Genomic DNA, 144,179 nt, shown 5'->3' on the forward strand with positions numbered 1-144,179 from the left:
CAGCTGGAGACACCTAAAATCCCTGTTCCTGTAATACTGCCATTTGCATCTGGCTTCCCGTACTGTTCCAGGGGTTAAAGTGAGAGGCAAAGTTCACTGCCGGGGCTACAGGAGGAGCTGAAGCCTCACAGGTACGCCTGCACCCCTTGGTTTATAAACTCTCTTTACAGTTACCGAAACAGAAGAGTGACTGATGCAAATCATGAAAGGATCAGAGTACGTTATCTGTCAACAGAAAGACCATTAGATATTTAGAATGTTATTTTGCAAATGGGGGCAGTATAGCCTGTGTCATGACTGTAAAAAGAAAAATAAATCATGTTTCTAGCAATGCAGGCCAAATTAATACCTGGTATAACTCCTACAACCAAAATATCTCCTTATGTAATTCATTTTATTGTTAGCAGGAATCAGACGTAACATTTAAAACAATGAATGTATATGTGAACATGACTTCAGTGCTTTAATATAAAAAACCAAAGCTGCTACACATTAAAAAATGGGAACTCAATCCTCAGTAACATTAAATATTCAGTAATGCTAATACAGCAATACCTTTCTATGAATCTAATATCACCATGGTTCCATGAAGTCTTTAGTGTATTACTTGTTCGGCCTTGTTATGTTCAATATTGTTTGTGTTGTGGAGAGGTGGCAGTGTGGGAAGGTCCAGTTGCTACATTACACAAATGGGATCTTAAATCAAAATGCACAACAGGGTATTTTTATAGGATTATTCAGGCTGCCCATTTTCTTTTGAGAGCTGCGGTCCTTAACCACTTCTGAGGGTAAGTCCATTCTGGATATTTTATCTGGGGTTTAAATGTCCTTTGCATTCTTCTGCCCAGGACTAACAACTGATCTCATGACCTAGATGTTAAATTGAAGCTAACTATCCCCTTCCTGCAAGGACCTCCAGCAATAAACAAGAAAAATCACTTACGAATTCAAAACTTGTGTAGTCAGAATTACTGAAACATATTGGGAAGCCACACGATGTTAAAATCACTGGTTAGGAATGACCCATAAAGGGGTCAGAGGGAGTGGTGTGCTTTCAAAAATGGCATCAGCTGCTCCTGAGTCACTGACCATTCAAAAACAAATTACTGAGAGCTTAGGCACCAGTTAGTGCTCTGGAAAAGAAGCAAGAGATGAGATAGTACTCGGTGTTTGCTATGGACTGCCAGGATAATCGAAGTTCTGGAAGTCTCTCTCCCTAACATGCCGGAGAAATTGTGTTGTTGGAGACCGGTGTTTATTTTGTATATTCCATTTCAGAACAGTAATATATACTCCGTGGTTTTTTTTAAGTGATTATATTGTTTAGTTGTAGGAAAACTTAAATTGAAAATGAATATTTGTTCCAGATCACTTTACAAGATGCGACAAAGTCTCAACAAAGAAGGAAGGAACTTGAGTTTAAATCATCAGCCTGGGTTAGCACAGAAGTGAATGCAGTTGTTTCCAATACTAAAAAAAATAAAAAAATAAGACAAAAATGAAGTTGATGAAGATAGCATCTGTAAGGGAAGCAGAAGTACACAGGGAGAATTTATGGTGAGCAGAGCTAAAGAAAATAGGAAGATGTGGTTTTTCAAGTACATTTGGAACTAAATAAATACTGACAGTATTGGTCCATCACTGGTGTGGCAGATTACAATTGTACAGAATGATATTTTACTTCTCTGTTTGATACTGAAATAATTTTTCTGACCTGGTGTTATCAGTTTAAGAGAGGTGCTTGACGTATTAGATTATTACAGAAGAACTATGGGAATAAACTCTTAAGAACTGAACTCAAGAGGCTTAGTTTATTTGGTGCCATGGAGAAAACTATGAGGTGTTAAGGAACCACATGCGAACAGACATGTCCAGAGACAAACGCATAACTAATTAAATGGCTGACACTGAAACTGCCTAGTTGAGGTAATGGTATGATGCTAATTAGCCACTGTAATCCTTGAAAGTTTAGATTCACACTTATTGTTTTTCCTAAAACACACTGTAAATCAAACAGGAGTTTTCACAGTCTTGTCCCATTTGTGTTCAGAAGAAAGCAGAGTGCTCAGACTAACTCCTGTCTCCTAATTTTCTTTTGGAATGGAATGAACTCAATAATTGTCGTCTTGGTTTTTTCCTGTCTAAATCATTGTCTCTCAAAAAGCATTTTTGACTTTAGGAAATACACTACCCCCATAGTTTGTAGTAGCTAATCAAACATGCTTCCAATTTTTTTGTAATTTTGTTTTAAAATACATTTACAGTATCCAGTTTAATATACAAAATCTACAGAGAAGCGTATACTTAGAAGCAGAGCCACTGCATAAGCTAAATGAATGCAACTGCTACGGCAGAATGGACTACCATATTCAGGCATTAGGTTGGATATAATTTGACAATAATTTGTGGAACAAATACTCATAATAGTTAAATCAGTTTTGACTTTGACTAGAAGAAGATGGTAAACTGTAACAGAAAAAGGATTACCTATTTATTTCTTATTGGGTTCTGTATCACTGTGTTTTAACTTCACATATAAAACTACTTCCAGTCATGGCAGCTGTCACAGCCCTGGAAGCACTAACAGGCTGTGCGACCCCTTCTGCCCCTCTGAGGGCCCTGGCTGCCTCTGCTCAAGGCCAGCTCCAACACGACATGACTGTGGGATCTGACCAGGCTGCTGTCAGAGCGCTGCACGGGGGCTGCTTCCCCTTTGCTCAGGAGCTGCACTCAAGCTTCAGCCCTTGGCCTTGGCCCTTTCTTGAGCTAGGTTGCAGCTGTGACCACCCCGATCCTGCGGCACTGTGCTGGCTCTACCCTAGACCTGCCTTCTCACCATGGGCTTGTCCACCAGTCACTGAACTGGTGGCTGAACCAGGTTTTTGTCACCAGACCTGACTCTGGTACTGTGGGATCATGCCCCTTGTCCATGACAGTGCCCCTGCCTGCCTTGCTGCTGGCCTTGGCTCCCAGCTTGCCTTCCCTTGCAGAGCAGCCTGTACTTTTTGCTCCCTGACTGCAGCTGCATAAACACGTAGTTTAAGAGACGCATTCTTTGGTACATCAAATGTAGCACCAAAAATTAAAAGCACACAGTGAAACACTCCTTCAGTCTTCTTGCCAACTTTACAGAATGTGAAAAAACGTAAGGAGGTGAATCCTAAACAGTATGTTGAAAGAATAATAACCTACATTTGGTACTGCATTGTGAAAATGTGAAGAAACATCAGCAATCCTGATTTAATGGTTTCTTTTCATATACCCTGAAGCAAAATAACCTTCATAAAATACTGCTTTTTTCAAGACAGAAGTGCTAGACATAATGTTAAACTTTTGTTTTTGTTCAGGCAGACTCATGAAAAAACCCTGTAATTAGTTGCTTGGCATGAAGTGGCTCTAGATCACTTTGAGAGGAAGCAACATAATGAAACGTTACAAGAACAAGCCAGACCAACCTGCTCTGCCAGCAGCGCTTTGCCTACTCCCCAGTCCTTGCTTCAGTCCTGCCTGAGATGCCTCTCAAATCAACAACTGTCCCACACATGCTGTAAAAAACTGAACAGTGCTTAAGCGCCTGGAGCCTCATTTTATGCAATTGTTGAGAGCTTGAGTGGCAGAGGTGCTTTGCCAGGAAACTACAAACCCTGTCGGCACTGCAGCTTCAGTGTTTGAATAGTTGTTGCTGCTCTCTCAGCTCCTCAGACTGCAAGGGGTCACTCTCAGTAGCACCTCCTCAAGACAAGTTTAGCTCACTGGTGTTTCAGGCTTACTAAACCTCAAAGGGTTTTTTTTTAGCTCTGGCTTACCTCCCTGTTTATAGCAGGTATGGCACTTGTTTTGTGAAGTTCTAGCTGGATGTCATTCCCTTCACACTAAAGATTAGCCCTTCATCACAAAGAACTTATGAAGAAGAACATTTTAGGAGATGCAAAAATGCAGTAGTTGACATCTGTAGAACTAAACACTTAACTTTGACATAATAGTGTTATATTACACAAAGCCGCCTTGAATTGTTTTGTTAGAAACTTGTATTATATTTGTCATTATGTCTGTACATTGGAGTACTGATGCCTTCTCAGCTGCATTCGCTGTTGTAGTCTAAAGCGCCAAAGACGTCTTTCAAACTGTAGGTAATTAGGATGTGTGTCCCAACAAGCTGCAAAATTGGAGAGCAATTGTTTAGCAGGTGCCACAAGGTGGCAACTGGGGGTAGTAAAGCCCTGTTTACTTTCAGAAGACCACGGCAGTGGCGTTTTCCAAGACCAAAATACCTGTCTGTACAGGCTGTGGCCGTTCAACATTGTCTTTAGCATGACAGGCAGGCAAGAAGCTCTTCAACCTGGCAGAACTAGCAACTAAGAGTTTACTGCGAAAACCATAAGGCTGGTCCAGCTTGTGAGAAGCAGTAGATTTCTAAGCAGATGAACTAGAAGTAAAAAATTAGGTGAAGGGCTGGGTATATGAGGTTTAAACAGGCCTAAAAGGAAACTTCAGGTAAGAAAATGCTTTATATAATGAACCTAGCTCTCTGACTAAATGCATCTGTCCAGCAGGCTGAAAATGCGATGCTTGCACTCTCTTTTGCATTCCTTTTCCAATGTGCTTGATTCATATTCTGGCCGGAACACTGCGCTTTGAATTTCTTATATTCCATGACCTGCCACCTATGGTGTATGTTACAGGAGAAGGAGAGGTCACGGTGAGGCAGCAGAGAAGGTATTACCCAGCCATATGCTGTGCTCAACGGATCTCTGCTGGAGGACGGCTGTAATGCCAGCATCGTGGCTCTAACGCCAGCACTGTGACCCCCACCTGCAGTTCTGAATGTAATGAGCTGCTTCCTCGTGCCCCTCTCCAACCTGCTCTTCTCTAAGTGGTTATGTCCTCGTCTCAAAGAACAGTTCAGTGGGCTACATCTCTGAAGAAACAAAATAAAAAAGAAACCCGTAAGACACATGTGCAAGGCTCACTTTCGTTTTCTCGGGACAGGAACAACAAGCCGGCCCCTAGCCCACAGCTTACGGTCTGCCTGGTTTCAAAGGCTCCGTGAGCCCCCCCAAACCCCCCAGGGGCCCCGGTCCTTCCCCGTAGCCCTTGCAGGGAGGCAGTGAGAGGAGCCCACGGCCTGGCCGGTGAGTGTCCCCGGAGCCTCTCCCTCCCCCCGGGGGAGGGGCGCAATTAACGGTTGTTAACCGCGGAGGCGGCCCACTGCCCGCCTCACTACCCGTGGCGTGGTCGGGCCCTCCCCGGTTTGGGGCCCGCAGCCCGGGGAGGCCTGAACTCGCCATCCCCGCGAGCCGGGCCCAAAAACGGCCGCCGGTAACGGCTACCCGGTCCTTTAACGGCCCTTGGGGGTCTCCCAGGGTGAGTGCGAGGGCGCAACTTCCGCCCGCCCCGGGCCCGCGCGCGCCGCCGCCGCTTCCGCCGCGCGATTCCTCCTCCGGGCCGCCCTCTCCCGGCATGCCCGCGCGCCGGAAGCGGCTGACGACAATAACAAACATCGGCGGCGGCGGCGGCGGCTGCGCCAGGGCTCCCCGTCCCCGCGCTCCCCAGCCCGCCCCGCCGGACCCGCGACACCCTCCCCGCCCGCTCGCCAGACCGCTGCCCGCCGCCTCTCCCCGCCCGGGCGCGGTGATCGCTGAGGCGGTGCGTGTCTCCGCCAAGCCACCGGGGCCCGGCCGCGCGGGGCGGGGGGCGCCGGCCGCCGGCGCTGTCGCCGCCGCAGGATGCGCGGTGCTGTCGCGGGACCCACGGGTGAGTGGCGCCGCGTGAGGTGTGGGCTCCCCGCCGCCGCCCCGCTCCTCGCCTCGCCCCCTCCCCGGCGGGGGGGAGGGCGGGGGCCCCGTTAGCGGGAGGGCGGCCTCGGCGAGGGGCGGCGGTCCTGGCGAGGGGCACGGGGCTGTACTCGTGGGGCGGGCGACAAAGAGCTGGGAGGCGGGGGGGGTGGGGTGGGGGACACCGGGATCCCGCTGCTGGCTCCGGTCCCGGGGTGGCGGGGTCACCCCCGCCCAGCCGGGAGGGGACGGACGGGGGTGGGACGCGGGGGCGGCGGGGCAGCGCCAGGCGGGTCGGGACGCTCCTTCCCTCCCCGCCGCCCTGCCCGGGGCTCCGCTGCCCTGGCGAGGGATTCGCCGTGAAGTTACTCCAAGGAATGACTCAGCCTGGCCGCGCCTCCGTGCCGGCCGTCGGCGGCGGCCGGGCGAGCGCCGTGCCGGAGCGTTGTGTTCACAAACACAACGCGTTCTGCCTTTGCCGCGGTTGTTTACCCGTTTCTGCTCCCGGGGGAGTGTGCGTCGTGTGCTGGGTTTTCCCGTCGCTTTCTTGTTATTGCTTTCGTGCGCGCTTCCAGGCTGTACTGGTGGTTCCTTCCCAGTGCCCCCCAAAGTTCTGGCTGACAGTGATCCGGAGGTAGATACGCTCACGTGGATGCAGGGGAAATTAAATGAACTGATCTTTGTAGCGCTCGCGTCTCTTACTTAACTTCGTCTAGGGATGGAAGGGGGGGAAAAAATCACGTCTGAACCCAAGATACTAAGAACCGATCCAGAAATGTTAGTTTAGTCCTCTTATAGCCATAGCTCTTTTTTTTTTATTGCATCATTTATCTTTTTTGTCTGAAGTAATTAAGCGGTACGCTCTGCCCATGAGCTATTCCCCGTGGCTTGTGTTTAGAGCTTTCACCTTCATTTCTTCATGGTGGAGAACGAGGAGGTTGAGTATTATTTTTTCTGCCACTTGCATAAATGTGCATTAGAAGTAGCTTGGGCCATTGGCTTTATGGAAGAACTTAAACTTCTGAAGTTGTTCGGTGATACCTCAGTGGTGCTGGAGAAATAATGAGGATGGTAGAATGTGCTTCTTACAGTTGAGGTTCATACAGCTGGGAAATACTGTGGGGAATGCTAGATGCTGTAAATACTTCATAACAATAAAGAAAACTTGTGTGCTATTATGGTATGTTTAAGTTGTGAACTTTAAGAATGTGTAATATCTAGTACCTTGGGTAGTTTTTAGAAGATGAAGTACGTGAAGAAAGGACTTTACTGTTATCTAGTGTTTTAATGTAAACCTTAGTGCCAAGAAGCAAATCTTAACAAGAAGGAAATTAGATGTTTAAACATCATTAAGTTTAGTTTAAATGAAAGTGTGCAGAGGATATATTTGTACTTATTCTAACTACTGTCTGGAACTGACAATGGTTTTATTTTATTATTTTGGGAATAGTAAAAACATCTTACTGAAGAACATGAGGTAAGGGACTTCAGCTGTGCCAGTTGTAGAGCTGGAAATACCAACAGGATCTTATGGGATAATGGATTAGTGTAGGGCACACCTAACTGCATTTTGGAAGTATATTATTTTGTAAGCTTTGTACAAGTATCTGTATGTTTTCTAGATTAAAAAAAGGGCAAACCTATCTTATCCTGTGTTGTGTTGATCTAGCCTTGTCCTCAGCACAGATTTGGGTTAGTAGTCTCTGAGATCATATTCAAGGGGCTGGCGCGCTCTCCCCATGTCATGTTACTGTATTTATAATTAGAAGTGCATGCAGCAGACCTGCACTCTGACTGGAGAAGAGGGCAAGGGTTATTTTAGGTCTTTTGTGGTGTCTGTTTGAAACATTGTTTATCCTTGCATGTTGTCTGAACACAGCTAAGGTTACATAGTCTTGCAAAAATTAAGGTGATAAATACAATTTCTAAACTATTAGTATGTTTCTTAGAATTTCAGTTATTCTGGTTATGTAGGGGGTGAGTGTATGTGGAGGGGAGGGGGTAAGAGTAGCACGTGTGGATTTGTTCCTTTTGATAAGAGTGGCAGTTACAGTAGGATCAGTTGAAAGAATTTTTCTTTCAATGTTATCCTGTAGGGTAGGTTGTTATCAGTGTGTTCTTAAGTCTTTATTTGGTTTTAAACTAGCAGTTAGTTTCTGTGGAAGACTGGCTTAAAGTGGTTCAAGGGTCTTGAGACCTTTATTGCACAGGTTGGGTTCACTCGCATATTGTGGTAAATTGAAGTAAGTCAAAATGAAAAACTATAGCGTGCATACCCAGCCGTCACACGAGCTACTTCAGAGTCATTTGGACAGTATCCAAGCAGTCATGCGTCTCCTTCTGCATATGCATATTGCTCAAGAAAGTTGTGCTCCTGATTTTGGTCCACAGCTCAATGACATTATATGAAGAGTTTCTCAAAAGGGGGGGAAAAAATACTGTACTACTTTCAAGGACCCTACTGATAGATAGCATTCTGAGGCAGAGTCGATAATCGGTATTGTCGAGTAGCAAACACTTGATTACAAGATGCCAACTTAAATAATAATATTGTATTGTACTGCAGGACCTGATTGAATGCACTGATACCAAGCAGGCAAAAAAAGTATCACTGATATGTAAATTACTAATCTAATTGCTAGAATTACAAAGTGTTTGTTTTGTAGCTGATCTGTCAGAGTAATGTTTTCAGTGCTTCAGTGCAGGAGCTGAAAGACCCTTACACACAGTCTTTGTTGTAAAAGCCTACAACATGATTAATGGTGATAGTGAAATTGCTAACGATTATTTTTGTGAGCTAATTAGGATTCTGTGGTTACTGTGAAAGTCACTTGTCTATGAGTTAATTCATATAGCACATTCACTTTTAATTTAGACTACAGTTGAAAGAGAAGTTGGAAGACATCATAACCGTGTGTCAGCTGTTTCTGTCCCCATTTGTAAGCAGGGTTGGAAGTGGATATACTTTGATGTGTTTTCTAATGGGATGTCAGCGTAACTAAATTTTCAGTAATACATAAATAATAACTAAATGTAAATTGTTGGCAGTTGTTGATAGAAGTATCAAAACAAATTTATTGATACAAAATTTTCATTCAGAGGTTCAGATGGGGCTGGCTACTGTTGGCTGGTCAGGACAACCACCTGGGATGTCAGGGAAATTATGCTTGTCTTCTGTCTGTCTCCAGGTGTGTATTTTCCTTTTGTTCTTTGGGTTTGCAGTCCGTGGTTCCAGTAGGGTTCTCAGCTCAAACTACCAGCTCAGGCAACAGCTAGCATAACTTTTTACATGCATCCAAGATGTTGACAGTTTCTTTTGGGAACAAATTTTGCAGCTGGGCCTGCTGTTTTTATCACATCAAGGTGAAATGATTACAGTGTGCAATATATAAATGTCCAGTAGCTTGTGCATCTAGAAGATTAGCTCTTGTAGAACGTGGTATCGTGCTCTCTTTGTGAAATGACTTGTTTAAGTGTTATATCAATTTGTCTGACCTGTATTGATTACCTGTTCATTGAATGTAAAATGTAGACCTGCTTTGTTGACTAGTTGGATTCCAAATGTCCTGTATCTCTCTTGCTGTGTAATGCTATGGGTCCAATAAGCAGACTGATGTGAAAATATGAGAGCAGCTCTGCTTAAGGAATGTTCTAATGGGTCTCTGACTTCAGAACATGCATTTGTTTTCTTGCTATATTTTTATTTTATATTATATATTAAATAAAACATAGCGTATATTTTCTTACCTCCTGAGACTTATTTTTGAAACAGTATTTTTGCTTTATCAAAGGAGTAGGAAAGTTTTGGTGGTTGGGAAATAGTGTGTTCAGTATTTCAGTTACCTCTTTATTTAGAGGAATTTTGGTGAAACTAGTGTCTGCACGATAGAAACACAATACATCAATCTTCATTATTATTCTTGAAGATGTGTTTGAAAGGCCACTGTATGTTGTTTTCAGTTTGAACAGATTGAAAGCAATGTGTAGAGGTAGAAAGAAGCATTGAAGAGCAATTAAAGGGAAAGTTTTACTTCTGTCATGGATTCAAAAAAACAGCAAAGCTAAAATATGAATTCTGTTAAGAATGGCACTTGCTGAGGTGTGATTTCTGTGAACATTTGAGGTAGCTGCTCCTAAATTTCCAAATTTTGTTTTGATTTAGTATTCAGGTTCTCTTCTGTAACTGACTTATCTGCCACTTTTTTTTTGCGTGTGATTGAATACGTTTATGCTACGTTCTGTAAAATACGCTCTTTTGTCTATTATGTATATAGTAGATATGGCTGCAGCAGTTTTTGCTCTTTATCATTTAAATGATGGTGTTTTCCTGACATTGCAGAGACTCTAAATGTCAGTGGTTTGTCTCAAATTTTATTTTGGGTTTGTTGGTGCCAAGTAGCTGTGCTGGTATGTCAAGAGTATGGATATTTGTCTCTCATGAGACCCCACCTGGAGTGCCGCATCCAGCTCTGGAGCCCTCAGCACATGAGATATGGACCTGTTGGAGTGGGTCCAGAGGAGGGCCACAAAAATGATCCAAGGGCTGGAGCACCTCTCCTGTGAGGACAGACTGAGAGAGTTGGGGTTGTTCAGCCTGGAGAAGAGAAGGCTGCGGGGAGACCTCGTTGTGGCCTTCCAGTACTTAAAGGGGGGGCTATAGGAAGGATGGGGGCAACCTTTTTAGCAAGGAGTATTGTGACAGGACAGGGGGTAATGGTTTTAAACTAAAGGAGGGTAGATTTATACTGGATATAAGGAAAAAAAATTGTAACTGTGAGGGTGGTGAAACACTGGAACAGGTTGGCCAGGGAGACAGTAGATGCCCCACCCCTAGAAACATTCAAGGTCAGGTTGGACGGGGCTCTGAGCAACCTGATCTAGTTGAAGGTGTCCCTGCTCACTGCAGCGGGGTTGGACTAGATGACCTTTAAAGGTTCCTTCCAACCCAAACCATTCTAGGATTCTATATTTGACCCTTCTTTAGCATGGTTGAGCCTAGGGTAGACAGTTCATACTGACAAAATGATGCTTTGATTTACACAGTTTTCCTTCCATCCTCCAGAGTGTGTATTTTTATTAAATTCAGATGAAGTGGAGATTCTTATGTAAGAATATATTGTGTAACTGTACTAGCAGCTCTCTTCTAATATATTACGCTTATGCTGTATTGCAAGTATTCTGCTAATAAACTCAAGATGACTAATTTGTCTATTGTAATTAAAATTATTTTTTACAAATACTTGCATTGTCTATTGATTGAAAGAGACTTGATTCAAACCTGCTGAACGCTTCTTTAAATTAAAAATGAAAATGTGACTCAAAATTCTCAATACTGTCTGAACAAAAAGAGGGGGTGTAATGTGTAAACTTTCCTTTACTTATGTTATGTGAGCGACTCAGAGATAAAACAACGATAAATTTCAAAAAGCAGATGTAATGTAACAACAATTTCACATGCATGTTGTGGCTGCAAACAGCACAACCAGCATTCAATAATGTAGGAGTACAGTTGTAGTATCTCAACAGTTGTGGGTTGTAGTTTGGTCTTTTTTTTTGAGAGGTTGTATAGTTCTTAAGCTGATAATATTCCATTAAGAGATTTATTAGTGCACTTTGTTAGCTGTTTTAAACTACTAAAGATTTAGCTGTTTTAAACTACTAAAGATTTATCCCAGAAAGCGAAAGAAGGCCGGTTGAAAATTGCTAGACACCTTCTTGAGATAAGATAAAATGTAATATGCTTCAAGCCGATCCTGCAGCTTTTCTCATTTCTCAGTACATTGCTGTTATCTTCTCTCAGGTTGATGCCAATAGAGATCTGAAGGTGATTTGTAACTGTAGCGTGCAAATAGCATAGTACGCTGATTTGCCAAAAATCTGGACATGATTTTTGAATATATATTCATAGGGAGGGTGGGGGTTACGTTGACTCTGCGTGTCATCAATGGTCCTTTACTTGTCTGATTTGGATACCACTGAGAAGAAGAATGTTGATAAAAGGAAGAGGTTCCTAGGTGATGTGAATTATAGGGAACCTCAAAATGAGAAATTAGAGAAATTCCATCTTCAGATCATGAAGGTTCAAATGCTAAATTTATACATATCCATATGAATAAGGAAAATTAGAAACAAGTTCAGAAGTTGCTAGTCATTTGAACAATTTACTAAAACGGTGGTGAATTTCCTTATTACTGGAAAACTTTAATGTTATTCTGAAATATGATTGCTTATGAATATAAATTAAGGGAGAACCTGTGACTTCTATGTAGGCAATCAGATTAAATCATAAGGGTCTTTACTTGTCTTATATTTCATTATTGTCAATCTTTTACTTTTCTATCTGTAGTGTTTTCATTCCTGTGAAATAAATGCCATTTAAGCAGTCTTACTTTCTGTGCTTTCATCCTTTAAGTAGGTATGGCTGAGTTACCTTGTACTGTGTGCGCAAAAGAGAATAAAACTCTGTAGCATCACGATGGTGTATCTGGAGAGGGGAAGGCAGGAGAACTGGCCTCACAGTGTGTATTTTGAGCAACTCTGTCCTCAGTTGCACCTCTAGTAATTGCCCATTTTTGAGTTATCTTAACCTGCTCTTTAAGAGGATACTGGCTTTTTTTTATATATTTATGCTAATAACTGATTATGTCATAGGCAGTTAGGAATGTGAATGATGCCTTTTGGGAATTCTCACTTGTGTTCTTGGATGACGGTGCTGACATTCGGTGCCCCCTGTATTCATCAGCCTCTTTTCAGCCTTAGTTGTAGTGTAACGGTGTATGGGGCTGCCTGGTGAGCTCGATGACGGAAGTAATTCAAGCTAGCAGTAACCTGTTTCTAACTTGTTACAGCAAAGTCATACGGTTTACTCCACAGGAGCATGAAAAGTAGCACAACTGGAAGTTGGTGCAGAGAGAGGAGCAGAAGAAGAACTGGCTGAGGAAAATGATTCTTAAGTCTGGTGCTCTTACTGTAACCAGTGTTTATGTGGTTGTGGTCTTGGTTAACCAGAGAGAGTGTGTTAGAAGCATTGGTGCCGACTTGTCTGAGTTTGATGTAAGAAACAAAGGAATTTTTGTTGGCTGTTTCTTGCAGAATTCTTTGCAAACACTGTAAGATTTTACATGCTAATTATTTTTAAAGAGTTTGTGTCTACAGGGATAATCTTCCCATCAGTAAGTACAGTCAGTCAGTAACTTGAATAAAACCACCTGAAGCTCCATGTACCCAAGAGCACCATTCTTTGCAAAGTGAATATGTTAGTCTCTGTAATTGGAGGGAGACTTGTAGTCTAGAAATGGGTTTGAAATGACAAAATTATACATTAAAAAAGAGCTGACAGTACCTTCAGTTTTCAGTTCAGTTAAATTTGTCAAAGACTGAGTTTCAGACAGCTGTGGAAAGACTGTTTCCATCAATTAAAAAGAAAAAAGAAAAAAGAAAAAGGGTACTTCTACAAGCTGTGGGCTGTTTCCTAGCAACAATAAGGTCAGAAACCCTGCCTTTGTTTTCTGACTTGTACCTGTTAACTGAGGCACAGGAATTTCACCTTCTGTCAGGTAAGAGATGTGGGGGTTTTGAAAATGTGGTAAAGTGTATGTGTGGGTTGTTTGGCTGGTTTTTGGTTTTGGGGTTGTTTTTTTATTTTGTTTGCTTGCTTTTTTACTGTTAGAGGAGAAAAACATTTGTCTGATCCATTATATGGGTTGTGTTTTGGCATCCTCAAATCAGTGAAAGAGCAGTGTAAATAGATGCTAACGCCCAGATCTGAAATAAAGGTATGGAATCATGACATAATGCCTAATAATGTGCTTGTTGGCTCATAGACATGTTTGAAACTATTGCTCTTGTAGAATTCATGATATAAGTTGTGTCTGATCTTGTAAGAAGTTGCATTGTTTTGGGCCACACCAATTCCAAAGCTGTTCTTCAATGCCTAATCCTTTCTTACCGGCCCAGATGCAACTGCTTTTGATCTCCTGCAGTTCCACCATTGATGGTGTTGAGGGTCTGTGGAGGTATTGCTGCACCTACTTTGCTGAATGTGGAGTTTCCATGGTGGTCATATGTAATTCTTAAGTTGGTGCTGTGTAAAATGATTCATCTTAAAGACCTGGGAAGGCGGGGGGAAGTCTCTTATAGTATGAATTACTGCGTTTTGAAATTCCTCTTTAGTAAATTGGGCAGTAGGGGCTTAGGCATGTTTCCTGGTTGCTCTGTAGAATTGCAGCTTCATTCCTGTGTTGAGTGGAAAAGACTTGCTTTACTGACCAGCAGCTGAGTTTGAGAGCCGCTAACAACATGGTGACTATTGGAGATGCTGTAATTAAGTAACCACCTCTGTGCCTGATGCACATCTCAACACAGTATAAGTAGAGCTCCAGATGGCACCTTACAGATGTCAGGGATTGACAGCCTTTCTTTAAGACTACAGTGTGGCTTGAACATGAGGTTTATAGGCTTTGATATAAGGTGGTAATGGGAGATAGGATCTCTACTTGTAGTAACATGTATCTCAGTGATTAGATGTGGTCTTCTGCTTAAATTTATTTTGGAGGAGCGGGGGATGAAATTATTCTCTGTAACTAGGTCAGGAGGAGCCCTACTATTTATTCAACATGTAGATTAGTATTTTTTTTTTTAAGTTCTGTTACAAGTTTTTTAAAGTGCCTTTAAAGCATGTTTTCTTTCAACCCCTGGCTGTCCAGATAAAGGTATACATTTGCATTGTGTTTTAGAAACTAAGGCATTTCTCTTGCGAAAAGCATTAGTAAAGAATGTGTGCCCTCATTATGAGGTCATTCTGTCTGTTCTTCTGGTAGTAGTAGTAGTCTTCTGCAAACTTAAATTGTTTCTGGTTAGATGCATTTTTGCAGTACTGAGAAAGCTCCTGGAAGTCTGCTTTTAGAGATGATGGTCTTACAACTAACCTGAAGAAAGGTGTTCCTTAAATTCAGCTTCAGTCTCTATGATCGTTTTCCTTTGATAGTAGGATTTACGTGCTATAAAATCCTTTGCTTATGAGGTGAGGTGTGCAAGCTGGAGCAAGAGAGCATTTTTTGAGAAGGACACCTGGAAAAACAAAGGAAATAGAAGAAAAAATGAATTAGACAAAACATTCTGCACTAGTCATGTACCCTTTGTCTATTATAGAATTGCCTAAGTTGATGTGAGACAGGAAATCCTGCTCTAGAGGGAGAGGAGGGAAAGGTGAGATCACAGGAACTGCAGCATCTCAAAGGCAAACCTTAAGATTTGCTGCATAGAAATGAAGCACAGCTTAATAAGATGTTAATGCGCCTCAAAGTTAGTTCTCCATCGCCAGAGGTAACAAAGGTATATTCTCCTTGAGGGGAGATGTTCTCCAGATAAGGTATTCAGTGAATGAGGAATTGCACTTGAGTCTTTTAAGCATGTGATGGACTTGTCAGCCTTTGCCTCGGATGAACTGACCTTTCGACAAGCAGGAATTCTGCAGTAATCTCTTGTGAGCCGCCTGACCCTTGTAATGAGGGGTAACATTTATGACTCGTATTGGAGGCACTATCGGTTACCTGCAGTATAGCCTCAGCTGGTCTGCAGTAAGAGAAGAGAAACTTCCTTTATTAGCAGCATAAGGATGATGTTCATACAGAGCTATGTGAATGTCTAAGAATTGGCAACGTGGAATTGCAAGCTCCTGAGTGAACAGCAAGATTCTTGCCTTGCTTAGGTAGTTAAGCTAGTTCTGTCTGTCTGCTTTCAGAGTTGAGCCCCTTCCAGCCTGGAGTTATGCACAGGAGAGAGAGTCTGGGCCTCTCGGTCCTCTGACCTAGGAGATGAAGCATTGATAAGTATGGCACTTACTGTACAGATGTGAAGCAGTACTTCCACAGGCACAAAAAGCAAGGTACCTTATACTGCTGGTGCATTGCTGTTGTAAAAGATGAAATTTTAAACCACTGGGTTTAAAGGAAAACTATGACTTGGGCATAGTTCAGTTTAAATTCCAGGTAGTTAAAAATATATTAATAACTGCTTAAGTTTAGTTTGTAATCCAGTTCATAAAGGAGGCATGCGAAATAAGATGTCAAAAACATGTGCATGAACTTAAATGTTGGGACATCATAGAGGAAACTTAGTGACTTTAAAGTGAATTTGATGATGCTGTTTTAAACCCAAACACCATAAATGTTGATTTCTGTCTTCGTCCTGCCCTGTATGCCATATTTCAGTGTTTCAGTTTGTGAAGTTGGAAAGTTTTCTACCATGAAACAGTAGAACAGTCAGAATTGAGTAATGGAGCAGGGATTCTGCACTTAATGGCAGAAATAGATGGTTAACATAGCCACAGGATTATTTGTGGAGTGCTGTGAAACTCGTGATAGCTGTACTGTAATTATGAAAAGGAAAGGTCTGTAAACAGACATTCATTTCCTTTTACAGATGTAGCAATGATCATGTTCTGAACTAAGTAAGACAATTGCAAAATTTCTAAACAACATGCATTGAAAGTATCAATAAACACTGACTTCAAAAATATTCAGTTGTTAAAGAACTTATGTTGGATAGGAAAAGCTTGCAACACTTCCATGAAGTGAAGCAGATGTAGTAATTGTATTGCAGTGTAAATGCAACGCAGAGCGGTGAAATAAATGTTATAAACAGCATGATGTATTCATGGGTGGTTTTGGTGTTTTGTTAGCTAATGTAGAAGAATAAACATCTTCTGAATTAATTCTGGAAGCTTTTTCTACTTTGTGCTATTATTACTTTCATTTTTGTCATCTCATTCTTTTTCTTATGTTCATGTCTAACATCTTCTGTCTACTCTGGCAGCTTCTACAGAAATTGCCTTTTTCAAATTTTTAGCTATTTTAAAAATGGTGTTACTCGTAATTCATAGCTGCTGATCATACAAGCTTCCATCCCATAATTTGAAGGATCTATTTTGTATGAGGGCATGGAGCTGCAGGTCACACAGTTCAGCCGAATAACCTGTGTGCATTAGTCACTTTGTTACAGTTTGTCTGGTTACATAGTTAGCAGCTCTGTCTTCAGTAGTTGTCAAATTTTGTAATTGTTCAACCTCTATTAAAGTGAATTAGAATAATTTCAGCAATTTAACACTAAAAAGAAAAAAACTTTTAACACTATGAAACAGTTTAATACTAAAAAAGCCTGACAATCTCTTCTTAATGGACTGTTGAGGTAACACAAACAGAAGAATAAAATGTATGTGTTTATGGATATACTCTGTTGAAGCTTGATGGTGCCTGACTTTCACATCAAGCTTACTTAAAAACTTGTGTTACTGATGAATTATAATATTCTTGAATATTGGGAACAAACTTAAAGGCTAATTTGTGATACGTAGCTGGCCTTGCTTGTAACAGTCTGCTGTAACCTGACCTTTGAAGGAGAAGAGACGTAGGCAACTGTGACCAGTTTTCATGCATCTCCCCTTTCAAGTAATCTTGGACTTTTTTGGCCAGACTCAGCCAGATGTTGTCCGGAGATGCAAGACTAAGGAGAGCTCTCAAAATTCAGTTTCTTCCAGTGTTGTGAAAACAGGCAGCTGGAGAGAGGCACTTGACGTGGTTCCTGCTGAGGGGAGAGCAGCAGCCTGCCTTTATTGGGCAGCAGCGAGTCTGCAGGAGAGCTTGGTGTTAAAGGCACGTATTTTCTGAAACCTTGCTTTACACAATTCCTCTGTTCCTGGAAGTACTCACTGAAGTTTGTGGCAACCTTGGGAGTGGGTGAATTCTAGTTTTTTTTCTTTTCTTCTTCCTTAAAGAGTAACCTAACACAAATTTGTTCTGCCTGTGTGAGTGTAGTTCTGTTCCCCCAGGATTATTTATTTGAAATGTTGGGTGGAAGAAACAACGCTTGTTTTTTGACTTAATGGTTGCAAAGGAATTAGAAGAGTAGAGATTATAGTGTTGTGATCCTACTTTGTGGCAGAAATGTTTCAGTAGTTTCTTGTTATTCATGTTAATGTGCATTACTTTGATCTAAAGCAAGCGTTCATAAATTTATTTTGCTCAAATACAACTACTGACTGCTGATAGCTAAACTGGAAGAGGATGCTTCAGTTACTTATTTTCCAATGGTGGTACTTAAACACATTGCTTTTTTTCCCTTTTATTGTGTGTTTGCTGCTGACAAGGTGATGTGTGTGTATTTTGCATAGGAAGAAAGACTGAGTGGACAGGAGTGAAGAAGATAATAGCTCAAATAACAGGCTAACGAAGTGCTATATGTTCCATGCATGTAAAATATATGTAATAGTTGTGTAAGCTTTTCCTTTATCATAAGGTTTTCAAATTTGGGATGAAGTGTTTTTGATTTACCATTAGTAGCATGAGTTGTATAAAATGATTTACACTTTCTCATGGTTTTCATGCTTCAGCAAACCTATTTTTAGTAATGGATTACCGCCCTTTATAGTGCCCGATCATCTTCTCAGAAAGCTTGCTAGGGCATTAACATCATAGAAATAATGTTGGTCTGTGGTTCGGAGTTTGATTGTGCACTTGCCTGACTGCCCTGAGCCCAGCTGCTCATTGCTACCTCCTTTGCCACGGGCTCCTTTCCTTTGGCACCGCTACTTAACTGACAACAGGTTAAAATGAACTAGGGTAGCCTAAAAAGACCACCTCTGTTGATCCGGCTCATTTTGATTGTTGAAGTTTCAATTGTAGTTTAAACAGCAATTCTGGGTGAAGGAGCCCCTGGCAAGGATGCCAATGACAACCAGTGGGGAACGGTAATGTCTGCAGTTCATTAAAAAAAAACTTCCAAAAACTCCCCAAAACCAAACCTCTAAAGTGGGTGAATGGTTTAACAAACACTGTTACCTTGGTTCAGGTAAGGAAGGTGGTGCTGATTCCTGAAGGAATCTGTTCAATACAGCTGCAGGATAAGGGCATTCATTCAACAGCAGTAGCTTGTTTGCCTTTTTACACTGATTTTTCTTAGATAAACTGCATTTTGTTATAACGTTCTGTATTGCTCTTAGCATCATCAAATCAGCATTCTTTACCAGTTCTGAAAAATACGTTCCATTAATGGAGATACAAGCAGTTCTTTTTAGTGAACTAACTTTGCCTTCTTGTAAATACTGAAGAATGTCACTAATCGTTATTTTAAACTGAACTTATGGGGAAAAATATTCAGGTATGTAGTAGTTTTGAGCAGACTTGTAACTGGATAGCATTTTAATTAATGTAAGATTAAAAAAATACTGCCACATAATTATTCTTTCTAGCATGACATACGCTGATTTCTGGGTTAGATGCAATGATGACTGTAAAATCTTGACATTTTAATAATACCTGTAATTGCATTCTGTATCTTTTCTTTGCAGATCTTCTCTGGCTTTGAACAGCCATGCTACTCTGTTGCCAAAAAACAAGTAAAGCGAATGCTCGCATTTATTCTTTTGAATTTGAAGAAGGTGGTAGCTTCGTATAGTGCCTGGAGGTAATTCTTTCTTATTTGAAGTTAAAAATGTTTGAGACTGCTGATGCATGTGTGGCTGATGCCATCATAAATATTTTTGATCTTGATAATGTTTTTTCTTTCTATGTTTTAAATAGTTAGCTTTAGTGTTAAGGTATGGAGGGGGAAATATTTGATTAAAATTTCACTTTATGTACATGAGGTTTCAGGACAGATTTTTTCTAAAGAATCACTTGAGCATAGGAAGTAATGTTTAGATGAGAACTAGGTCCTATAGAAGCCTTTTACTCTGCTTAGGTGGAAGAGAGCTTTTTTTGGTGGATGCTCCATGGTACTTGAAGTATTGTATTATTTAACGCATTTGTTTCCTGATTCTACTTGGGACACAGTCACAAATACACCCTTTGTGGAAAGAAGTCTCTTTACACATGAGACTGATTAATTCTGAAACCTAGACTAAAGAGTTTAATAATAAATTATTGCTACAGCAATTTTTGTTCAGCAGTTTTTGTCTAATACCAGTTTACAGAGTATATTCTTTTTCCAATATAAATTGGAATTGGTGCCACTGAGTACAATCAAGTTCAACTATAAGGACGACAAAACTCAATTCAGATCAAATTATTTAACTGGGGCTGTTATTTGATGTGGTTCTGTTTCTGAAGGCTTGTTGTGAAAATGCATGTTTTGACTCGCTTATGTACTATAATGAATACTTAGTGTGTGGAAAGCCACTCTGTTGAAAGCAAGCTCTTTTGACTTTCTGGACTTATTATTCTGGTAAAACCTTTCTCCCTTCCACATTTTAATGGTGGTTTTGTTATTTTTCTCTATGGTTTGTCTTTTTTTTTTCCTCTGTACAGGCAAAGAGATAAATGCAAATTCAGACTCATTTTAGAATAACACAGCTGCGTAGACCTTGCGTGTGTGTCCTGCTCCCATTTCAGGGAAAGAGGGACGACTTACACTTCATGTGAAGTAATTTTTGTGATGAAGTAAGAGTATTGCTGAGAGGTTAAAACTTTTACAGCTTAAGTTTTCGGAACTCCTTCCATATAAAAGAAATTTCAGGTCATTAGTGACTGCAGTGCTAGTTGTATTTCTGCAGCAGCTTTGTTATTGTGGAGGGAATTGTTCATAAACTTCCGAGCTCCTGTGGAGAAGAGAAGTCTCAGAAGTACGAAGATTTTAGTAATGAAAATCTCAAATAAAATCTCAGAGTTTTTATTCTGTTATGTACACTGGAAAAACATGTGATTATAGTCACTCATCCAGATGCTTGTAGGGCACAAGACTGAAAATGTGTCCGATGTGTTGGACTGCACTGTCTGTCTTGATCACTTCTTATTCACTATTAGTGATGAAGGTAGCTACAGATTTAGCTAGTGCTGAGAACAGGAAAATATCTTTCAAAACTATTACTTAATTATGGAGAGATACAAAAAGAAAATCTGCATAATCTTAGCTTTTTTTATTTTTTTTTGCTAATGCTCCCATATGTCCGAGTGAAAAAAACTATGGGTAGGCATAGTATTGAGCAGATAGAGTTTGTGGCTGTTTGTAAAATCTAGAAAAGATGTTTGGAAATAACTGTATCTGGGGCTTTAAAAATGCATTTCGTAATTGGCAAAAGCCTGGTAGTGATCTGAGATGGTGGTCTCTGCAACTGGAAGTTGTCTTTTTTTTTTTTAATCTCCTCTGTATATTTTCATGTTGTCCTAACTATCTGCGTATGTGGAGGCTTACCTCTGCAGAGATTAGAGGAGCATCTGTATGTTTAGTAATGGACAGAGGACTGTGGAATATTAGAGCTGATGTATTCACTCACTATATATCTAAAAGTATTTTTTCAAAAGTATGTACATGCCTCTTTCATAACTGGTATGTGAAACTAACACTTGAATTTTGTTTTCAGTTTCTAAATGATTTTAGCAGTGGAAGTTAAAAACTTCAGAGACCTAAAAAAATCATCATGAAGCTATATGTATTTCTGGTCAACACTGGAACTACCCTTACCTTTGATACGGAACTTGCTGTACAAAAGTAAGAAAGTAAATTAGTTGTGTATTGTTTATTTTTAATTAAAAAAAATATACACACTTTTTGTATACTGAATTTTGGAGAGATGATACTCAGTTGTTTATTAATATGTCCATGTAGTTATCTTCTAGGTTTTCACGTATTTGAGTAAATTTTGGGACGTTGTTTGGATTAGTGTTTTCAATGCCTTGCAGGTGATTTTGTGTGTTTGAGGTCCCATGAAAGAATGGAGAGGTTATTTACTTTCTGGGGCAGTGACAAAGGATGACCTGCTCTTATCTGAGCCTGGTGTTATGTTTGGTGCTTTTTGGAAGAACTGTCAGAATGACTTCTTATCTTCTGTGACCTTTTATTGGATGGTGCTTTTATTCAGGATTCTTCTGTAAAGGGTTTATTTTTTTAACTGACTGGCATCACAGAAGAAAATCTGCAGTTTGCTCTTTCTCCTGTCAGTATATACTCATCCCGAAGAAAATGTGTGCTCTGTAATATTTTTAGATTGGGTGCTAAAGAACTGGCATACAGGCATTTGTCTCTGTCCAGGACGGGTAAAAGTTAGTTCTGTCCTATGCGGTAAGGCTCCAAAATGTTTTACAGCATTTTATATGTAAAACAGGAATTTCTGAATGCCTGACTGCCTGGAACATGCATGAGCAGTGTTACAGAATCACAGTTAAGTCCCAACAACTTTGCTATTTGTCATTTGTCACTGCACATTAAAAGCATCTTGCAAATGTAAAGATGCTTTTAGAGAGGTCTAGACATACTGTATCATAGACATATACTGTATCATTTTTCCTTGTTCTCATGTGGGACTCTGATATAGTAAGTAAATTGTGTATAATGATAGCCCATACACCCTGGACTTAGAAGACAGCAGTTAAGCTTGGCTTTTGCTGTCGGTGATGAATGAGTTGCAAGTCATTGTGCTTGAAAGAATTCTGCCATGGATTTTGTGCTCAGGTACATTGTTTCATTTCTCCTGAATTCCTGTTTGTAATTTTCATGACTCAACAAGTGAATTAGGATTTTGACCCTCGTTTGGGGTGGAAGGGCCCTAATATTGTCTACACTGATTGTTTTTTCATATGTTCTTCTGCAAATCCCACTGAGACTCAGGTTGTTATTGAGCATGAAATAGAGTTTCATCTCAGCCATTCTAGATCTACTGGGTCATTTGCAGATGTGTCAGCACCCCCATGTATGCTGTCCGGTACATTGAGGCATTCTGTTCCTAAATCACAGTGAGTGAGGTACAGCATCTGAACTGCCAGGCCAGGCACCGAAGAGTCTGGCATAGGCTGACTTTTTGCACAGTTGGATAGTTCTTTGAGAAGGAAGCTTTCCAATAGCTGAACCACATAAAATCCAAGACTCTTCAATTGAACAGTTTAACTTGTTATTCTGTATATCTGTACGAACAGACTTGCTTTTCCTAGCAAGACTTTCTTGGGTTCTTTGCCTATCTTCTTGTACACAGACAGGCCAAGCTATCTTCCCAAAGACCATGGACATGGTAGGTGAATGCTTACTATAGCACAGCTATCAAGTACAAGCTTGTGCTCATGAGAAGTTTGTAGTGAATTCATGGTGCCATATTGAATGATGGTTATTTTAGATGACTGATCTTTATTTCTCAAGTACCATATAACGGTAACATTGTTATGCTTCCTGCCAGTTATATCAAAACCGTTGATGCTTGTATTGATTATTCACTTGATAATCTGAAGCTTTTGATACCTTTGCATAATTACTACTGCACGGTTTTATAGTTTGGGTCAGTTACTGTATCATATTAGTAAGTTCTTGTTTAGTTTGCTGTTTGCCTGTGTCTTCAAGAGAAAGTCTAGAACTGTCTCAAATAGGCAGTAATGTGAAGATGTCATCACCCAGAATTAAAGGTACTGGGATGGTGAACAAAACCAGGGATGGTTTATTGATCTACTTTTTCTGCATTAAAAGTGCCTATAATGTTTATATCAAGTTGTTGCATATATTTGGATTAATTCCCTGTTATTATTGTTATATTGCACTTCATGTACAGTACATCAGTTAGAGTTGACAAGGTGAGATTGTGCTTATGTTATGCATAATAAAGTGTTAATACTCTTGTTATCATCTAGGGTTTCAGTAAGTCAGCTGTTTGTTCATAAAGTATATATTCAAAGAACATAATATGGCTTTTACAGTTATTATCTGAAATGCTTGATGTGACTTAATCCAGAACTTCAGCATGCTATAAGATGTTCTTGGAAAAAGGTTGCTGATGACTTACCAGTAATGCAGAGGCTGTCGTCTTTTAGCTGATAGCTTATTAGCTGGATATCCAGAATGCAACACATTACAGCACTTAGAAAACTTAGAAATATATGTCATTGTGCAGAATAAAAGGTAATAGTTCTTTTAAAGAAGTTCTGCTTTGACACAGACAAATCACCTGTCTCTATTACAGGAGTACATAAAATTAGAGACACAAACATGCTGTCTTCTCTTCCCACTTTTTTACAGTGTGGCTGATCTGAAACATGCAATTCAAACAAAGTACAAGATTGCCATTCAGCACCAAGTACTGGTAGTCAATGGAGGAGAGTGTATGGCACCAGACAGAAGAGTGTGTAGTTACAGTGCTGGAACAGTAAGTGCATACTGCATTCTTTATCTAAACTGTCATTTATAGGAGAAGAAAAAGATGTTTTACGAAGGGATTTTTAAGTCTCTTTCTGTAGTGTACTGTTTGCTGGATTTCTTTGCTTTAAGAAACAGATGTTTACGTATTCAGCTTACACGTGTAGATTTTAAAGTGTTCTTAAGACAAGGTACCCACATAATGAAATAATTGGTGATTGAACAGTCTGTTGCCTTTACTCAGTGTTTGGTTTCATTTTCTTTTTGAGTGTAGGATACCAACCCAATTTTTTTATTCAACAAAGAAATGATCTTGTGTGAACGTCCACCAGCTATCCCCAAAACCACGTTTTCAGCAGAGAATGAGATGGAATTGAAAGTAGAAGAATCTCTCATGATGCCTGCCGTGTTTCATACAGTAGCATCACGGACACAACTTGCTGTGGTAAGTAAATTCTTACTGTACTTGCACACCAAAGGAAAATAACCTCCTTGTATGTCAGAGGGGAAGCTTGATATAAATTATAAAATAGTTTGTTGAAAAGGCAGTAAGAATGACCTGTTAGTGATGATGTAGTCTTCAGAGCCTTTGTCTCAAAATTTCAAGGTAGGTATTGAAATGTGCTTGCTTCTTCAGTATGTTCAAAGCTTCTTTCAAAGACATTGTAATACAGCTTTATCGATGTGTATGTTTACAGCACTTGCAAAATAAAAGCAATCTGGTTGCTTTGGGCCTACACCTTTTATGCTCTGCCTTATCTTCAGTGTCTTCAGTCTGCCTCAACCTGCAAACAGAGAAGTTTGTTACTTTGGAAACATTGTTAACCCAAGTAGAAAATTAGCGGTGTAATTTTTAAAAGCACATTGCCAAGCTTCTGTTACATCTTATCTGTCTAAATAACTGGCGAGATATTAATAAAACTAAGCTTCCTTTTCCTAAATTTCAGGTCTTTTATTATTGAGTTCTGGCTTTTACTTGCATAGAAAGAAAACTTGTCAGAATTCCAATTTCATTACTTCTGTATTATTTTGATAAGGGGAACTAGTTCCTGCAACATGCTCAAGAAGATATCAGGTGTGTGTGCAGTAGGAACGCTGTGTGTTCAGGTGACATGATGCCTTCAGTAGCTGGACTGATTGCTTTTCTTCGTGTTAGGAAATACTCATTTTCCCTTCCAAATTTTACATTTAAAGGCATTAAATATTTTTTATGTCTCTAAAGGTTATTTAAACTTCCAGCAGCTGAGAGTGGTGGAATGTGTACCATTAGCACAAAATGAATAGTGACATAGGTTTTTAGCATGTTGTCTTGGTCATGAAGTTTCTGTGTTTCAGTGATGACTTTAATGCAGTCCAAAAGAATATTTAGCCCTTGAAGTGTCTGGTTTTTAATACTGTACAGCTGAATTCAGAGAAAAGTGCTAAATCTTGCATACAGTACAGGATTTTTTGGTTTTCCCCTTTGGCCTCCTGATGTGTCATGGTTGTATTATTCAGGGTGTCTGATTTAAGATGAGGATTGAGCCCAGTAGACTCTCTTCCTTTCTCTACCACCTGTTTACAGTTACTGCTGACTTAGTAGATATTACTTTGAGTTATTAGGGATCTGTGAATCATATGACTGTCATACGGAAAACAGTGGATTTCAATGTGAATTCAGCTGAGGAGTGCGAGGTTTTCATTTGTGCTCCTTGAAGAGTGTGAGAATACTGGTGTTAGCAGCTGAAACTGAAAGTGCTTTAAAACCATTGTTTGTGAGGTGTTAAGAGGATCTTGTAAAAGTCGGCAGAGCTGATATCTGTTAAATACCTAACTTTGATTTGATATGAAAGGGGGGTTGTAGTAATTACTACAGTGTTCGTGTTTGTGCTTTACTTAGAGTAATGGAAGTAGAAGGTGATGGTACCCAGTCTCACATCTCTCATTTTTGATATTTATCTTCCTTCTTCATCCCATCCCTGATTTCGTGGTCTCGAAGATTCTTAATTCTGGTTTTGGTCTGGTGAAGTTAATACACACTGAACAGATTTAATTCCTCTGGACTAAGCTTTTTATATTCCAGTTTTATAAAAAATACTCCTACTAAGAATTGAAAAGAACTCTTAGTGCTACCTTCTCTTCGCCCTTGATTCTGAAGGATGTATTGATATGCAGAGCAAGCAGTTTATTGCAGTGTTTCTGCTTTTAAATTAATTATTTAGATCTTTACTGGCTCGTTTGAGTGGCAAGCCTTCTGTAAGGGAAGCCCATATTTCAGAAATACACTGAAGTCTCTGTGTGGGCTACAACTTTTATTGGCCAACTGGAGCTATAATATTTAGCTAGAGACTGAAATGTTTGTCTAGAGTGAGTGATCCCGAGCTGATTTGCAAGAAGAAAATTAATCTTTCCATACTTAATGGCATCTATTAATATTATTATGGGACGGGGGGGTGGAATTTAGTATTTAAAGGTCTTTAAACATGGATCTAAGTAGAATGGAGGTTTTATTTTCAGTCTGCAGATTTATCTTGGAAAAGATTATTCTCTGTTCCCTACTTCCAGTTCTTCCCTGCTTGTAAAAGGGCTACAAAGATAGTAGAATCCTTTTTTGAAAAACTTAGACATTTATTTAAAAAATAAATAGGTAGTAGTATTGTTAAATCTGATACACTTCTATACCCATGGTTAATTTTATCCAAGATTTTAAATCTTTCAAAACCATGGGCTCTGTGTTAAGTTGTCAAAATGCATTGGGTACTTCTTTGGGAGGTCAGGGGAATGACAAAACCATCATGAATGATGGAAGGTTACTGAAAAGGCTGTCATGACTTCAGATGTACCAAGGTGGGAAAACTGTATAAAGGAGTATTGCAGTATTGAACTAAAGCAGTTTTTCACAATGCCTGCTTGAAACATATTGAACAGTAATTTAGAATAAACTAAGGGAGGACTGGGAATGTGGTTAGAACATTAATCTTCTTCAAGGTTTGCCATAAGCCTCCTGGCTGGGAGGAAGAGGGAACCATGGGATATTAATCCTTCTCAAAATTGATTAAGATCTGGAAAGAGCTAGAAAGGCTCTGAACCTCTGTAGTTGTGAGACTCATGCACCCAGAGCCACACTGAGAATACTGTATGGGAGACTTCCTGCAAAATGGGCACGAAAAATCTGCTTTAAAATAATCCAAGCTTTGTCTTTTTATTAATTTTAGAGAGAGAGTAACCTGCTTTACTACAAAAGCAGCATGCCAGTACTCTGATGGAGAGTTTTTGTGTCTTATAATTATTTAGGGTAATTTAATTAATGGTTACCACTAATACATGATAAAAATGTTTTGTATTAGGAAAACAAAAGTTGTAATCTAAATCATTGCTCATGATAGAAAGCCTTACCTATTCTTGTCAACAATAAGAAACAGGGATATATAACTATGTAAAAGCAGGGGAGAATATTAGATAGCTATCAGCTTCTGTTTAATTTTATGTCTATTCTGCCCAGAGCATATACAGTGTAATTTTAAAATCAGACTTGATATGAAATTGTAAAAGGCATATGAAATAGTAAAAGTTGCTTAGAAGATGGCTGCTAACTTACTGAGCAGTTGTTCTTGGTTATCTCTTGTACCTCATGCCCTACTTCTACTTTAGTAATCGGCAAACTCCATTGCCTGGAAGATTATGAGTATTTCAGGGTGTGAATACTTTTATTTTTATCTTGTGTCTCCCTCCTTTTAAGCCTGCCTGAAAACTGTTGAATTTCATCATGCTTTTTGACATCTGTGACTTGAACTGTATACTGCTCGGCAACTACCCTCTAGAACTGTATGAAAGGTGGTTTTGTTTTTACCTTGCCTTCAACCTTATCTGTCCACCTTTCTGCAAAGGTGGACAGATATTTCTGATTCACTTTTTCGGATCCATACTTTGTATACACTGGCCTATGTCCTTTAACCTTTTCTTTTGATTTTCTTCCACAATAACAAGTAGTTCTAGATTCTCCTTTAACAAGTGTTTTTATTAATCCATGCCTTTATTTCCTCTCATTGTTTTTTACCTAAAACTGACCATTATTGATTTAAATTATGCTTTGCTTTGTCAATTTCTTTTTTGCCATAATTTTCAGATAGCCTTAGTTACTATTCAGGTATAAACAAAGGTCATCTTTTACTTCACATTGGAGACCCTGGCATTCTTATAGCCTTTTGTACATATTTGTATAGGGTACAGGTATATGTAAAGGCAGCCTTTTTTTTTCCCAATTGAAACTAATTTCATTAACTTGTATGTAGCCTTTTTAGATTTTAATGCCTCCTAACCAAAAGTCATTCCTGTGAGAAACTTACTATCTCCTGTTTGGTTTTCCACTGTACTGTGATTATCATATCAAGATACCTCAATTTTTTCTTTCTTTTTGCTTTCAGATTTTAACATCTGTACAGATTTTCTTAAGTTCCCATTGATTAGGCAAGATCCCATTATGTAGAATTCACAGTATAAAGATTTGGTAACTTGAAAGAAGCTATGCCTGTTACCTAACTAGTTTTTTTTACCAATTAAACTGAAATTCTTGCCATGGGTTCCGTCACATGTGGCACAATGTCTCTGTCTTACAAACTTTTTTTTTAATCAGGTCCTTTTTGGTCAGTGTTTGTTGCATCGACTGTTTGGCTTTTAAATCTCAGTTAAAGCAACTATCTAAGCCTATCTTCATTTTATGTCTCAGTGTCCTGGTTTCCTTTTGACTAAAAACTTAGCTTTGAGATGTCTGTGCCTAAAGAGTTACAGCTGGCCTTTTTATAACTAGCTTAGTTTCCCACCTCTCTTCCTGTTCAGCAGTTTTGGCCGTGAGCTGCAGTAGGTGGACAATTAGGTGCACAGAGCACTTGCAAGAAGTTATGTACACAGCAGCTTAGGAGAAGACAAGCTGTTCTCTACGCAGTGCACTGTGCAATGAACTGTCATGTAAATCTTATCTACTCTTTTGGTCCTTTAAACACTACTGCTTAAAGTAATTTCTTGTAGCTTAGCCTTTAGAAAAGGATTACTTTTTTTTCCCCCCAGTGATCTAACTGAAATTCTCATGTTCTTTTTCCCAGAAGGGTGGTATTGGAAACGGACTTTTTGTTAGTGGGTATGTTTCATGTGATACTGTTGCTGTGGTCATCAAACTGTCAATTCCTGTTAGTTTTCCTTCGAGAAATGGGAGTGAGGGTGAGAAACTGGTCATTTCATTTGGTTGCCTAAAACTGTGGCTGTAGTCATAGTATAGTACCTAGATCATTCTTGGTTTAGTTCCAAACACTTCATAACACTTAAGCTAAGAAGTGTAGTCATGCTTCCTGAAAGCTGCATATCTACTATTGAGAGAAATGCTTTTTCATTTCTACTAGAAAGCTGTTTTGACACCCTCTGGAAAAGAGATACTTTAAAATTTTAACGTTCTTTAAGGCGTTGTAATGTTTGTAACAATTGTGTAGCTAAATCGTTGCTATTCATTCTTTTTGGCTAAATTATTAGTCTAATAGCCACACACACTTCTAGCTCCTCCACAGAAGTCCAGACTTCTTTGTAACTTGGATTAGTGATCAACCTCAGTCTTTTAAAGTAACAGAGCTGGGTGGGGTTAAAATGGAATAGGTTTTAGTTTACCCTAAGGTGTACTAAAAGATACAGCTTTTGTTTTGGTTGGCCTTTGATCTAATAGTTGTGGTTACAAGCTTTTAGAAAATGCATCAGGAGAAAAAGGCTTGGGTGGCTTGGCAGCAAGCTAGTAGATGTTATCACTTATCTTGTACTATGGTTTGATTCCCTGGCTGTGGTTGTTTATGTCAGCTTCTCAATATTTTTTCGGTGGTAAATTCTGTCACTTCACTTCTAGTCTGCTTTTAATGTCAGAGCCAAGAGCTCGTGAAAACAGTACTGAAGAAAAAGTCATTAAGCTATAAGTTACAGAATAACTTGTTCTGTATTATGCTGATGAAGTAAATACTTTCTGAGTATGTAATAAGTTGTAACTGTGTGGACAAATGTCCAAAGGACACAGTCACCAAAAATGACCAATATTAAAGGAGAATGGAATAATCAGCTGTCTGATAAAAAGAGAGAAATTGCCATGAAATATCAGTCTCACTCACGGTGAAGTTAACTGTTCCAATTACAGGTTTTGGAAGCTGAAATCTTGAAGTGGTTCATCTAGTAGCTTTACTGATGATATAGTCGGAGGTGCATGAATTAGAGATAATGGTCTTGGTTACTAATTTTGGTAAGCAAGATAATGGTTACCTGTTGTGGAAGTGTTTATCTACTGTTACAGTGTACAGGTGTGTCTAATACCACTTTCAAGAATCTTTTTTGTTGGCCTGAGGTTGATTTTTAGGGTGACTGAAACCTATAAGGAGTCCTTTTTACAGGATTTCAGACACATGGCAATAGAGGACTTTGATGACTTGTTTCCTTTTACCACAGGGTTGTAGAGAATGGAAAGAACCCTGCATTTCCTGAGAACTTTTGTTCTTTAGAGGTAAGTCCAAAGACCACTTAAGACAAACAGACCTTCCCTGGATTTTTTTTTCATTCAGATGAGCAGAATTACAACAGTAGGATGCAAAGATGAAGTCTTGAAATGGATGGAAAACACTTTGCCAATTAATTTCTATTTTAGATAAAACATACTTTGCTGCTGCTTCTGATTTTGGTTGGAACATACTAAACAGAAGTAATCAGAAGAATCACCTAAATTTAAGTTACAGTGAATGAAGGAAATAATTCAAGTAAACATCCTGTTAAAGCACCCAGCCAAAGATAAAAATCTTCCTGCTGGGCCTGTGAATTTCTTGACAAATTAGGAGGATAAGATGCCTTTATTTACTCCTCAGTATGTTGAGATTACCCTGGGTTTGTCTAGTCTTTTACTGGTAGTGGTGCTTCTTGAAGCCCACATTCCGTATGGTGAAGCTGTCAGTGCTCTGGTATAGTCGAGTGAGATGGACATCGCTCTACAAGGCAACTAAAGTTAATTTTTACGCTCTGTGAACCATTGGGTGCATGCCAATTACCCTTTAGTGAATATGTGAAAAAACAGTGACAAAAGCAAGCCTGTTGCTAGGCGGGCTTCATTTTCTGTGCTGGAGCTGGCAACTTTATTGGGAAGTGTTAAAACATATGTTGGATTGCAGGCCTTTATTTATATGTCTGACATAATTCAGTTTTTAGACTTTATTAATTTAGCAGAGAGCTGCTTGATTCTTTTCTGCATACAGACATACCGGTTATATGAAATAAATGGGTCTTGATCCTTCTAAAATAGCCTGAGGAGATCTGCTCAGAAATGTTGTCTATGGGCATGGTAGGAAAACCAAGCCAAATCCCTTGAAGATGTATTTCACTAATAATGGAATGATATGAAAGGATATCAGTGTAGTTTTTAATTTCTTAACTACTTTTAAGCTACATAGATACTCCAAAGGAAGAAAAAAGCTTCACCGCTCAATTTTCTTGTGGCACACCCTCACATTTTGAAAGCAGGGCTATAGGATTTACTGACACAGTGTTTTCTTATTGACCCTTCCATGCAGTATTCAAAAATAAATTTATGGTTTAAGATAATGTTCTTGTTCCATGCACTGGTATCTGCTTAGTATAGTCTAAGACTGAAACAGTTCTGATAGGCGGAAAATAGTTACTGCATGTGGTTTGAACTTTATTAGAACAATCTACTTGGATCCTGTGAATACAGAGTAATGCTCTTTACCATTTGAACGTAATATTGCCTAAGGAACCAGCATCAAAAGCAGCACCGGGTTCCTGCAGGCTCTAATTGCGTTCGGGTTCATCCATGCAGACAGAATTCTACTGCTTGCCCCCTGCCACCCAGAGAGAATTACTCTGCACCTGGGATACACGTGTAGAAATAACTTTGGGAGGATGATAATATGGAATGCTGTTGTAACATCCTGCATATGAAACAGTCATGTCTCTTTAGTTGTTCAGTTCGGCTGGTTGTCTGTTAGCTCACAGGTAATTTTGAAAACATGTTATTTGAAAGAAACTTAGCTATGAATTTTGAGCTCAAAGTTAGTTCAGAAAAAAATCTTTTCTCTCAGTTTCGTATTTATGATTGCTTTCATAATGGGAGTTCTTGTTTTAATGTCCACATCTCCTGGGTATACAACAAGGAGCTGCAGTTCATCTGACAATGAATACCTGGTTGAATACTTAGATGGCACTGGGGTATTGGGCAAGTCTCTGTTATATGACAGATCCTAACACTTCTTAGAATGCAGTTCTGTTACATGGTTTCTAAAAAATAAATATTAATTTGCCACTCTGGAAATGCTGTTTATTCTCACTCTTCTAGGAGTCAGGCTGCTGGGATACAACTTCTGGTTGGGTTAGATTTGGGTAAATTGCCACAGGTTAGACTTCTAGATACAGAGTCTCAGCGCTGGTTGTCAGTAGCTCTCTCAATTTAACAATTTCTTTTTTTTCCTACTAACATTTAGTAACTTTTGACTTCTATTTTGTGTTTGCAAGTGTTTTGCTGAGGAAACAACCTTGCCAAAATTAAAATCTGAAATTGACAACACTCAGGTTCTCAGGGGAGCATCAAGAATGACATATAATAAAGCTTCATAGGGCAATGCTAACTTATGACTTTTGACTTCCGTTGTGAACACAACAAATCTAGGTAAAAAAGCAAACACTGGCCACTATTTAGGAGTATGTCTCAGGGCAGAAAGTCTGGCCTTATCAAGCCTAGTGTACACATTTCCTTATTACACAGTTGAGTTGTGTCATGCTAAATGAGTTTGGCCAAAGGGAAATAGAACTAACAAAAGCCTCTACCCAGGGCTTTTAAAGAAACATCTAAGTTTGAAAGTGGGAGAAGTCCGGTCTCTACTTTCTCCAGTAAACTGTGATAGTCACTTGAAGGAACTGCATAAAAAGACTTTGTGATCAGTTTTGATTTTGTAGATGCTTATATTGTTTTAGTCTTCAGACTGATGTGTGGTTCTGCATATGCTCTGGAATTATTGCGAGTAGTTTGGAGGAAGGTTGACTTTGGGAAGAGAATAGAGTTTGTGAGTTGACAGTAAAATCCTGGTGTACATTCCCAGGACACATAGTAGAACACAGTGGGGACAACCAGTTACCTTTTCAGCTTCATATTTTTGGTGTATTTTTTAGTATACCTTAGGGTAAAACAGGCTGTTCTTTCGGTTCTTAATATGATAAATGAGTAAGCAGTAATTCTGCTTTTTTTTAAATGCTGTGGAGTTTGCCTTTAAGTAACTTGAACAGTTTATTATTTTCTTAAATTCACTTTGTATACAAGTTGTCAGTATTGCATTAGTCAGCTTATGTGAATTTAAATTGTATAGACAAGCTGGAGATAGTCTGAAGAAAATGACTTGCAGATTTCGTCACTATCTGGATGCCATCCCAGTTGCGTTATCAGTTGATTTTGACTTAGCAAGTGAGAGCTCATGCAGCAAATAACTGTTTTTTTTTCAAACCAGAAAGTCTTATTCTCATGTGCACAGAAAGTGACCAAAGTTTGAAAAACAAGAAGACAAATAGCATCTTTACTACAAAGTGATAGAAGTTTGAAATAGATTTTGATTTGCTTAAAGTTGCATGGATAAATCATGGATAAACATTGTTCATGTACTCACAGCGTAGATACCAGCAATTTGAAGGACAGTGGAATTTTCTTATGCTGCTTGAGACAAGGCTTGGACTTCTTTAAAAAAAGGGAGGGTATTAATAACTTTCAGGTTTTGTCAATATTAATTCTGAAATGTTTGTATAAAATGCTCTGCAGTTCTGTGATTTATTTCAGGAAGATAAGTGTTGTTGGGCTCTGAATTTTTTTCTGTATGCATATGTTCTGCTAACCATGTGTTCAGCAGCAAATGCATTCTGAAATACACCGATGTGTTGGGTTTTTAACACTTTTCTCACTGTATTTGTATAACTTGTTTCTCCATGTATGGTTTTCTCACATGTACTATAGCTGAGGGAAGTTGTGTTAAGTCCTAGTTGAACAGTACGCTCAACCTGCAAACAGTCATAAGGCTTTCTTTCTTGGAGGGTAGGTAGAAGTTAAAACCCAACATACAAGTATGCTCAGGAGATTATTTTCCATGTAGTATGTTATCAATAAAGTATTGAGCTGAGGAATTTATTCATGACTCTTGTTTTACTTTCTTATTTTAGTGTTTGAGTAGTAGGCACTTTGAAAGGGACAGACTTTTAAGTTGGTGAACTTTAAAATAGTTACTCTTCTACTAGTAGTTAAAATTTTGGAATTTAATATAATAGGCATTGCTTTTAGTGCACTTTTAGTAAGATATGGTACTTGCCATATGTAGGTGTCTGTTTTAACTCAGCCAAGTTGGGTGGTAGTTAAATTCTCACCTTCTTATGGCAGTAAAATGCCTCTGTGTCATCCAGTTCTTTTAACAGAAAACCTTCCACATCGGTTTGCATATACCAAGTTTTGGGGTGTGTTTTAGAGTTTTGTGGACGCTCTGCACTGCTTCTCATCATGTTGCATCTGGTTTATTAATCAATGGAAGACTTCAATTAATTATCTGCCCTGCTGATTTCCTCATGCATCTCCTCTTGCATCTGATGCACCTGCGCTTCTGCTGACTGATCCTGCAATTCATTGTCTTGTTCTGAAGCTTCTGCTTGGCTCATCAGTAGTTTTCTCCTTAATGGACCTTGTTTGCCAGCTCCTTCTATCAGATTAGTACGAGCATTATTATTTATGTGTGTGCACTGAATACTTTATATTAGCAGTATTTAATTTTATAAGGTTTCTTTTGAACTGCAACTTTCACCTGCCTGTCTTGAAGGTATTTCTCAGTAAATCATCTATACAATTTTATCTAATTAATTTTCTTTTAATTTAACAATAAAGGAAATTTTGTTATAATTGATGAAGTTTTAAGATGTACAACTTTTTAGCTATCTAAATTTAACACTTTTTATGTTACGTCTCACTTTAATGTTTTATATAGTTACCACAGTAATAACCTGAAGTGATTTGCATTTTGTTGGATTTTTTCCCCCCCCCTCAGGAAATGTATGAGGTTGCCAAGAAGCTTTGCTCCTTTTGTGAAGGCCTTGTACATGATGAACATCTTCAGCATCAAGGCTGGGCTGCCATAATGGCCAACTTGGAAGATTGTACATATTCTTACCAAAAGCTACTTTTCAAGTTTGAAAATGTATATTCAAGCTATTTGCAGTCCATAGATGATATCAAGTTGAAACTTACACAGTAGGTTTGCTGTTAAAATTCAGCCTCAATCTCCAATGTTACTATATGTTAAACTTTTTTTTTTTAATCTTGTATGTCTGGTGCTAGTTCTTATTAATCCAGCATGTATTTGTTTGTGTCAAGGAGAACATTCTTTCTGTTCTAAGCTAGTAACTTTTTAACTGTCTTTTTTTTTTTCTTGTATTCATCAGCACACAAAAACGTGTATTGAATTATGTGGAAGATATGCTTGTTAATGAACAGCTGTTTAAGTGCTGGAGTCCTTCCAAATTTGTACTAGGAATAGCCAGATAATAAATCTAGACATTAATCAATGTTTTTAAATACATATTTTCACTCTTGAATTGTTTTTTAATACACTTGAGTAGACATTAAGAATGGTGATCTATGTTGAAAGTAGTAAGTCATGACACAAGCACCTTTGCGGGGGGTGTGTGCGCATGTGTGTGTGTATATATATATACACACATATATGTGTGTGTGTATAATTGTAATCTGTAAACTCTCGATGTTACTTCAAGGAAAATCTTTTATATCTTTCTGGACATTATGGTATTTCTGAGTGCTTTGCCTGATAGAATGTAAGTGGATGTTGGATACTTAAATAAGGCATAAATATGTTTTATTTTAAAACAAAACAACTACTTCAGCAGTCTTTTCATGACGTTGATACTGAACACAGTATTTTGAAAGGGTTATTACCAAATTCGTTTTGAAATCTACTTCAATTCTAAAATTAGTACTTTATGGGTGGTTTGTATCTAAGTTTTTATGTCACGTTGGCTTCTAGATACTGATGGTTTTTTTTCTTTTCACCCTTTTTAAAAAGCTTGGGTTCTGCTGTTTCTATCATGGCCAAGATACCACTGCTGGAGTGCCTAACGAGACATAGTTACAGAGAGTGTTTAGGAAGACTGGATTCTTCAGCTGAGCATGGAGGGGCAGAAAGTGAAGAAACTGAGGATGGGAAATCTGCTGAATTGGTGCTTTATTCTGATGTATCTAAAGCGAACAATAAATCAATGTTAGCCTCATTTTGCAAGTCAGTTGAACATTCAGCTTTGGAAAGTGCAGATCCTGAAAACGTAAAAGATAAGGAATCTGGTCAAAACACTACTGTCCAGGACAGTGAGACATCAGTAGAATTGAAAGATGATGATCAGCCTTCCTTCAATGTGTCTTTGTTAGACTGGATAAATGTTCAAGATAGACCTAATGATGTTGAATCGCTGGTCAGAAAATGTTTTGATTCTATGAGCAGGGTAAGTTAACAATTTTTTTTAAAAGTCAAATCATATCGCATTGAATGTTGCTGTTTATTTTCCAGATGCCGATGCTCTTGCAGTGACTCACCTTTTTGTAAATTGTTTCTCAGATAACTTTCTGAATGAATACCAAAGCAGAGACTGGGGTGGGGGTTGAGAAGTATTTTAAGGGTTCTGAAGTGTTAAGAATTAGACCTTTAGGAAGATGTATAATTTAAAAGTGAATGCTTGTTATCTTGCTTGTTCCTTAAATAGCTATTCCTGTTGGGAAGCCAATAGCTTCTTGTAGCATATAAGCAAAGTGACTTCTATTCTTTCTTTGCCTTTTTCATAGAAATTATGTTTACAGTGAAAGTAAAGATTTTCCTGGACCAGGGTTGATATTCTTTGTGTTAAAAATACCAAAGCCTTTATTAAAATATAGGACAAATTAATGTGGTTAATAGTGATAAATTTACACACTGTATATATGCATCCTTTATTAGCGGATACAGATGTGCTCAGAAGAACCCAGCATGTCAGTTTGTATTTCTGCTGAATAAAACATTGCTCACTTTCTTTACTTTTCAATGATTATTTTAACCAGCGAGGATTATAACCTTCTAAAGCCCTTTTGCCTAGAGAATTCCTTCTTTCTTTGCTTTCACTGTATCTTATATTTCTTACATTGCCTAGCCTTGTTTGCATATGTATAATTTTATACCATTGCAGCTCAATATGCCTTGAACAAATAACAATTTCAATTGTCTTTGACACTGTATTTCGTAAGGTAGGACTGGAAGACTGTCTCAGTCTGAACCCCATCTGTTGTAGGGAACATGATGTGGTCAGTTCTGTACGTTGATTTTTCAATTCTGTCTTAAAAGTAGTTGGAGTAGTTGGCTTAATATTAAGGTATGCTTGAGATTTAGACAGCTCAAAATTTTACTAGTACAGAAAAGACTAAAGAGAAAGATTGGACTTTACAAGTTTTTTTCTTTAGCAATATTCAATTTTGTGCGTAAAATACTTCCTAATTGCTGAAGTCTGAGACAATCCTGTGTCCTGTTTGTCCAGTAACACAAGATGCTTCCTACTTCTTCAAAAGAAGAGTAACAAAACCCAGTAATTAGGTTGGGAGAGAATAAACTCACTTTGTACATAATAGGGCACAAATATAATGTCTCTTAAAAATCAACAGTTTGAGACAGATGTTAAAGAGTTGCTTCCAAATAAATTAGTGATACTAAAGATCCAAAAATAACTGCTTCAGTTAAATACTTATTGCACCTTTTCTGATCAGCTTCTAGTCTTATCTTACATACATAATATGTTCTAGAGAGCTGCCTTATAACTGTGCTTTTCTGTCCTTGCCTTACCTAAGAATAGACAGAACTCCTTTGTTTCAGCTGTTGTAATGATTTTGTAACTTAAGCTGATTTTTGTAGGGGAAAAATGTGATTGCTTCTGCAAAACTGAAGACATAAGCAGAATTGGCAGGTAGGGAAAACACTTTAGTCAGACTATCCTGGCCACCACCAGAACAACTGTGATTGATCAATCTTGATCTATTCTGGTTCCCAAAAAACCCAAAGCTTTGAAGTAATGTGATAGTTCCTAGTTTTCCGTAGGAAAGCATTAATTTACTCTTATTTTGATAGCAGCACAGACAAAAGATGGAATCTCTGCCTACCATTGATTTAGAATTAGCTTGAAAGTAGAATTGGCCTGTAGCTGAAAAGGAAAAAAAAAAACTAAATAAATATCTTGCAACACAATTGTTCTTTTAATATTTCCTTGAGATGACACTTTAACATAGCAGGCTAGAATAAAATGGCATTAATTTTTTTTCCCCTGCATTCTCCCCATGCCCTTTCCTTCTTGGAAATATGAACCATACAGATGGTTTGTGATTGCAATTCTTATTTGAAACTCTGAATTCAGAGTGTAAAGCATCAGACTATGAGCTTTATACCTTTGATATTGGCAGAACTTGTGAGTTGCACAGTGTGCTGCTAGATATCTGGTTCTTCTAGCCTCTAGGTGTTTCTACAAAATGACACTTCCAATTGCAGAAACCTAGGCTGCAGTAAAAGCAGTGGGTAAGTAGGGGCTAACCAGATGTTTCTGTTAAGTGCTGTCATAGCCGCTTAACTAAAAGGCTGGAAGAGGCAGAGACTTGTAAAGATGAGGAGAGCAATATTATCTATCAGTGAGCAGTATGCAATTAGGTCAAAGATGGGTTTAAAAAAAAAAGTATGGAGGAAATAAATTACAGGGTGGAGTGAGAGGAATAGGCTTCCTTTATAAAAAGAGATAAAACACAATTAGTTTATGAAGGTAAAAAGAAAACGCACCATATTGTTGTTTAGTATTTTGTCTGTTAAGAAAATGTTCTGGATGCTGCAGTAGAGTTGTTCAGGATGCCCCAGGGGAGTCATCCTGAACAGGATGGCAATGAAGATGCTATGAAAACAGTCTGGTTTAATCTCAGAGACTATTTTGATTACTGGTTTCTGAAGATGGACAACTCACTTGAGAAGGACCAAGATTCATAAGACCATTCATAACATACTAAAAATTAGTCATTGCTGTTTTCAAAGAACTTAAATGTGTGTTGTCACATTAAAAATAGCATTAATTATTTATTCTGAAAAGTTCTGGGCTAATTACCAGGTTTTAGTACTTCCCCTTGTGGGGATTTTTGTTTGTTTGAAGAGAATGAAGGACCTGTTCTTTATAGTTGCTCCTTAATTTGTAATGCTTTTCCTCTTCAGATTGCTGTGTCTATACCCCAGAGGGGTGTTTCCAGAATGAAAAAGTGCTGTGTGTGAAAGCTTTTATACAGTGAAATTATAGACTATGGGGAAAGTAGTATTTTTATTTATGTTAATATTGAGTCATAAGTGGCTGCTTTTTTGAGGGTTAATTTGTGTGCTCTGTAAGTGGCATAAACCCTGCATGTTGACGAAAGAAGCCAGTGCTTGTGACAGCTAATATACCTCACAGGATAGTGTCCTTTTCACTAGATTCTCATATAATAGATGGCATACCATAACCACTTTGGATAAATTTGGGAAAATTTGTTCATGTTCTGCTAACACCTAATGACTCTTACTATGTTCCTAACTAATATATTTCAGGTTTAGACTAAACTCTGTCCGACATAAGCTGTTGATTTTAAATCTAAGGAAATACTGTAATTTATTTCACTACTCCTGTAGTGAAACTTGAAGAGCCACCCATAATATCTGTGGACATTGGTAGCCTCTAGATGTTTCAAACACTTTTTTCTGGATAACGGCCTGTGAAGGAGTATGGTGGTTTTATTAGGAAAAACATGAGCAAAGAGTATTACAGATGTATTATTTCTCCATAGCTTGTTTTCCATTTACTTAGAACTGATCTGCATGTCTAAGGAATCAATGAAAACATTCATTTAGTGGGAAAAGGCTAATGGGCGTTGCAGATTTTTCCCATCACCCTTCCTACTGCATGTTCCACTAAATCACATTCATCACTTGTTTTGATTGTAGCTGTATGGATTCTTTTCCAGGGTAGTCTGTGTCCACAAGCTTTAAACTGCCTCTTCCCTTCACACCCTGCATTGTCCTCTCAACTAATGCCCCTTCTCCTTGTAAGGATCCTGATTTCTGTGATGGTCTGGTTCGAATACTTGATAGAAATTCATGCTGTGCTACAAAATCCGCATATTCATTAACTCAGAATTCTGAAACAGATGACAGATGTAGGCATGTATTAGGTTAAAAAATCAAACAAAAAACCAAAATAAAAAGTTATAAAAACTCACGTAGCTAGTTCACGTCACCTTTCAATATGTCAACTGCCAACAAACATTTTTTTAATTTATTTTTCCCCTTCTCTCCAGCTTGATCCAAGGATCATCCAGCCCTTTCTGGCAGAATGTCGACAAACTATCGCCAAACTAGATAATCAGAACATGAAGGCTATCAAAGGCCTTGAGGATAGGCTCTATGCATTGGACCAGATGATAGCAAGCTGCAGCAGACTGGTGAATGAACAAAAAGAACTTGCTCAGGTAATAGACATTTGTGTTGTGTAATGTTGGAAGATGGTAGTTTTTTGATATGTGTATGCTGTTAAAGATTACAATGAAACAATTGCATACCTTAGTGCAGCAGAGTTTTCAACTTATCACACTGGAGAGGCTCAAAAAGGTGCTATATTCATAATAATTTGACACTTAAACATTGGTAGCTTTTACATCTTGTGGCCATGTTTTCAACTCATAACTCCAACTACCACATTAATTTAAATACATTTTTAAAACATCAAACTAGTTGAAAATGCAGCAGTGGGTGGTGGACAGCCCAAGAACTTAAATGTAGGGCTTATATTTATGTTGTTTCATCTATATTGGAGAAAAAGTTACTCTATAAAATAAAAATGTCTTACTTAGGATATCCTAGACTTAATGCACTAGGAACATGCATAGCTGTAGTTCATTGCAACTTGGTCAACTCTGTATCAAGCTGCTTATTTTTGTAGCTAAAGTACTCGGTCAACATTCACTTGGCTATAATTTGGAAAAACATATTTAATTCCAATTCAGCTAATTGGCATTCTCATAAAAGCACCAGTGTAAACTTGCTGGCTTCTGAGATACATCAGTATGCGGTATTGTTTTTGGAATAGACTACATCTAGTTTATTTTTATTTTAGAAATTAAGTTTCTTCTGGATGAGTAAGAATCACTTAGAAAATGATAACATTTTAAAAAGTTAAACTACCTTTTAAGGTGTATCTCATTAAACCTAGTGAATTGTTTACGGACAGGTTGTGCTGTGTTTAGTGTAAGACTTTGCACAATAGTAGAAACCTGCTAATAAAAATAGAGTCTGATGAGGTTGTCTAACAGTTATAAACGCTGTAGATATTTATTTTAAAGCTTATTTGAAAATGGATGTTTTTAATGAGTACTCTGAGCTTAAGGAAAATATCTGACTTAAATATTATCTTAGTGTCTGCCTGTACATCTTTGTCAACTCTGTCTAAATTCCACCTGGTTTACAGCTGTGTTTAAGAGCAGACAACTTTTTGCCAATGGTAGACTGTTAAAGACAGTGTGTAGTTTGCAGTTGCTCATATGTTAGAGACCAGGATGCTGTGAATTGATCTTTGCTAGTTCCAGTCTCTCATTAAATGGAAGACAGAAATGGAAAAAACCTCAATAATGGAAAGGGAAAATGAGGCATGAAGTTGGCATCATGCCCAGGTGGCATGTCCTGAACACTTCCTGTCACACCAACTAATTCATTGGTTTGTTCTTAATATGTTGTTGCCTTCTAACCTTAGGCTGGTTCCGGTGTCAAACAAATACAGCCAGATGGTTGGTGAGCTGCACCACTGTCCTTTTATCCTCTCCCTTGGTAATGTTATTTAGCTCACATACCACTCCATGCAGTTAGCTTTTCTTGAGGGGGCATGTTTTATTTTTATGAGCTGAAAAGGGGAGTTATGACCCTGCTGCAGTGTATACTTCAGGAGTTAGAAGTTGGGGACCTTCAGGTTTGAGTTGTGGAGGGTTTTTCTGTTATCCTAGTGATCTAGAATTGAAAAATAGCTAGAAAATCAGGACTTTCAGCTGGAGATCTGGAATAAGAGATAAGTAGGTTAAATTTAATTTTGAAGGGAAATACTGAGTCCTTGGTAACTTGTCACTCAACAATACAGGACCAGGACGGAGGTAATGTGGATAATGGTTGATCACCAAGCTTGTAGTGAAGAGATGGAGTAGTGTGCCTGCACACTTTGCACATTTGAAGTGATAAGAAATTTGATTAAAGAATATTTTAAATGTAAGATATATAGCTTATTTTTTTCTTAAAACATTACAGTACCATATCAAGGCTTTTTTATTAAATACAGTTGCTGTGAAGAGCTTCAGTTAACTTTATCCCTAAGATTGTCCTTTAAGGCCTTCTTTGCAACTGAAAGTATATTAAAAACTGTATGTGGTCATTATCTGATGTGAAGAGAGGCATGAGTTTCTCATTTCTGCTTGGGCATTGGTATAGCATTAGTAGGAGTAAGTGAACAATGTTGCCTCCCTATCTTGGGGTGGTTAGAGCACCCTTTTGAGGAAAGCTGGGTTGACAGTTGCATAGGACCTAGGCTTCCTGCTCCATCCTGTGGCTGGTACATGAAGGTGGGTGCTATGAGTACTTCTGGCAGCACTGTTTAAAAGTGGAACCCGTCTTCAGATAATTTCAGTAAGTGTAGAAGAAAGTTTGTGCTAAATCTCAGTCGCACAGTGTTTATATCACAGGCCAGTGCTAAATCCAAAGGAATTTAGCATGATGGAAAAGCTACTCTTCTACCCCTGTACTTGGTCACCCAGTGCTGTGAGTGGTAGTTTTAGCTATGTTTTCCCTCTTTACTTGAATGAAGAGCCTACCTCAAGTTTACCAGTCCCACTTTTGAGTGATATGCCTAAAAGTCAGTTGGAAACTTTGCCACTTTATTTAAATGTCACTGTAAGTTTTGAATCTGTACCTTTTGAATCTGTACCTGAAGACTTGTCAGAGATTTGAACTTTCAGATCTTTATCTTTGCCTTTTCTTTTTATCTATTGACTATCCTTTACTTATGATATAGGAGATTTTAAGAACAGTCAGATAGAAAGTGATGGTGTCTTTGGGTTTTTTTAGTTGTTTTTTTGAAGCTTCAATTAATTGAATATTTGTGGTTAAACAAGTGATTAAGTGTATTACCAGATGTTTTTATTCCTTGAGCCGTAGGAATTATTTTCATAACAGTTCTAGCAGTTGTTTGGATACTGTTTGGAAAAAATTCAAATGATAGTCTGCATAAAAATCTAAGAGGAAAATTGCAAGGCTTTAGTTATATTGAAAAATATAGATGAGGGCTTGTGTATTTTTAAAGGTGGCGTTCACAATTTATGTAATAACTATTAATATTTGGTGTTATCTGAAAAAAAAACCTCATACTATTTTCCTTTACATCAAACTTCCAGCAGTGAACTGTTTCTCTTCATAACAAAATTAAGTGGAGGTACTTTATAGAACAAGGATGAGGAACGTCTCAATGGTAATCCCATCGGCAGTATTTGTATTGGAAGATGGAGGCTTAGTTTCCCCAGGCTGGAAAAAGCTGATGATGTATCCAGAATTTGAGTTGACTTTCTACTCCAACCTTAGTTTCATTATTAAAATTAAAACCAACCTTATACCATGGAACAGAGTCATCTGCTTTTAGAAGGACTCATTTCTTAGTTAATATGCTTGTTCCTGGACCTGCCTTAAGAGTTATTTTGCTTCCAGTCAGCCTTTTCAATTAACTATTAAGCAGCCTTTTATAAACAAAAATTACATCCTGAATTGTGTAGCTGAGTAGTTGATCTCTAGCCCCTAACATCTAATATGGAAAGCTGTTTTGTTACATTGAAAAACTATTTTTCTCTGTGGAAGCTGGGATTTATAACATAAGCATACAGAATTGTGGTCAATAGGTGGCATTATGTAATAAGAGTATGCCTCTAGAAAATTTGAGCAGTGTGATTCTGCCCAATAGCTTATCCTTTTCAACATTTTCTTGTGTGTTTTTTTTTAATTTCCCTATTAGTGTAGCTTTTCAAAACATTTTGTTGCATCCAAATGCTCTTCCATCAATTAGGTTCATAGAAGTGTTACTGTTAGCTCTGTTAAATAGTCAAAAAATCTAGTTGGCAGATTGCCTTCCTGATTTTAAGCTTGTTGTCTTTAACTTAAAGGTGTTGGGAAAAAGATTTTGTCACTACCATATTCTGTTTTTTTTTTTTTATTTTCCTCCTGCTTCTTGTTACATCAAAGAAAACCTTAGGTTTATAGTGATTCAGGGTCTTCTCAGCTGCTTATTACATCACTGACTGCCTTCCCTGTTGTTTGAACTTCAGTCTAAAATGTTTTAAAATATTTTTTATTGTTCTTTTATTTGGAAATAGTCATTGGGAAAAATCCATAAAGGTGTCATACCTGTTTTTTCAGGGCCCATCTTAGTTTGACTATGATGCTCACATCATGAATCCTGTCATCTGATCAGGGCTAGAAACGCAAGGACTTGTAAGAAAAATTGATTATTTAGATCTTGGGTTTCTCCACAATTTATTGAGGTTCTCCCCCTGCCCTTTTTTCTCAGTTTACTGCAGTTCTTAACTGGCCTTTTTCTAGTATGCTGAGATTTTTCTGTCTGCTTTGTATACTAGGGTAATTTTAGTTTAAATTTTATTTTAAAGATGGGTCCACAGATACAGAAATGACAAAAGATACTAAAATTTATAAATAGCCTTTTGGAACTGAGAGTAAAGCTGGAAGGTATTTTCTAGCTTACTGCATCCAGTTTTGTGTAACTTCAGGCTACGTGCCATGTGATTCATTTGAAAATCTTACTGAGCTGCTATTTAAAAGCAATTATTTTCTTGAATTCTCTATTCCATTCCAAAGTTGTATAGAATCTGATTGTCCTAATGTTTATAAACATCTGTTAATCTTGGATCTGAAAGTATTCTTGGCTAGTTCAAATCTATGTGCTCTCATGCCTATACTGCCGTTTGTTTTTGTGCTTGGCGATTCCCTAAGCATGTTTCCTCAGTGTCTTTTTATCTTCCTTGACTAAACAAGCCCAGTTCCTTTGATGGGGCTGTCCTCTTCATCTCAGTAAGTTCTTCCCACCTTTTTTGGTTTCCATTCACTTGGCTTGGATAATACATACAGTTTAAATGTTTGCAACCTGCTTTTGTTACCCAGAGGGTCCTCACTCATTCAGTACAGAAGTTGCTGAGAATTCAGTAAACAGATGACTCTTCAGTATTCTCTTCCATCTTCAGTATACATCTTCCTTTTCATTACTCTTAATATACTTGTTTGATACTTACTTTGATTTCTGTATTGTTCTCACTAGGATATAAATACTTATTGCAGGCTTTGCAAATGTCTTTTATAGCATCTTATAACAAGATTGCTTTACATTCAATATCAAATCAGTAAATGTCATTTTCAGAAAACTGTCATTTTCAGGTTTTGTATGACTCTATGGTTTACTCTTCTCATCAACGTCAGCCACGGAAAGAAATACTTAAAGCTATTGTCTGGTTTTGAATTCTTTATTAAGAAAACAAAGGCTTAATAAACAAGTCTGTAGAACTACAAACTCAGTGACTGCTGTGGTGTTCAAGTGGCATGTCTGAGACATGATATGAATGTGGACAATATCAAAACTAAAATTGGTGGCGTTGGTGTTTTCTTGCCTAAAGAACCACGCTGTTTCCAGAAGTGTTTCCTTTCACCTGTTGAATATGATGAAGACAACAATGGCCTGGTACAGTAGTTGTTATGCCAGCAGTGCCCTGTCTTCCCTGTCTTTTCTGTGTATGTGTACATATGTTACCTCCTGTAATCAGCTAAGGCAGTCCATCTTCCTTGTTTTGCCCCCCACCCTTTGAACAGATAATACTTTGCCGTGCCCAACTACTTTGTATATGATGTCCAGCTGCAATCTTGGCTCTCAAGAAGAATTAGTTCCGTGTATTAATTTCTTTACACAAAAAATATATTTTTAGCCCACAGTAATACTAAATATTCTCTAAATTGACGATAAGTCTTGCATATGCCAGAAGTTAACAAACTGGTTGTTTGAAGAAATTAGAATGGTGATTTGATCCCCTCCATCCTAACAGCTACTTTACTGCTGCATTAACTTCTGTGATTTTTCACTGGTGTTGGTTAGTTGCGTAAAGTTCTTATGGGGTTGTGATGGTAACTGTTTGGGAGGGGAATATCAGATAAGATTTATTTGGACTGTATTATACAATTAAAAGAAAGCAACTTTGACACTTGAGTTCTCTCTGTAGCATTCTGTTATACTCCTCAATGGTACAGTAAATACATTAAAATGCTTGCATTCTTACAGAGAAGATGGATCACTTCTGCGCTTTTTGATTGTCACAAAGATTGTGTTACAAACATGTGTCTCTTCCTCTAGGGATTTTTGGCTAATCAGAAGAGAGCTGAGAACTTGAAAGATCCTTCTGTGCTGCCTGATCTGTGTTTGAGTCATGCAAATCAGCTGATGATTATGTTAACTAATCACAGAAAACTGTTAGATATCAAACAGAAATGTACAACTGCCAAACAGGAGCTTGCAAATAATCTGCAAGTCAGACTGAAGTAAGTTACCACTTTTCAACTTTGTTTCTTCCACTTGCATCGAGACTGTTAAAAGCACGTGTGTCTAATGAAAATCTTTGGTTATGTGTAGAGTTTTTCTTAATGGGAGAGAAAATAAAAGCTGGATCACTTCAGTTTGTATATGAAGTTATTTATAAATGTGAAAGAAAATATTATTTTAAGATAAACTCCTTAAAGTTTAAATGATCTTCATACCAATAAACCAATATCCAAGAACCTACAATCCCCTCTCCTCTCTTCAACGTCCGAAGCTGTCAGTATCTTATGTAAAATTTTACTGGCAATTATGCTGATGTCTTCAAAGGATCATAATAAGCGAAACTCTCTTCAGTAGCTTGTGATCACATCAAAGAAGAAAAACATGACAGTATTTTGATGTACTTACACTTCATGAAAAATAATTATATCTAGTCACAGCCAGTAAAAATGGTAATTTTTCATGTAAGTATCAATACTGTATAACATGGGATGCAGCAGGTAGTCTATATTGCTCAATGGGAAAACAGTTTTTCACACTACTACACTTCCATAATTAAGCTTTAGATAATTTGCCATGTCAGATATGTTGGAAGAGTATACAGAATATAGTTTTTGGAAGAAAAAACTTTGTTTATGCTAGCAGCATATGTTGTGTGGAAAATGTACTTCTCATTGTGTTTTGAACTGGCCACTTGTTGGCTTCATATAATGCTCTCTTTTTATTTCCTACTACTCATTACTATGAGAAAGTCAACAGTGAATGTCTTGTAGTTTCTCTGTTAGTATATATTCCTAGTTGCTTAATGTTGACTTGTTTGTATTTGTTGTTTCACTTCTACTTCACTTCTGTCAAGAAAAACAATTTTTATGTTTTTGTTCCTTGTGGGGTATACCTCCACCTTATGCCTCCTTTCATGCCAAAGTTGCTGTAATGTTTCCCCTCAAACACACCAGTTGATCACCTTTCCAGCGTCCTGGAAGGATCCTGAAAAAGTCCTATTTAACAGTTATCCTGTGATTTAGTTACATTGGTGGCTATGCTTGAAAGTAATGTATTGATTGTATCAATAAGAGAACTGAAGGTGTGGTTACAAGGTGAGGGAATTTGGGGATGTAATTTGTAGTGCGTGAATAGATGGTGTGAACTTCCTAAACAGTGTCCTTATCTTTAATATTTCTTGCTACTGCTTTTCAATAAGTATTTTTAAGATTTATAAACAAAAAGTAGTCTCTTGCTCTGAATGTTAAATTATTCTGGAGGAAGTTACATTATCATTCCTCCTAAGGTTATGTATGGTAAGAGTATTGCTGTCAAAAACAATACCTTAACTCCGGTGGTGGTAAGTGTTCATTTTGTGAGCACTGGTATGGATATCTTACTGTGAGAAATTAACAGGCAACTGCAAGGCAACTCCTGAATTCTGAATTGCTTGGTACTTCCAGATAGCCTGTTGTTGTCCCGTGTAAAATGATGTCATTGTTGAGTTCATCCAGACATGTTGCTAATCTTAGTGAAATTTAAATGCAGAAAAGATGACTAAGTTATTACCTTCTAAAGTGTAACCTACTTTTGTAGGTGGTGTTGTTTTGTAATGCTTCATGCTGACCAAGATGGAGAGAAGCTACAAGCATTGCTTCGTCTTGTAACAGAGCTCCTAGAAAGGGTCAAGGTTGTCGAGGCTCTCAGTACTGTTCCTCAGATGTACTGCCTAGCTGTTGTTGAGGTTGTGAGGAGAAAAATGTTCATAAAACACTACAGGGAGGTAAGTAAAACTTTGAGACCAAACCTTTGTGTCACTGTATACATTAATAACTAACCACATGTTTTCCCTTCCGCAGTGGGCAGGTGCTTTAATAAAAGATGGGAAACACCTGTATGAAGCTGAAAAGGCAAAAAGGGAATCTTTCGGTAAACTGTTCAGTAAGTACTTTCTCTTCCTTAAAATCAGAACTGTGGTTAAGTGTGACTTTTGTCTTTATAGTTAAAATATTTCAATTTTGTTGTAGTTTAAGTTCCTGTTTTGTTTTGTTTTTTTTTTTTTAACTTAAATCAGAAATGCGTGCAGTGTGCCAGATGGTCCTATTATGAATAAAATATTTTTTTAGTAATTTTTCTATTAATCAAATTAATGACCTGTTTCATATAGATTACCCAGAATACTGTGAAAGTTCTAATTAGTTTAATCCTTGTAAAAGATAAGATTTCTAGTTATTACATTTGAATGCAGTTTGTTTGAACATGGTCTGTGAGCTTTACTGTTCTTTTACATAACACACTTGAAACCATTATGAACGTTTGCGAATAGTTACTTCTTGTGTACTGCTTCAGAAAAATCAAGATTGGAGGTCCACATCTAAAAAGCTTAAAAGGTTAAAAAAAGAAATTAAAAATTAAGTTGCTGATAAAAGAAATCTGATTATTTTTTCTTTTTCCTGCAAAGTGTGCAACTTATGCTCTGAGTCAACTACTAAAATAAGAAAATTGAACAAAAAATGTGAAAAAATATTTGAAAGGAGATTAGCAAGATTACAACAAAAAATTGAAAAAGGAGTTGAGGCTTCTGTAGGGGTGAGCATTAAGCAAAAAGGCTGCAATGACGTGAAAAGTTGTACCTTCATGGTGGGTTTTGCATCAAATTCTGCGGTCACTTAATTTTTGTGTTGTCAAGAAATGTCGTAGTTAGTAATGCTTTCGAATTTAGTTCAGCTGTTAAACTGCAGTAGCTTAGTTGTTTTCTTTTGAGGCATTGTTTGTAGGTTGCATTTCTTTCTTTTAAATAACCATTTTTTCTTTGCCCAGGGAAGTCTTTTCTAAGAAATCGTTTGTTTAGAGGACTTGAATCCTGGCCTCCATCCTTTTGTGTATGTACTCAATATCTTCTTGGGTTTTATTTCATTTTCATAAATAGTACTTCCATAAATTAAAAACTGACGTTTAATTCATTTAAGCTATATGGCTGTCACATTACTCTGTCAGGGAAGAAAGCTACGAGCGAGTGTTCTTTGCTTTTTCAAGTGACCTATATTAACATTGGTTCATAAATTGCAGTGTAGTGGGAGAGGAAATGTCAACTCCATACTCTGTTTAACAAGGAGCCTGTGGTATTGAACTGAAAATTGCTATTAAAGATCAGAAAAAAAGAAGCTAGTAGGGATAATTTTATCATCTAATCCACTCTTCTGTGTAATAGAGCTATAAAATTAATCAGGTGGTAAAAGTAAATAAAAGTTTTTCATGTTTTTTTATGATTGTTGGATAAGTAGAAAAGCATTTTCATATCTTTATTGGTTGATAATATGAAGGGGTGAAAAAGTATAGCTGTAATCAAGCACTGCCTGTTAACTTTGATTTCATACAGCCTGGTTAATTTAAGTAAGATAGCTCTCCCTGATTCTAATGTTGACGTCTCACTTTGCTGCATTTAACCTTTTCAGCTTCTCCTTTGCAGCTTTTTTTTTTTTTTGAAGTATATTTGGAAAAATAAGAATGCTACTTGTTTCAGTGTGTTAAATACTGAACTGAATTAATACTTGACTGCATGTTTAGTAGCACAATGGGTAAAGTTTCAGTGCCATCTCTTATCCCTTGACTTTTTAAACATGTCCTGAATGTTAATGAAGCTTTGTAATAGGAGAGGAGGTACTGCTGCCCAGTGCACTATGGATAGAATTAATGGCTATAAATGTAAATGAATTTTTTTTAGGGGGTTGGGAGTGGGGCTATACGTGGTTCCTTTAAAACAGTATGAAATCTTTTGAGAGAGAGGTCAGTTTAATGGTAACTTTTCTGTGTTATTAATTAAGCTCTTTTTTGATCCTTTCTTAGTCATCTTGGTATTATTTGCCTTAACAACGTGTAAATTAATTTCTTCTTAATACAGACACGAAAACCTCGCAGATTTGACAGTGAGCTTCCAGATATCTCATTAAGTGACTTGCAGTTTTTGCAGTCATTTTGTCCTTCAGAAGTACAGCCGTTACTCAGGTAAATAACTTTTTTAATCTGTGTGCGCTATGAAAATAGCTTCCTTTTCTGTTCTGCTCCTACCCACAATTCATTTTTCTTAAGGAACAGTCAAGGATTTATTTTTTTTTATTTAACACCATTCTTAATCAATGGGCTTCAATGACTTAATGCAAATACATATTACCTCTAGGATTCATGTACTCAGGCTCAGACGATTTGAACACACGTATTCTGTATTGAGGTCTAAAGGATGTCAGACGTTCCTCCAAGCTGTGTCATAGCTAAAACCCAAAAAACTCCTGTCAGTTTTAAACTGAAATAAACTCATAACTTCATGTATATTTTGTAAGATCAGAATTAATTTTTTTTTCATTTGCCCATTGTTTATGTGGTATTCTGGAGGAAATAAAATAAATTTCTTTAGCCCAGCATGAGATCATAGAGATCTCCTGTATTCAGTTATTGCTTTTTGTCTGACAGACTTACTTTATTTCAAGGTGTATTCTGTAAGTGCCTCTTTCTGGAAAAGTTCACTGTTAGAGTAAGCTTTCAAACTCATAGATCTTAAACCTATAGCAAGTGAACAGAGAAATGCCAACCAAGATAATGGTCAGGAAACAGGCAGTAGCAAGTTCTACGTAAGGTTCTGTCTAGGAGGAGATCTGTCAGTATGACCACAACCAGATGCTGCATGTATCCATCATCCTTCTGTTAGAAGAGATCTGCAGTGAGAGATTTGCTGAGGTTCCATTTTTCAGTCTCAAGGCCACAGTCCCACAAAGGATGATAAGGTACATCCAATAGAGGGTGCTCTGCTCTTGTCTCTCAGGTTCACCAACAGTATCAGCCTGATACCAGTTATTGGAGCACAGTGCAGGAGCTGAATTCACTGCTGTTTTCTTCTCTGTTTTGTACTGGCATTCTTTCCGATTCAGAATTCCTGGCCATCCTTCTGGTATTGCTGCTGGAATTAACAGTCTGCTTGACCGTGGATTTGCCCTAGATCATGACACAGCATACCCTTTTAATTTCTCTTGTTGTGCTCTTAGGCTTGCTCCTTAGTGATTCTGCAGGAAAAAAATGCAAACTATAGTATCATATTGCTGATAATTGCCTGATTTTGGGGTTTGAGAATTTTACAATCTTCTTGGAAATTCAGGCTGGGTTTGGGAAGAATTTTGCCTTGCTGTTGTCAGAAAACCAATCACTAACCAAGCTGGCTTAGTTGGTCAGAACTGTAGTGACATATGTTTCCACTGGATGGCAACAGAGGTGGGAATATGTCACGTTCCTCCTTGTTTTTGGGCTCAGGCTTATATTTGGTAGAAATATTGATGATGGAGATGGACTTGGAACTCGAGTGGGTAAAGCTGTCACACACCTTGGTAGAAACTGAGATTCAGAAGAAACTTCTTTGGTGTTTCATTTAACATGTAAAAAGCAAGCCAGAGATAAACTGAGACCCAGCACAGAATCCTGTTCTGTCACCACTGAATAATTAAAATTATGCTTCTGTTTACTTAAAATGATTCAGTCTTCTCAATTTATATGTTTGAGCAATTACTGAAATATTAATTCTACAAAAATACACTAGATGCCACTTCCCGTGTATATTGAATAAAGAATGCAAAATACATTGAAGTGTAATCTGCTTTTATTATATTGTTAGTATAAATGAACTCTTGCTTCATGGTTTCAGTGGAGCTATTCCTGAACAAATTAAAAATTCTAGATATATGGACTCGCAAGAAAAATTAAATGTTGCTTTTCCAGAGGTTTAGAAAACTTGCAATTTAAAGCTTATCTTGCAACACTTGCAATGTGATCATGATACATTAATCAGCCTTTTAATTTAGGTTACCTATCATTAAAATAAAACATTAGAGAATTAATAGCAGCTTCAAAGGAAGAGCTGGACTGGAGAGAATCCAACTGGAGAGAAGAATAGAGTCATTTGCAAACATAAGTGCTTCAATTACAGATCTAATCAGTATCAGTTCTCTTCTGTTACTGTTACAATTCTAGGTACTACTGGTAAATGTTTTCCTCAAGAGGAAAGACTCTGGCATAATACTTCCCCATCATTGTGTTTATCACTATCTGCTCCTTAAAAGCACTCAAGTTCGTAACTGAAAACACAAATACCAGGTGGTTTTAGTGGATTTTCCATGTAAAATAGATGACATGGAGAAAGTACAAACCTTATATAGAGGGAAGCTTAGTCTTGTCGGAATATACACATAGTCATTTAATATATTTGAATATTAGATTAACAATGTGGAAAAAAATTTTAATCCTGTACTGTTTTTAAGGGTTCCCATACTTTGTGACTTTGAACCTCTTCACCAGCATGTACGTGCTCTACATAACCTGGTAAAAGCAGCACAGAGTTTGGATGAAATGTCACAAACCATTACAGACCTGCTGAATGAACAAAAGGTATTTTTGTTTTTCTTTACCAAGAAAAGAGAATGTTCTATTCAAAAGAGTAGAAGATTTTCATAGTACTGTTTTATCAACCTCTTCAGAAAGAAACTTTTTTTTTTCTAGATGTAAAGATTAGTTGGTCTCAACTGCATAATAATAGTTTTCTTTTGAATCACATACTTGTAAATATTCTGAGGTTTTTGAGCTCTTCAATAAGTGTAAGCCTATCTCAGGAATAGTCAAAAGATATTAAATATCTTCTAAACATTTAACAGATGCTTATATTACACAGAAATTGTAGAAGTAGAATTATTCTGTTAATATTTCTGCTTTCTGCCATTTTCCCAAGCTTCTGTGTGCAGAATGTGTGCGTTTTGCCTTTGTTGCTTTAGTTTGTGTTTAATGAAGTTGTTTGCCGCTTCTCTAGATATTTGCGTTACTGCTTGAAGTCCTTTGGGCACAACCAGCTAAGGAGAATTTAGGCCCTTGATAGGTTGTCCCCATTAGCCCAAATATTGATATGTCGTCATCTACTTTGTTGCAGTCCTGCTTTTTGGGGAAGGGAGGAAATGTGTGGTCTTTGAGTATAAAAGGAACAGATGGCAAAAAGAACTCTTCCTAGTTTCACTCTGCCCGTCAAGCAGATTCTTTCCCTTAGAAATTCTGTTTCTGCCAACCAATGTGGCTTCCATGCATTCAGCCTCCAACTTTCATAATACACCAAACCGGGGTCCTTTTAGCTTCTGACTGTAGCCTGTCCCAGTGAAACCCTGGATGAATTTAGCAATGTTTTTAAAATTACATGTGAAGCTGACTGCTTCAAACTGGGTTTGTTTAGCAGTTTTACTGTAGAAAAAAATGTTATTTTTGTGGGACTTCATGTTACCATCTACAGTGTGTTTGTATGCATTTTGATGCTGACTGGAAGCATCTTCTGTAACTGCCAAGGTTATAGGCATGTTCAGTTTTGAATTAGCAGATTCCTGCTTAAACCAGGTCACGTGAAGTCCTGTATCTTCTTACTCCTCTAGAACTTGAACAAGAGATTTACTGAAAGTCTTTCATTTATGTAAAATATGAAATCTGGGCTGCCCTTTGTTCTGCAATATAGAAAAGGTGTGTGTAATTTATGTCATATCTCAGCTCTTTTGTGTCTGTTTGAAGATTATTTTTTTTTTTTTTGTGAGGAGCCATTAAGAACAAGTGTTAGGGCCTGATCTCTATATTAGCCAATGGAATCACTAGAAGTGGGGTAAATTTTGTGAAATCTCGGACTTTTCTGAACATGCTCTTCCAACAGACCATGCTCTGACGTATAGAAGTCCACCCCCAACTTAGAGCATCCTGAAATTTATCTCATAAGAAACCAGGATAGTGGCAGGTGTTCTAATTAATTTTTCACTGAGGCTTGTGTCATCAGAAGAGTGTAAAATAAATCAAAGGAGTAACGTTTAATCCAAAACATACATCATAACATGGAAAAATAAACAGGAAAGGGGCCATATTTGCTCAAACCTTGACAGTTTGCCCTTTTTGGTTCAGACTTGCTTGTCTGAGAAACTTTTATCAGAATCTGGTTGCACAAAAAATGTTTGCCAAATCAGGAGAATCTGTTCTTTCCACTCTTCTCTTCTGCTATGCTTTGACCAGTTTGAATTCTTGGCTGACTCAGAAATGTCAAGTGCTTAGACAGATTTGGATAATTGTCTCTTTCCTTAGAGTAAATTGCATTGCACAGTCAGAGCTGGGCCATTCATCATGTCATCTTGAAAATGCCCATCTCTGTGTGTAATTTCAGTGATTCATTTGAACTGTTTTTTGGAATTGAAGCAAATAGATCTGTCAGATATTTTCCCTTCTCAATGACAGTGCTCTTGTTATTACTTGATGAAAGCTACTAGGTCTTTCTGTGTTGCTTTGTTTCACAGATGGTCTAGAAATGTTTTTTAAATGATACTACTTTTGCCTGTGCTCTTTTTTTTTGCATAGAATTACTGAAATAATTTGAAAATGTTCTTTTCTTATCCTTAGTATTGCTGGGAATTTGCAGTATATAATTAGAAGGATGAGTAAACATTTAATAATAGTCCTGAAGATGCCTACAGCTTCATACACTACACATTCTGGTGACTGAGATATCGTTCCAGTTTGGTGCCCAGTTGGTGATGACCATGCGTGTGTTGATTGTTGCCGGTATAGCAGAATGTTGCTCTTGTTCTCTCCCAAAGAGACACATTTGACCCCAACCTCCTTTTCCATACAAGTGGCAGCAGAAGCTTAGTTCTTTAAGTTGGACTGGGCTAGTTTTTCTGGCTTGTTGGTAGAGCTAAACTGCTGCACTGTCCGGGTCAGGTGGGAGTTCATCCTACTGCATCAGCCATAGCAGCTGGTCTTTGATAGTTGCTCTATGCAGGAAAGAAAAGCTGTGGCTGTAGACAAATGAGCAAAGAACAAGTCAGAGAGGAGATCCAGTACTTTACTGAGGATGTTAGTAGCATTTCTTTTTAGGTGCCCCCATAACTCTTATTATTTCAGCTTTCAAGTTCATGGAACATTAATGATGATATGTTTCTCCGCTATCTGATTTCTTTTTCAGTATTACATCAAAGTAGTTAAAGAACATTATTGTTGATTTTTGTTTATTACTACTTTGAAATATGTTTTCCTTTTTAAAACTTCCTGTTTATTCTTTGTAATTTAATTGTCTCACACCAAAGATATTGCTGTGCCCCCTCATTTCCATAATACAGACAAAGTTTAAGCAGATCAGTGATTGGGTTAAAGATTTCCAGGAGAAAGTTAAGGTCCCCGTAGGAATCAGGTAAGACGATTAAGGTGTCTTCTCCACTGTTAGTAGGTATCTAACATATGCAATCCTTTGGTATTAAAAGTGTCTCTTACAAGAGAAGCTGGCTTTTCAAATGAGATTATGAATCTACCATTTGTTCTCATTGAGTTCAAAATTCAAACGTTTGTAAGCCTTTCAGGAATTGCCCTATTCCCTGACTATGTTTATCATAGTAACATGACTAGAACGAGGCATGTAATCTAGCAACACCTGAGAACTTAATGAACTCTGCTTCTCTGTCTCAGCTTTCTATTTTTTCTTGTTTGCTCTTGACTCCTTTTCCTTTGTCATCACAGGAATTATAGTGTATGACAGATGCACGTGTTGCTGCCTGTAGACTGTAAATAGACTAGATGGCAGGCACCGGCTTCTTGGGGAAATAGGCAACAGGAAACAGTCTTCCATGTAGTTTCAGCTACTCAAGACATGAGGTTTAACTCTTCACTTGGCAGTAATCCTGTACTCTAACTAGAGACCCAGCTCACAGTAGCCACTGCAAAGGCATGGAATTTATTACATTTGACCATGAGGAAGCTGATCTCATTAGAGTATTGCACCACACAGTGACAGTTATGGTTTTTTGTTTCCTTCTTTATGCTATATCCGTAGTCATTACCTTCTGGGATGATTCTGCAGGGGTGCCAAAAGTAGATACCATCTTTCCTTTGCATGTGGCTTTTTGTAGGACCTTCTAATATTCAAGATCTTTGAAGTGCTTTTTAGTATGCGCTGACATCTGTGTTGTTTTTATTACTGTTAAAGCTCTAGTTTATCAACGTTAAATGTTTGTCACTTAGAGTATGTATGTATCAGCATATACAGTGTCTTTCAATATTTCTTTTCCTAAGTTTTTTTAGGTAAAAGAACAAGCTGAAATTAAACCCAAGGCAAATGCTTAAACCTGGACTAATAGTGCCTTTAACAAAGGATTATTTCCCTTTAACTTTTTTTGTCTCATGTCCCATGTTTATTTTTGATAACTAAAGACAATATTTTGTGTATAACATAAGTGTTTTACAGTGGGTTTTCATCATTGGATTTCAAAATCACTGTATGATTGATTTTCATATAGATGGAAAGTCTAATGGAGGTGAAGTATAAATGCAGCTCTGCTATATAGATGAGCATCAGAGCTGGAAATTGATTCTTCCTAAATCTCAGTTCAGAATTCAGTCACACTATCTCTCAATTAAGAGAACATTTATATGGTACAGAGAAGAATAGGGTCCCTTTTTGGGTAGCAGCTATTTGTGAAAGACTGAGAAAAGAAAAATCAGCTATTTATACATCAGCAGTCTGATAGCTGTCCCTTCTGTCTGGGTTTTTTGGAGTTCTGTTGCTGGCCACTTACTGCCCAAACGCTTACTTTTTATCAGCAGTCAAGTAGCTAAGTTCAGTGGATAGCAAAAGTTTCTTCAGTAAAAACTAATGTACTGAAGAACACCAGACACATGATTTAAATGCCTGGAGACAGTGTGGATGGTTTAGAAAAGAGGCATGAGCAGGATCATCAGCTGGAGGCAGTGTTGGCTTTTTGGAGAAGAGCACCATTCTGAAAGATCTCCAGCACTTTGACACTAAGCATCTTATGGGAGTATTTTACTGCAAATATTCCCATGAATCTTTACAAACCGTTTCTTTGCAAGATGGCCACATTCCTCAGATGAATAAGATCAAACAAGTCCTTCAAGGGTGAAGGATGTAAAAGCAAGGTAATGGTTGGGCTATGGTGTTACAGACAACGCATCTGAGATCTTTCAGGGCACTGATTCATTCAAAAAACTCAACATCTTTTCCAGTTTGTGATCCTGATGAATCCTGCTCATGTCTCTTCATCCTACATGTCAGAGATGCTCTCCTTAAGTATTTTAACTGTGTCTATTTTACTGTAATTTTCTTAGGGAAAATTGCTTCGTTATCCATCCTATTACAGGCTTGCTCAGGAATGCATCCTTGGTGGATACTGAAGCTGTATGGTGCTTTTTGGCTTCCACTGGGATGTGTTCTGCACTTGCTGAAGCTTAAGGTTTATTTTTTGTTCTGAGAATCTGCAGATGATATCATTGTTGGCATTAGAGCTTTTATATTCCCTGTTGTATTTAATAGTTAATAGTATAATATACTGCAGGTTGAACGTTTGTTCCTAATTCTGGTAGATGTGAAGATAGTAAAGGAAGATGACTTCAATACACACTTCGCTTATTCTGTCAAACAAAACTTACAAGCAGTAAATTTATTACATTAAATCTATTAAATAGCAAAGATAAGAAAAATCTGTAACTGAAGTGCAGTCTTGTAGATACATCATACTGAAAGGTAAACAGAGTTTTAATCACATTCAAAAAGCTTGACGGTCACAGAACACAGGCTGTTTGCACAGTCTGTAAGGCCTTGCTGAGGTTGATTTTTTTTTTTTTTTTTAAGCATTTAAAAATGGTTCTTTACTGAATTTCAGATGCATAGATAAATGAATGTAACTTGGTCTGCAGCTACAACTATACAACTATGACAAAAAATTTGGCTGCATTCATCCAAAATATATATTCCATGGCAGTATAAAAAAAAGATAATGTCTTTAAAAGAGCAAAGTCTGGTTTTCAAACACTGTGCATGAATTTACAGCAGAGTATGCACTGGAACGTGAGATCTTGCTTTATAACTCATATAGTAATGAACAAGATCTGAAGAGAGTGAGATTTAAACACGTTGTCTAATCACAATTAATTGGAAAATTGATTTGAAGGTAAGTTTTTAGCCTTTTAGAAATCAAAAGCACTGGAATTGAGAAACTTTACTTAATCTTTGTATTGGTTTACAAGCTGCTGTTACTGGTGGATGATATGGGTGGTTATTCTAACCATTAGTTTTTCAGCTGAAGATTGAAGGATCTGGTGCTACAGAATAAGGTTTGCTGATATCCAGGGTCTAGAGGCAAGATGACAGAAATTGGGAACAGCATGGAGGGGAAAAAAATCCTCTCACACTGTGGTGTCTTGCATTCTGAAAAATCAGAATGTTGCCTTTAGTTAGAATGTGCCCTTCTTTGTACTGTCTTACTCTTACACTCTCACAAGCAAAACAATTCTCATTCATGTTTTTGATACGTCAGTAGACAATAGTTCTGTTGTAATAAAGCTTTCTGTAAACCTTCTTAATTTAGTATATTGATAGTGACTGGACTGTGCTGATTTTTAACAGCAGCATTAGCAACAATGAAAATATTTTGGTTACAAAATCATCAGGAGAACTGAAAACAATAGGCTGTTAGAAAACAAAGCCTATTTCTCAGTGGTTACTTCAGTTTTTTGAATCATCCAAACTTATGTTTCGGTCCTTTTCAGATGAAATTATATGTGATCTGTGTAGGACTTTTGGATTTAATATTTACAAATAATACTTTTTTGAAACTTACTGAAAAATCTCTGAATTTCTGCAATTTTTACTTGCATTTAGTTGTAAGTATTTTGGACTGTTATGGATAATAAGGCTGACCTTTTATGTTCTTGCTTTTGCCTGGTAATTTTTAATCAATTTAAAATATTCACACTTTTGCCTATCACTTCATTAAGTATTTGTTTCATATTTTATAACTTGTAGGCCTCCAACAGTCAAGCATCGCCACAATCTGCTACTACACCAAGGATGGAAAGTACAACAGGAACCGCAATTGCTACCTCTTCAAGAACTCCTCCATCACTCAGTCTTCAGGGTCCCCTGTGTCCGCCTGTGTGTCTCCCAGCTCCATTAGAAGAACTGTCTCCAGACAGCATTGATGCTCAAACATTTGATTTTGAAACTATTGCCCATCCGAACCTGGAGCAAGCCCTTAAGCAAGGATCATTAGACTTGGATTCATTAGCAGAAAGTCCAGAATCTGACTTTATGTCAGCAGTCAATGAATTCGTAATAGAAGAAAATCCCGTATCTCCTAATGTAATAAGTGATCCACAGAGTCCAGAAATGATGGTGGAATCTCTTTATTCTTCAGTAATCAATGCAATAGACAGTAGACGTATGCAAGATACAAGTTCTTGTGTAAAGGATGTTTCAGTAGAAAAGGCATCTGTCGGTGTTTGCGTGGAGAAGTGTAGGGTTATTGCTCAAGACTCAAAGGTACATTTAAAAGGTATAAAAGAAGATCTTTGCCACTTTAGAACACTTGTACAAAGAGAACAGTGTGACTTTTCTAATTCATTAAAATGCACTTCATTAGAAATAGTAAATACTATTGAGAAGGTAAAACTTTCACTTGAAAAAACACTAAAAGATAAACATCAAAAAGAATTACAGTCTTTGAAAAGTGAATATGAAACTAAAATTAATAAATTATTGGAGGATGGTGAAGAAAATAAAAAGAAGATTAAAAAGCTAAAAGGTGATTTATTAGGCCTTGAGGAAGTTCTTCAGAATAAGAATGATGAATTTGCAATAGTGAAAAATGAGAAAGAAGCTGTAGTTTGCCTTCAGAATGAAAAAGACCAGAAATTACTTGAATTGGAATGCCAAATGGAGACACAAAATTGTGAAATTAAGGAACTGAGACAGTCACGTGAGACAGTACTTGAAGACTTGAAAAAGCTTCATGTTGAAAACAAGGAAAAACTACAACTCCTGAGGGCAGAACTTGAGAGTTTAGAGCAAAGCCATTTAAAAGAACTGGAAAACAACTTACAAGCCAGGCATTTACAAGAGTTCGAGAAGGTGCTAGCTGAGCACAAGGACTGTTTAGATAAATTACAAAAAGAGAACCAGCATAGACTTGAACAAATGCAGGAATCTCATGCAGTAGTTGTGCAAGAGAAACAACAACAAGTAGAAGAGTTACAACTCAAGGTTTCAGATCTGTCTGATTTAAGGTGCAAATTAGAAGTTGAACTTGCCCTGAAAGAGGCAGAAACTGATGAAATGAAGCTTCTTTTGGAAGAAAGCAGAAACCAGCAACAAGAGGCCTTAAAATCTCAGATTGATAAGGAAACTGAAAACTTAAAGAAGGAGATAGATAAATTAAACAATAAAATACAAACTAACACTGATGAATATCAAGTGGGCTTATCGGAACTAAGGACTCTCATGACAATTGAGAAAGACCAGTGCATTTCTGAGCTAATAGAAAGATATGAAGAAGAATCAAATTTGCTTAGAACTGAACTAAATAAAGTAACATTTCTTCATCAAAAAACTTCTGAGGCAGAAAAAAGACTTTCAGAGCAAATAGCGGAACTACAAAGTAAGTTAGAGTTGGAAGCGAATGCCCTAGAAAAGGAAAAAACAGAAAAATTGTCTCTCTGTGAGCAGCAGGAAAAATATGAAGCTGTTATCCGTAAGCTTAAGGAAGAGAAAGAACTGTTAGTATCTAACCAAGAACAAGACAGGCAGTTGCTCATTCAGAAGCTCAATTGTGAAAAAGAGGATGCAGTGCAAACTGCTTGTAAAGAGTTTGAATTACAGAGGGAAGCTGCTGAAAAAGGGCTTTTGGAAAAAATACAACAACTTGAGATGCAAGTAAATCGGAGGTACTGTAAGAATTAAGTTGCTGTGTTTTCTTAGTATTTTAAAGTAATTGATATGGTATATTCATGATGCACTATGCAGTAAATAAAATTTCTATGTATTTGTAGTAGTCTTTATCTGGGTTGGTTTCTACATTCAAGTTTTGAGTTACGTCCATTTTATAGGTGGTGTCTGTGTCTGTAGTTAATCTCAAAGATTGTAAAATATCTTATACGATATTATTTCCAGACAGCAATGAAGGTTTTATATTTCGGTCTTGTAATGTTATGTTGAAGGAGTGTTTCCACAATAGTTTGTTGCTTGAAATTCTGATTTTGATCGTCTCAGCCTCTCTCTCCTTTCTCTTCCTTTGCTCTGGTATTAGCACTGTGTGAAGATGCAGTGGCAGCCTAGCTTTTAGGCTGATAACTTTCTTCTATTGAGTAACTCTGCGCTCTTGTTGGTACTAATGGTGGCATGAAAAAGTGTGTGGGAATGTATATGATCAACTAAGAACTGCATGATGGCCCCTCTGATCTTCCATTGACTTTAGCTACCACAGTTACGTATTTCAGGGTCCATTTGAGCTTTAACGAAACACCTGTGGGCAACATAATTTTAAATAACATCCTAATATTATTGGTTTTGACTGTTAATTCCTGCAGTGTTTTTCCACTTTAAGAAAAATATATTTTCCCTTGCATAAATGCATAGAATTACTCTGACTTATCATATCTTACCGATTTACTAGATCATAATGCCTGTCAGCAGAGTAGATTATGACGTCGTGGAATGAAAATACAAGAATTTTTCTATGTGACTACTGCTTAGAAACAATATTCTGTTTTGAAATGCTAGAATTTGTCATTTATGTTCTTGTAGTGTGAAGGAATGCAGCAGATAGATCTTGCTTGTACGATAACTAAATAGAGCATTTTTTTCTAGGTATTATTATATACCAAGTATGTGAAATGAGAAAAGACCAATAAAATGGACAGAATGGGCATAAAAGCCAGAAGAGTACTGCAGAACATGAATGCAGACTTAAGTTAGCATTTAACTTCTGAATATCAGTGCAATTATTTAAAAAAAAAAAGAGGGAAGGTTATGCAGAGAGTCTAACACATGTGCACAATTTACTTACATAGTGTAAGCGAAATCTGAATATCTGCTCCACTTGTATTATCCACCTCACTCCCATTACCTCAGGCTTTTGATATGTGAACATATCTGTCATTAAATGATGTGGTATCAGTGTCTGTTTTGTCCATCAGTGATGTCAGTGTATGAAAAAATACATCAAGATATTATATTTGAATTATAATTGGGGTATAATGAAATTAAGAACTGTCTTTCTTAATTGAACAAAATATTCTTTTAATGCAATATGGTGAAATGAGGAGGGAAAACGTAAACCCTATGTCCTTTTCCTTTTATATGTAATAATGCACTGTAGAACTTCTAAAAACTTGACTCAACAGGAAAAAGATGTAGCTATCTCATCAGACTCTTTAAAAATCCACCATCTACACTTAAATTTGAACAACCTAGTGCAGCTGTGTGTACTCTTACACAAACTGGATAAAACAGATGGTAACGTATTTCAAAGAAATATCTGCTTCAGTCTAGAGTAGTGTTAGTAGGTTGTTATGAGTTCTGTCAAGTAATTTAATTTTCACTGTGACAATAAAATATGCATTGCTTCCTAAGGCTGTTCTTTATGCGTTTGATCTGCTGTTAGGCTTTTTCTCTAGGATAAAGACATGCTGTGTTTTATCTCCAGAGGGCATGTATGTTATGTGAATCTGTCTTAATATTTCAAAGTCACTGTCTAACTGTTTGGTTTTTGAGTTCCTAAAGCTATTCCAAGCTATGTCATTAATTCGAGTTGACTTGACTTACTCAGTCATCTTTCAGCAGTTAACTTGTGATGGTAGAAACTTTGTTTAGCATGTGCCTATATGCTTGTCAGATGAATGTCCATTTCTGCAAGAGTAGTGTTACATTAGCCGTCTGGAAGGCATGGACAGGGGGGTGAATTGTTAGATATGACCCAAGCATTGCACTGGTATCAGGAAGTTTTTGAACTTCCATGAAAACTAACAAAAATATTTAGAAGTGACAAAAGAAATGTTTGTGATGCATGCATCACCAAGATATGCAAATTAACGTGTTTTGGTTATCATGTGCCTGGAATTCGAGTTATCATGATTGGGAATGATAATAAAATTGAAAGGCATTTGTAACTCTCCTGTTTACTCTGTCTACTGTATGTAGTATGTACTAAACATGATTAACTGAACACCACCATTTCTGTAATGACTTTGATTGTTAAGCAGTTTCCTGGTTAGTTAAAAGATTTAAAACTTTGTATAGAATGTTAGAAATAGAAAAGGAGTCTTGACTGCTTTGAAAACTGAGTTACATTTTTGGTGTCTTCCAGCCTTGGTATTTCTAGCCATTTCTGTCTGACCACTGTCAGTAGTGAAGCTTCTCTCTCTCACAGAACACATGCTCTCTCTCACAGCTAGGCTTAGTTTAGAAATAAATTGAAATTTAAACCAGCACTAAAATGCTTTCTCACACTGGATGTCTCATGACTTGCTTTTATTTTACTTCTGATTTCTGGAACGTCAAAGGTTGTTTTGCCCCTCTGAGAACTTCAGTTGGATTTCAGGGCTCTTAAAACTTCTTACGGGCTTTTTGAGTGCTTAGCTACTGCCTAATAGTTTGTATCTTCAGCATGTGCCCATGTGGTAGAACAGTGGAAGTATTGCTAAATACGTGCTTTGTTATCTTAGGGTAGAGCATTGTGGTGTTTACTTGCAAAGGAACCCCCCTCTCTGAAGAAATGAGCTTTTGGTATCTTGAAAACACTAAAAAAAGTTAGGCATTGTCACTGTTGCTGTACTTCTAGAGACCTTTGCGGATTAATTGTGTAAACCTGATACCTGATGCAGTGACGAGGTCTGAAAACTAGGAATGTACGTTAGCATCCTTTGCAGAATAACAAGTACCCTTTACTTGGCTGTCATTTGCAGTCAGTAGTCCAGGCAGCCTATTTGAGAGGCACATGGTACCTGCTTTGATTTAGCACAGATGACAGCCTTGGCTTTAGGCTGATGTATTACCTTGGCATTTAGATAACTTGGAATTAGATGAGTGAATTTTTGTTGCTTGTAAAGTAAGGTGCAGGTGTACCTCTCCTTCACACTTCTCAGACAAACTTATCCCTGTGCTTTCTTAACTTGACAGGGAGAATTGATGGCAGGAACAGAGGTAGGCAAGTATGTGCTGGATTGTATGGTAAAGCAAAGACTCTGTAGAAATGGCTGGAACCGGTAATTTGATGGATGCCCAACCTGCCATCCAGTATGCAGTGACCAGAATTGTAGGGTCCCTGCTTCTGCAATTCAGATTTCTTTCGTTTTTTTCCTCTCTGCTGAATCTTTCTGGTGACTCTGAGGTTCTGTATCCCTTAGTCTTAACAGAGAAGCTTTGCATTATGAAGGAAGAAGAATTCTTGAAGCATTTTCAGCATTAGGAGTTGTGCTTGTGAGTGTTATTATATTAGCACACGATGTTTTGCTTTCAGCACAGCCTACCTAACATCAGGAGACCGTATCTCCAGGCTGCTCTGACTAAAGAAAACCATTGACACACACAGATAGAGTTAGGCTGGGGGTGTGTGTGTGTGTGTTTCTTTATATTAAATATGATTGTGGCATATAATAGAGCAATAATAGACATTTAAAATAATACTTTTTAACAAAAGTTGCCCAACAAAGGGATTTGTCTATCCTAGTGTTCTTTGGTTCTTGATAACTCAAGCCGAAACACAGAAAAGGATAGTTAATGCTTTGTGTTCAGCAATAGAAAATATTTGGCCTATGTTACATTGCCTGTTTCAAGAGCCATTTAAGGTCATTATCCTTCCTGCCTCGATGGCTGTTGCTGCTTTCCTTTCTTTATGATCATTACTACCATTTTCCAGATTGTGCAACCCAGAGTTTTGAGCTTCATATCTGGATTTCTTAGCATCAGATTTACTGCTGAATAGCTTTAGTTATGTGAGAGTTCTGGAGGCTTTGTATTTCGACATACTAAGAGTATTCAGGGAGTTGATATGTCATTATTCTTCTTTTTACTGTTTTCTACACCTTCTGTTATGTTATAAAAATGAAAACAAAAATCTCCCCCCTCCACAAAATTCCAAAATTAGAGTCAGTGTAGTACACTAGAAAACAGAATGGCAAGAGTGAGAATTTTGGTGAGATGCTCATGATTAAAAAGTAGAAGTAAAGATTAGTCATTACTTAATTGGAATACAGTAGTTATCAAACGTTTCAGAAAACTGTCTCAGAAAGGACCTTCTGACTTTCGTGTGTTTGCTTATTTCATGTATTCTGGGACTCTGTATATGCTGCAAATTTAAAGCCTAAACATTTTCTTTTAAGTCCTCCCACTGAATCATCTGCTGAATCAAGCTTGGTTGCTGAACTTCAGGAGAAACTTCAGGAAGAAAAAATGAAGTTCTTAGAGCAACTTGAAGAACAAGAGAAAAGAAAGAATGAAGAAATGCAGAATATCAGAACATCGCTCACAGCAGAACAGCAGGTAAAGCTGATTCTTTATTAGTTTTGCTCCCGTGACAATTCAGTTACGGAGTTGGCTGTGGGATTTTTGGTTTTAGTTGTTTTTTTTCCTGCGTAACACTTACACATCCTAAATTCGTGCTACTACCTGGAGCCAGGAGATGATATGTTAATAGAGTTCAACACTTTAGCATTACCAAAAAAAAAACCCAAACAACCAAACACACAAAACCCACCTTTAAATATCTGTGAACTGGGCAACGCAGACTCAGTTTTGGTTATTTTCTGACTTCTGCTTAAATTGTTAAGCTAGTGCTGTAAATTAATATCCATTAATCTCCAGAAAAATACTGGTTAAGTATAGTTTAAGCTAATAACACAAAATTTGTGGACAACACAAAGTTAATGATTTGAAATACTAATTGATTTGGAATTCCACTTAATGGTTTTTAAAATTTCTTAGCCTGGGCAGGTGGTATTTGAGCTTCAAACCAAATGTTATATTTTGCTTAATAAACTTAAACAGTATGTGCTCCACACCATGATACAAAATCCTATTGTACCAGATTAATAATCATGTCTGTATCCACACATTTTTCCCTTTCAAAACATCTTGAATCTCTCAGATTTTGTAGATGAGTCTTCAGTTCTTAAATTAAATATGTTAGTAACAGCTATTATCTCCAGTGTTCTGTTGCATTTAAACACTAAGAAGGATCTTTTGTTTTAAGCACCTCTACTTACTTTAGCTATGGTAGGATCAAATAAGGACAAAGAACCAGTGTAGCGATCAGCCAGTTTGGTGAATGAATACTATGAATCACTTGGTGTAGACAGCAGAAAATTGCAGACAGGTAAAGGAATAGTTTTTATATTTTTGGACTGCAAACATCAATACTAAAGTGAGCCTTACATAATAAATCTAATAGGATTATTTCATACATTACCTTGGTAATCATACCTTTGTTTTTCCATCAGAACATGCCTTAATATGCCATTTTCCTCATTATCTAATAATATTCGTTTGTGCAGTAAAGCGTGGAAGGGAAGGTTTTAAGGCATTAACAGCAAATTCTAGGGAAGATGGAACCTTTTATTTAATTAAAACAAAGCAAAACAAAAACACAAACAAATAAAACAAAAACCAAACCACAAAACAGCCAAGCCCACAATAACAACAAACTCCATAATAATGGTCTATCAGTCAGTCCTGAAAGCCTACTGCAGTGCCTCTGCTGATCACTGAATATTCTGGGTATTCAGCCTCACCCTGGGTGTAATTTTCTTTTTCTCAGTAGAGGTGTTACTTATGCTTGTGGCATTTGATAGGTTTGTTATGCAGACATATGTCAAAGGCTGCTGTGCACTCTGTAGGGTGGGGAGCCTGCCAAATACCTTGCATTTTAAGACTAAATGTTCATAGGCATAGGTCAAGACAATCTTAAAATTAACCAAAAAAGTGAAATTGTAATTTAAAGTATCCTTTTAATAGATGATTTTGGGTAGTTTTCTGTCTGTTTCCTCAGCACAGCCCTAAGAGTAGGAGGGGTGAGGATATAATGGCTCGTAGGACTGAAGAAGCAGAAAGATTTGTGAGGCTGATACCGAAGGACAAGCTAGCCTTTTATGTTCAGTTTTTCAAACTATTAGCCAGGATTCCTGTATTAATTAGTTAATTAATTAATTAACTTAGCATTAATTAATTGTTCACTAAGGCATTAATGCATGCCTTGAAATGTATTTTTAATTTAGATTCCAGTATATTATTCTAATTTAGTAATAATTATATTTTTCTTTTCTATGACATGTAACACATCTTGACGCAGTGCAGCTTTCTCTTAACTGTTCTAATCCTTAAAGTAACTTCTTCCTATAAAACATGCAACTGTCAGGCATTAACTAGAATATAAAGCATTATGTTTAAAAAAACACACCTTACAAATTATTATTTTTTTAATGATGATTTCTTTATACTACATGTGTATATTGGGCTTGGGGGCATAAAAATAAATTTAAAAAAGAAAAAGTTACAAAGAAACTTCAAAACAAAATGTACAGACATGTTATCTCCTCACCAAAGTAATATGTAAACAAGTTTAATTCCTTGTTTTAATTATAATTTAGGAAACTGAAATGTATGGTATCTTTTGTACTTTTATGTTCTAGTGCTATATTTTGCATTACATTTATACAGTATGTCTCTTATTTCAGTAATCCTTCTTTCTGTTTTCAGACCAACTTTAACACTGTTCTGGCAAGAGAGAAAATGAAAAAAGAAAACATAATTAATGACCTTAGTGACAAGTTAAAAATGCTTACACAACAGCAAGAAAAAGATAAGGGTAAGCAAAGTTCTGAAAAAGTATTCATCTTTTCTAATAGGACAATTCCATTCATTACAGATTAGTTTTGATCCTTAGTCCTGCTGTTATTAAGAAAGTCCTTGTGTCATAGATTTGATTGAAACACTTTCTGAAGATCGAGCTCGCTTACTTGAAGAGAAGAAGAAGCTTGAAGAAGAAGTTAATAAACTGAGAATAAGTAATTTTTCTCCATCAACCTACTCAGCGGCAGCTTCAGAAGCTTGTGGAGCCTGCGCAGCTGACGTTCTCACTGACACAGACAGATTGGTTTCTGACATTGCAGCTGAAGGGAGAATGGACTCCACGATGGAAACCAGTATGATGGCTGTGCAGTAAGTATGGGGTGTTGTAGTAGAAATACACAAAGTAGGCTTTCGCTCTTTAAACGTGTGCTGTTGGGTGTTGTGAAGTACAAACGAGTATGTTTAACACTCATTCTGCCTTTGATGTTCTTGCTAAAAATACTCTTTTAAAGGTACCCATACAAGTGTGGTGTCACAATCATCAGAAGCGTGTGGGTTTGATGACTTAGAAGTATGCAGCTTGAAGGTGAAACTTGGCCACACAATTATGAGATGATAAAATAGACCTGAGTGTATGAAATATAAGTCAAACAGAAGAACAGTTGTAACAGTGGCCTGGAATGAGCTGGGTGGCTGCATGTTATTGGCAGATCTTTTGAACAGTGGCTGGCTGGCATTTAAAAAACAAACAAATAACCTTTGCCCACGTACATGTCTGCTGTAAGGTAGCATAATGACATTCCTCATTAAAGGGGAAGGGGTCATAGCTATATTTGGTAGAAATTAGGCTGAATCCTCAGGTTTCAAAACAAGTAATGGGACTGAGGCTGACTAAGTGGCCTTGGTGGATTGACATTTTGTTTTATTGGAGAGATGGACAGATATTCAGCATACCTTTGTATAACCTCTGAATCATCAGGACTGTCAGCTGCGATGTGCTGTTGACTTACTAGAAGGCAGTGGTGGGACAGGCAAAAACTTTGTGATGATTTAAATCCTTCCTTGAGGAAAACAGCTAAGGCAAGCAACTTACATACTTCAAACTAAACTTTTCACTTAAGATTGGTTGTTTTGTGTTTGGATCCAGTTGATTATCTAGATTTACAACAGATTCAGATAACATTGATATTACATATGTTTAAGTGTTTAAACCTTCATACAAAAAGGGTGATAATTAGGCAGGGGCTAGTTTGCAGGTAGGTGTCTGAAGCTGTGCTTGAAATACCAAGGTGATTACAGAAAGGAACCTACGGAGTTTTTTTGCAGTCATTGACTTCGCTATGTTCCCTATTTTGCATGCCCTACAATAGCAGTGCACTTTGTTGTTGGCATGTTATGCCTTGCCTAGTAAGTTAAGAGTCTACAAGTAAAGCTAGTAGACTGTGATCTGGTCTCTGTACAGAACCACAGAGTGGTAGGGGTTGGAAGGGACCTCTGGAGATCTTGTCCAACTCCCCCTGCTTGAGCAGGGCACGTAGAGTAGGGGGCACAGGAATGCATCCAGGTGGGTTTTGAATGTCTCCAGGGAAGGAGACTCCACAACCTCCCTGGGCAGCCTGTTCCACTGCTCTGGCACCCTCACAGGAAAGAATTTTTTTCTCATGTCTAGCTGGAACTCCCTGTGGTCCCACTTGTGCCCATGGCCCCTTGTCCTGTCATTGGGCACTATTAAAAAGAGCCTAGTCCCATCATCCTGATACCCACCCTTTAGATATTTATAGGTATTGATGAAATCCCCCCTCAGTCTTCTCTTCTCCAGGCTGAACAAACCCAGGTCTCATCCTTTACTCATAAGGGAGATGCTCTAGTCTCCTGACCATCTTGGTAGCTCTCTGCTGGACTTGCTCAAGCAGTTCCCCCTCATGCTTAAACTGTGTACATAGTACATGGCATGTACATAGTACATGACTATGAAGTCTGCTGAACTTAAATAATTCTGACTAGTACAAAGTTGCCCGATTGGTTGTTGCCAAGAATCCAGCCTACTGCAGATGTATTTTCTGGTTTTTTTTTCAATACTAACTTCCATGAAAATATGCATCAAGTTCAGAGCCTTGATTCTTACTTTAAATGTACCTAAAGTAATTTTGTTAGAGGTTTTTGAATAGTAAAGACTGTCTGATACTCCAAGAGAAGGGGTTATGATGATGCATTCAAAAAACCTATTTATTTTTTCAATTTTCTTACCAATTTTTTGTAAATTTCTCTTAACAAATGTAGAATGTTTGGCTTAAAAATTCTGTGCTAAAATAAGTGCATTCCATTACATGTACTTTCTGACTAGAATAAGATGAAATGAAGTGCATGTGTGTGCACTAAAATAGGACTCATTACTAGAAGATAGTTAGCTATTACCATGGTTAGTGCAGTGTGAGAATCCATTCAGAGTAGATTACTAGAAGGGAATTCAGAAAAAAAGGGTGAAGAAGTTTTGTCGCGGGTGTTCCAATTTTGTGTGTGTTTTTTTTATTTTTAAACTCCATATAGAAACTGGGGAAAATGAAAATCTGTAGTATGAGTATGTTTCTGCTCTAGCAACCTAAGAAAACTGAAATAGAAAACTGAAGTAGTCAACATTTAGTATTTTTTACTAATTAATGAGAATTACTCTTCATGCTAAAACTTTCTACCTCCTCATGGTGAAAAATTGCATTTCTTTTGTTCTCTTGTATTAGAAATACTCATTTTAAGGTCCTTTCTACTGTGTCTAGGGAAATTTGGATTTGAACCAGAAGGCACTTCTAAATATTAGCAGTCACATGGAATGTGTTCTTTTATGCTTTTACACCTGCGGTAGTTTATTAATAGACTCACAATACCTCTATATGATTGCATTGTCAGATTTCCTCTCTTCTCCTAATCCTCCCATAGAATTTCTCATTTGTGAAGTTGATAAATATCACAGGCTGTGTCATGTTACCCTGAATAAACAGCAGCCTACTTTGTTCTAGTTACCTCACTGCAATGAGATGTTTTGGGAAGACAGATCTTGTGATCTTATTTAAAAAAAACAAAACAAAACAAAACAAAAACAAAATCAAAACAAACAGAAAACCCCACAAGAGTTCATATGCTTTTATTTCCCTCTTACTTCTGAGGCTTCTTGAAATATACGTCCGATTTATGCTTCAGAACTGTACAATGTAATGTTTGTTGTACGCATTTGCATGAAAAAAAGCTTAGAATACCAGGTTATTTTCAGTATACCCCCAATATGGTTAGAGGTTTCTTTCTGCTCATTAAGAACAGTTACCTGAAGAAATTGGCTGCATTTCTAAATACTTGATACAGCTTGCAAATATTTACTGTTGTGAAAGGAAAGCAGAATAACTGACTGTGAGCTCTTGGTTGTGACCCCTTTACCTAGAATCTTTAAGATTCTTTAATCTTTAAGATCATTAAGCAATTGTAACCTGTGCATTTTCTCACTTTTTGTGCCACTACATTTTTGAATAGTCCTAGACTACTTCTTACCTCTCACAGAAGTAATGAACCTGGCTGGGAAACACAAAAGTAGAATGATGTTTTACCAGAGAAGCAAAAGTGGAGTTAATAGATGTACTTGCATTCACTTTAATCAGTAATTCACTGTAATCACAACTGATGCTGCCTCACCCAGAAAAGTACATCCAGTGCACTAAATTCTGTGGAAACAAGGATGAAAAGAGCTGTTGCTTACCAAACTAAACTTGCACTGATAATCAATAAAACACCAAAACACCCTATGTATCTTTAGAAGGACAACTGTTGCTTTCAGTAATCATTCTAGTCCTGAACTCTCAAGGCAGGTTTTCAAATTTCTTTGTAAAGATAAGCCTGGGGAGGAACAATTTTGGCTCAATATTCTAAAAGTGAGGTAATAAATAGACAGAAATTATTACAGGTTTCTGACTTCTTCCTATTACATGAGGGCTAAACAGCCTTTCAACTGAAATGAAGTACTGGTTAGCATGGCTTAATTATAATCTGTTAGTTCTACTTGGCATTTTGCTTGTATTTATAGCATGTTTTGTCAGACTGGATGAATGGACTGTGCATCCAAAACTGTGTCCATTTTCTTTTACCAACCAAATCAGTTTGGACTACAAAAATATATTGTTTCTTCCCTATTAACCTGCTTTTAAAAATATATTTTAATTGTATTAGGAATTACTCTCTGTGTTCTTAGGAAATTTTTTATTAGGATGTTAGCATTATCTTGCCATGCCCCAGTGCTCAGTTTATCTCACAGATAATTAGCAGATTATTCATCGATAGTAAGTGGAGATGGATGGGGTGAGAAAGATAATTTTTGATCATGAAAAAAAGATTCATTTTTAACCTATCCAATTTATTCTTTCTATTTTAGTGAAAATGTCCATATGTCTGAAGAAAAACAGAGGATAATGTTGTTAGAAAGAGTAAGTAGATTGTTTGCGAGGTTAAGGATTACAACTAAGTACTTACAAATATGTATGTGTGAAGTTGTGCTGTGGTCAGGTATATACTCTGATACAATGTGATATCTGCAGGGCGTATAAATATAATTCCTGGGAATGATTCTTTGTTGTGCTTGTTTTGGATTGGTATAATTTGTTGAAGTAATTCAAAATAAGTATCAATACATTATACTTGGCCTAGCTTAGAGTTTGTTTATACTTTATTCTGTTTCTGTAGACTTCCATATGAATGAGTCAGGTGTAATATTTCTTCTTGGAAGGGATGGGTCATTGATCTAGGGAATTTCTATAGCAAAAAAAAGTTTTGATTACTTTTTCAAACTCAAATTTCTCTTGGAATCTGCTACTTTCTCCTCTTAGGCTGCTACTACTTAGATAATTTTAATTCTCTTGGGATGCATTATAATCTTGACAGTATTGCTTCTGTAAAAAGTGAAATAACAATTTTTATGAATGTGCTTATAATTGCAATTTTCTGAAGTTACTGTCATGTTCCTTCAGGCTAGAATTGTAAGTTTATACCTCACCCCTGCTGCTTCTACCCAATACATGCCTTGATAAATTTTTCACTTCACTTTACAACTTCTGAGTATAGCATTCGATGTGCACTGAGTAATGGAACATTTTTTGGTAACAAAGAAGTTGCTATTCTTGGTAGAAGGCTAGGTTAACTTAGTAGTCACACTGGTATCTTTCAGATTCTAGTAATTTTTAACAACCCAGTTGTATCTAACTCTATTCTAGTTGCCTTTTTCTTGCTTCTTCAAAGTTGTCCAAAGCTGACCTTAAAAAAGAGAGACTCATTAGCTTTCTGGGGTCACTTAGACTAAAATTTGTGATCAGTTAGAGACTATTGAAGTTTTCTGTTAATGGATTTTGACAGTGTACGATGCAAGCGGTTGGATCTTTCTGACTAGAAGCACTTAAATGCTTTATTCTGTCATCTGCTTACAAAGGATTTGTCATGGGTAGAAGCTATAAGATAATAATATATTGCTATATATCCATGAAATGTTTTTCTAAGTTAAGCAGAAGAATGAGCATGGAGATAAGCCTGGCTTAGCAGTGGGTTTTGTAGCACTGTGGTAATTGCTAGACTTCAAGTATTTTTACATGTCTTTGTTCAAAAGATGTCTTGATATTGTTTTAAAATTGAAAGCTGTAGTAGATATGTATATTGTGTAAGTAGGCTGGCTCTGGTCATATCAAAACTTTAAAATGTTTATACTGTGTAAGGTGCATTAATTAGTTAATCAGATAAGATTGTCTTTCAGACTTTGCAGTTGAAAGAAGAGGAAAATAAGAGATTAAATCAAAGATTGGTAAGTATTTGTGCAGTGCAAGTTTTAAGTCTTATGAAAAAATAAGAAAAGCTTACACATGTTATGTTTGTTAAAATCTAAAAACGTGCTTTATTAACTTCAAAAATGTTTTATGTTAAGGCAAGTGACAAATAGGTAACCTGAAAACCTTTCAGAGGTACCTCAACTTAGCGATCTTCTCATGGAAAAGATTCACAGGACAGGAGAGAAAGAGACTTCTTCCCAAAGAACACAGACCATCAGGGCTTGGTGTAGGGGGAGTTAATTTCAGTGCTGCCATGGATCAGTTTTTCAACAACATTAGACTGAAGGCAAGTTTACAAGTATGTAAATATGCCTGCCCATTAAGCATAATTAGGAGTGTTAGCAATAACTTAGAGGTTGTTTTTAGAAAACTGCACCTGTCATTTTTGTAAGATGTGAATCTTTAATTCTGCCTAGCAACTGAGATATAAACAGCCATCATCTTAAACTTAAGCACTCAAATAATAGTCAGAGCCTGTGGAAGGAAGAAGAATATAGTGAGAGAGTTCTGTTGATTCCTGTGCTATGAATCATACTTCTATTTATCCACAGTTTATCCTTGCTATCAGGTCTCAACCTTAAGTCTTACACGTTAAAACCTGTCCATAACAACCCTGGTAGAGCAAGGTATAAGAAAGGGTTGCAAAATATCTAAAAGCATATTTTATAAAAGAGGATTTCTTTCTTTAATTCAAATTGCCAACACAGTGCACAAAAGGTATTTCAGTGTAGTTTTTACAGTAAAACTCAAACACACTGGACAGTTTTCCCCAAACTCTCTGCATATTTCCTGGATTAAACTCTTGATCTCGTATCATCTCAGAGTAAAATGAAATTGAACAAAACCTGGCGTTACACAAGACAAATACAAATTTTTTTTTGTTGTTGAGATTAATACCAGGCCACATAAGAGAAAACAGTAGCTTATTGGTGTCCTAAAGCAATTCAAAGTTGATTTCTAAATGGGCATAGGAATATATGTTTTCAGTTTCTTACTTATAAATTGAACATTTCGTTGATAAAATAAACTGGGTTTATTTCTTGTCTCTTCATCCTCCTTTCTCCCCCTTCCCTTTCCAATCCACTTCTAAAACAGAAACATACATCAACACGTAAATACCAATATTTGTTTCTATCCAGCTACTTCAGATAAGGAACCCAGAAGAGGTTCTGCACAGGAAAAGAAAATCTTTTCAGGTCACTGACTTTTGCAGCAGAACTTGTGGATTACCTCTGCAAGCCGTAAAAGATACAAAGGAGCTCCTTTTAATATAAGGAATATTATTACAGGATTTCTGTTATTTTATATAAATTATTAGTATAAAGGCTATTAGAACACTAGTCATAAAATATCCTTTAAGTTGTAGTGGAAATATTCTTAACATTCTAATTCTATTTTTCTTAAAGTTAGAAATTAATGAAAAATACAGAAATCAAGCTAGTTTGCATTTTAATTTAACACTTATTCTGGCTTTAAACAGTAAGAAAAACTTTGGTCTTAACATCTGAAAAGAACTGTCAAACACTTTAGTGAAAAATGTAAGCAAATCATACACATTTGACAACTTTCATGTTAGCTGCAACTTTTGCAAGAAAGAAAAGTACAGTGTGAATAAGTCAAAGAAATGCAGTGTCTGAAACAAAAAGAAATCGATCTGAGGTTGGACTCCATAAAGAAAACTGCTGAAAGTATAATCAGAAGTTGAGAGCTTTGTTTTTTGTTGTAATGTATTCAATTTGGGCTCATTCTTTGAAGAAATTAAGAAAATGGGCTGTGAATAGGCTTCAAGCTGATATTAAGACAGGCTGATACTGTTTCCAGGGAAGTGGGGAAGAAGACTGACAATAGGAAATATCCTGTAGGTAACAATATTTGAGTTACAGCTGAAAAATCATGTGCCAAACTTCAAGTATGAGTAATCTAGATTTGAATAGCATGTATAAATGGTCCGGGAAGTAGGAACCTATGGAAAAACTGCAAGACCTTTAATCAGAGTTTCTACAGGGCAATTATGAATTGTCTCCTGTAAGGAAGTTACCAAAGAGTAATGAAATGTATACATTTACATCAGATCAGCTTCTCTATCTACTTTCCTGTATATGGGCTATGTATCCCTTTGTAGATAGAAACTAGCATTACTGTAGAAAGTGCAGGTACACTTCTAGTCATTGTTAGATCTAGTTTTTCCTGTTGAAGTTGGTTCATGTGCCAGTATTAATTAATTCACACAGATTTAAAGGTGGATATCATGCATATAGGAGATAAGAATTATGTCCAAAACCTTACATAATTGAGCCTTTGGTCTTGGTCAATTTGACTCCAGTTTTATTCCAGGGAGCGCTGCTCTGTCTTTTAGAGTGAACTTTAGATTACGTGACAGTTCTTAGTAAAACTGAGAGACTATATCGAGTTCAACATCGAGTTTAATTTCAGTAAACATGTTAAACTTCCAGTGTTTTACCATCAGCCTTTTCTAGAAAGTCAGTGGCTGCTGTGTGAGAATGCACAGCTCTGTCATAGGTCTTGTGTATGCTCAGAACAAATCTTCACTGGCACTGATCTGGAAAGCATTTCTGTTTTAAATGAGGGAGAAGTCAGTTATGTAAGAAATTTCATAATCAAAGATAGCTATTTAAAAAAAAAAAAACACCACCCACAAAAAAATCTGCAAAACTCCAAAACCACAAACAAACAAAAACCAACCAAACCTGCTACAGAACAGGATGACGTAAAAGTATGCTGTTTTCTTGAGTGAATATAAGGTCTGCAAGAATAAACACTGTTGAAATCAATAATAAACAATTTACCTTAACAATATTGTTACCTGCAGTGTATATTTCATCATAGCTTACCAACAGTTTATTGCTTTTCTCCTTTTTTTTGTAGATGTCCCAGAGCATGTCATCAGTATCCTCAAGACATTCTGAAAAAATAGCTATTAGAGAGTAAGTTAATGTTTATGTGAAAATTAACAGATGGATACGACTTCAATAATAAGTATGTAGATAAAGAATATCGCAGTTCTGTTCTTGCTCTGTGATGAAAAGATACATAGGTCATCTCTATAGTTTAGCCATCAGTTACTGAATCATCCAAAATGGGCATAAATAAAATTTTTTAAGCCCTTATTTTAAACAAACAAACAAAAGGCCTTTCTGAATTCTGTATGTCAGTGGCTTTCTTGAATTCTGTGCCTTTCTTTCCACTGTTCATAAGGATAATACCTCATGGGATTTCTAGAATCTTCTCAGAGTTTTCGGTTATTTTTTGTTTATCTGTAACCTTCTTGAAAGCATGCTGAGAAAAAGTAGAAGGAATCCTGTTCACCCTGAATATGCATAGTACTCCATTTTATTTCAAGAGAAGTTTAACTGTCCTGAAGTCTTCAAAATTTTTGGCTTACCTTGACAGGATGAAATGAAATTCATTCAAATATTTTGCTAGATATTATCAATCCGTTAGCAGCTGCATGTAGAATTGTTTCTGGAAAAAGAAGTATTAATTCTTGCAAAATGTGAAAGCTACAGACAGCTGTTCTTAAGTAATTTATCAGTCTGATATTGAGTAATATAAAAAATACCTTCTTGGAAAGAAAACTAACACAGATTATGCCTTTAAAGTTTTCTGAATTACACCAAATTGCGTGTTTATTGTAACAAGGTCAGTATGAGTAGAAGCAACTTTTCCTGCGAGCATCTGAATATTCTTGCAACTCTCTTGGTAGTCTTTGGTGAGGGAAATGTTGTGAAAGAAGAATTTCTGTGCAATAGAGATGTCTTCAAGTATAGTCTGTCACCACAACAAGTTCAGGCAGAACAGCCTGGAGTATTGTTTGATCTGAAAGTGAACTTCAAAGAAGAAGAGCTAAATTTTTCTCTAGGTTTACCTGTTTATCTCCGATTATGTGTCTGTGGTCTCCTTTTATGGAGAAAAGTTCTCCCCTTTCTTTGCCACTTCCTACCCATCACCAGAGTAGTAGTAATATTTATTCCTGGAGCCCTCTTATGCTTTAATGCTTAATTTACAGCTATTGTAAACTTTTTCATTAATGGGTAAATAATTTACTTCCAATACATTTGCACTGTGAAGCAGAAATCAGAGACAGAAAAAGTTCTCTGAATTTTGTTACTGAAACTTTGCATGAGAACTTGGTGGCTTCTTGTGTTATCCTGGTGTCAGGAAGAAACAGATTTTTGAAACTTATGTGAAGTCACCACAGTGTTTCTTTTGCTTTTAACCCTTTCATCAAAAATGAACACTTCATTTATCTTTTGTCATGTGTACTTAAAACTTTAAGACTGAATACCTACGTAAATGTTTGGCTACATTTTCCTGTGTTCAAATAGACTTCAGTTTAGAAGATCAAAAAAGTGTTTGTAAGCACTCGTACAGTGATCACTACCATAAGTATTGGTGAATAAAAAGATAAAATTGAAATGTTAGTATTTTGTTAGGCCCTTCCGTTTATATTTTAAAGCAAAACTGTCAGTTCTTTTGGAAAAAAAAAATTTGAGTCGATGGATGTAGAAAAACATTTCACAACCACTTTTTAAAATGTGGACTGTTTTATTGACTTCAGAAAATATAAAATGTGTATGAGTTGGCGTAAGAAGTAGAAATGTCTGTGGTGCTGTTCAACTAAGTCTCAGTCTATGCAATACTTGGGAAAAAATGTAGCGTAGTTCATGCAGTTTTAAGCTTCCGTGCTTTTGGTTTTTCTAGTTAAGTTCCCTGATTTTTTTTTTTCCTCCCCAGTTTTCAGGTTGGCGATTTGGTTCTTATTATCTTGGACGAAAGGCATGACAACTATGTATTGTTTACTGTCAGTCCAACCTTGTATTTCTTGCATTCAGAATCTCTTGCTGCACTGGATCTCAAACCAGGTGAGTGTGGTAAGTGTCAGATTACTTCCCATTATTATCTCCTCCTACGAATAACACTCTTAACTTTCTAACACCTATTAAGAGATTTTTCTAAATATGTATGTGATAAATAGGAGAAGCATGTAGATAGCTGTCAGCTATCTTTGTAGCTTTTGCTATTTGTTCTGATGCTAAACATTTTCAAGGCAGAACATTTTAAATAAAAGATTTATATAGTTGTTAATATCTTGGAAAAATAAGGAAAAATATCTGCATCATCAAAGTAAGCTGTAAAAAGAAAAAGAAAATGCCAGTTTTGTACACACACAGAGTATGTTAACACGTCTGTGGGGAAAATGTTCCCATCGGGTTGCTTAGCTATTCAGTAGCATGAATAGTAATGTATAATTGTGTGGGTCTCAGGCCTATTTTTATTTGGATTTATGTTTTCAATGTCTTCTTTGAGGAGAGTAAATACAAAACTCAAGGTAACATTTCTGTCAAAACTGCATGCTCTGTTTTTAATACCTGATTTTATTATGTTCTTTGAAGATTGTCTTTGAATAAAATTTGTTCACTCTGTAGCTTGTCTTCTCAAAGTGACTGGAATTTATGAACCCAGATACACATCTGAAATAAAATATAGACCACAATGGATGGGGATTTGCAAGCAGTGTTTCTGCTGATACAATTCCTCCACTCAATTTAAATGGTGTTTATCAGGGCTCAAGTTTTCAGAGAACAGTTTCTACGTGTTTTGCTTCTGTTCAGGTTGATGGCACATTTTCACAGAATCATTAAGGTTGGAAAAGACCTCTAGGTCAACCCAACAATACCATGTTTCCTCCCTTAATGTTTGTTATTTGTTGGCTAGGTCTGGCAGCTATGTAAACTTCGTTAAATTGAAGTATTAATCTTTTTTAAATGAGGAAAAATAACAATGCTTTGCACTAAACTATGTGCTACATTAGATTCATGTAAACATGTTTAAACTATCACACATAGTATTTTTTTTGCAAACCCACCCGTGCTCACAACTTTGTTGCAGAAATGTCTAATAACATTTTGTATTGATTCTCATTTATTAGTAAAAGCTTCTGTATGTTATTGCATGTCAGAAGCTATCAGCCTAATCACTGTGTAGTCTCCAGAAGACCACCAAGCTCTAACTGCATTCCGAGACTGCTGAATCTGTCCCATGTGTGTTCTGTGAAATACACGGGAAGAACTCCTATCTCACTTTTAGACATAATACATTCTGAACTATGGCATTAGTGGTCCATATATAATGATGTGATACATGATTTATTTTCTTATTATCAGTTTACATATATAAGGTAAAACACACGTCAGTTTGTATATTGCTCCTGAGTACGCAATTCACTGACCTTTCTGTTTCCAAATGGACTTAGCTTGCTCCATTCCTGATCACTTGCTAAATAGAGTTAGTCTCAAATTTGAGAAACCTGACTATAAAACAAAAACAAAGACTTACCATTTGCTTCAGGAACACATCTGTCTCTAGCTCAATAGTTCAGGAAGCCATGTCTTGATTCTATTTCTGCATAAGGCAAGTGGGGAAAATGAAACCAAGAACACTGGTGGTATGTGCGATAGATTGAAATTGGTATGGGCCTAGGTGCTGCAAATCATTGTTTTAAGGGCTGCCAAAATGTTGCATCTAAATCTGACCTTTTCTACCAGCATGTACTTATCAATTTAATAATCCTATATAGGTCCACCTACAGAATTTAAGTGTCAGGGATTTAGGCTATGTTAGGTTGTCTGTACCTATATTAAGAGCACTTAGAATGCTATGAGAACACTGAAATTGGTTGAGCACTGCGTGGTTTCTGTGTTGTCCCTTATCACTGAGATAAGTTTTCATTTGCAAATGTAAGGGGGTGGGGGGGGGGAACCCTGAATCTATCTCACAGTCTTGATTAGATCAATGAAGTCTATCAGCCAAGCAAATTGAAAAAAACTTCAGTTGTAGAGCATTCAGGTCAGATATGAATACTTTTGCACAGTTTTGTAGGACTATAGAGTAGAAAAGAATCTGCTCCATTATCGACAGTCAAATTAATCATGTCATGGTTTAACCTTATCCAGGACTAAGCACCACACAGCTCTTTCCTCGCTCCTCCCCAGTGGGATGGGGGAGAGAATCAGAAGAGTAGAAGTGAGAAAACTCATGGGTTGAGGTAAAGACAGTTTAATAGGTAAACCAAAAGCTGCGCACACAAGCAAATCAAAACAAGGAATTCATTCATTCACTACTTCCCATGGGCAGGCAGGTGTTCAGCCATCTCCAGGAAAGCAGGGCTCCATCACGTATAACGGTTACTTGGGAGAACAAACGCCATCACTCTGAACACCCCCCCTTCCTCCTTCTTCCCCCAGCTTTATAGGCTGACCATGATGCCATATGGTGTGGAATATCCCTTGGGTCGGTTGGGGTCAGCTGTTCCAGCTGTGTCCCCTCCCAGCTTCCTGTGCACCCCCAGCCCACTCGCTGGTGGGGTGGGGTGAGAAGCAGAAAAGGCCTTGACACTGTGTAAGCACTGCTCAGCAATAAAGAAAACACCCCTGTGTTATCAACACTGTTTCCAGCACAAATCCAAAAATATATCCCCATACTGGGTACTAAGAAGAAAATTAACTCTCTCCCTGCCAGACGCAGCACATTCCTGAAGGATAAGATTAAAATTTCAAACTCTGGTTCTTGAGTGACTCCTGTTCTAGTCACTAGATAGAGTATCTCATAAATGAATAGAAAAGCATTGATTTTAGTATTATGTAGAGCATATGTGAGCTGTTCCTTCCGTTTTGATGTTTTCTTCATGCCATGATTCGGGATAGTTAGAAAATAGCAAAGCAAGTTAAATGGATATAATTTCTTGGAATACAAGGCAAATATGCATTTCAACGGTACAACCTGAAAGTGTGTTTATGCCCACTTTGTTGGTCTTTTGACCTGTCAGTTTATTACTGAGGTTTTTCACTTTTCTCCTTTCTGAACAGTATTCTGTACTCTCGAAGACTGCAATCATAAGTAGCAGACTTGCAGGGCTCTAAAATTACTGTTTATGAGTAACTAATTTCCATCACTAATACAGAAAAAATAACTCAGATATTTGAGTAAGGGCAATAATAATAGCTGCATACAGAAGACTTTCTATCCTTTGAAATACATCAAGAAATTATCACCTTAAATCAGGCCAAAAGGTGAAGTGGGTTGACTAGAATAATTTAAAATCACTAAATGAATTTCAATTTGGGGTTGCTTTTACCTTCTCTAATGTTAAGTTTTAAAACAAAATTTAGACTAAAAAAATAAATTTTTATGTTTAAAAATGCCGTTGACCTGTCTTGACATCTGAACTTATTTAATTTTTGTTAATTTATTAAAAAAGGGGGTTTTGAATAATTTTTGCTTACAATGAAATCACTTTAGCAAATAATCTTTAACCATATTGAATGTAATATCCTGTTACCTGTAGTTGATTATCCAAAATAATAAATATATGCTCTCTTTAGCTTCAGGTGCATCTAGGAGACCTTGGGTTCTAGGAAAAGTGATGGAAAAGGAATATTGCCAGGCAAAAAAGGTAAGGAAGTAGGAATGGAAAAGCCTCTGATACAATTAATAGAGAAGAAAATCAGATTTAATGTAACAGTTGTGAAAAGTACTCCCTGCATAAGTGAGTAAGAGAGCAGTGGCTTGGGTGGTTATGTCCGTACTGCCCAGAACCTGGCCAGACCCCAGATGGTCTCGTAAATGCTGGGAGGTGGGAGACAGTTTGTGCTTAAAAACATAATAATTCCACATTTCTAATGTAATTTGATTTCTTCTTTTTTTATTTGTAGGCACAAAACAGATTTAAAGTTCCGTTGGGTACAAAATTCTACAGAGTGAAAGCAGTACCATGGAACAAGAAAGTATAACACAGCAAAACTTTAGTTCATTCTGTCTCCGTTCTTTTTTTGACTTGTCCTTCAGTGCTCGTTCATCGCTCCAAATAGCAGGCCATCTTTTTATACTGAGGTCATGTGACAAGATACGTCATTGATGTACTGCTTTTACTTTTTAACAGGTCACATTTTAGAAACAAGAATTTCATCAAAAACTCTGGCCCTAACCGTTCCAATTTTTTTACCCAGATAACTTTAGGAGTGTGGACCAAATGAGTTCATTTTCTCAAAGGGCAACCACATGAAACATGGTTTGTTAGCCATGTTAATTGCCTGCTAAATATACATTAGCTTGTATTTAGATGTTAAATGTTAGTTGCCATTATTACCAGCATACGTCCTTTTGTGAGATCATTATCAAAGTACTTGCACTCTTTAACAGATTCTTTATATGTGTAAAATTCATCAACTATTTAAAGAGGAGTGTTCATTGCATGCAGATAATCACATAATTTTTCTTCAACATGAGTTTGCCTCAATAGATGAATAAAAATAACTACTGCAACTTGTTTCATTACATGAAAATGCTCTTTAATGTTAAAAACAAAACTTGTAATTTGATAGACTGATTTTGAAAATCAGTCACAGTTAGATCTGCAATCTTCAAAAGCACTTTCGATGGATTGATCACACAGATTCTGAAGGGAAGACACCTGTGCTGTTTGTTCAAAGTGAAGCACTTGTTCTTCCCAACAAACCAGAAATCTTGTATTAATCTATTTAGAAAAATCATATTGATGAAATTGTATTTCATGGTTGAGTTTCAGGAAAAAACTCATTGTACATTAACCATACAAGAGTCATTTAAGTAACAGATTATTGTAATTGTAAAAGACATGTAGAATTTTAAAACAATAAAGATTTGAAACTGTATGTGTTTGAAGTATTTCTGTGCCTTTAAAATACTATCTATAATATTTATTTCATGTTAATCTGTTGCAGCTTCTCTCTGATTCCTCCAGCAGTTTCATTACATACAAATACCTAAATTTTCTACAAGAGGCACTAATATTCAGCAACATTCAGGAATTACAAGAATTACCTTGTAACAATATAAAAAGAATTTAAGTAGACAGAAATTAATTTTGTCAGCAAATCAAACTGATAAATGAAATTTTTCAAAATAATTACACTGGCTACACTTCAAAAATGTTGTCTAATTTATTTTATTTTTTTAATAGTGTAAGATGATGTACTATAAGTGTGTAGCCAATGGAAAGTGAAATTCTGGATTCAGTTATGAGCTTATGTCTAAGACTTAATCCATAGAGTTATTTAACTGTGATTTATCTTCAGAAGGTGTGGAGTGGAGGAAGAAAAGAGATAAAGAAATGGTCACATGAAAATGTCAATACTTCTGCCTGTATGTTGCAAATAATATTCCTTCCGACTAACCAGTCTACTTGAACACTGAGAAACTTCGGTATATGCTCATTTAAAATTTTGTTACATAACAATTTTAAGTTCAGATTTTTATGAAATGCATGGGCTTGTAATTGTATCACACCTTTGACGAAATAAATCTAAGACAGCTGATCTCTGGAAAACAGAATGTCATTTCGTCAGGTCGCATTCTTATCTGATTGTTACCTTCTAGCTGATCTACTGACTTTTTAAAATTACTTAGCAAAAAAATGTGCTGCCTTGTGCAAGAACAGTATTGCCATAGTTGAGTACTGCCCGGTGTCAAATATGTAAATAACATAGATCTATAGAACAGGTTTAAAGCAAAAAAAAAGATGAAGCAATACTTTTTTATCACTGAATTTTTGACCTTCAACTAAATGGGAATTCAGTTCTATCTGCAATTTAGATGCAGTCTTGTTCCTTTAGTCAAATGAGTCGCAAGTTTAAGAAGGCGCATGCATAGCATGATTCAGTCCTCCTAATATGCTGAGCCTTTAGAAGCCTCAGTATCTTTTATCCCACTGCAAAACTTTCCCAGCCTGAGATAATCTCCCTACTGCTTCGAGTATTATTTGTTCTTCAGGGACTAATTATCTCCCAGGCCTGGCTAAGGGGCAGAGAGTCCTTCCGTTTCTGGGAGGACAGCCACTCCTTGAGTAGCAGCAGTGGATCTGCGTGGCCATGTGCAATCCAGCACTACAACGCAAGACCCCACTCCTCTGTTCTTGAATAGTCTACTTCAAAGATAAGTAAAAGGTCACCCAGAATTTTCCCCACAGAGGAGAGGATGTGTTTGTCGAGTTCTTCCGAGTTGGATAAAACTGCAGATTTGATGATGGCCCTACGGGACTGTGCACCTACAAGCAGCACTCATTTTTGGGCATACAAAAACTAGTGGGTTTCTGATACTCTTAATGCCATTAAGCACTAAGGCCTGTGTGTCTTGCAGTCTGTGTGGATGGCATACCATGGAGTTCTTTGCAGGCTCTGGGACGGTGGCCTGAGCGCAGAAGTGAGGTAAGCACAGAGCTTCATGCTGAGAATTTAAAAAAAAAAGACAAGTCAAATTCTTTCATCTTTGTCTGTAAAAAAACCTGAGTTTTCTAGTCTCAGTTTATTGTTCCCCAGATTAAAAAAAAAAGTATATATATTTAAGCTTATATGTGGACAGTAGCAATGATGATTTATGGGGTTATGAAAGTTGGCTTGATTTCTAGCTTAAGACAGACAAAGGCGTGACTGACATTTATGTAACTTCAAAACACATGAGCAATATATGAAAGTGAACTTCTGAAGCACCTATGTAAACTGATTAAAATAAAGTACTGTAATGCAAACCATGAGGGAAGAAAAAGTCATTCCCTGCTGATATCTGCCACTTAAAAAAACACCAGGAGGTGTCTGTTATTGTTACATGACATCATATTTTTAGAATATAAATAACCAGCAATGGGTTTGGTTTTTAGGAATATTTGTCATGTGTTACATTTTATAATCTTTATGTATATTCAGAATGGAAATTCTGTCAGACAAACTCCTAACATAGTAATGATTCTGAACAGTCATTGAAAAAAAATGTAGTTTACATATTTTTTGTATGTCACAGCCTTACTAGTTCTTGAAACTATGCATGTTATGCACTACCTATGTGTTTCGTCTTGCTCCATAATAAAACTTTGTATACGGCTATATAATTTGGATGAGGAGCATATTCAGGGGGGATGGGGGGAAGTTGGAGGATAAATTTGATGATCTGAGATTCCTCTAATTCTTTCGTGCAGCTGCATGTTGGGAACTTACCAATTACTACAAAAAAAACCTCTTACGCTACTGCTAATATATGCTCATTTCATAAGTCTGGCTTTAGACAAAGGCAACTATATTTTTGAAGTGCAAAAAGGAACATGAACGGTAGAGAAAGTTGATTGAAAGCAAATATTGTCCTGCAGACTTAATGCAAAAAGGATGTGATAATTGAAAAGTTGGTTTTGTTGTTTTGTTGCGGTTTTTTTCTCCATTGTTCTTAGAAGGCTATACCCGTTTGAATACTCGAGGAAGCATGTGGCTTTTTGCACTGCTCTGCAGTAGGTCTCAAAGTCAGGAGCTTGTGCTGTTTAGAATTCAGCTGTGGTTCAGCTGAATCTTAAGATGGCCTGTGAGTAGGACCAGCTTACACTTGAGTATACGCTTTTCCCTAAATATAGTTGACATTACATATGTTGCGTAGCAGAACTGGAAAGTCTGCCCTCTGCTCTGCAGAATTATTCTGTGCCTTTCTGCAGCTCAGGTTTTCTTTGTGGCCTAATATTGCAGCCTTTCTTGATTTGTGGAGTTTTAGCTAGAAGCCAGATTGGCTGTAAATGGTTATAGCAAAAATTGATTAGTACTTTGTAGTGCTTATTCATTCCTATAAATTTTTCAGTAATAAATTGTCATGCAGGGAGTTATTTCTTAGTGCCCATTTGACACTTCTGATTCTCATCTTCGGTACCGCTGGAAACTATGTTGGTAGTCTGCGTGGGTCAGTTCTCACTCTGAGCCAGTTTCCTGTATAACACAAGGCAGGCAGTTGTACTGTTGCATATCAAATCACATACCCCTTTTAGAATATATCTTTAAAATGGCCTAATACACATTAGAAAATTCATTTTTACAATGGTTGATTAAAGAGCTGTAATTTATTTTCAGCTGGGTTTTGTAGGTTTCAATTTCTGTCTACTGGGATCTTGTGCATTTTCTGCCTTATATTAGGTTTCCATAATGGGCATATTAGAGAAAAAAGGAAGGAAAAATAATTCCCAGTGCTTCTCCATCTGCCAGATTACTTCTTTCTTTCCTAAGCTACCAGTATCATCCTGAATTTTCATTCTTTCTGTGGATATAGTTCCTTAGCAATCATCTTGAGAAATTTTCTTAAACTTATGACCCAGTACTGCATAGGAAACTTAAGATGACCCATGATTTTTATATGATGCCTTTTGACTGTCTGTGATAATCTTTCTTTTTCTGTTGTCTTAGTCTCACTTCCCAAACTCACTGAAGAGCTGGAAGTTACTGTTGACAATTCAAGTCCATTCTCTATATCCCTGTATGGTTGAATGAGGCAAATGCATTTGCCTCATTGTGTAGGTGAATCATGTTTTCCATTGCACATGTGTAGTTTAACCTATCCACTGGTGACAAAGAATAGGGCATGAGCTTTTAATACCTGAATGCTGGAGCTGGTTGGTAAGTTTTTAGTAGAAAGTTCTTTTTTGGAAAATCCCAACTCTTACAAACTTGGAATGTCCCATAGAAGTACATCTAACACTTAAGAAACTGCTCGTGAGTAGACATGCCACCATGTAACCTGGCACGGAGTCATCTGCTGTTAAGGGAAGACACCTTGCTGTCTGACTTCTAAGCCATTGAATAAATAGCTTTCTCCAAGGGGTCCCACAGGTCATTTTTTCCTTAATTGCAAAAATTAAGCATCAAAACTGTAACACTTCCTATGCAATGGAACAGCTCTTTAGTAGCCATCAGTGGCACCAATTTCTTTTACCTACAAAGCATTCTTATGGCCAACTATTTTAATAGGTATGCTAAGAAATTATGAGAAGGAAAAGAGGTTAAAATGGCTTTGTTTTCCGTACCCATTAAACAAAGTTCATATTTTAAACTTTAACAACTTATTTTTGTAATGTTGTGCTCCTTTGCCTGTCAGGCAATGACCTACTGGTTTTTGTATGTGTCTCGTATATGTTGTTGTAAACAAGCTATGTGGCAGTTTATTCTGCAGAAACATTTTGGTGTCACTGAATCTCAGACTAGCTTAGGTAATACTGATGTAATTTCATTGGCAATCAAATTTTGAGGCAAAAATCAGTATTTTAAAGATGGTATTGTCTATACGGTAATTATTCAAATGAATGTGTCTCTCCTTGCATCCTGTGACAGATATAGAAGATGAAATTGTAAACCTATCCAGGAGTTCAATGCATAATTTGATTTTTTTTTCCAGGTTTACAGAAATTTTTGTTCAAGCATCCTCAATATGGATAAAGGGAACCAAAATTATAGTAACAAGTGTTATTTTTATTATAAGGGAAAAGAAATCCATAAAGCATGTCGTGTACTTTTAAGCATAAAGTAATCTAAATAAGACCGAAGTCTAATGATGAGGTTGTCCAAGTAATGGCCAGTAGATGATCCTGGAAACCAGTTTTAAAAGATGAGAGGAAGGACAAATCTCTATGCCGTGCTAATGGCTACTTTTCTCTTGTGCTAAACTTTACATGTTGACCAGCATGAGCAGTGTATTCTTAAGAGTTCATGGTTACCATCTTCACCAGTAGTGAGAAATCAATTGGAAGCCTTTAAAACTAAAATGAATTTTACCAGCCTAAAGAGCAGAGAGCTGTGGCTGAGAGCTTGTACCCACAGGTGCTGAGTACAGGAACACTGCTTAATGGCCAGGGGGCAGACACTGACACCAATACACAAAAGGAAAAACGGGGAAAAAATAGCAATCCTTTTGCTTTCTACTTGTCACAGAATTTACACCATCTTCCATAAATCCTTTTCACCTGCTCTTCATGTTTTCAGTTGGCCCATATTTGTTATATTTAACTTGTTTAATTATTTCCCTGGGTTGGTGGGATTTTTATTTTTCCCATGGAGGACTTCTGCAGAAGCTGAATCATTTTGCTACAGGCTGGATGCTATTTTCCTTCACGCCCGTACCTTCTCATCTTCCGTCAATACAGTGTCAGCCTCCCTGTGGGCACTCTTCATACTTGTGATCCTCTTGCTGAATTTACAGGTGGGGAATTAATGGCAGCACTGCTTTGCTGTAGACCAAGCGCTTTGACTTTGGGCTGGGTTGTAATGGAAAGCCCCAGCATAATGGTTTCAGCTCTTCTGCCGCTCTGTGCTGGTTTTATAGTGTTTCAGCTTTCCTCCTCAATGGCACCTCGTGAACCTTCCAGGGGAGCGACGCACCTACTGTTTGTGGCCAGTTCTGTTGCCTGGGTGACTTCTTTGATGTGTCTTCACAGCAAGTTATTAGTCAGATGTTGAGGCTGCCTGCTTCATATTGTAATTATTATCCCATCGCCTGCATTAGTGTTATAGTGAATTAAATATATGTTTCTAACAAAATTCTCTTTCCGGTATGATGCTTTAACACTGTGACCTGCTTGCAAAATCCTGCTTTGCGGGTTCAGGAGTTCAGTTTGTTTCTGTACTGCGAGTCCTTCGCGCTCTCAGAGAAGGCAATGGAGCCAGTTGAAAGGAGCGAAGGAGGGAGTGGATGTTTCAATGTGTGCTGAGGAGCAGCAGACCACGCTGAGACCAGAGGCCTGACTGTCATTGGCCTGTGTCCGTGCTCATGATGTGGGGTCTTTAGGATGTTGCTTTGCCTTGTGCCTTTCCTTACGTGGAGCCAGGCTGCTGCAGCTGTGTTGACCCCTGGATGTAGGTGTGAGGAGGAGGAGGACAATGAGGGGGTTGAAGAAGCCCTGCCAGAAGCTTCCTGTGATTCCTCTTGGCATAAATCCTGGGAATCGGTACCTGGGTGGTCCAGACCATTTTAGCACTAGTTTTAGTTCCTTGGCCAGCAGAACAAAAAGTCATTTCCGAAAACTGTTCATCAAGTTTAATGTTTCAGCTGAGTGCTAAGAACACTCTTCAGGATCAGCAGTGAAGCAGTTCTGCAGATGTTGTTCTCAAAGAGACTAAACCCAGGACAGTGTTTGAAACTTGCCCCCTTTTCTATGAAGTGTGATGCTGCAAGAGGTAGTAATTTGCAAACCCCTCCAGAAATTCAGCCTGTTAATCTGCCAGCTCCAACTCTTCCCAACCACAAATATTCAGAGTTCAAACCACTTGCAGTTGCGGCTTTTATATATATTTAATACATCTCCAGAAAGTACCATTTCCACATTTTTAGCTTCTTAAAATAGGTGAATAGTTCCTACAGGACGATGTCTGTCAGTGTTGTGTAACCTTTGGGTTCTTTCTGAGGGAATATTTTTGTTAAGTCTACGAGCACAGCTGTTAGATAAATGACAGAGCAATAGTAGCACTTCCATTTCTGCATGCCTAGTTATTCCTTTTTAAACAAGCATAGCATTATAATGTGGAAGTTGAAGTGGTTGATTTAGTAGTTATTTTCATTTTTAAATCCATTCTAGATGTAAAAAAAAAAGATGAAATTCCAATGCAGAGGAGGACTATTATTACATTTTTGAAAGCCTAAAATGGATCTTGATAAGTTACTATTTCAAGTGTGTCCCAGGAATCCAGGAGCCTTTTTATGAAACAAAATCTGTGGGTTACTTCAATGAAAAGGAAAAAAGCACACTATTGTTCTCATATTTTTTGACATAAGTAATGTTTAAATCTATTTTTAAAGATACAGAATTAGCTGCTTTCTTATTTTAAAACCAGAGTTAAAAAGTTAAGGTTCTCTTTTACCGAACTGTATCTAATTATGTATGCGGGGTAGTTAAACAGTTATTTTGTGGTTTTAAGACACTTTTTGTGTGTGTTTATTTGATGAACAATAAAAGTAGACAATAAATATGGTAACAGCTACAATGGAATTGCTTGCTTGCTTCTGTGTTTCACCCTTTAGAAAAGGATTGTGACTAAGGCAGTATGCCTGAGCTGTTAGTGCCTGCTTTGAACATATGTTTCTATATAGGTTATGTAGCATGGAAACAGTAACACTGTGTTGCTGCATCGATAGCTATGACTGTGTGATGTTCTGAATGTGCTTAACTGAACGCTGATAATTCCTGTCTCCTGTTTCTGTCTGATCTGAGATTAGTCTTTTCATTGGTCCAACTTCCTCTAGGCCTGCTTTTAAAAGTTGCATTTGTAGAGGAACGGACATAAAAAAATAGTAATTTCCTGCAAGGCATTCCTTTAAGTAGCCTATTTCTCCTCTCTTTCCACTAAGTTCTTATTTTGATTTGTGAGCGTACATATCTCTTGTTTAAAAAAAAAAAATATAAAAATTACAAGGGAAGCATGGGACAGACCTTACAGACTGTATTTATGCTTTGGAAGATGCATAAACCCCAACCTTTAGAAAAATAATGGTGCTCTAGAAAAATCATGAAGGAAGAACTACAGCTAATGGGTAAAGTAACTCACTGGCTATTGTACTAGAGGATACTTTCTTAAGGATAAGTAACAATATTTTACTATACTGTAGTTCCACTTAGTAATAGTGGATACTCATCATGACACCCATTTCTCTGTATATTTTGGTAGATGGAAATAAGGATCTTGGCTGAGTTGCTTCTCCAGGTCCATGGTTCACATAGACTAAGCCTTACAACCTGCATCTGCTCTGCATCTTACTCCTTTTATGATGTTTTGTGATGTTTATGATGTTTTTGTGATGTTTTCCACTTTCTACATGGTATGTTTGGCCCTTGTTTCTTTTCCTTGTCTCCTGACTTTTCATCTCCATTATTCAATACTGTAGGAGAATATTCTAGAATTTTTCCCTTGAGGAGATTGTATCGTTTGCTACCCAAAAGTCCTGAACTGTGAAAGAAAAGAAGGAGCAGGGCCATGCCGGGCAGCTAAAGCTCATCTGCTGATAGCTTGCTTCTGACCTGAAGACTTCACACTTTGAGTGCATATTTGATGACAATTTTAAGGAGGAAATGGCCGCTTCTATTTCAGGAAGACATTAAAACTATAAAGAGGGAAAAAAAAATTTGTTGTCTTCAGGGTAGAAGTGAAAATTGATTATTCATGGTATTAGTGGCTTGAAAAAGCTTCAGTACTTGTAAGAAATACCAGAATGGAAATTACTTTATCCAGGTTTGAGGTGGAAATTAGCCATATGATGCAGATTCTGGAATAATCCTGAAAGTTCATAGAATAGATATTCTCATAATGGGAATAACTGACGACTTTGAAGGGGGAAGGAAATATCGATTTATTCTGCCACGGCCAAAAGGACAACTGGGGGAAGATCCCTGGGTGCAGGCTTCTGGGAAGAGCAAGCCCAACAGAGGCTTTGATACCAAGGAAAGCCAGTGGGGCTTCAGGGACCCAGTGACATCTGCAGAGCAGCATCTGCTGATGTATGTTTCCTGACCAGTGAGAGGTTTATGTGCTTGTAATATACACTGAGCCGTAGCGTGGCTCGGTGTGTGCTGTGCTCTTTGTCTGTGCTGAAGATTATGGATGTTTTCTGAAGGTTCCCATGTGATTCACCAAATACTCTGATGCATCCTAAGTAGTTTACACTTAGATGTGTGATTCCAGGTGCTCACTTTCCTCATCCTAAAGCACTGGGCAGGTGGGGGGAGAAGATGATGCCCAAAGCCATCAAAGATCTGGGATCTATACTTTCAAGTTATTTTGCCATTTTCTGAATTGTTTAATAGAAAACCCAAAATAACCATGTTAGAAACTTACCTATCTGCAGTTCCTGTAACATTGAAGTGTCAAAACAGAAAATGGTTAAAAATAAAATAAATAAAATAAAATCTGAGGTTATTTAGGATGCCAGCAGCTGACACTGCAGCAGTATCATGATGTGTGCAGGGAGAAAGGGAGTGCTTCCTGATAACAGTGTTTATGAGTAAGATAATTTCATAAGAAAATGAGGATATATTCAGAGATGGGCAATAGAGGATTAACTGACTCCAAGACACATGAAAAAGTGAATTAAAAATGCCAGATCTTCCATCCTGCTGGAGGAAAGCATCTCTCTTGCTTTGAGGCCCAGCGATGCCAAATGAAATGAACGTAATGCCTCCTGATGGCAGAGCAGTGCCATGTAAAGGAAGACCTGCAAGTCCAGGCAACAGCAAAACATTCCTTAAAAATTTAGCAGGCCAGTCCTAACTGTTCAGAGTTGGGAATGGTTTTTGCCAGTTTATAGGAGGTGTAGTTTTATTTTTTCTTTCGTCTTTTTGCCTGTGGCTGGAACTTTATACAACTGAGTTTCTTGACTGGCAGGAGAAAAGGGGTAGAGACTTTTCGGCTAGAGAAAGCGGTGGCAAATACATGGGTATATGTAAGGAAAGCAGATATCCTTTTGATACTTTGAACTCCTGAATGTCACAGCCACAAGAGTGGGGAATTCCCATGAAGTTATGAAACTAATAAAAAACCTGCTGTTGCTGTGAAATATTATTTTTTCCAAATTAGGAAAAAGTAATCTGTGACAGGAAATAGGAGCCAAAAGACAACTAATGAAATTACCTTTGATTTTTTTTAAAAAAATATTCATGAGAAGCCCTATCTTTAGTAAGAATGGTTTCTATTAGTGTCTTGCTGAGATGAACCTTTGACTTCTCTAACATCTGTAATGCCACGGACAAGATAGTCTATTAACTGATAGACACTAAGTGTCTTGCAAGAATTCAAGCAGTCCTAAATATTAAATATGCCATGGGAAATGTTGCAGGATCACACAGTGGCCAGCTTGGTGAGAAGAATAATGTTGTTGGAGCCTTTCTTCAACGTCTTTAAAATAATAAAAAGAACCAACAACCATCTACAAAGAAATATATGTGCTAAAGTAAAAATACACTTAATGAGAAAGGCTGCCTTCTGGGATTTTATTAAAGGTGTATCAATTTAAAGGTATTTTTTAGTCATGTATAACTTAAATCTCTCAATATCTGTTCTAACTTAATGTTTGGTTTTTCAACAATAAAAAAAATCTAATCTCACTTAAGATACTTTTTCACAGGTTTATGGCAAATGTGCTCTCAAAAATCATTCTTCACCTCTGACACTTGATGAAAGTGCAAGTAATTAAAAGAAGGGGAGAAAAAAAGAAGAGGATAAAAAAAGAAAATAAAAAAGCTAATGCTAATTTATCTTGGGAAAACTGAAATAGTCATGTTAAAAATCTCTTGGCATTGTTCTGCGAGACTAAGCAAAAGTACATTCATTATAATAAGCTTAAACATCTAGGTAACTATTTTGGGAGTTGGCCCTTTAGAGCGGTCTTCCACTGCGAGCTAATTAGATGAAGTGCCTTAAAATCCCCAAACATCCATTGAGCTGTGGACTTTACATAGCAGCTATGTTCTTAGGGTAATTTTCATGATGAGAAAGTATCTCAATTATGAAGAAATATTAATTTATTTTAAATAATTCAATAGAGGTTCTTGTATTAGAAAGTAAATAATTAGGCTGATCTATTTCTACAGTGCTGAGGAAAGGCTTTATAAGAACTGCATAAGCAGTTCAGCTAGCATAAGCAATTCTTCCATCTGCCAGAAAAGCTGGGGATGACTCCTTTTGCTGCTGTTGTACTGAGTTTTTTCATATGTGTGGGATTATTTTTTTGTAATTTTATAGTTTTTAAGTAAGAAAACTGATTAGATCACTTAATTTGACGTAGTTTTGCATGCTATCGGCCGTTATATTTTTCTCCATTAGGACTGAATTGAACACAACCTGCTTAAATAAAAATAACTTTACACAAGCCTGTATTCCACAAGGACACTTGGTCTTGGTGTCAAGACTCCCAGTAATTCCTAGCTATTTGTTATAGTGATAAATCTTACTCCCTAAAAATAAGAACAAAAAAAATGGGCCTGACTTCTAAATGTAATGAACGTGGCTTAGTTTCCAGCCTGTGTTCTCTTTTTGCTGGTCTCTGGCCACATTAGACACGGCCATGCTTGAGTGACTCTGTGTCTGCTGGCCTATGCGAAGCAGGAAAGCATCTTTTCCTCCTGAAGATACTTGTGCCTTATTCTTCTTTTTGACTGACTTGTATAGATTGATCTCTAGAAGTGTTTAAGAGTTGTTTTGGGGTTTGGGGTTTTTTTTTGTTTGTTTGTTTGGTTGGGGTTTTTTTCTTATCTTTTTCCCCCCCTGCCTGTGGCTGGGGGATCTAAGGCACCTTCACGAAAATCTACCAGCTGGACTGACTGCTCTAAAGAGATATGCTTCCAAGGCCAAAGACTCCACATCTCTCTGAAGGGAGCATGTGGTCCAGTTCCTGCATCCATTGTGTGTATCTGTGCACATGTTACTTGATGTTTTGTCCATTCTTCAGCTCTGTGACTAGAAATCCCAAAGCAAACTGTCATCCTGAGGGTGGATATGAAATTATGCCCCACCAGGGCTGATTTGCATTGGCTGAGCGCTCTGTTGCTAGGTGAGAAAACGGCTGAAGGTGCTGTCGTTGTGTTGGATGTGTAGACACCATACTGAAGTATTTATTTAGAAATGTTACAAATGTTTTTTAAATTAGTCTCTATTACATTCAAAGGCAGTAACCAAAACCAGTGTGTTGCGCAAGTTAAATACTGATAAAAAGTGACTATGGGCATCAATGCACAGAGACACACACAGTTGACTGACAAACCCTTTGGGATTGATGTCCCAAGAGGCGATTCCCTCCATGTCTTGTTAGATGTGATGGCAAAATGGTTAGGTGGTGGAAGATGTGGAGTCAGACCTCCTCAAGCAGGGCCAGGAATTTTGCTTTTCCCCCCTTTTTTTTGAGTTTGATGACTGATCTGTTATAAACCGGACTTTGGGGCTGCATTTTTATATTAAGTTGTGGTGGTTTTGTGCACCCCTATTTCTTCCCCCAGCCAAAATTGGTCAACCATTGAATTTATCTTCAGGATTACTCATGGCCAAAGTCTCCCTGAGGTATTTGATGTACTGGCAGCTGCTGGTCTGCGATGGCCTTTCTTCTCAAAGGAATGCTAGGTTATTTTCAGTAAATAACTAGGTTATAAAAAATATCGTTCAGGTCTCCCCAGGCACTAGAAAGAGCCAACTTCATGTCTCCTGTACTGAGGCCTGTGATTTAAACCTCTATACAGGGAGAGGGTAACACTTTCACAGTTGTTTTGTGAACAGCTGTTTTAGCTTTCCGAACTCCTAGAGAAATGGGAATAGTTGATTGATGCGAGTCATTGGGAGAGGTCCCAGGTCTGCCTAGCAGGGTGGCTGGGTGTTGCCTAAAGAATATCCAGTTCCCTGAGACCTGTCACACTTTTCCTCTGCTTTTCTTTCTGGATGTGTGTGGGCCTCCGATAAATGAGTAGTGAATAATTCTGTGAATTTATTTTATCTTATACCTATGTTGCTGGCTGTCCTTAGCATTATTTAGGTTGGCAAGTGCTTAGCTTGCCACAAAATAATTTTGAGAACCTAGGTCCTACTGACAAATCTTGCTTCTATTTCCCACGCTAACATCTCATTTGCAGTGAAGCCCTGTAACGAGCATGTCCCTACTAACTGGGTGGGCTGGCTGAAAGCTGCAGAGGTCAAGCTGGTTTGGGAGAATGAGGTTCTGGCTTGCTCAGAAGACAGAACCACATAATCATATAAAATGCAGTTCATGCAGCCTCTCAAGACCTTAGCAAGGGGGGAAACACAAGAGAAATCAACGCAATCAAGGCTGTAACAGTTAATGATAAGTATAATTTCTTAACTTACACTTTTCACATTCATGGAGACATAATGGTTTTAATACATCTTCAAAGACATTTGTTGCTGTTGGCTCAGTAAACCAAAAACTGACTTGATTTCCTCTTCCCAGGCTCATCCAGGCTGGCCTTCTTGAAATGGGCATGATATTTTGGGTTTGTTGTTTTGGGGTTTATTTTTCCCCACCTTGGTTTGAAGCCACTTCTAGCTTTTTGAACTTTCTCTGATCTAGATTTGTTAGATAAAATTATTACCTAAGCATTTGCATGGTATGGTAATATCAAGGTTTATTCAAACACAAATGATGTCTCTCACAGCTGCTCCTGGAGGCAGCAGCCTCTTGATAGCTGATGAATGGCAAGGCTACCCACAACCTGGGAGCTGTGCCTAAGCAAGACACGATGCCAGTGCTGGGAGTGAGCAGTTAAATGGGTGGTATCATACTCTTTCTCTGTGAGCATCTCTTCAGCAGCTGCATCTTCCAGATGTGGAGGGATCTGCAAGCAGGTTACATCTTCCCCTAACACTCATGCTGTGAGAGGTGGAAAACATCTGGCACAGTCTGAAGGGTTTCTAGGAGACATGAAAGACAATAAACATGCTTTTTTAAAAAAAGAAAAAAAAGGTCCTTTCAGATATTAATCCAGCCAGAGAATGTGTCACTGGCATAGCAACAGCCCTATTTAGCAAGGTATAAACGTCCCTTTTCCTAAACATCCCAGGCATTATGGAATTTGCAGCTTAAACAGCTGAGAGGAGAGGAGCACAGCTGAAGTATTTAAGGAACAGCATTACATAGACAAGTAGGGTCATAACTTATTAAAACATTTGCAAAACACATTCCAGTGATTTGAAGTTAAACAGCTAGATCATCTTCCCACGTAAGAAAGGCATTGGCAAGTGGAATGGGTAATCATGGAAATCGGCTGCCCAGGTGCATTCCTTGGATGGCTAAACTAATTTTTGGTAACTCTGCACTCCGTGTCATCAGCTTGTAGGGCAAATTCAATTAGTATCTGTGTAAGTGATGCTGGAGCTTATGTAAGAATTTTTTCCTTATTATGTCCCACTGTATTTCTAAGCTCTATGTGACAGTAGGCTGCCTTGCAAGCATGTGTTTGGGTCAGAAATACAGTAGTGTGCAGTATACTTTTTCCTGAAAATCTTGCAAATAAATAGTACAGGTGGGAAAGATGAACTCGGTTGTCCTTCACTTCAATGGGAGTTTGAAAACTCATCTGGCTGTCCTAGTGGAATGATGTAATATTGGCAATAGTAAGCAGCAGTAGAGCCAGGGATTTCAGCTTCATGCACAGAGCTCCTAGGCTGCTTCTGTATGCCCCATCCAACATGTAATTAGTGCATCTGCACAGTCATGACTCTTACCAGTCTCATCCCTGTTAGCTGTTACATTTTGAGGGGCCAGAGCAGGGGATGGCATATTCTCTAAGGAAGAGCCAGAGTAGGTGAGAACCTTTCCCCTCATCGCTTCCTAGGAAAACTTTGCAGCTGCATGTAGTGAAGGTGGTTGCCCTGCACCTTTAATGGCAAATGTAACACTAATAGTGATGCACAAATGTGTCCTGCTGTTGAAGATGAAACAAGAAGTTCTCTCTGCAATGTATAAAAGGCAAAACAGATAGGAAAGTTTCTCAGAGGTCGTTGGTGAGCTGGAACCACAAATCCCTTCAGAAAGCTACAGGCATGGTTCTGAGGGCATTAAGCATGTTAGAGAGGTTTTATTTATCTTGTGTCACAAAGTTATTCTGAACGTTAAATAACCATCATCATAATATGCATGATATGTCCATATTCTGCACTCTCCACGATCAATCAATATCCAGAAAACTGCCTGCCATGCTAACTGGAGAATTAACACAGATTTGTATAAACAGAATCATATAGGTTAGAAATGGCCTTTAAGATCATCAAGTCCAACGGTAAACCTAACACTGCCGGTTCACCAATAAACCATGTCCCTAAGCACCACATCCAAATGTCTTTTAAATACCTCCAGGAATGGTGATTCAACCACTTCCCGGAGCAGCCTGTTCCAACCACTGACAACCCTTTCAGTGGAGTAATATTTCCTAAGATTCAGCCTAAACCTCCCCTGATGCAGCATGAGGCCATTTCCTCTCATCCCATCACTCATTACTTGGGAGAAGAGACAAACACCCACCTCACTACAGCCTCCTTTCAGGTAGTTGTAGAGAGCAAGAAGGTCTCCCCTCAGCCTCCTCTTCTCCATGCTGAACAACCCAAGTTCCCTTGGCTGTGCCTTGTAAGACTTGTGCCCCTTCACCAGCTTTGTTGCTCCTCTTTGCACACACCCCAGCAGCTTAATGACTTCCTTGTACTGAGGGGCCCAAAACTGAACACAGTATTCCAGGTGCAGCCTCACCAGAGCCGAGTACAGGGGCACAATCACTTCCTTACTCCTTTTGGCTGCGCTATTTCTGGTACAAGCCAGGATGCCACCTGGGCACACTGCTGTCTCATGTTCATCTGGCTGTCAACCAACATCCCCAAGTCCTTTTCTGCTGGGCAGCTTTCCAGCCACTCTTCCCCAAGCCTGTAACGTTGCATGGGGTTGTTGTGACCAAAGTGCAGGACCCGGCACTTGGCCTTGTTAAACTTCATACAATTGGGCTTGGCCCATCAACCCAGCCTGTCCAGATCCCTCTGCAGAGCCTTCCTTCCCTCAAGCAGATCAACACTCCCACCCATCTTGGTGTCATCTGCAAACTTACTGAGGGTGCACTTGTTCCCCTCAACCAGATCATCAATAAAGATATTAAACAAGACCTCATCCACTGGGTGGGTCACCTTGTCATAGAAGGAGATCAGGTTAGTCAAGCAGGACCTGCCTTTCCTAAACCTGTGTTGACTGGCCTGATCCCCTGGTTGTCTTATACATGCTGTGTGATGGTACTTAGGATGATCTGCTCCATAACCTTCCCTGGCAGCGAGGTCAGGCTGATAGGTCTGTAGTTTCCTGGATCCTCCTCTGGCCCTTCTTGTAGTCACCTCTGCTAACCTGCAGCCAGCTGGGACCTCCCTGGTTAGCCAAGACTGCTGCTAAATGGTGGAAAGCAGCTTGGTGAGCAATTCTGCCACTTCCTTCAGTATGCTCGGGTGGATCTCATCCAGGCCCATAAACCTGTCTGTGTAAGTAGTGTTGCAGGTCTCTAACCATTTACCCTTGGATTATGGGGGCTTCATTCTGCTCCCCATTCCTGTCTTCCAGCTCAGGGGGCTGGGTACCCAGAGAACAACTAGTCTTATCTACAACTGATTCAGTGCAAGAGATGTTAAACCACAGCCTTCAGATTTAAGCCTATTTCAGATGATTACAACTCAGAATAAGCTTTCAAATGTCTGTGTAGAAGCAAAGGCCAAGATTGAGGCAAAGAAGACATTAAGTACCTCAACCTTTTCCTCATCCTTCATCGCTATGTTTTCTCCCATGTCTAATAAAGGCTGGAGATTCTCCTTAGCCCTCCTTTTGCTGCTAATGTATTTATATAATTATATCTTATTGTCTTTTACAGCAGTAGCTGGATTAAGCTCTAGCTGGGCTGTGACCCTTCTGATATTCTCCCTGCATAACCTCATTACACCTTTGTAGTCCTTCTCACTTGCCTGCCCCTTCTTCCAAAGGTCATAAACGCTCCTTTTTTTTCCTGAGTTCCAGCCAAAGCTCTCTGTTCAGTCAGGGCAGTTGTCTTCCCCACCGACTTGTCTTTTGGCACATGGGGACAGCCTGCTTTTGTGCCTTTAAGCCTTGAAGAATGCCCAGCCTTCCTGGACTCCTTTGCCCTTCAGGGCTGCCTCCCAAGGAATTCAGTCAACCAGTCTCCTAAATAGGCCAAAGTCTGCCCTCTGGAAGTCCAAGGGAGCAGTTCTGCTGACTCGCCTCCTTACTTCTCTGAGAATCAATAAATCTATAATTTCATAACTGCTATGCCCAAGACAGCCTCCAACCATCACATCACCCACACATCCTTCTATGTTCATGAACAACAGGTCCAACGGGGCATCTTCCCTAGTTGGTTCCCTGACCAGCTGTGTCACAAAGTTATCTTCCACACACTTCAGAAACCTTCTAGACTGTTTCCTCTCAGCTGTATTGTATTTCCAGAAGACATCTGGTAGTTTGAAGTCCCCCACGAGGACACGGGCTAACGATTGTGAGGCTTCTCCCAGCTGCTTGAAGAATAATTCATCTACCTCTTCATCCTGGTTGGGTGGTCTGTAACAGACTCCCACCATGTATCTGCTTTGTTGGTCTTTCCCTTGATTCTGACCCATAGACATTTGACCCATTCATCATCATCATTAAGCTCTAGACAATCCACACACTTCCTAACATAAAGAGCTACCCCACCACCTCTACTTCCTTGCCTATCCCTTCTGAAGAGTTTGTAGCCATCCATTGCAGCACTCCAGTTTTGCAAGTCATCCCACCATGTTTCCGTGATTGCAACTATATCATAGTTTTCCTTATATACAGTGGCTTCCAGTTCCTCCTGTTTATTGCCCATGCTGCGTGCGTTTGTGTAGAGGCACTTCAGCTAGGCTGTTGTCCATGTCACCTTCTTAAAAGAACACCCCTTAATTCCTTTGAGGTGTTTCACTGGTGTTCCCCTCTTGGCTCCTATTATTCAGTAGCCTCTAGCTCCATACAACTTCATCAAATGTATTTGTGTATCATCACTCGAAAACTTATTTGAATAATGTTTGCACAAAACAATGAGTAAAATCTGCAGGTAAATCAATGAATACTGTAACTGAAAGTGAACAATAAAGTGGTGATCCTAATTGTCATTGGCCAGTTTCTTAATAACATGTGCAGATTTAGGATTTTTTATTCTTAAATCAGCAACCCCCTCTGCAAGGGTGAGTGCTGATAAACATCATTTGCTGTTGTATTAAGTGTAAAAAATGTATTGTTTTTCTGGCTCTAAGGCTAAACGCTGTTAGCCCAAATGAGCTATCAAGGTTATATGATAAAGGCTCTGTCGAATATTTATACAGAATTAAATTAAATACGCATGTGCCACTTGCTCTACAAAGAACATAAGGGAAAGTATGACTAACACATAAAAGCAAAGATTAGTTTACTTCTCAGTTCACGATCATGACATAGATGGCGTTTCCTTCCACGAAAACAGCATGACAAAGGGTTCATGGATATTTTCATCAGTAGCTAATGTTTCCATTCCCAGAGGAGAGCTCTAAGTCCAAAAAGAAGAAAGGCTGCTACATTTAAGGTTCAAGGGAACGTCGTCACAAAAAGTAAACTGTCTGCAAGAAACTTCCAGCTTTGATAGTTTTATCACATTAGAGACAAGTACATCATAGCACAGACATGAACTATATTTATAAAAAAAATCGTTGACTAATACAGCATTTTGTTGTATTAGAAATCTGTGTTGTAGCAGTGCAGGGCTGGGCTTCACTCAGAGCAATGGGAGCTTGTAGGTGGAAGGCAGTATTGTGTTTCCATTTTGTTATCATTTTCAGGTGAAAGATGAAGCTTTCCCATTGCTACAAGTGTGAGGACATGTTTTCAGAAGATGGCACAATGAATTTATGTACATTGACTGTCTGACATTTAGGATTGTTTGTAAATGTAATAGATTAAATTACAGATTAGTAGCACGTAGGTGCAACGTATATACATTTTGAATATGGTTATGTCATAGAAATTATTGGCCTTGTTTAATAGCTTAAAAACGGTTCTTTCCTAGAATGACAATAGTCCTTACAAGTGAATGTGAATTAGTTTAAAACAATTAGAATTTGAGGCCTTGTACAAACAGTTTATGCACTGAGCTGATTTGAAATAGCAATATCAAATATTTGGAGCTATGTTACCTTCTGCCAAAATGAAATCTGTGCATCATTTTGGTCATTCTCATGTACCTTTCTCAGCCTTTTTATCCCTAAAATCTTCTTGAAAATGGGAGGGATGGGCAAATAAAATTGGAAGGAATATTACCCAAATATGGGTAATAAAAAAGCAGTGCTGCAGCAGATCTGCAGAAACTAACACACAGGAGAAAGTAGCCCTAATAGTAAATGAAAGAGAATGGTAAGGCTAAAGTTGGAATAATATTCTTAGAAGTGGATACTTAGCAGAATGGGTTAGAGACATCACAGGTAGGGGAAATATTTTCTAAAACATATTATGGGAAAAGGCTTGCAGCCTTCAAAATGTGATAATTAGAAAATTAGCAAGTTTCTATAAAGAGAAAACATCCAAAACAATCTAGAAATATTTTTGTTTTCAGTTGAGTGCTGTGACACCTTTTCCACAGGGGTACAGAAATTCAGGAAGGTCTTATTATAGTTGTTCAACAAACCTAAATGGGCAAACACTTAGTTTTTTCCAAGTGAATGCAAGTTCTAGTGGCAAACAGCAAAGTTCTAAAAAAATGAGATAATTAAGTTATGGAATTACAGACATTTATTTCTAAGGAAGTCTTAAAAAGCATTTTACTGCATTTCTATTGTTCTTACTATTCTAATGTCCCTAGTTAAGAGACAGCTGGCCTATGTCGGTAGACCATATGTGCTGGTTTTGGCTGGGATAGAGTTAATTTTCTTCGTAGTACCCAGTATGGGGATACATTTTTGGAGTTGTGCTGGAAACAGTGTTGATAACACAGGGGTGTTTTTGTTACTGCTGAACTGTGTTTACACAGAGTCAAGGCCTTTTCTGCTTCTCACCCCACCCCATCAGTGAATGGGCTGGGGGTGCACAAGAAGCTGGGAGGGGACACAGCTGGGACAGCTGACCCCAACTGACCCAAGGGATATTCCATACCATATGGCATCATGCTCAGTATATGAAGCTGGGGGAAGAAGAAGGAAGGGGGGCATGTCCAGAGTGATGGCATTTGTCTTCCCAAGTAACCATTACACATCACAGAATCACAAAATCACAGAATGCCAGGTTGGAAGGGACCTCAGGGATCATCTAGTCCAACCTTTCTAGGAAAAGCGCAGTCTAGACAAGATGGCCCAGCACCCTGTCCAGCCGACTCTTGAAGGTGTCCAATGTGGCCAAGTCAACTACTTCCCTGGGGAGCCTTTCTTTCCCGGATGTGGCTGAACATCTGCCTGCTGATGTGAAGTAGTGAATGAATTCTTTGCTTTGCTTTGCTTGTGGGCACAGCTTTTGCTTTACCTATTAAACTGTCTTTATCTCAACCCACAAGTGTTTTCACTTTTACCCTTTCAATTCTCTCACCCATCCCACCAGGGGAGAGTGAGTGGACAGATGCATGGTGCTTGGTTGCTGGCTGGGGTTAAACCATGGTACCATGCAATAAAATCTTCTGTTTAACATGCAGTGTGGTCCAAGAAGCAGACAGCATGTATCTGGAGTGGGATAATGAGTGATGTCTTTCAATGCCTGAAAGCATACTGAGGAAAGCAAGGAGTCTCTGGGCTCCATGCCTTCCTGATGCTCTGGGCTTAGGGTACATGTGGGGGCAGAGCCTTCCCTGCATTACAGAATGAATCCATGGTAGCACGTGTCAGGTACATATGCAGTGTGTAGTTGCATGGGCAGTCACGCCCCCGATGCCCACTGATGTTGTGCCTATTTGTTCAGGATTCCCAGATGTCCAACATCCTACGCTACTGAATATCAGGAAGAGCTAGCTGGTGGTCACTACAAGAAATACTGCATCTCTTCAAGTAATGAATTTCTCAGTATTTTGCCCTTAATGACTGTCATATATAGTACCAGTGAAGGAATATTCACATTAAGAGCAGTTTATTCTATTTTTCTGTAGAACGTGAGAGCAGATCCACATAACATTGTGTGAGTAGTCAAGGCTACAGGAAGAAAAATGTCTTGAAAAATGTCAGCAGTTTTTAGGGGAAAACAAGAGGGAAGTGGGAAATAGTAATGGGATGTCTACTGTAGAAGGAAGATATGTAAAAGGGAAGATATGCAAACAAAGCAGCAAAAACAGAGAGCAAACCTTGGCTTGTCTAGGGGATGGCCAGGCAAAAATCTACTGAGAAGCTGTCATGGTGCCCAGGAAAGCAGTTGATTTTCAAAGAAAATGACCTGAAAGCTCAAGAGTAAATCATCTCATTTTACAGAAGGACAAGTAATTCTGGCAAAAGTCCTACAAGCAAGGAGCTTTTTGATGAACTAAAATGCAAAATGGGAGCATGTGAAAAAGGGAAAACAATGACAGGCTGCAGAGGTGCAGTATGAAAGCATTGCTTGGACATGTGAAATTGGGAAGGTCAAAGCCCAGCTGGGCCTAAGAGTAGCAGGGGACATAAAGGAAGCATTTGTCAGGTTTGCTCACAGAGAAACTCAGGGAAAACGTGGGCTTTGGGTGAATGGTGGGAGACAACTGAGGGAGTGATGACACAGAGAAGGCCGAAGTACGCAAAACTTACACATGTATATCCCCCCTTAGTCTTCACAGGAAAATCAACCCTACCACAGTTTGTGAAGGAGAGCTATCAGTGAGAGCAACAGGTGACAGATTGTGGAAGGTGGATGGGAAAGACAAATGGAGGATCAGGGGAGCTTTAGGCTGCATCACCCCCATTCTTGGAAAAATCATGAATGATGTGTCTCACATACCCTCAGCAAATTTGCAGATGACACTGAATTAGGATGGACCTTGACAAAATTGAAATTTGGGTTAAAAAAAAACCTAATAAGTTACAGCAGGCAGATGTGCAAAGCAAGGCGTCTCTGGGCCTTGTGCCTTCCTGATGCTCTGAGGTATAACTTCAAGCATCAACACAGTCTGTGGCATGACCAGCTGAACAGCTCTGATAAAAAAGAACCAGGGGTTACTGCAGAAACCAGGCTAATATAAATCAAGAGTGGTTCCTCATTACTAGTAAGGCAAAACCCATGCTGGGCTACCTTGGGAGAAGCATGGCCAGCAGGAAGGTTTGATTCTGCTTGGTGCTGCTGAGGCTGCTGTAGTGTGTCCTCTTCTGGGTCCCCTGGTTCAAGAAGGATGTTGGACTGAAAGTCTATCAGATTGCTACCAATATAGTCAGAGGCACCTGACTTGTGGGGAGGAGCTAAGGGTGCTAAGGGACTCTGGTGGGGAGGGGGCATTAATGGCAGCATACAACTGCTGGAGAAGAGGCTAAGGGGGGACTTGGTGGCAGCCTCAGATTGCTTGAAGGAGAATTACAAGCACACTAAAGCCAGGCTTTCTTGGATAGTTAAAGATGTTAAAGCAAGGGACAAATCACAACTTGGGAAGATCAGAGTGGCCTTTCCTGGCTAGGAGGGTGGTGCAGCACTGGATTATATTGCCCAGACTAGCTGGGATTAGTGCTCTTTGAGGCTTTCAGGACTCTGCTGGACAAAGCCATGGCTGACCTGCTCTAGTGCTGGAGATGGCCCTTCTACTCAAGCAGGGGGCTGGACTAGATGGCCTCTACGTGTGGCCTCCAACCAGCACTTCTATGATCCTGTGAATTTGATTTATACATTTTATACATATGGTTATATAGTAGCTATAGTTTTCACAGCTGACCTTAAAGGAAAAAAGAAACCAACAACCCAAAGCAGAAGACTACAGTTGTCATGATTCAGAACACGTCAGCCATCACCTAACAGAGAACTTGGTGGCTTCTCATAGGATTAGAGATGCATTTGCTTCTTCAGATTTGTTATGTATCAGATGTACTTTTTTAAATGTGGAAGGAAAACTGCTGGCCCTCACAGACCTCTGGCTTACTGACTGACTGAGTAGCAATGCCTATGTCAACTTCTAGCATGGTCATGTCACTTTAGCAGAAGTTACAAACTATTCTAAGGAGCCACATAACTTTCAAGCTATACTGCAAGTACGTAGGACAAACCCATGGTTTCATTAAACACATGGACTAAGTTACAATGGTATTAAAATCTCAGAAAAGGAAACGCTCATTTAATACATGAAAATAACAGTCATTCAGGAAAATAACAATCACGAGGAGAATGGTAATCTCTGAGTACTTCTGGCCAGGTTGCTAGATGTCAGTTGAAAAGTATATTTCCTCTGTCTCAGTTCTGAGATATTTTCTTGCTAAATGGTGTAGTATTTTAGTGAGCAACAAGGCCCAAAAACCAGAGCACAAAAGAATAGAGCAGAACTGTATTATTGCAATTAGTGTGCATTAATATATCATATATTAATATCTTGTTAAAAATCAAATATTTGTAGTGGATTTAATTACATCCAGTTAATGACTGCTTGAGGGCTAAAGCCTTTATTTTTTTTATATATGAGAAAGATGCTGCCTTTTGCCCTCTTGAGCAACAAAAATGATCCAGGTCCACTGCAGTTTGGTCTGCTTTGTAAACCCTGGGCACATGCACTGGAAATACATTTTATTTATGGAATCTATATTGTTGAAACATCTATTGAGAAAAAGCAGAAACTAGCTCTAAATGCTTTTTCTGCACTTCCTAGCCTAAACATACAGACTGTTGTCTTCATTGAGCAACAACATCTGTTACTCTGGAAAAACAGGTGTGTGAAGTACACTAGCAGTCAGGAAATATCAAAAAGGTGAAGATGAGTCTTCAGCAGCTCCAGAGACAGCAAGGAAATTGGAAGAGAAGACAGATGCAATATGTGCTTGCAAACAGGGCATGCAAAAGAGGTAAAAAGATGTCATGAGAATTGTTTAATCTGGAATGATAAAGAAAATCTCCAGGAAAAAAAAGTACAATATTGTGAGGCCCTGCTTATGCTTTTGTTTTCTTTAACCACATTCTTTATTTATAACAGAGTTGATGACTTAGGATTTTCCCAGGAATCCTTTCATAGTTCTGGATGCTGATTTATACTGAATCTCATGGGTTTGTTATCAAGGGGATATTCAATTACTTGGACAATATCTGGGTATAATTCTTGGCCACGTTATAGTAATTTATCAGATGAAAGTCAGGCTCCAGGAGATCAAATAGTTTTTTATTTGATATCAGGACTTTGCCCTGTCTTTTCATTTTTTTCACAGCTTGATCAGAGCAGAGTGAAAAAGAAAAAAGTGCTAGCATGCTGGCTGTTTGGCAGTGGCATTAGAATGGAGAACTCCCAGCCCTTGTAATATTGTAATTATTTTTTTTAAAGCCTTGAACCATGGAATTTAGTGCTTTATGTATATGTGTAAACTTGGAAAAATAGCTTGACTAAATGTTCTGATTTCAGAAGACAAATAGATTGAAAGTTAATTAAAAAAATTTAAAAATTATTGTGTTTTTAGGCCTATCAAGTGATGCTTTGAGATCTGACCTGTAGTACTGAAATGCTTGGAATAGCCAGTCCTGAATCTCCCCAGGTTTCTCAAATGATGATGTATTTCAAAAGAACCTTCTTGACTTTACAAAAGTTGGCTAGAAGTCTTTGTTCTTTCCACCCAAGTCCAGCATGAAAACAGCAGAGTGGAGAAATAGTGATTAAATAGAAAAATATAGTCCAGACAACACATTTGGACCTCTAAAAAGTTGTGCTCAGTGCTGTGTTTTCCCTGAATGTTTGCTTCTCCCTTTGCAGTGTTCAAAAATATGAAAATTGGGAGGTATTTTGGTAGCGTTTCTTCCTTGAGGAGAAGGATTCATTTCCTGACTCTTATATGATGCGCTGTGTCTTTGAGAGTATTTTAGTCACAAGGTTGCAAGCTAAGACAAATGCAGGCAACAGTTGTTTTGCTTCTGGGCACCTTGAAGGGGGTTAGCAGAAAAGCTAAAAGTAGAACTGAGCAGGCATGTGGGAAATACCATCCTAGATTAGGTCCAAAACCCACCTAATCCCATACCATGTCTCCAGCAATGATTAGTGTCATGTACTTTAGTCGAAAATGGGATTACGTGGCCTTTGCTTCTACACAGACATTTGAAAGCTTATTCTGAGTTGTAATCATCTGAAATAGGCTTAAATCTTGAAGGCTGTGGTTTAACATCTCTTGCACTTAATCAGTTGTAATGAATTACCGTACTGTGGATGTTCCTGTCACCCACAGAAATGACCACTCTCTCCTCAAACTTTGCCAATTTCTTGACTTTCACAGCTTTTTGTGGCAGTATGTTATCCACACTTTAATTGCACTTGGGATAAAACCAGCTTTGGAAGTTTACTTTGTCCCTGTGTTAGCAGGGAAGGAGTGCAGAAATTCCTTGTCTACATTCCCTGAAGCACTGGTTACTTCTGTGGTAGTTATTTTCTATGCTGTTATCACAGCACTGAGTTTTCATCTCCTTTTCAAGCTACTTTTTGCAATCTCATGCATATGATTGAGGGGCTTTTTTCATGTTTGATCATTCTCAGGGCACCTCTTAGATTTCCTATGTTTGGCCGTGTCTCTGACACTGATGTTCAGGACTGCCTGTGGCAGAAGGAGTGTGTTAAACAAGAAACATTGCAGATAGTTTGGAGAATAATTTGGAGAAACTTCCAGGGCAGAGTAAGGGATTTTTCGCTAATTGGGGTTAAGAGCAGCAAAGAAAGCCTTGAAGAGAGGGAGAGATGGGAGAGTGTGAGTCAATTTCTTCATTAACAAAAGCAGGGAGAAGAGCTCAGAGTAAGGATGTCTCAGGTGCTGGGAGGGACAGAGCAAGCAGGAAAGTTTGCAGCCCCCCCTATCTGGGATGAAATACTGAAATATCTGAGAATAAACTATTATGAAGTGTGATGCTGAAATAAATTTTCATCTACCTTACCTTCCTCCTCCTATAACTGTTTCCAATTTTGTAATGATAATTTTATCCCCTAGTTTTCCAAAAGCCAACAAGTTCTATAACTAGTGTAATGCTTTATGCTATCAATATAGAGTTGGATGGTTACAGATCATCAGTTAGAGAGAAACCTATTATAAAACTACTGCATGAACTTTACTGCCGTAGTTTTTACGTATGGTGTTGACAGGCTGCAATAACCTTCCATTGATTTGTAGGCATCCAATTTAGGAAGTGGTAAATGGCATCTTTGTTACAAAGAACCGTGGCATTCTGGGAAGCACTTGCACATTGTTCTGTGTCAGAGTTTATCTATGTTGACCAAGTTGTATAAAAGAGCTTTCATTATCTGCTTTAAAACACAAACTGCGCTTAACTAAAACCATGAAGGGATCATGGCTGCCTGGGAGACTAAATAGACCAATCTTGTTTTACTGTGCTTCATAAGTTGGAAAGGTCTTGGACTGCTGCAGCTGTCATGGGATTATGAATTGCTCACTTGAGATACAGGCCTTGTAAGTACAGAGTAATATACCTGGTTCTGGATATCCTACAGTGTTTCTGCACTGTCAGTTTGGCAATGCTTTTACTGATGTTTCAGCTGGTGCTGTAGGTATACCAAGACTTTTTTGCTTCAAAATCCTGATAGCCTGAATATCTGTGCAAGAGAGGCATAAACTGGCAGTTGTCCATTTTAGTTGTGTCTAGTCTAGCTTATTTATGTAAGGACAGAATTTAGTGTATGGTTTTGGAGTGAGAGTTAAACTCTGGGATTAGAGAGCCCTCTCTCCTGCAGCTCCTGTCCTCCTTCATCAACTCCCACTGGTCTTCGATGAACCACAAGCTACCAAGTGGCTGGTAATTTACTGGTCGGTGCTTAAACCTTCACTCCAATGTAGCCAGCTCCATTTGTGTGTCACTGCACAGCCACACAGCCACAGGCTTTACATGCTGCTTGTTGGTTAAGAGATTAATTTTTTGTTTGAGCCTATCAACACTTGTATTTTTCAGAGCATTGTTAACATCAACAGTTATTACAGATTCCTGGTCCAACCCACAGCCCTGCTCCAATGGCATATTAATTAATGATTTTGCTATCACTTTGCCCCAGTGACTGAAATTTTTTACTGATGTTCAGACACTCACCATAGTGGCCAGGTCCTGGGGCTAGAGGAAAGGAGTTCGGGGGCAAAATTAATGGTACCAAGCACACTTTTGGATTACAGGAGATGAAAGCAGACCTGGTAAATGGAGGACTGATAAAATTTGAAAGGTGGATGATTCTGCTTTTCCTCAGGAGAAGCTGTAGGGTGAGAGACAGGGTTCGTGTGCAGCAGCAGCAAGATCCACCTGAAGCCAGCGTGACACCTGACAAGCCGTGCTGCCTGTGGTTCTCCTCATGACGATGCTGAGGCAGCTAACGCAGAGGTTGGGTGAGGTACCAGCAGGCAGGGGCAGAGCATCCTGTTGCTCTACCACAGTGCAATCACAACCACTCCTGCACCACCCAAGGCTGTGATAACCATTTCCAATCACAGTTAAGCCTGTATTGCTTATTTTTGTACAATAGTTGCACCTAAAGGGTCAGGTATATGCTTGGTAGTGTTTCTGCCACTTTCAAAGGATTGCACGTGGGTACCTGGCATATCTGAAACTGGTTTTCAGAACGTGTCCGTTTGTTTTGAATAATTTTTTTACTCTTTCACAGTAGGAGAAAGATACTCTCAGCACTCCATTTGCCGTGTCTGAAACACTAGTCATGCCAGTCAAATGAGGGTAATTGCTTTGCAAGGCTGATTGCCTTGCAAACTGTTGTTACCAGCCAGGTGGGTGACTCCTTAATGTCCAGTTGTGTGACACTATGATGTGTCTGCAGCTGGAAGCAGCCTGCCTCAAAGGCTGCCATAGACCTGTATACAGGGAAGTAATATTCACTGTTTTTCTTGATACAAAAAGTGGGGCAACCAAGTGGAATTACTAGGAAGCAAATATAAAATAAGGATAGTATTGGTTTTTACACAAAGCATAATAAAATTGTGTTGCTTATTGTCATAAGATATAGCTGTACATGAGGGCAGCAATGTAACTGCTGGCTCAGGAAGGCTCTAAACCTTGGGGTGCTGGAAACTGATGTAGACACTTTTCACGCTTAAACTTCCCTTTGGTTTTGTTACTGACAATCATGAGAACTAGTCAGGGCAGAGCAGCTGAACCAAGGACCTTCAATGGGATTATATGGCCATTCCCACTTTATTAGCTTGAGGAGGTTGAGGTTTGCAGGAGTTTAATTTTTCGGCACGCAAAAGTTCAAGAATTATTATTGGTTATTCCAGTTTTTCAGAAGCGGTCCACCAGCTAAGTGCCTGTGCTCCTGTATGAAGTTAAAAACCCACAACCAACCAACCAGCCTCCCTGCCCCAAAAACTGCCTTCCAAACCTGCAGTTACAACAGTACATTAAGTGTTGTCTCACTTGCGTTGCAGTGACACTATGGGCATAAAAGCAACTGCTCAAATGACAGTACTGGATCCAACAGGGTTTTCAAAGTGTGAAAGTATCTGTGAATAATAGAAGTTACCCAATCAAGTGCCACACTTTATCAGTTTGTCTGGAAGCAATTCAGGACAAAGCATTTTAAAAAGGAAATATTTTTTTTCCTTTTTTTTTCCGCTTTTATAAAAGGGAAAAAAAAAGGAAATTGTTTAAACAGTAAATTAAAATAAAGTGGTGGGTTTTTTTCTCTGATCTATTGCTTTTATGCCATTTTTCAAATTACTCTTAGTGTGAAAATTACTGCACCCATACGCTCATCAAATGTCTTGATTTACCTTCAGAGTCAATCCTGGGGCAGCTAGAGCAATGGCACATCAGTGGTGTATTCAGTACTTTCGGACAAATACGGATTTGATTCTGTAAGGCCTGGAGGCAGAAACGAGGTAGGCTGGGTTTATGTCTATCCAGTGAAACCAGTGTAAGCTAAAGGTTCTCAGATTAACCAAGAAAGCCGTGAAATTCCCATTGCATATGACAATTTCCCCTAAACCTTTAAAGAAAGAGAACAGATCTTGACTTCTAGGGTTTGTTTGTTTTAAAAAAGCCCAAAGGCTAATGTTATATTGAAAGAATGAACATGTATTAAGCAGTTTTTTTCTTGAGGTAGAGCTTTGAGTTAGAGGAAAGCTTTGCAATCTTTCTTGTTCATCCCAGTCATACTGATTCTTCAACACATGGAGATGACTTCTGAAGTATGGTAAACTGAGTGATACCATTGTTGGATGATAAATGCTAGTATACCTGTTCACCAGTTAGAAGCACTGGAATTGTTCTTTACACATAAAACACATAGGAAAGCCCTTTATTTTTCATTTGTGGTTGCTTTTTTTTTTAAATAACTTTCATTCTGATGCCTGTGAATATTTTGTTCTGCATGTTAGGTCATGTGGGCAGATTTTCAGCCCTTGGACATTTGCAGACTGTTACCCTAGGGAGGGCTTCCCAGCGCAGAAGGAACTGCAAAGGGGACCTCAGATAGATGTTGAGGCATGAAGGCAAGACCAGCAACTCCACCTGGCTTTCCTTCTGCAAACAATCTTACTGTCCAGAAAGCTGTTACAATTTAGTTGTGTTGAGACGAATAATGCTCAATTTCCATCTGCTTATCTTGGGAGTGTAAAGAGAGCTAAGATCCAACGTAATAAAAGGCTGAAGCACATGGCAGGGGAAAAAATAGCCTACAGTGGCCCTACTGATCTCAGGGGTGAAACCAGGGAGTGCTTGTTCAGCTGAGGGCCAATCTTCAGGTTGCCTCAGTCAGTCTGGATGATGTGTACTGTGTGTCCCTGCTTGATACCAAATGCAGCAGCCACTTGCTCTACTGGCCCCTTACTAGGAGGTGCAATGGGTTCCCTTGTAAAGTCCTACTAGGAATTGTTTTGCACAATGCCGGCCTCTGTGCACAAGAGAAAAGAAAGAAAAAAACCAGTGTTCAGAAGGGCCAAATGCAAGGCAGCGAGCACTGGTTGGTTTTGCTTTATTGAAGGGTGGCAGATGCCCAGCGGATCCGGCCCCAATCCTGGAAGCACTGGGATGGGGAGAGGAGCACTGCAAAGACTAGTACCAGGCAAAGGCTCATACCCAGCAGCCCAGCATGAACTTGAAGCTCAGGCTGACAGGATTGTGGGAGGCAAATTGGGAATGAGCTGTGGATCAGGACTAGTAGGTAGCTTCGGAGTTCACCTTAATTACAGGTGAGGATAACTGAGTTGGATAGGGAAGCTTCAGTCCTTACAGTAAAGTGTATTCAGGAGAGCTGTTCTGAAGAAAAACACCAAGACAAATCCCAAGAAGTTTTATGCATCCTTCTCATTCCTACAAGCTTATCTCTGGGGTGGGTATTGCCTGACCAGTGATGCTTGCAGATGGGACCTGCTACTAATATAGGACTCAGACCACAGCTAAATTTCTTTTGTCATTTGCCTGTGACACAGCTTACTTCACGTAGTGTGATTAATTCATTGCATTTGAGTAGAATTTATCTTTGATTAAAATCTTCATGCCTTGTTTTTCAGTTGGACCTGCACAGGACAACAAACCAACAGCCTGAAATCAGGAGGAGAAAACTGGTCTGTAACTACTGTGGAGAGGGGTCCCTGGGTCATATAATTAATATTGCTTTTAAAATGTTGCTACTCTCTTTAAATAGTTGTGTAAGATTGTATTTTTGTGCAGTCAAGTGTTCTTTTGTCTTGGTTATTTAAGTTACAGGTTATAATCTGTGTCTTCTAACATTCACGCAAGGAACTACTGAAATATTGGCAACCCTGTTAAGATGTGGGTTTGTGTTAGAGACCTTCTGGTTTCTCTGCAGATCCTACTAAAATTATTTTTGGACCACAAAGGGCTCATGAGGGGAAGGCATCTGCATAGGCTTTTCTATTTTTCACTCTGGGTGTATTTCTATCTAGATTGTGGACCAGTTTATGCAAATAAAATAAACTGAGGAACAAATATATGCTGGAGACCATTAAAATCAAAAGGACTGGCCTGGCTGAACAGGGAGCTTTTGCTGGGACTCAAGAAAAAAAGGAGGGTTTACAACTTATTATAAGAAGGGGCAGGCAACTCCAGAAGAGTACAGAGATCTTGTTAGGTCTTGCAAAGAGAAAATTAGGCAGGCAAAAGCCCAGCTAGAACTCAACCTGCCCACTGTTGTAAGGCATGACAAAAAAGTTTTTACAAATACATTAACAACAAAAAGAGAACCAAAGAGAATCTCCATCCTCTATGGGACGCAGAGAGGAACATTGCCACCGAGGATGAGAAACAGGCTGAGGTAACAAATGCCTTCTTTGACTCAGTCTTTAACTGTCAGACCAGATATCCCTGGGGTATTCAGCCCCGGGAGCTGGAAGGCAGGGACAGGGAGCAGAATGAAGCCCCCATAATCCAGGAGGAAGCAGTCTATGTCCTGCTGAGCCCCCTGGACACTCACAAGTCTATGGGGCTGGATGGGATCCACCTGAAAGTAATGAGGGAGCTGGCAAAGGATCTTGCCAAACCACTCTCCATCATTTACCAGTAGTCCTGGTTAACAGGGGAGGTCCCACATGACTGGAGGCTTGCCGATGTGACGCCCATCTACAAGAAGGGCCAGAAGCAGGATCCAGGGACCTAGAGGCCAGTCAGCCTGACCTCTGTACGGGGGAAGATTATGGAGCAGTTCATCCTGAGTAAGCTTATCAGGCAAGTGCAGAACAACCCGGGGATGCTGCCCAGCCAACATGGCTTCATGACAGGCAGGTCCTGCCTGAACAACCTGATCTCCTTCTATGACAGGGTGACCCGCCTAGTGGATGAGGGAAAGGCTGTGGGTTGTATACCTGGACTTTAGTAAAGACTTTGATACTGTCTCACACAGCTTCCTCCTAGAGAAGCTGGCAGCTCATGGCTTAGACAGGTGTACTCTTCGCTGGGCAGAAATACTGGCTGGATGGCCGAGACCAGAGAGTTGTGGTGAGCGGAGCTAAATCCAGCTGGTGGCCAGTCACAAGCAGTGTTCCCCAGGGCTCAGTGTTGGGGCCAGTCTTGTTTAATATCTTTATTGATGATATGGATAAGGGGATCAAGTGCACCCTCAGTAAGTTTGCAGATGACACCAAGTTGGGTGGGAGTTTTGATCTGCTTGAGGGTAGGAAGGCTCTACAGAGGGATCTGGACAGGCTGGGTTGATGGGCCAAGCCCAATTGTATGAAGTTTAACAAGGCCAAGTGCCGGGTCCTGCACTTTGGTCACAACAACCCCATGCAACGTTACAGGCTTGGGGAAGAGTGGTTAGAAAGATGCCCAGCAGAAAAGAACCTTGTGGTGTTGGTTGACAGCCAGATGAACATGAGCCAGCTGTGTGCCCAGATGGCCAAGAAAAGGCCAACAGCATCCTGGCTTGTATCAGGAATAGTGAGGCCAGCAGGAGTAGGGAAGTGATCGTGCCCCTGTACTCAGCACTGGTGAGGCCGCACCTCGAATACTGTGTTGAGTTTTGGGTCCCTCACTACAAGAAAGACATTGAGTTGCTGGAGCGTGTCCAGAGAAGGGCAACAAAGCTGGTGAAGGGTCTGGAGAGCAGGTCTTTTGAGGAGCAGCTGAGGGAACTGGGGTTGTTTAGTCTGGAGAAGAGGAGGCTGAGGGGAGACCTTATCACTCTCTACAACTACCTGAAAGGAGGTTGTAGTGAGGTGGGTGTTGGTCTCTTCTCCCAAGTAACAAGCAATAGAACAAGAGGAAATGTCTTTGAGCTGCATCAGGGGAGGTTTAGATTGGCTATTAGGAAAAATTTCTTTACTGAAAGAGTGTTCAGGCTTTGGAACAGTCTGCCCAGAGAGGTGGTGGAGTCACGATCCCTGGAGGTGTTCAAAAAACGTGTAGATGTGGCACCTCAGGGCATGGTTTAGGAGACATGGTGGTGTTGGGTTGATGGTTGGACTTGATGATCTTAGAGGTCTTTTCCAACCTTAGTATTTCTATGGTTCTATGATTCTATGACTTAGAGATATCTGTAAGAATGCTCACATTTTTATAATGTGTTCCCAGTATTATAAACCTAAACTTTATGGTAAGTCAAAAATAAAACCAAACTCCACAAAGTCAGTATAATTCTGTCTTTTAACTTTCTCCAACTTCTAACACAGAGCAAAACATTCTCTCTGAGTCAGTCCAACTTTTTAGAAAAAGCAACAAAAATGAAAGTAACTGTGTAATTATTTGATATCTGAAATACAACCTATACTGCTGTTTGATTAAGTGTTTAATGTCCTTCCTTAGCTGTTTGCCTGTTTACTTGCTGTGATACACCATTTTCTGTGGGACTGTTCAAGCTCTTCCATAAATGCAGTGCAGATCGGATGTTTAAGCCTTATGATTTATGAATGGACTGGCAATACAGCAAGGATTTAACCTCTAATTATTACCTTCTGGGCACTGCAGATGGTGTTTCAGAAGCTTGTGGGTTTGTTGCTCACCTTTAAATAGTGATTTAAGACTTCTTTATATTTATGTAAAGGCTAGAATTAAATGTCTGTTCTGATTGAAATGGTTTTCAGCTTTAGTAGTAGCAGATAGATCAGGTTCAAATTCAGCTACATATTCTTAACTGAATAAAAATCACTTTCGTTGTTTTACTAGATTTTTTGATGCTGTTGGAAACATTCCCCTCTGAACCACCTTAAAACCTTCTTCTAGGGCAAATCAAATATTTCTGACACTGGGAACTAAAATCGTTACAATCAAATTGGGAGGGAGTGGGATTCTTTAGAAATATTGGCTGGGTTTATGTACAAGTGAAAAAAAAATTCAAACAGGAACTTATGATTTACAGAAAAAAGTAATAAAGTGTGAATGATTAAAGGAAGTTTAGTAGGAGTGATTCCAGCTGAGGTCTGTGTGCTTGCACTTGATTGAAAAGAGAGCCTTTCCCAGGCAATCATTCAGTATTTTAATTCTTTTATCCCTCTTACAAATCATAATAAACTGGGTAATTTCTTGCCATAGTCTTGGTTGGTATAATCTTCTGAGTTCTCTGACTGTTAACTGAAGCAATTGCACACTTTATATTAATGGCTGAACTGGCTAAATTGACATTGAAAAAATAAGTGTTTCCTTCCATATGGGAGGCATCCAATTATTTATCATAAGGCTATTCTTAAAGTTATGTTTCTTTGAAGACCCTCTTTATCCTAATTGTTAGAAAAAATAAAGTAGTAAGAGAATGGAAATATACAAAAATTTGTGTTTCTTGCAATAGGAAAAAATGTCCCTTTCCACATACTAAAAATGAACAGGAGAGGTTTTAATTACTGTCCCTAACATTATTTGGCTTGGTGCTGCAGAAGTCTACTTACTGTATGTAAGTGGACTCTTGTTTTAAAATTACTATTCAAATATTCTTCGTCAGGCAAAGAATTTTTGGTGAAACTTCTGTTTTGGACTCATTATCAAGAAATTACATTTTATTCACACCATTTTTAATTTAACTTTTTGTTGTCTTTCTAAAGGGTATGTTGGATGATGACATCAGTTTGGAAGTGAGAGGCAGCAGAATTTCCCATTTGGGGTGTATAATATGTAGATCACAGACATTTGGAGGCTACATTCTGCCTTAATTTCCAAAGTGGTAATTATTACCTGACCCAACTGCTGTAAGATCTGCAAGAAATTGTTTACAGCCTGATGACCTTTTTTTAGCTATTGTAAATAAGTCAGGGTATAGCCAAATATCTCAACTTCTCCAGTATTTGCAAACCAACCCCGTCTCTTCCAAAAAGAGTCCACACCTTGGCCTGCTCCCTGTTTTCAATGTAAAAATATACTTTAGCCCCACTGGAAGAATAACAAAAAGGAATCCCTGAATTCTGGAAGCTGGAATCTAATTAAGGAACAGTTATAACATGGGAGAGCTTTGCAGTCTTCCTCCAGATGATCTAGGGAGTGTGTCTCAAGCCCAGCATAATGCAATCAGCTCTTGGCCTCAGTGGATTGTAGGGATCTGTTTCCTCCTTGACAATCCATCATCTGTGCCAACAGTTATGTCATTTCTCTGCCATGGTACTTGAGAAATTAACTGATCACCAAATTTCCCACACCTGTATGTTTTTTGACCATTGCTAATATCAGCTGGACTTAGTCATCATTTTAGGACATATTCCTCATATGTACTTTATACCTGATGAAGCCCTTCCTGAAGGGCTTGTTCACAGCTCTTCCTGAGGACACCACTTTAAAGGGATTTTTTTCTTTAAGTATAAACTTAATCTCAAAGAAGTTTTAAAATTTTAAAATTTAAAATTTAAAATTTAAACTGATGCCTTGTTCCTGAAGCCCCCCTTTCAGCTGAAGAGTTTGGTGATTGCTAGAGGTCATGACTATTTCCAGGACAGGCAGCAGGACTGTGAGTTTTAAGCAAATGTTGTGTTTTGAAGGCCTGAGCAGTTTGCTGTCACTGATGCACATTAACGTGTCTGACCTTAAAGCCTTTACAGTTCCATTTAACTGATGAAGCAGTGAAAGTTTAGGATTCCTAAATTTGTTTGCTCTCCTCTCAATCCAGTTGTGCTGATTCCTTGTCCCCAAAATGTCTTACACCAGAATGGTTAGCTGTAAACTTGCAGGGCAGGTCTGAGTTGTTCCTACTTCGTCTTTTGTAAGCTATTAAGTGCTTCCCTCCTGAAGTCATATGTTGCTGGACTGGTCTCATTCACACAGACAAAACCTGCCTTTGCACTACAGCACAGTCCCCAGCAGCAAGTGTCAGCAGGTAAGGCCAGAGCAAGAAAGGAGCACCTGGAGGCTCACTGGATACCATTCAGCCGGCTGCAGCAGCAGGCCGAAGTGCTGACCTTGTCTAACAGCATTGCAAAACAGAACCAATTCTTTATTTTGAAGGATGTGATTCTTAAGGTTGGTGAGAGTGGTTTAGATGCCCACTTACCCAGACCACTCATTCATGGTAAGTTAAAGCTTTATTTTTAAAGTTTACTTAAATTTTATTGGGTTTTTACCCCATACTAATATTGCTCTGGTCTCATACTGTGGTAAAAGTACACAGAGCAAGAGGTTCTAAGAATGATAAATCCTTCAGAAGAAATTATCTTCCTGAACAGACATGCCCATCATAAAAAGAAAACCCAAGCCAAGATATTAGAAGTTCTCTATCTGTGAGACCCATCAAGGTACTAAATCAGGAAGACGAAATGATGCTAGTTTATTTTGCTTTTCTTTCACAAAAAATGGTTTGGTGATGGGTATTATCCCCTCTGCTGCCCCTTAGAAACTCTTTTGCTGATGTGGAGCCCGGTACTCAAGAGGAGAAAAGTGGATCCAGTTGAACAACCCTAAAGAAACGGGTTGAATTTCTGGGTCTCTCCTGGGAGGACATCTTTGTATTGTCCCTCTCAGAGAATCTGGGAGGAACCACTAGGTTGTTATAATAGGTCTGGGCTACTTTGTTTATTTGGGGAAAAGAAGGGTATAATGTTATTGACCTCATACAGCAGAAGAAAATAAAGAATATAAAACAAAAGATAGTTTGACTTAAATATGAATATTAATTTGAATTTCTCTATATGATCACATGAAGATTCTGTGATGTCTGATATCAACAAATATGTATTTAAATACGTCTGGTCACCGGTTCTGTCTCTATGGACAGACAAGAACAGAAAATTCATAGTTACCTTTTATCAAAGGAAAATTAATCAAAAAGCCAGAGCCATCAGCTCATCAATAAATTGTTTGCCAAGAGTAGTTGGTAGTAATAAGGTTTGAAGGCAATCATTAAATGCTTTACACTGCATTTTGTTCCTGGAAGTTGTGGGCTCATTTTGAATTATATGCAACTTTCCAGCTGATTTGTGACTGCAACCACAGGAAAAAAAGGAAAAGGCAATCTGTCTGGATAGTGCTCCCCATGTACTTGCAGGAGTTAACTAATCCTCATGTGACGATGGTGCTTTTTTCAATTTACAGCAAATAAAGCAGGGAAAATAAGTTTTAGAAAACCATTTTGTGACAGAGCCTTTGTCTTCTGTGTCCCTCTGCTGCCATTATAAATAGAAATTAAAACAGCAATGATATGACAGCTTACTGATCTAAATAACAAATCAATAGTGTATGTGTATATAGGCCCAAGCAGACTCCATGCATTCCAGTGGTAAACGAAAAATAAAAACTTCTTAGGAGACCAAACAATCACTAAAATATAAAAAAACTAATTTATATCCCTTGGAGGACAGTTTTTTTGTTACTGGGCAAAGGTGAGATGTTTTGTCCTCCTGATGCTCTTTTACTCTTTCCTGGGTAGGAAGGATTTTTTGTTTCTACTGTCGATAACATTGCAGTCTTCGCAACTACTAGAAGCTCATCCTGCTGTGGCTACTTTAGCCACAGATGTTTTGAAACATCAGAAATCCCCAGCTCTGCCTGTTAATGCTGAATTCTTCCAAGGTTAAAATGATGATAAATACTCCCACCTCTCCGACTTATCCTCCTGCAGCACAGTAAACTCTAGCTACTCCAGCACAGTAAACCCTGCTATGTGGGGCAGCTGGGGTCAGGCGTCAGGAGTGTAGAGCTTGAACTAAAATTAATAGATCATGTAATCAAATTGCTATTTAGGTGAAATTACCATGACTTATATTAAAGCAGCCTGGGATGCAATGGTTTTAGTAGAGTCAGGCCCAGAAAAAACTGCCTCTTCCACTAACTTTCAGAGCCATGTGTGTTTTCTGTGTCTTCTATTTTCTGTAACTTCTCTTCATCAGACTAGAGATTACTTTCACATCAAAGTGATGTGGTTTAAGCAATGAAAATGTGTCATACATTTTGATCTATTTTGTCATAACCTTCTTTGCAACGTGCCATTTTGTATGGTAGTTTGCACTGTGCTGGTCTGTTCTCTGAAGAGTTTTACTTTCTGTTCAGATTCTGGTGTCTACCACAGAAAGAGTGAGAGCAAATCCAAGAGGATGCTCTTTAGGTATGTTATCCACAGATCTGCAGTAAAACTGCTATGTGAAAATGCTCAACGTGAAGGAAAATAGATCAGACAAAAAAGTTAGTACTTGAATTGTCGGATATTTAATGAGAAGGCCTGCTTTGCTGTTAAATATTTTCTCTTCTGAGATGCAGAAAAGTTAATAAGAAATGGAAAGAAAAACATGTCAATGTATCCCTGATAACAAAATCTGATCCATCTTTTCAAAATAACAATTGGAAAAATTGAAGTATTTCACATTAACAACATAGGAACTCTAGGACGGTTAAATGCCATGAAAACCATTGATATGATATACTTTACAAATCATAGTTTTATGTATCAGTATTGGAAACAAAATGCCTTTTTGATACAAAGTTTTGCATATTAAGGCTGTAGAATAATAAAAATTAGAATAGGATTGTCATCAGCACAGTATCACTTTTTGTGATTTCAGTGACAAGGGTGACAGCTGATCTCTGGCATGGTACATGTCTGAGAATACACTAACTAGCCTACTTTTCAAAAGGTGAATTTAAAGGTGAGCTTACCTGAGAATTTGGGTACTGAAAATTTAAGAGAGGACTGATCTACAGCTTAGTGGAGGACATTTTGCCCACAGTTGTTCTTTGCTGCTGAGCTAAACAACTCATGGCTTTAATTTGGTTCATGATTTTGTTTGTAAGTTTTTAGCTTATTGGTAGTTATGGCTGAATGTATGCATAGATAGCCAAGTTGCCTAATAGCCTGCATGTGATTTAGGAAATACTTCTCTGTCTCTTAGGTATGGAAATCATCTGGCATTCTCATCACAGGAGACGTCTGTGAGCACCAGCCACTTGGTAACGCGCAGTGAACTGGTACGTGACTGAAATATTTCCCGTCTTAGCAGTTCTCAGCTCCAGCAGGAAATGGTGGTACAGACTGGTTTGGGGTTTAGTGACCCCTTGGGGAAACTGGGTGCTGCAGGCTCAGGCAGTTCAAGAAAAACAGCTGTATGGGTGGCAGCTTCCACAGAGAGCCTTCGTAAGGGAGGAGATGGATGACGCTTACTTCTTCCACTCTGACCCATCAACCCTCTCCCAAAGGGAGAGGGCAATTAGTGTATTCAGTTGAGCAGAAGTGTACAAGCATGAACACATCAGCTGTAACAAATGCCTTGAAATTACATGCTGCGAATCACAGCAGCTAAACAGCGGTGGCCTACACTTTTCAGAAATTTGCCTTTCTCAATCAAGGTCAACAGAAATGCAAGATTATGACGAAACACCGTTCAACAAGTGAACAGCCACTTTCATCTGAAAGGAATGCCACAAACAAATGAGGGGTATTGTAAACAAAAATGTTTTTATGTGTTTGACATCAATGCTACTATTATATAAAAAAAAAGTTTTTTATTTAATTTTAGCTGCTTATGCTATTTGATTCTCTCTGGAGTATTTAGCTGATATCTGTATGTTGCTGACAAAACAAACTGAACTTATGTTGCTGGAATTATCACAATGAGTCATTAAAATAATTAAAATGAGTCAATGAAATGAGTCATCAAGTGAGACAGAGTTACACCTGCAACCAGCTCCTGTTCCTGTGTTACACAATTGAATTTTTGATGATGGACTTAAAACTTCTGGCTGTCACGTTGAAGTGTTTCTTAACAGCTCATACTGCAATCTGAGTTGTAATATTTAGTACTGCTGAATGATTCTTTGTAATTGAATTAACTTGTTAGTCACAGAAAACAGAATCTGGCACACAGAAAGTGAACATTGTTGCTTGAAAAGAAGTGTTATTTTGAAAAAAGTTATCATAAGCATATCCTTGGGCAGAAAATACTGTAATATCAGAGTTAGCCTTCAAAATTAGTATATATTATGGAGATATAACCTGCTTTCCAGATTTAAGTTTATTTACACCTTGGTTCTTGCACTGGTAACATTTTCATTTATGTGAATTAAAATAATTTTATTTTGGGGGAAAGGAAATTATATTTTACTGTGTAAATCATAGAATCATAGAATGGTTTAGGTTGGAAGGGACCTTTAGACATCATAGAATCATAGAATCATTAAGGTTGGAAAAGACCTCTAGGATCAACAAGTCCAATCATCAAACCAACACCACCATGTCTCCTAAACCATGCCCTGAAGTGCCACCTTTACGTGTCTTTTAAATACCTCCAGGGATGGTGACTCCACCACCTCTCTGGGCAGCCTGTTCCAATGCTTGATCACTCTTTCAGTGAAGAAACTTTCCCTAATATCCAATCTAAACATCTCCTGATGCAGCTTGAAGCTTTTATCTAGTCCAACCCCCCTGCAGGGAGCAGGGACATTTTCAACTAGATCAGGTTGCTCAGAGCCCCGTCCAACCTGACCTTGAATGTGTCCAGGGATGGGGCCTCCACAGCCTCTCTGGGCAATCTGTTCCAATGTTTCACCACCCTCATTGTAAACAATTTCTTCCTTATGTCTAGGCTAAATCTACCCTCCTTTAGTTTGAAACCATTACCTCTTGTCCTATTGCAGGAGAGGTGCTCCAGCCCTTGGATCATTTTTGTGGCCCTCTTCTAGACCCGCTCCAGCAGGTCCATATCTCTCCTGTGCTGAGGGCTCCAGAGCTGGATGCTGCACTCCAGGTGGGGTCTCACCAGAGCAGGGTAGAGGGGCAGAATCACCTCCCTCAATCAGCTGGCCATGCTGCTTTTGAGGCAGCCCAGGATAGAGTTGGCTTTCTGGGCTGTGGGTGTACATTGCTGGCTCATGTTAGGCTTTTCACCAAGCAGCACCCCCAAGTCCTTCTCTGCAGGTCTGCTCTCAAACCCTTCACACCCCCAGCCTGTTTTGATACTGGGCGTTGCCCTGACCCAGGTGCAGGACTTTGCACTTGGCCTTGTTGAACCTCATGAGGTTCTCACAGGCCCACCTCTCCAGCTTGTCTAGGTCTCTTTGGATGACATCCTGTCCTTCTGGTGTGTCAACTGCACCACTCAGCTTGGTGTCATCTGCAAACTTGCTGAGGGTTCACTTGATCCCACTATGTCGTTGATGAAGATATTAAACAGTACTGGTCCCAGTACAGACTCTCGAGGGATGCCAGTCACACCGGTCTCCATCTAGACATTGAACCATTGACCACTACCCTCTGGGTGCGACCATCCAGCCAGTTCCTTATCCACCAAACAGTCCACCCATCAAATCCGTATCTCTCCAGTTTAGAGAAGGATGCTGTGGGAGACCATGTCCAAAGGCCTTACAGAAGTCCAGATAGATGACACCTGTAGCTCTTCTCCCGTGCACTGATGTAGTCATTCCATCATAGAAGGCTACTGGGTTGTTCAGGAGGACTTGTCCTTGGTGAAGCCATAATGGGTGCCTTGAATCACTTCCCAGTCCTCCATGTGCCTTAGCATAGCTTCTAGCAGGATCAGTTCCATGACCTTCCCAGGCACAGAGGTGAGGCTGACAGGATGGTAGTTCCCCAGGTCCTCCCTCCTACCCTTTTTAAAGATGGGCACAATGTCTCCCTTCTTCCAGGCCACAGGGACTTTACCTGACTGCCATGACTTTTCAAACACCATGAAGAGTGTCTTAGCGACTACATCAGCCAATTTGCTCAGGACTCTGGGATGCACGTCATCAGGTCCCATAAACTTGTGTATATTCAGGTTCCTCAGGTCATGAACCTGATCTTCCCTTACAGTGGTAGGGGCTTTATCCCCCTGGTCTCCATCTATTGACTGGGGAGAGGTGAGGAGAGAGGTTACCAGTGAAGACAGGCAAAAATGTTGTTGAGTACCTCAGCCTTCTCCTCGTCTGTTGATACTAGGCTACCATTCTTGTTCATCGGGGAGGTACAGTTTCTTTAACTTTCTGTTTCTGCTTGACATACCTGTAGAAACCCTTCTTGTTATTCTTTGCATCCCTTGCCAAATTCAGCTCCAGCTGCACCTTGGCCCTCCTGACCTCAATCCCAACACAACCAGGCAGCATCCCTAAATGAAGCACTTAAGCATTTTAAGGAGGGGAATTACACATAATGGGTAACTGTATAATGCCTGCTATACTTGTTTCTTCCTGTTTTAGCTGGTACCTTCATGAGTTAAAGAAAAAATACAAGTAGTATCCTTATTTATTATGTATCAGGTATTATTTACCAAATACTGAAGATCAGAAAACGTTTCAGAACTTCTAGTGATTGAAGATATATCATTCATTTTGGGGAGAAATTCAGTGAGGGAATTATTTTTTTTACTGGCTGTAAGATGCAATAGTTAAAGCAAAATTTGCAAACTTGGTTACCTAAATACTGACTTCAACTATTTTTATCTTTCCAGATTTGTTGAACATTTGGCTTGATTTCAGGTATCTAAACATAACTTTTGTTGTCCACCTTTACAAAACCATCCATGAAAAATTTGCCCGCAGGTATTAGTATCAGGTTTTGGGCAGGTTAAACTAGAAAATAAAATTTGGCTTGTTTTGACCACTCTTTTTTATGATTCTAGTAGTTTCTTTCTAACTTTTCCCAGTTAGTACTCAATGACATAAACAAGATTGTTAAGAAAACACATTTCTAGTTCTTAGCTGCTTAAGAAGAGGTTCAGAACGCCCTCCAGAAAGTACCAAAAATAACAGATCCATAATTCAATAACAGATTAATAACTCAATATAAATCCACTGAGGCAGAAGATTTCAGAGTAAATTTATTAATCTCATTTTGAAAAGTCATAATATTATTGGCATATTTTCAACCTTTATTACATATTTTTAATTGTATATATTTTTCCCCTTTCATTTCTGGACTAATGTTTCAGGTTGACAGGTCAAATAAAAAACATGCTGAAGATGAATATGTCAATTATAACAGGTACCTGTACAGCTAGTATCAAAGGGCAAGGGAACATCAGTGGCTTAGGTACCTACAGCATGGGTACTGTAATACACAGGGTTTTTGCATGTTTGGCCCAGAACTGGGCTGAGCACTCCGCTGCAGGTGGGGGATGTGAGCCTTAGGGCCCCCTGGAGAAATGGCCCCTGTATCCCCTTCCCAGGCACAGTGTCTAATTGCAAGGCAACGCATGGAATGAAACCAGCCTTTTTGGAAGGAAAAGAGGTTACAAACCGTGTTTTTAAAGACACAAAATCATGGTGGTATGTGCTAAGCATGCTGCTATGCTGACTGTTTCACAGTCCTTGAAAAACAAGACATGCAAGAGCTATGTTCTGCTTCCCAGCAGGGCTTAGGAAGATGGTGGCACCCAGTTATGTCAGCGCTTCATCTCAGGAAAAAGATAAAGAAGCCTGGTGGATCAATCTGTTCTTTTTAAAGAGTTTGGGCTGTTTCATAAGCAGTGTAAGATGATGGAGGAGGAAAGTCACACCTCTCTCCTGCCTGCCCAGTGCTTTTTCTTGAGTAGGCTTAAGAAGTTCACTGAAGAATTAAGGGGTTTTAGCCTTTCTTACAGGTTATCCAGTAGAAATTTATACCATGCAATAAAATGTCTTTTCTAGACAGATTACACAAATTTGTTCCTGAGTCTATTTCATAATCTGTCAACTCACAGAGCAGTACCAACAGGAACTGCCTTTTCTTCTGTGATAAGCTTCTATTTTAAAAGTGATTTACAATTCCCTGACATAAAATCAGACCAAAAGAGCTGTAAAATTTATTATTGTGATCATATCACCTTTGTCTGTGGACTTCTGAGTATTTAGTAAGTAAGAGAGAATATCCATCTTCTGTGGATAGTACATCATCTACACAGTGATGGCAATCTTTCATTTCACTTTGGCTTTCATGAATAGGAAGATACCATTTCTATGGGAAAACCTCAATCCCTTCTTGCAGTGGCAGATACCTCATTTGGAGCTTTCCAGGGAGAGCACTGTACTTTTAGTCTGTTTTTTTCAGCATACAGTAGAATAGGGGTTTGGCGACTAAGTAATGACTCTTTCTTCATATCTGTTTACTACTCAAGTATGTTGTTGGCAGAGGGACGTGTGCTTAAAGAGTCATGCTTGGGATTGACATCTAATACAGTTTGAACAGAAGAGTGAAGGAGAAGGAAGGGGGGTTTGAGACATCTAATTTTCAGATGAACACTTCCAGTATCCCTCTTCGTGAAGCTAGAATCTGATTTGCTAAACTAAGGCAAAGCAACACTAAGAAGAGCCTCAGATCTGTGAAAATGTTATACTTTTACAGTAAAACTCCCTTTTTTCTAACTGCTGGTGTCAGAATATTTCAAAATAATGCCTCCAGCTGAATTCACTGTCTTGCTTTATCTTTGCTTTCAAGTTAAATAACACAAGAAAAAAATCAAGAGTAGTTTTCTTCTTGTTCCTTTCCCAGTCTGAATGTTTCAAAAGTCTCAAGGGAAATTCTCCAAGGACTCTAACAGGCAATTTCAGTAATGCAGCAATGTTATAGATTCTTGGCTTTTTTGTAAGGTGGACTATGATTTAAGAGACAGATCTTTTTTTATTTGCCTTAGTCTTCTATTAGGTAGTTTCTGCCTTCCTGGAAAAATGCTTATTTCTGTCATTGATTGATGTCTTCAGTAAATCACAGTTTAAGACCTGGTTCAAGGGTTAGGTAATTCCTAGTGATATGATTTAATATTTCCAGACAATAACTTTTGACTTTAAAATCCAAAATAATGATATATTTCAGGAGATGTTGCAGGCTTTGTTGTTGTACCAGCCATTCCCAGAGCCAAGCCTGGACAATGGTCAGGCCAATTCTCTTGCAGGAAAAAACAATAAAAAGGCAGAAAGCTTCTGCTGGGCTCCTACTGTGCCATTGGCCCTCAAAAACAATTAACCAGCACAGTCACCAGTCTTCCCCAAAGATGAGTGCTACTTAAGGGAAGTGAACATTTGAGGAAGATTTGATGATAGTCTTCAGTTATGCTAAAGGTAGACACGGAAGAATAAGTGCACTCTCCCTGTTTTAAGTGGGACTAGGAGTAATGGGTTTATAAGAAATGACAATAAATTATATGGGAAGAAAACTTTCTTATGGCATTGGAGTAGTTTGTTTATAGAGATGGGAGAGTCTCCTGCCTCTGTAGGCTCTTCAGAACGGACTGGACAAACATCTGTCAGAAATGCCAGTTTTGGCGAGAGACTAGGTGTTATGTGATAATAGCTTTCAGCTCTACTTTCCTATGAGAAGAGGGAGCTTGAGAACTGCAAGCAGAAAGAGTAACACTGATCTCTAAAAGCCGACAGTGGAGAGTATGCTTCCCATGGTGCCAATGCTAGACCATCAACCTGTATATAAGGCAAATAGGAGAATAGCAATATGACCTGTAATGGAAGGATGATAGGGGAGGCAGTGCCATTTCTCTGTTGTGCCTGCAAGATGTAAGCTCACCCTGCTTTCATCTTTGCTAATGGAAGAGGAAGCATTTACTGCTGCAGGCTACCTCCAGAGGAGACACTGTCACAATTCCGTTGCACACAATGTGATTCCTGCAGGCACCAGGCTCTGAGAGCTCAGCTATTGCTTTGGCCTTTCAGTGGTGACTGCTTAGCCTGAGCATACGAGAACAGCACAACTACACTTATATAAAGTTTCTCAGCAGAGGATCTCAGGCTAATACTCAAGCAATTCTACCCCATTTTACAGATAAAATGGGTCACCGAGTGGCTGAGTGTCAGTTCAAGATCACACAAAAGCAGTCACAGAATCAGAATCACAGAATCACAGTCAAGTACTGAGAGCTCCCTGTCAACCTTGCATAAAACACAGGAGTTTGGTCAGTAGTTCTTGGCTGAATGAAACACAATATCGTCTCTACTGCTGAATAGACAGGCACTGTATTCCCAAGGGACCCTCAAAAGGAAACTTTGAGACTGCTTCAAGGCTGAGCATTCCTCAGATGGGTTGATTAACTTCAGTCCTGATAAACTTAGGACAGTAAAAAGAGTTCTAGTAACCCTCTAGAAAGGGATGCTTTAGCTAGACCACAAGTCATGCTACAGCATATGGCTAAAGGTTCTTGCATTTGCCATCTTCTCCAGCCCCATGGAAATGTGTTCACCTGTTATGTCATGTCAAGGATCCTATTGGCTGAAATGTTACAGGGGTTAATCTAGACAGACACTCTGTCAAAACTTAATCAAATTACTAAATGGTAATGTACTAAGATTCTTTTAAGACATATTTAAACCAGCAGTGGAACCACAATAAAATCAGAGAAAATGGGTGATTTTAATAAGTACTGAGTACAATGGAGTGATGTTGCTATAATTTTGAGAGATTTAATTTGTGCATAAATGTATAATCCATTGGTGCATCACTGCCTTGTCCCATATACGCTTGTGAGATTTACATTAATTGTGGTGGACTTCATCCCATAAAACATGTGTACATTAGGATTAATGTTACCTTTAAGTTAGAGCTGCACTAAAAGCTTTTGAAGAAATTGAAAACTAAGGCATTTACAAAAAAGTTCACTCTTTGAATCCAGCTTGAAGTTAAAGTTTCAATTGGCACAAATCTCATTTTTCCCTTGGGCATTACTACATATCCCTCCCTTTATGAGGTAAATTTAACCTTTGTACCATCTGCTTGTGCTATCTCTGTGCCTCACAGTCAGTACAACAGGTAGTTAAATGGGTGTAAAGCCTTTCCTGCTCTTCAATTTTACATGTCTCTACCAACCGCAACAGATAACTGCTGAGAAGACCTGCCACAGGTCCCTTTAGAAAGAAAGGCAAGAGAAGCGAGTCAGAGGGAAAGGGAGGGTTGCCTCCTGTTAAGCTCATTTTCCCAGCATCTCCTTCCTGAAATGAAGATCATCTGACTTTACCACCCTCTTGATCTGACTGAGACAGGGTTCGAAAAGAAGTGGTCAGAGATGTTGTGTCTCAAAGGGAATACACATATTGCCTACTAGGGAACTACTTTTTCTCCCAATGTCCTATTTAGGGCATTTGGCTTCCTAAGTGAACATTGGTATTTGAGCCATGTAAACCATTTTTTTTTTTTTTGCCATTGAGCTGTATATCTCTAAGGTCTGTGTCTGTGGCTTTACTCTTTTGACCATCTTTTCTTTCTTTGTAGTGGCTCATACTCTTCATAACTTGGTTAATTCTAGCTATAGTAATTTCAAAATTTAGAGCTGGTGATGAAATTTTTTTTCAGCTGAGAATCTTGTCTTTATTACATTTACCCTTTCTAAACTTCGTAGTTAGAACTGTGCACACTGTTCTAATAGAAAGTACTTTGAGTTTGCAGCTCCTATTTATATGCCCGAGAACGTGTTTATTCTTCTAAGATTTAATTCCTAATTACCAAGAGATTGTGTTTTATTTTAATATATATGTGTTATTATGAAATATTTGGGTTTTAGAAAAGAAATTTTTCTAATCAGCATCATAGCAAGTTATCCAGAAACCAGGAGAGAAAGGTATTATGTATCTGTCATGATTCAACAAATCTATGTTATTGCTAAGTTAACTATTCCAGAATGGAGCCTATACAACAGTTGTGAATTATGAATGAAATATTAAAATGCATTTGTTGCTTTATGGCAACAATGTTGCTTTGATTTTTGACTTTAACATAGTCTGGCCTTTGAAATGAATAGATTTAAACCTAGCCTCAAAGTCTTCTGCAAACTTTCTTCTAGTTATGTCAGTGAGTGGGACACACCAGAGAGAAAGAATCTTTAGAAAAACCTACCAGAGGAGCCAAACCACCTGTAGTTAACAGGGTCAGGATCCACTGCAACTTCTTTGTGTGACCTGGAAATGATCCTGACTGGTAACTTGCCAAGTAGTGAGAGCATTGGCCTCAGTTTGTATCGCTTCTCCCTCCCTCCCATCCTGGTGCATTTGGTAACCAACTATAACTCAACTATATTAACTCAACTAATGCTTAAATTAAGCATTTTACCAACTCAGATATAATCTATCTTATAAAACAGAGAGGAGAATCAATGGACAGAGGAGCTCTGATCTTCAAAACCCATGGAATGATTTGCTGTTCTAAAGAGAGATACCAACCAAGTACTGAAATACATTTCTGACAGTGACTAACTACTCTGGGTTGGTTTTATCTTTTAAGGGTCTGCATGGGGCCTCACTAATCAGGAGACTGTTCCTAATCCAAATATGGGTTATATAATTACTAAACTGTTATCGTGTTCTCTCTGTGGATCTCTCACTAAATCAAGAAAGGTATGGTTAGAGCAACAGATTGTTTGACACCTGGGCTCAACAAATAATTTTGATTTATTATTATTTGTTATGAATGGATTTATTCTAATATATTAAGTGTATTATGAAATATGATTGTTATAGATCTCAGTATGAAATTAAAAATTTAATAATATTTTCTTGCCTTTTCAAGAATTCAAAATAAAAAAGCCTCTTAACAACTTCTCCTTTCAGACTTGTGTTTGAAGATAATAATGAATGTCACTGTGACCTAGAAGTAAATACAACCATAAAAATTCTTCTGAAGCCAATTAGATGAAGAGCTTAAATGTTTCAGAGCTACTGTAACAGATGGAGGAAAGAGGTAGATTCTTTTGTTTCTGAAAGGAAAAACTCATGCAGATTTAAGGTAAGCAGTAATGACTCTTGATTTATTCCAAAGTGAATGAGAAACCAATGAAGCTCATAAACAAACAGCGGTAAGGTTGTTCTGGCAACTCTTCTGGCACTGACTGGAGATTCAAGAAATCATCAAGGCAGTCTGTGGCTGGAGTTCAGTAGTGAGAAGTCTGACTTCCTTTCTAAAAAGGCCAAAGAGAAATTGTTAACAGCTATCAAGGCTCACATGAAAAAAAGCCGTTCTGATCTGGGAAAACTTCCTGCTGTCTTCATGGCATTAAGTTCTGTGTCATAAATTACATTATTTATGGATGTTGTGCACTGAGTCAGCTGTGGAAGTCTGGGCCACAGCTGAGTTAAAATTTTACACTGGAATAAAATCTAGTGAAATACATGCCAAAAAAAAAAAAACCCAAAACAAAACACAAAACCAAACCCCAGATCTGTTCTTCTGCAATCTAGGCTGATACTTTAGACTTGAAGCAGAAAACATAAAAGCCCAAACCCTCATAACAGCACCAGCCATGTAGCCCAGATTCGCATTATTTGTTATTGGCTGCCCATTTTTCTCCAACTGGTAAAATAGAGAAGAAGATGACCCGGGCACCACCAATATTTTTCACTTGCTCCCCCATGGCTTTATAGTCTTCCTTGGTTCTGCCTAGGAAGGGGCAGAACTGGCTTATAACATAATTTGTGCCCACATGGAAAAGTAAGAGTGGATAGTTATCTGTGCTCTTGAGAAGTTGTGGCACCGTCTGTGGAATAATCGCTGGAGGTGACTTAGAAATTAAAGTTATGTTTTTAGAAAAGGTACAGCATCGAGGAAGCTGTCAGGGTGAAGTGCAGCTGATACGTGAGGAATCCATTCCACGGAAGTTCACTAGTAACCATAGATGTTGGCAATGCCAGGAGAACTTGGCGTACTGACTCTAAGAGGAGTTGTCTGGAGGGTGGAGCGGTGTGGAGGCATCGTGGCCAGGCTCTGTGATAAATGGGAACTCGAGGTACCATGGAGCTGGTACGCTCCATATTTGCTACCCTGGGCCAACAGTCCATCATGCTTTTGACAAAATGCTGTCCTTTTGGTGAACTTTGCTCATTAAAATATCATTATAATACCAAAACACACCTCCATCCCAAAAGCTACCTGCCTCTAAGGTGCGACCACCCCTCACTGGGCATGCGCTTTGAATTTTTCTAGTCTATACTTTTAAAAGTACAGTGAGGAAATTTTACACCAATCATAATAAAGGTATGTATGACTAGAGTCACTCAAGTTCCACCTGAAAGATAAAAAGTAGTATAAAATATGTGAAGAGAAAGAGGGTGTTAGGGAAGATACCATCGCGTACCACTCTGACTTCTGGGACCAGTCGAAGGGCTGAGCCTCTCTTCCCCTGCCTTTGGGTAAGATTGGAAACATCTGTAGAGTCACTTTAAATCTCTAATGTATGAGAGTTGCTTTGCTTCATATTAGAGTTGCTTCACATTTGTTTAGCATACTTGTAGCCTAGCAGTGTACTCATATCTTTGGTATTTATGTCTGTCTTGTAACCAGCAATCTTATCGCCGGTAATCCAAAGAACCTGTGTATCTGTTGCTTTAATAAATTGCACTATTCGTTAATCTACCCGTGATCGTCCTCACTGAATGTGACCAACATGGGCATCTGCCAGATTAGTTACTAAAAACAAATACCCTGATGAGTGGCTATATCTACAACCCTTAGAAAATAAACAGTTGACCAAGTCTGAGACTAAGAGTGGACTTAGCCACACCTAGACTCCTCTCAGAGGAGGAGTTTAGAAAGCAACGTGGTCCTGCCTGAACCTTGTGACTCAACAGTAGGGTGTCTCCTAGCAAATTCTCAGACTTCTACCATTAACGCAACACCCTCACAGCAATGTCTCGGATATTAGTTCCCACAAGGGAGCAAACCTCTCGTAACTCCCTGTCAGGTCAGCAGATGGGCGCCTCAGTGCCTTTTAACAGCAAGTCACCCACTATAAGCACTCATCTCTTTACAATATCCACTCTGTGCTGCTGGTACAGTTGCACCTTGTAGACCTTGCTCATGAGTGTCTACAGCTGTTAAAACTTCATATCGGTTGTTAGTAGTGATGCTGGAGGGTGGAGACTGAAGTGGAGCCCTGCTTGTTTGGATCATCAGGGTCCAAGGTGCCTCATTCTCAGTGGTATCTGCTACAGGAATGTGGTTCTGAAACCACCTATCTATCTCCACCTTGGCTCCGCTAATACTGTGCAGCCTTTTAACCATTTGCTGCAACTCAGCCACCTGATGCAACGGATCATCAACCCATGCACACCTCGTACAGGTACTTACCTTTACACCAGGAGAAGGGTCTGGGCACTCGCTGCAACCTACCGCCTGTACTGAAGGTAAGGAAGGAGGCTTCCTTTCAAGTTCCATCTGGGTGGGTGCATCAGACATCTCTGGGGATTTCTGTGTTGCAACACTGGTTTTAGCTCTGAGGCAAGTGCCCACCATTTTGGCAGAGATCAAGAGCACTACCTTCACATCTAAACTGTCACAGCTTGCATTTCATGATTTGGGGTGTAGTGAAAGAAAGAATAAAATCAGGTTGGTCTTAGTTTCTCTGAGCTTGGGAGATCCTGTGAATAATTTTTAACTTTTTATGTATTTTATCATGTGTCATTTATGTGAGCATAAATTTAATGCAAGACAATTCTGCTATATTAAATATATTTAATAATAATAAATGACCAATTTATTTTTAATAAATAATCTAATAAATTTAATGCAAGGCAATTCTGCTATATTCACTGTTGTAACAGGATCTGGAGTCAGCCAAAGTCTGCCTGCACGTTTCCTAACATTGCTAAAGCTAAAACTTTTAGAAGATAACCTAGAATGGCATCACTTTTAAACAGTCAAAAGTCAGCTAGGTTAAGACCAAAGTAAAAAGACTTATAAACACATCAGACATCTTCCCATCATTGCTTTCTATCCTTGACAGGACAGGATACAATGACTTTTCTCCCGTCAAACTACTTTCAGTGATTTTCTGTACCACAGAACTGTCTTCAGTCAACAAGCTCCAAGTACGTGGTAGAGTTGGGTATCCCTTATTCTCTGTCTGTCCCAGCTGGCCCTCTACAGGGCCATATGACTACTGTTGGCCATATAGAAAGCATTATCTTCTCTGCATAAAAATACAGACCTTTTTTCCATAATTAATGATGAAAAAAACCATCTACACTTAATAATTCATGAAGATCAGATTTAAAATGCGGATAGCCTTAGTGCTAATATCATTGTTGGGAGCTCTGCCAGAGACTGATAAATGCAGAGAATGTGGCTTACCCCACATGGTGCTGTACCAGTTTTTCTACAACCTCTCTTTAGAGGCAGCATTTCAGGGAATTCTGCATTGTCTTCTTTGCATGCTTTCAGACAGCAGTGTGAAAACGAGTACAACAAATCACAGTTACCCAAACCTGCTCAAGTAATTTGCTAGTGGCCTGTCGTATACTAATCTCTGCAAAAAAGACTTCTCTTCCTGTCCTTGACCAGTCCACTCTCTTCAATACAAAGATGAAAGACAGACAAATTCTAAAATGTGCTTTGCCCTTGCAAAGAGGAAGTAATGTAAATGGTATTTCTGCAAGATCATCTGTGAGTCCCTCTTCACTTAGTCTGCAGGAAAAAATGGCTTGGGACAGGGCTCCCTCCCTTTGGGTTTTTATGTTCGGCTGGCTCATGGGTCTGTCCATATTTTCGTTGCTTATGTGTTTTTCCATAGCCTCCTCAATCAAAGCACTCATTTGTGGTTCTCATGCATAATATAATGAATATTCCACTAAAAATACTGCCATCACCATCTATGTCACTTTTTGTAGTCTTGGGGAATCTCTCAGGAGACAGGCTAGAGATTAAAACTTAAAATTATTATTATTTTCAAAGAAAAAAAAAAGAAATCTTTATGTAAATGATTCCATTATCTGCCATGATTTCTAGTTACCAAATCTCTCTGATTTGTCTTTTAAGTCTGCTAATTCCATTCTAAGTCCAACCTCCTCTTCAGCAACCTTCCTGTAAAATTAAGGATGCTTACTTGTCTTAACTTCCACTGCAGTGTGGTCCCCAACCTTGTTCTCTGCTGCTCTTGGCAATATTCCTGGCTTTGTCCATGGTCCAGTATCTTCCTTCTTCCTTGCATCTTGTGTTCAGATTGCATCCAGCCCTTGCTGTCTCTCCCCTTGTATCTGTCTCTCAGAACTCCTCTGGATATTTCTGTCCCAACATTTTCAAATCCTCTTAAATGGCTTTTCTCTCTTCTCTACAATGATGGGCCAGGCGAGACAACGAAGGCTTCCAAGATTTAGATTAAGGAGTCAATGCAGAGTACGGAGTAGAGGCAGGACCAAGGTACATAAAAGCAAGAAGCAGGGATTAAACAGATCATAGAGCTGCCTCAGCTAGAGCAGAAAGCTGCTAGAGTAGTGTTAGGGAAAGCGTGAGAATGGGGGCAAATAAATGTAACCTTTACAGCCAAGTGTTTAGCAGTTATATTCTGTGGTCAGAGTTAAGTTTAAGTATCATGCTGTATGTAGGTTTTGCAATCCTCTTCTACATTGTCTGCAATGGCATCTTATTAACGGGGCTACAGCTTGCACGGACTGAATTTAAATCTCGTGGCATTTCAAAGAAAGCATAAGATCTCCAGTCACCATCATAATATATGTGTCAGATAACTACGACTAGATTAAGAATATGTTTATTTGTGTTTCCCTTTTCTCTTTTTAGGACAATTTGAAACTAGTTTTTCTTGAATGGGAACCTAGCCTTTAGGTATACCTCCTTCATGTTTCAAGGTAAGGATGGAGGCAACCAAGTCCAAAAAGCTATTTGCTGCCAGGTGTAACATAAAAAACACACACATAAATTTTCTTAGAGGAATAATATAAACTTTTCACTGTTAAAAATAGCAGTGCAAGCAGTTGTAGTTAGATGTATTTTACAAGGGTTGACCCATACTGTCAATGTAAAGATAGGCTGACTTTTTTTCTGAATGTACTGTCCAAATAAATAAAAAAATGAGATGTTTCTGTGTCTTACAAACTTATTCACAGCTGTTTGAACTGTATACACACCTGTGTATGCTTTAAGACACATTTCTTTGTGTAATTAGTGACCTTTGATGAATGTCTTTAAGGGCTTGTCCAGTCTTCCTTTAAACTCATGTTAACCTTCAGCATCCACAACACCCTGAGGCAAGGAAGAGCATAGCTCAAATATCTCATGTACGGTGTATCATTGTCTTTTGTTTGCTCTGACCTGAGTCCTTTTAGAAACATTTGATGTTCCCTGGTTTCTTGTAATGGAAAACAAGGTGAACAATCCAACCTGTCTTTCCGTCATACTCAATACTGGTCAATACTTTGACCAACCTGGTTGTCCACCTCTAAGTATTTTTTCAGTTTTACTTTGTCATTTCTGAGATGAAAGAGCCAGAATGCACACACAGCGTAAGTAAACTGAATATGTGTAGGTGGCAGAATGGTGCTTTGTGTGCTATAGCTTTCTTCTCTATTCCTTTACTACTAACTCCTAACAACTGGTTTGGGTTTCTTCTGACTGCTTCTGTGCTCTGAACTGCAGTTTCATGAAGCTATTATTCACAGCCCCAAGATCTTACTCCTAACTGACAGCTCAGAGCTTAATTTTATGTTAGAATTATTTTCCCCACGTGAATCATCATCCATTCATTTACATTGAACTTCATCTGCCATTTTGTGGACCAGTCACGTAGCCCCTCTGGAGTTCTTCACAGTTAGCCCTCATCTTTTCCATCTTAGATAACCTGGTATGAATTCATCCAGATTTCCAGCTCACTTATAACAGGAATAATACCGTTGCTTGGATTTCCAAGAAGAAACGTAAATATGATGATAATGGGAGCAGAAGTGACATTAAAGGTTCCTATACAATACACATGCCAGTTGGCCAGCACTAGCTATGTTCTGCATATTCACAGCAGCTGCCATTTTCAGGCTTCCTTGGGACTCTGACCTTACTCAGAAATATTTCACTGTAAGCGGGAATCTCCTGTGGTATCATCTTCACAGTGCAAGGACTCTTTTCTCTAAGGTGGTGATGTGGGACTTCAGAGGCCATTTCATCTTTTTGTACCTCAATGTTTCATCTGTAAAACAGAGGTAGCAACACTTCCACCTTTTTTTGTCTGTCTTGTCTATTTATATAGAGAATTCCCTTTGGTAAAATGTTGTTACCTATGAAAGTGCCTAGCACAAAAGAACTCCTGCCTCACATGGGGAGTTCTTAATGTTTCTTGGTAGGTGAGGAACACCCATTTATCCCTACCATGATCTACCTTAAAACCCCAAGATGTTCCAATCCTAAGATACTGTTACCAAAATTAGTAAAGAACAGTTGTCCTCACATATTCACTGGTCCATGTTAATTAGAGTACTGCAGGTGAGATCTAGAGAACCAAGTCCTTTGAGTAGAGGGGACTTTTGCATCTAGAGAAAAAGTCCCGGATACAAATTCAGTCAGTTGTCCTAGAAATGAAGTGGAAATTCAATTGGTACTTGCAGTACTGTAGGGAGACTTCCCTTTTGTCTTTCTATAAGGCTCTGACATGGATCTGCAGCTATCACTAGTTCCTCTAGGAAGTTAGGATCTTAGCTTGAGGATGGAAAGAGGGTATTTCTTTCTTATGGTGTTTATATCCATGACACCCTGTAGTTAGGAAAACCTTCATGCAGTCCAAATGGTGGTGAGAAAAGGAAGGTGGCAAATGGAAGAAAATGAGTTAATGGCTTGGGAAATTTTTAGGGAAGGGGAGGATTAGGATCAGCCTCTGTTCCTGTGAATTTTCAGCTATACAGAGTAAAGCAGCTGGAAAATTCCAAAATGTTTTGTAGCCTGGAGTTAGGGCAATCTCTTCAGAGTTGTGGTCTGAACAGTTCTCAGGTAGAAAAGGGAATTAGCCTTGATTTTCTCCATTCTGGGTGAATCCGTAACCACCGTGCTAATGAATAAATCTGTGTTGCCACTATTGCGTCTTCTTTGAGGGGTGTATGGGTAAACACTGTTATGAGTTGCCTCAGCAAGGAAAGTCTTCATTTTTAATCTTGCTGGAGCTTTGGTACAGTATGATGCCTTGTTGATCATCAAATATTTAGAAGACTCTATGGAAAAAGAATGCCTTCAGACTACAGATGGAACCATGATTAGGTGACAGACGAGTGTGATATTTCGAGGATCTACAGTTTGGACTTAGGTATTTAAAGCAGGAGTTAAATGTCTAAGTCCTTTAATGGATCTATGGTGATTAGTCAATTCAAAGATTCCTGAAGACTTGGGAAACGGTTGGGAAGGGTCCATTTTCCTTTAAGAAAGTAAATAACTGAGAATGGCCATGGAAGTAGTTAAAACAAAGACAGTAGTTAACTCCTTTACCAAAGCTATGAGATGGTTTGATATGGACTGAAATATGTTGGGGAAGGCACAGCTGTCAGACATAAGATTTGACCTGAAGTCACCTTGTGTCTTGGCAAGCTGAGCAAGTGCTGGGAGAGAAAACTTTGAGTGTATTGCATATTTCACCATTTGCATACTCAGACCCTTCAGGGAGCTGGCTGATCTTTGTGAGGAATGAACATGAATATTTGCATGTTCTGAGTCACTTAAGAACATGCATCCACACTGCTGAGCGCTATGGAGGACTCAAGCCCAGTTAAGTAGCATCTGGAACAGAAAAAGACAAACAGCAACTTGGTGAAGATTTTCTTTTCTCTTCTGTTGTTTTCACACTGGTAGCACCACAATTCTAGCTGATTTCTGTTTTCCTCAGAGGAATTGAAAGGAGAAATCTTGAATCTATCTCATACAGCAGATGAGGGCATTCTTTGCATCACCCGTGACACGAAACTCTTTATTCAGACAATTTGCCATTCTTGTCCCCCAAAACTATTGTCCATCAACTCTGCTTTTGAGTGTACCATTCCAAAGAGAGTGGTGACTGCCTGGTAGCTGCCCGTTAAGTGAGAGACATGTTGGAAAGAAGAAAGGGAAGGCTGCAGAGAAGAGATGCCTACAAACCATGCAAAGGAAGTACACCCATCCACATGCCTCCAAGGAAGGGGTGAATAGTTTGTGGGAAGTCTTCAGTCCAGTAGGCTGATACCAGGACATGGCATTGGTTTCAATGTAGGGATCAAAAGAGTTTTCCTTAATCCAAGGACTAAGGGATACCAGAACATATGAAAGTATGGTAACATTCTAGTTAAAAACACAACAATAATAACAATGACTCCAGGATTTACAGATGCATCTGCCTGAATACTAACCCATCTCCTGACACCTGACTTCTGTTCCACTGCTTTTACTCCTGAAGGAAACTGAGTGATCACTGCCATCTATTGGTAACAAATAAGCTAACCTTACCATCCCACTAAGGTAATGCACTAGAAATTGCATAATTTACCTGAAATTGAACATGCTACACTGTTAGAGATGATGATATATCTTATCAGCCTGCTGGGTCTCAAGATGATTTTTTTTTAAATGAGAGTATTACACCACATGAAATGTGCACCTTTTGTGCCAGCTTTTCTTTATATTACTTAGATGTTTTTGTCTATTAAAACACAGCTCTCCATTTATATGATTCATATGAGACTGCACTCATGTTTTCAGCAGAAAACACCTGGCTGGGAGAACTCCAGTGGATTAACAAATTGGATCCTTGCTCATGGCACAAATCTTGTGAGAAGAAGTAACGTGAGATTTTCTCAATGAAAGGCACTGATTGTCACATTTTTGTTTATCATTATTGCATTGGGCTTGATAGAAAAAAAAGAGGGAAACACTTCCTGCATGAGTGATCTACCCGTCTAAATGTGTAAAGGAGAATTGTCTCTACCAGCATGTCTGAAATTAATCAAAGGCAAAGCAAAACAAATGACTAACCTCTTACTGCTATCTGAAACAATTATCTCCAATGTCTGAATAGCCTTTAATGAGGGTACTAAGTGTACAGAACTGACAAATGTAATAATGAGCTAAGTAATTTTCTTCAGCATCTTTATTTTGATTGTTCAGTGTTCAGAAGGTCTGCATACCTGCAAATTATTCAAAACTAACTTTACGCAGGTCTTCAATGGCTCAATGTTACTAACCTTATTAGAAATTGTAGCTATTTATGCTAGAAAGGTGATAGCATGAATGCATCATGAGTGATGCCATAATTGCAGCTGTCTTATAATTAACACAAAGATTAAGTTTTTTTGCTGTATGCAGCTTCATATTTGAATTATATTATTTGGACTATTAGGCATAAGAAATTTGGAAAGAAGAAATTCTTTTTATCCCATTTTTTAATTAAATGGCTTATAGACCTTTCTAAACATGCTGACAGAAGTTAGGTCCTCTTACAAATTAACTGATGTACCTTTTCAGAAGCCTCAAATTTCATCTATGATATTTGTTTCCAATTATAGATAGGGATTTACATTACTTCAAGTGACATCTTTTTTTTTTCTCTAAATAATCACTGGATAGTCTAGATTCACCGATTTAAGATAAAAACTGATATTCTATACAAAAACAGAATATTGACTCAAGTAGGTAGCCTAAAATTTCATTTTTCATTAAAATGTATGTTTCCCTGGTCCTTGGAGCACTAAACAAAACTTTGGAAACTTGAACCCCCCTAAAAAACAGTTAAGACCCATCAGGAGAAATAAAATGTGCTGATCTACAGTTAAAAAAAACCTAAATGAATGAAAAGAATTGTTCCTGGTAGTCTTAAGCAGCTATATGTCGTAGGAACATATAGGAAATTATTAGGGAATATTTACTTTATTCTTTTTAATATAGGCAAGTCTCTTCCAAAAAATTTAACAGGTTACTTCCATGAGTTTGGGGCACGTTTGTCTCTTTTTTGTATCCAGGTAGAAGCATGCTAAGCTCCTATCCTGACCCTGGGGAGGGAACTGTGGCCATTTGTTAGACCTATGGGCTGTGCATGGCTTGCACATGCACAGAAGCAAAATGAGTGCAGGATGTGATGCTGTGCTTGCAGTTTAGCAGAGCAAGAGATTTTGGCATCATCTCTCAACCAGCCTCTAGAGTCCCCAGGAACTGTTACTTACTCACTTCAGGAAACCACTCGGCACAGACCAAATATTTCAGAGCTGTGCACCATGGAAGTACAAGGCAAGCAAAGCTGCCTGACAATCTTTATTAATGTTTGTTTGAATTTTGTAAGAGAATATTTTCATAAAGTTGTAATCATTTTATCTCAAAAGGATTGCTGCTTAAATTACTGTTAACAAAATCAAGAGTGGGAGGCAACAGAGGCCTGCCAATATTAAGAAGATCAAAGCATGCTGGCATTGATAGCTATATTTATGTTGCAGGTTTACTGTATTAAATTATTTTGGTACTTTAGAAGAGAATAAACATTTCACTATCAATACAAGAAAAATTATGCTGCTAACTTTAGTTTAGATTTATTTCTTTTCTTTCAGGAGAGTGTCTTTAATTTGCCATTATCTAATAAATAGTATTTGAAAACTTATTTCCTTAAAAGAAAGCAAAATATTTTCTTTTCTGTACTTGTTTAAGGCTTAGGGGAAGGAGTGCTTTCCACATGCAAGACAACCAAATCTTGAAATGAGGAGGTTTCCTGCTTCTTTTATACTTCTTTCTTGTTATAATTTCTCCTTGTCATACATGCAAGGGGAGGAAAACAGTCTTAAAAAAGCATTGACTATGGTTTTGTATTTTTTGCCTTTCTAGTTAGTCAATTGTGCCTTCAAGACACTTGTGTGTGCCTGCCACAGTCTTCCGTCTCTTCCCTGCTCTGTAAATTGGCCAGATGAAACCAAGTAGTTTGGTCCAGCCAGTCAGGACTGTATCCTTCAAAACACTACTTGAGCTTTTGACCAGCTGAAAGAAATATCCTCAGCATATTCATGTGACTCTGTTGATCACCTCCATCAGCAGCTACCAAGATGGAGAACTTGCTCCTCTCTCTGAAGCTGTGATGTCCATACTAGAGACACACCAAGTGTTTCCTGCCTTTGTTGTTCTTTTCTTTAATCTTTCCCTTAATTTGCCCTTTCATTTAAAGAACCAGTATTAGAAAGTCCTCAGAAAGAGCTTAAGATCCCCTCAGCTAATTTTTTTTTTTCTGAAGACTGCCAAACTGAGAAATTTTTTTCTCACAAAGAATAAGGGTAGGAGAAATGTAAAACCAAATATTGCTGACACAGAAGCCCCACTTCACATGCACATATATTTGGATATATAAATATATAGCTTATGTTTATTTATTCTTGTCTTCCTATTTTCCTCATAGTTAATTAAGCTTTAAAAAGCATTTAGGGATGATTGTGTAATGCAAGACTGAAAAAACTATACTCTTTCAGTTTAACGCCCTCCTCTGGATCATACTGAATTGTAATAATGTGTAGTGACAATGTCATGACATTTTCTTTAATCAGCTGGGCTCCCTGAAATTAGCTTCCCTAATTTGGGCCTCTAGTTGCCTATTTAGAAACTTAATGGCAGAGGACAGCAACAATTCATTACTGCCAGCTGGAATAAGGATTTTGCTCCTCACAAGAAATAGCATTTTAAAAGAGGTGTACATATACACAGACATAGATATATATTACCTTTTTTACATATATATAGACACACATACACAGGCATATGTGTATATATTTCCTCCTGGATCAGGACAAAAAGTCAGAAACTTTACACTTTTCATGGGAATGAAATCCCTCTAATGTCTCTCTTGGTTTGCCAGCTGCCAGCTTCCCACCTCTCTGACTGCTTTCCTGGATGCTCAGCTGCCCAGCTGCTGCACTGGCTTGTTGGCTGCCTGAGGAGCCAGCTGCTCCAAGAGGGAAGTGGAGGATCCCAGAGAGCCGGCAACCTGCCCACCCTACTGCGCGCCAACTGGCTAGTGTCTTGTCAAGGCAGGCTGACTGCAAGCCTGTATTATTTCTGTTGAATTTTTTTTTATGGAATCCTGCAGGATCCATATGTCCTGTTTAATCAGT

General features: G+C 38.5%; 1 protein-coding gene across 3 annotated transcripts; it reads left to right on the forward strand.

Annotated features, from left to right (window-relative positions):
* The first annotated feature begins 5,450 nt into the window (after positions 1 to 5,450).
* RB1CC1 (RB1 inducible coiled-coil 1) lies at positions 5,451 to 84,488 on the forward strand. Of its 3 annotated transcripts, none has more exons than XM_064442725.1 (24): positions 5,451 to 5,754; positions 19,120 to 19,235; positions 21,130 to 21,257; positions 23,763 to 23,889; positions 24,154 to 24,324; positions 34,949 to 35,151; positions 35,981 to 36,413; positions 40,285 to 40,455; positions 46,416 to 46,600; positions 48,177 to 48,363; positions 48,440 to 48,521; positions 49,401 to 49,462; positions 50,482 to 50,585; positions 52,880 to 53,006; positions 59,440 to 61,355; positions 65,790 to 65,949; positions 68,161 to 68,269; positions 68,382 to 68,622; positions 72,662 to 72,713; positions 74,027 to 74,074; positions 76,986 to 77,044; positions 78,855 to 78,991; positions 82,502 to 82,572; positions 82,832 to 84,488. In XM_064442725.1, the coding sequence occupies exons 3-24, from the start codon at positions 21,187 to 21,189 to the stop codon at positions 82,907 to 82,909; spliced, it is 4,794 nt and encodes a 1,597-aa protein (XP_064298795.1). In that variant the 5' UTR covers positions 5,451 to 5,754; positions 19,120 to 19,235; positions 21,130 to 21,186; the 3' UTR covers positions 82,910 to 84,488. The 3 variants fall into 3 exon arrangements, with proteins under 3 accessions (XP_064298795.1, XP_064298796.1, XP_064298797.1); XM_064442726.1 differs by having other exon boundaries at positions 78,855 to 78,982; XM_064442727.1 differs by lacking the exons at positions 5,451 to 5,754; positions 19,120 to 19,235; positions 21,130 to 21,257; positions 23,763 to 23,889 and adding an exon at positions 30,327 to 30,381 and having other exon boundaries at positions 24,196 to 24,324.
* The last annotated feature ends 59,691 nt before the right edge of the window (positions 84,489 to 144,179 follow it).

Source organism: Phalacrocorax carbo, chromosome 2 (genome assembly GCF_963921805.1).
Source record: "Phalacrocorax carbo chromosome 2, bPhaCar2.1, whole genome shotgun sequence".
Lineage (NCBI taxonomy): Eukaryota > Metazoa > Chordata > Aves > Suliformes > Phalacrocoracidae > Phalacrocorax > Phalacrocorax carbo.

Bases quoted from the DNA above. Each gene is read 5' to 3' on its own strand.
- RB1CC1 (XM_064442725.1), top strand. From the start codon at position 21,187: ATGAAGCTATATGTATTTCTGGTCAACACTGGAACTACCCTTACCTTT. The intron at 35,152-35,980 runs GTAGGTTTGCTG...CTTTTTAAAAAG, and splicing joins ATCAAGTTGAAACTTACACA to CTTGGGTTCTGCTGTTTCTA. The intron at 77,045-78,854 runs GTAAGTTAATGT...TTTCCTCCCCAG, and splicing joins GAAAAAATAGCTATTAGAGA to TTTTCAGGTTGGCGATTTGG.